The sequence below is a fragment of the Cyrtonyx montezumae genome, unplaced genomic scaffold, assembly GCF_038088225.1.
Source record: "Cyrtonyx montezumae isolate F1298 unplaced genomic scaffold, pur_monq_1.0 scaffold_2, whole genome shotgun sequence".
In the NCBI taxonomy this organism is placed as follows: Eukaryota; Metazoa; Chordata; class Aves; order Galliformes; family Odontophoridae; genus Cyrtonyx; species Cyrtonyx montezumae.
In genome coordinates this window covers 4025185-4169363 of record NW_027071936.1, presented here as the reverse complement: position 1 = coordinate 4169363, position 144179 = coordinate 4025185, and the positions used below count along the sequence as shown (strand labels likewise).

At 37.7% G+C, this 144179-nt stretch overlaps 3 protein-coding genes across 5 annotated transcripts in view; 2 read left to right on the top strand and 1 right to left on the bottom strand.

Moving 5' to 3' along the window:
• Positions 1–51472: 51472 nt before the first annotated feature.
• Positions 51473–83994, top strand: GUCY1A1 (guanylate cyclase 1 soluble subunit alpha 1). Of its 2 annotated transcripts, XM_065736251.1 has the most exons (9): positions 51473–51532; positions 69408–69813; positions 73766–73827; positions 75117–75175; positions 76220–76929; positions 77734–78219; positions 78733–78876; positions 80876–81030; positions 83007–83994. In XM_065736251.1, the coding sequence occupies exons 2-9, from the start codon at positions 69565–69567 to the stop codon at positions 83206–83208; spliced, it is 2067 nt and encodes a 688-aa protein (XP_065592323.1). In that variant the 5' UTR covers positions 51473–51532; positions 69408–69564; the 3' UTR covers positions 83209–83994. The 2 variants fall into 2 exon arrangements, with proteins under 2 accessions (XP_065592323.1, XP_065592324.1); XM_065736252.1 differs by lacking the exon at positions 51473–51532 and having other exon boundaries at positions 69391–69813.
• Positions 83995–87900: 3906 nt separating this feature from the next.
• On the top strand, positions 87901–121892 carry GUCY1B1 (guanylate cyclase 1 soluble subunit beta 1). 2 transcript variants are annotated; one of them, XM_065736255.1, is made up of 13 exons: positions 87901–87969; positions 97237–97337; positions 98220–98338; positions 103046–103243; positions 110010–110240; positions 111038–111154; positions 111935–112068; positions 112824–113021; positions 113520–113757; positions 115070–115210; positions 117941–118095; positions 118407–118533; positions 121579–121892. In XM_065736255.1, exons 3-13 carry the CDS (start codon positions 98246–98248, stop codon positions 121600–121602), a joined length of 1656 nt encoding a protein of 551 aa, XP_065592327.1. In that variant the 5' UTR covers positions 87901–87969; positions 97237–97337; positions 98220–98245; the 3' UTR covers positions 121603–121892. The 2 variants fall into 2 exon arrangements, with proteins under 2 accessions (XP_065592327.1, XP_065592325.1); XM_065736253.1 differs by lacking the exon at positions 87901–87969 and adding an exon at positions 95443–95461.
• Positions 121893–138165: 16273 nt separating this feature from the next.
• The window catches only part of ASIC5 (acid sensing ion channel subunit family member 5), a 12279-nt gene continuing 6265 nt past the window's right edge, over positions 138166–144179 (bottom strand). Inside the window, exons 6-10 of the mRNA XM_065736051.1 lie at positions 143214–143361; positions 142686–142742; positions 141358–141526; positions 139233–139324; positions 138166–138629 (exon numbers count right to left, since the gene is read on the bottom strand). Of these exons, the coding sequence (XP_065592123.1) occupies positions 138430–138629; positions 139233–139324; positions 141358–141526; positions 142686–142742; positions 143214–143361 (666 nt within the window). The 3' untranslated portion in view covers positions 138166–138429. The remainder of the gene's footprint in view (positions 138630–139232; positions 139325–141357; positions 141527–142685; positions 142743–143213; positions 143362–144179) is intronic.

The following is a 144179-nucleotide window of genomic DNA, read 5'->3' as shown; positions in this document are numbered from 1 at the left end:
TGACAAGGAGCTTCACAATTTAAATAAATTTTCCTTGAAGAACCACCCTCGTTTTAATTTTGCATCTGCCACTGGCTAGTTTATTTTGTTATATCCTCATTCAAGCATTAGAAAAGATGTTGAGTGACTTCTCTACTCTTTTTGCAACGTGCTTCTTTCTGCATAGTGGTATGATAGTTTTTTCCCAAGAGGGTAATTCTGATCACCACATGGAAGCTGTTTTAAAGCTCAGATCCTTCTCTCTACTTTTGTGGTATTCACTGGTTCCTTTTCAAAAAAGTTCTCTTGTCCTTTCTATCAGTATTTCATACTGAGGTGGCATTAAGAGAGAAGTTACCAACCCTGGCAGATAGTTCAGCCTTTTTGCATTTGTGTTCCTTTGGATCTTGGGCTCATGCCAGCCACTCCTAGTGGTTGGAGCATCCTGTCACTTTGTTCCATAATCCAGTCCATTTACACTTCAGCTTGTGACAGATTCTCTAACATCTCTTCAACAAAAAGAGTTTGAGTGTGGAAACTTCCCTGTTTGTCCATGGCAAATGCTTTTATGCTTTGCTTATCTACTGGCTCTAGTGCTTCTCTGGCAACCTTTCTGCTCCTTGATGTATTTGAAAAAGAATTTATTATTACTTTTTACATCTTCCCCGTTTTTTTTTCTCCAAAATCTACTTTGGCATACTTTCCACAGTTAACCTGCCAGTACTTGTGGAATTTTCTGATAATATCAGTTGGACAGGAATGCAGCTTTATGAAGGCAGCCTTCTTGTTCTTAATAACTGAACTTTACCTCCAGTTTAGATATGTTAATTTTTTTCTTTTTGGATAGTCAGTGTGCATCTGATAAAGGGCTTCCAGTATCCTGTCTTCAAATAGCCTATGTTACTTAATGAAAATTTCACACTTTGTACCATCTCTTTTAGTAAAAGTTAGAAGAATGTTTTTTATTTGAACCCTAGAGGATCCATCACCTCAAATGGTAGATTGTTTCATGTTCAATGCTTTTCTTAAACTAGAACTGGGTTTTAAATCCAAGATAAATAAATTAAGAGATAGCGGCACTCATACAGCAGTTTCATGAATGCAAAAAATCTTAAGAGAAAATGATGATATAATATGCCTACAGTTACGTGGATACATAAATGCTTTAATTTTTTTTTGTGTGAAATATTTAATTGTAATGTATTAAGGTAAAGAAATACAGTGTGGGTGGGTATTTCAGAAATTGTTATCAGCTTTGCTTTACTATACTGTTACTATTTATTCCAGGTGATGTTTTTCATCCTGACCTTCTATTTCATATAAATTTCATACTCTTTCAAATTTTCAGTGTGTCAGCTCTATTTAGGTTTCACAGGCTTCAGTGATAAAAACAAAAACAAACAAACAAAAAAGAAAACCTAAGCAAATATTTGTATTGAAAAGGAGAAAAGACATAGTGAGAATCACAATTACATGTTTTCTGTCTGAATCCTCCTACTAAGCCAAAGAATAAAACCCCTTATTATCAATCTTGGAAAATATTTCTGGCAACAGCAAACACTCATTTAGGTGCATCAGGTTTCTCTTGTCAATTTGAGTTGATTCAATAGAGTATACTGGATGCAGATAGCAACCATAAGCATCCATTCGTGCTTCTAAGTGAGGTTTTCCAGATTCAGATGCTTATCAACAAATGTAGTTGTACTCACCCAAGAAATCAACCTGGAAGTCAGTTGGGTGGACTTCAGTTAGATTAGTTACATCTGGCATAAGCTCTAGGGTTGTGTTGTGGTTTTGTGGTTTTGATGCCGGTATTCCACATCAGAGTATCATGTAGCAGTGAAGGAGTTAATGCTGTGGGAGCAGCAGAGGGGAGGGGCGGAGCTCCGCACCGGATGCAGGCGGCGCTCGGTCTGGGCGCGTTGCTCCGGGCTGCCGTGGAGGTCCAGCACGTGTGCTTCCCCTGCAGGTCCTCCTTAGCGTAAGCTCATAGCTTTTGGTTTGAAACTTTTTCTCTCTCTTTCAATTGTTCAATTTTATTAGATTTAGTAAAGTTACCGTTCCTTCTCAGATCGTGCCGTTGTTTTCTTGTCGACCCATCCCTTCCCGCCGTTTCCCCCTCCCCCTCCCGGAGCGCGGCTCTGCTCGGGCGGCCGCGCGGCCACTGACGCAGTTTCTTTTTCTCTCCCCTCTCCCTTCTCGGTTTTCCCTTGGGTCACTGTCACGGACAACACCGTGACAGGTTGCTGCTCTACTTGCTCATTATTTTTGTCATTTCAGGTTCCAACCCTTCACCAAAGAAGAGTAAACCCCCCAAAAATTTAAGTATTTTTTATGAGTATTAGATTCCTTGAAACATTAATGAATAAATATTCCCAGGTTTTATTGAGTTATGTTTCAAATGAGTATGTTTCAAATGTTTTGATTTTCCTGTTTTCTGCAAAATTTAATTGTTCCATAAAGTAGGAATCAAAGCTAATTTTATTGAAAAACAGATGATTTTGTGAAGCAGGTTTTCATTTTGTGGTTTCTTTTGTTCATCTGTCATTAATAACTTTGAATTTATGTTATTTTCTAAAATTCAAATGAAATTAAAATCTCCAAAATGTTGAACTCTTGAATCTCAGAAGTGTAAATGCATCATGACAATCTTTACAGAAACCATTTAAGACTAATTGAGAGCAGCCCAGAGAGCAGAATGAGTCTCCAGTTGGCTGGACATCTCTGCAAAGGGAAAGTTGTTTGCGTCTTTGAAATTTACTGCCAGAACAGACCCAGCAGACATAAAACGAGAAGTTTAGAGATATTTTGGCAGGCTGCTTTGAACCACTTCATTATGCTACTGTAGTTGAGCTTTCTCTTCCACTCTCCTTGAGGTTTTCCACTCAAATATGACAAAGATAATAGCAGTAAAACAGCTTTATTATTAATGTAGGTAACTTTCCAATAGACAACAGAAAACATGAAAAAGTATAGAATTCGTATTACAAGTTCATAATCAAAAGTTGCTTCCTGACAAGGAATAGATAACATATTTAGGATAATGCAGTATTAGAAAGGAATGCTCTAACCAGGCTCCAGCAAAAAACTCAGACAAATACTAAGATGTTCTCAAACTACTCATCTAATGGATCAACCAGAATTTAAGCAGGTTTTCCTTCCGTTCTTGGAATGCAGCTAACAAAAACAAAGTAAACTGGCTTCTACCTGAGGCACAAATACTCAGCCAGTAGATTAAGAAAGTAGACACAAGTGATTTCCTTTGTTTCTTTGCAAACCTATTTGAACCCCATCAGTTTGATATGACATGGTAACTGCTTGGGTAGGTTGCAAACCACGGTTACTAAGAACAAAAGGCTGAAACAAGCATTTGGTAAAAAAAAAAAAAACCAACAATAAAGCTTTTCTTTGAAGCCATGAAACAGTTGCAGATTACAGAATTATTGAAAGGGCCCTAAACTTGTGCCACAGTGTATTGCACACTCCCTCCTGGAATGCTCTGAACACCTGAACTTAGTAGGGACATTTAATTGTAACAAGGTAGGGAAGAATTCATATTCCTACTTCAAAACAACCTTGAATTACCCTAAGCAATCTATTTACCTGGACATGTTTGTCTTCTATTTTTTCCCAAAAACAGAAGTTGGTCAACAGCTGTATGAAACAAAGCAACAAAAAGTCAAGTTTAAATAATTTTGCATGGAAGTTCCACAAAATGAAACTTATGCTTGTATTGGAGCTGAACAAGATCATGCTTTGGGAAAAGGAAACAACAGTTGCTCTAGAACACACAAAATTTACATAAATGTTAAGCTACATGATAGCATAATTACATTATATTTTGTACTGTTCTACATAAATTACTTTCCCTTGTAATTTCAGCTGGGTATAAGGAATTTTTATTTAGGTTCTTGGGTTTACAGCTCTAACATCAACAGAATTTAAGATATTTACTTTGATTACAATAATGACTGCTGTCAGTAAAAATATAATATTTCCTACTAAATGATCAGATAGAAAAATGTCTTTATTAGAGCCAAAATACATATCATTGCATAATTATCTCAGGAGATAATCAGGACAGTTAAACTTAAAACAGAACTTAACCTTTCTATCTTGTCTACCTGCTGTAGAACTTCATGAAACACTGCATTTTAATACTTATCCTCTTGATGTTTTTTTCTTACATGTTCAGAAAACATGTAGATATACGCTACCATTGAGTTCTTATCTATCTGAAATTAATCATGTGATGGACATTCATAAATATAACAAGAACAACAAAAGCTAAGATACTTATTTTTATCTTAATTATCATGTCTTGTATCATTTTGGATGCCTGTATGTATTCAAATATGTATCAGATGTGATGGTATTATTTTTGCTGGATGCATAATGAAATCATGTATCATCTGCAAGCTGCAGTCATTTCTGAATACATGGCAAAAGAATTCTGTCCATGGAAAACAAAGAGAAAATCCAAGGCTTCCTTTTCCTTTGAGGTAAAGAAAGCAGCCTTTAATTTATTTGTTTATTTTCCTCTCAAACAGTAATCGGAGTGACTGTCCCATAAGGGAACCAAAGAGCAACTGAAGATAATTAGAGAATCATGACGATTCACATATATTATGGGATGAAATATAATTGTCAGCAGCACTTCAGAGAAATGAGCAGCAGCCCTCACTTGAAATTCAAGCTGTTGTGCAATCACTAGGGAGCCTCAAGACAAACTAATGAACGTGACAACTGTGAGGCAATTGTTTGCCTTAAATATGGAAAATATACAGTGCTGGGCTTATTTTGAGAGCAAATGATCTTTCAGAGAAGCTGCAAAGCAAGTTACTTCTGGTTTTATGACTTTGATAAGACTTATTGCCTTAAATGAAATGCAAAATGCATATTCTAAAATGGCATTACATTCTCCATCTCAAGCTTGCTTGTATCTAGAAAGTCAGTATGTAATTAACCTTCTTAATAACACCCACTTAGGAGTTTACAGATAACCTAAAATAATTCTCCTCCTGTACTGCCCACACAAAAATGAAGTTACTGATGATCATTTTGGTCTTTACATGATGTTTGGAAAAGTAAAGTAAAGAAAAAAGTTTCAGAATGGATTATCCTTCACTGTTTGACTGAAGTAGGAGTCTCAGGAAAAGAAATAATTTGCAGATCTTGGCTCTTTCACATGCATAAAAATGATCCACATTTCTAGTTCTGAATCGTCTTTTAAATTTGATATAAACTAATGTGCATACTTTCAACAAAGCCCATTTGCCACCACAGTAGGGAAGTTGAAACAAACTATAGCTATTAGTTAATTGCTTGTATATATCACAAAGAACAGCATATCCAAAATTGGACTCTATTCTGAAAAGCAAAAAAAAGAGAGTGAGAAACTAAAATGAAAGAGAAACAAAATTCAAAGAGCACAAACATTCTCATTCCACTTTACACAAGTCCATTAAGGCTGAAAGCACTCGTCTGCATGATAAAGGCAGGAGTAGATTGTGATGCTAGTTCCATCAAGAGCCTAGTAAACCCATATGTATGGTGCTGTCCATGTCAGTGAGCACATGGGAACAGAACTTTGCTCCAGCCAGAGGCTGAATTTGTCTTCTACTCTACATAGAGTTTTGACAACACTGAGATTTTTCTGGGTTTCCAAACCCAGAAGAGCCATAGACTGGTATGCCTTTCCAGCTTCTCTTTGTTCTAGAAATAGAGAGAAGATATATTTGTATTTTAAAGCATGAAAAAAAAAAAGAGAGCATAGAATCTGAAGTGGCCCTTGGCACATTAATAAATCCTGCTTAACCAACATAGTTCATCAGTCCCTTCACTTCCATTAAGTGAAAAAAGCCAGAGCAATTTTTGCAGCTGCTACTTTTCAACACAGCATTTCAGAGTAACACATCCATCAATGTGTCTTGCAAACTTATAAATGTTCTGAAGCAATGTAAAGGAACAAATCACACAGTAATAAATATGTCATATCATATTCAGAGCAGAGTTTTGTGAATATGCACTGCTATTATTTTAAAGAAATCCTGGAAACACTGTCTACTGCTGCTTTTCTTTCCTATTTCTTTTCAAATAGAACATAGATCTCAAGCAGAATTTACTTTAATCTCCATATTTGCATCTGTCTGTGTTATAAACAAAAGATATTTGTTTATCTCTGTCTGAGATAAACAAAAAGTTCCCTCTTGTTGATACTGGCAAAAGAGCAAAGCATATATTAAATTATATATAATTAAATAATTATATTTAGCAGCTACTATAACAGTTTTACATTAGTTTAGATATTTAATAGTAAATTGAACAGTCAGTTGTAAGAAGTAATTTGTTATTTGGTAGCATACTTTCAGCCAAAAAAGTGCAAATCTATGAAGTTTCCAAGTGCATGTGACCTCTTAGATTAAAAAAATCTAGAAACCAACAAATTAATTTTAGAACAACATAAATATTAAGTAATAATATTGTTACTGTTGCCTTCTTACTTCAGTACTGAATCAAATCACAGGCAATGATTTCACATGCCCTGAATGACATACACTAAGTCTGATTTTGAGTGAGTCGCATTTTCTTTATGTCCCAGTTCCTCATCTACATTACTGGGATAGTACCACTTTCTTCTTGCAGAAAGGTATTTAAGAAAAATACATTAAAAACTGTGAATGACTGCCAGATAGACAATCTGACCAAATATGAAAAACCAGCAAGATACCTATATTTACCTCTGTGATGGGAAACTTATTAGGTTTTCTCTTTAACATGTTTCCTGTTCTCCTGGCCTTTCTGTTGAATATTCTATTTTGGTTCTTATGCAACAGCTATTACAATGATACATGAATATCATCCCAAAGTACAGACTTCAGCATCCTACCAGAGTTATAGCTTCCCCTGTTGTGGTAATCTGGGTGGGAAGGTTGTCTAACCTCATGAACCTCACCTCTGCTGAATTAAAAAAGAGAATAATCCCAGATGTCTGAATATACCTGTTCTATGCTTGATGGAAATGGATCCTGTGAAAAGTCACTGCACCGAGCGACCCACAAATTGAAGTTATATTATTAGGTCAGGACAATCTGAAACACCAATACAGGCTGGGCAACAAAAGGCTTGAGTGCAGTCCTATGGGGAAGAACTTTGGGGTGGATAAAAAGCTCAACATGAGCCAAAAGTTGCTGAATGACAAGAAAGAGATCAGGTCAGCTATCACTCATTCTGTTTATTCCTTCTTCCAGTTAGCTGGTTTGAGCTACAGAACTATACTTAGATTTGTGTGTATACCTTTTTTTTTTCTTTCCCCTAATTTGATCTGCATTTAAGCGCCTGAAATCAGAGGAAGGAAAGTATGTAACATCCCTCTTTTTTTTGCATTTATGTAGGAAGGATAAAAATAATCTGTAAAAGCAGTATTCTATACACAGTGGAATCTATACTTTGGGTAGACTCATGACAGCCTTTCTGCATCAGACACACTGTATGATTATTACTTTATTTTTTTATTTGAGAAAGGTTTTCTCAAAATAGAATGAGACTATTGAAGACAGAATTTTGTCAGAAAATGACTTCCTGTCCATAAAGCTCATTAATGTTCTGAATCAGCAAGCAAAGATCACACAGTTAGTGTCTCTGCTCTCATGTATCATGACAAATTGTATGGGAACTGTTGAATCAGGGCCTGAACCACTGATGGATCACCTGAGGTGAGCACTGAGTCAGCTGCAGGAGCACAGGTGAAGGCAATGCACCTCTGTGACCAGAAGGGGTGGAGTCTGGCTCCACCTCTTCCAGACCCCATTGAAGGGCTGACCACCACTAGGGAAAGGATCTCTTGTTAGAGATCCCTCTCCTGTGGAGTTCTGGGTGAGCCTTGACTGTCAGTGACAGGTGAGCCTTTCTTTATTTACTGGTTGTTTTTATACCATCTAGATAAGCCATTTAAAATATACCATCCACCTTCATTATTTTGTGTGGGTGCTATTCGTTAGGGTTATTCACCCTACACAAATACTGAACAAAATTGTAAGAGTCATCCTTAACACTAGAAATCTGGATATGCAGAAGAGAAGTTATGAGGTTACAAATACGGTTTAAATTTGAGAGTGAATCCATTACTTTTCAAACTCAAATCTAAAATTATCTTAAATAAGAAAAAACAAGTCTCTTAGAAGAAAGCCCTCACATATAAATACATTCTAGATGATAACGTTCCTATGGTGCTCTGCCTTGTTTTTTTTGTGCTGCACTTTTTTTTTTAATAATTATCTTTCTAACAAACCTTATTGTGTAAGTTCAATCTAGATAATGAACTATGTTATTGCTTTAATGGAAAACTTCTGTCAGACATAAGTACAGTTTTTTGGGTTTTTTTTTGGTTGTTTTTGAATCTGCAATGTGCACTTTAGAAACAACACAAATAAGAGCAAGCAGATATTTGGTATAACCAATGATTAAAGTAAGTTACAGTTTTCATAAAAGTAAGCAGATATTTCACTTCATAATTAGACAGCAGGTGTTCAAATATCACAGGAAATAAGAAATATTTATATCACTTAAAACATCTAGTTGCTGAACAAGCTAAAAATTAAAATTAAAAATCTGTTACTAGAAATAAGTTCTAAAGGAAAAGGGAGAGCATAATTTGAGAAGTGATTAGGGAAAAGCCCTGACACTGCTGTAGTAATTGTTTTCTATCACATTTGCTAAAGAGACTGTACAAGAAGCGATAGCAAAGTCTCTAAACAGCTTCTTTGATGTAAAATAGTCAAGAGCATAAGTAGACCTTTCATGAAACATTCTGAAACAGTTCATCATCCCTAACAGGAGTATACAATATCAGTATGAGTTATTGATTTCTTGTTATGAGTTGTTGTGGGTAAGTAATGGCTTTACATTTTTGTTTAAATATTAGCCAGTAGAAGGCTTCAAAATTTGTTTCTAGTTACAATGCAGACAGTTTACTAAATGCCATGGAGAATTAAGAGCTTATCTAACAGTCTTAATACATGTGTTGCAGAGGAAATGGGCTGAAGTATTTGCAGTTGTAAGTCGGAAATGACAGTAGATTTCAGTAGATGTTCACAAGCCAGGAAGTTCTGCCCTTAAAGATGTAGTGTGTAGTAATACAGGAGTAAGAATTACACCAGTAAAAAAGGAAGTAGTCCAGTAATTTTTTCCAGTAGTTTTGAACTGGTGAAAGTATCGCTTCTGGTCTAACTTATCACAAAATCTGACTCCCAAAAAGTAGTCAGCTGACAAAGTAGTTCAGCTGCAGAGACAGATAAAATCATGCTTGACAAGCGTATTTGTCTCCTATCACTCTAGTGGCTGAATGTGTGGATGAGCAAATAGCTATGTATGCCATCTATCTTGGCTTCAGCAAGGCATTTTGATACTGCTTCCCACAGTACTCAAGGTGAACATCACTTTCTGGATAGATGGATGGATTATTAAATAGGTGAAAAGCTGCTTGGGTCATCAGAGTAGTGGTTAATGACCTATACTGGAAATTCAGTTGCAAATGAATTTTCTCTTAGATTTATTCTACAAACTCTCCTGATTTGCATCTTTTCTAATATCTTAGATGACATGAGACACTGAAAGACAAGGCAGTCATTCAGAAGGAACTATACCGTCTACAGAAATTGGGAGACATGAATATAACGAAACTCAGAAAATGCCAAATGAAAGGTTTTGTACTTGGAACAAAGTAATCCTCTGTAACACTACAGGCTGAATGCCATGCAGCTGGTTAGCAGTTTTGGTTAAAGGGACTTGGGAATCCTAGAAGACAACAACCTGTATAAGAGATCATCAGTTTTTCCTTGCAGCAGGGAAAGCAAACAGCAAGTTGGATTGTATTAAGCAGAGCAGAGCCGGTTGGTCTAGGAAGGCAACCATTTTCCTTTGTTCAGTGATTTTCACACCACAGTTGGAATATCACATTTGGAACTCCTACTGTACAAAAAAGGCCTTAAATGCAGCACGTTAAGTAGAGTACCACAAGTGATAGTTAAGGGCTGCAGCATAAGGAACAAAAGGAGGTCTGAGGGAAATGGGTTTGTGAAGCCTGGAGAAGAGGAAGCATCTCTCCAGTACTTACTGAAAATAAGGAACCAGGTTCTTCGCTTGGCTGTGTGTGATGGAAGGATGAGGAAAAAATGATCAGAAATTAAAACAAGGAAGAATCTGACCAAACACAGGGAAAATGTTCTTATCATATAGTCAAGCCCTGGATCAGGTTTCCTGCCCAGGAAGGTGCTAGCATCTCAATATTCAGAGAACTCAAGACCCAACTGGGCAATGAGTTGAGCGGTGTGGCCCGAGCTTGGTGTTGAGTAAGCAGCTGGATAAGCAACAAGCAATTCTATGGCCTAATTGTTGTTTGTCTTCTAAATTCAACAGAAGACTTCAACATAGTAAATCCCAATTTAAATCTGTTCTTTTATATTAAGCTGATATTTTCTTTTTCAAGAATTCAAGAATGTCTCTTAATGGAGTTCTGCTGCATCAAAATCTTCTCAATGTCACACATTCACCACAATTTCTACTACTTCTTTGATTGTGAACAGTGAGTGTAGTAGCATGGTGTTATTGCTGCTGCAGTATGCATGGAAATCTGTCCAGGTTATTTTCTGTGCTACTCTGCTGTTAAATGTCTGGTTTTGAGCAGAGCTGTCAGCAATGTCACTTTATTCCTGACTATATCAAGATGCAAATGCACTTGCAGGGAGAAAGCTGCATTATAAATACAGGCATAGATTTTTATTGTTCACAGTTGTCTTTCTTCTAAAAGAATTCTTTCCCTGACCTAAATGTTCAACATAATAGCTAAAAAATGGGGACTGAATTGCTCTTCAGTTTGAATAATGACTCTTCAGGTGAAGGAAATAGGTTTTGTCTGCAGTTTCTTATTTCTTTAAAATAGCAAAATTGTTTCATATAATTCCTTCATGTAAGTATCTCCATGGAGTAAATAGATAAAACTTCTTTACTACTTAAAGCTAATATTCTTGTATTGCTGTAGAGCATCTTGCTGTCTGACAGTTATGGCAGAAATCTAGTGAACAGCCCTGATTCATTTACATGATTTTTAATAAAAATCTGAATTACTTTATTAATGAGATTTCTATGTGTTTGTTAAACTGTCCTGCTTTCTTTCTCTGTGTTGATTAAATGGAAGTCAGACTCTTAAAAAAAAAAAAAATCATTTTTGGATTATGAAGAATTCTCAGTTGATGCAAACAGGTATAGGTCCAGGCTTGGCCTGATGATACAATAGCAGAAATCTAACAGTCATACCACCTAACCTAGGTAACTTACAGTCATTGAGCATAAATATGAACAACTAATCATCAGAATGAGTAGCTCAAGTGTCTGATCTGACTTTCTTATTTAGAGTTCTACCGAGTTTCATTTATTCTGAAAGCTCGAGAAGACATGCTAAGAAAAAGCATGTATAAACAGTTTACTGTTAAAAATATCCTTTGAATGAAGAAATGTATTTGATCTCTAGCAATAAAAGCACCATCAACAAGTCAAAAAAAAGTCTTCTCCTACAGTATAGCTTAGAACTGATTGACAGATGCTGTTATTCATTAAGGATGCTGGTGGCATTTGTACGCTTTATATATAAAAGCACATATTCCTTTGTCCTTTGATGGTCTGATTTAATCCATGTGTGGGCATCTTATTGGAAACTATGTACTTCTGTTGGTTTGTATCAGTCTAGGCTTTTACTGCAGGCAAGAAAACTTACCTCTGGATAATTTTGAGTAGGCAGGGAAATTTATGAAAGTTTATAAAGGGTAACCAGCAGCTCTAGCTCCTGGTAGTCTTTTCTCTCTCTTTTTCCCTGATATAAAGTGCTTGCTACATCTTCAGCACCTAAAAGCAAGACATCACCTCTTATGCTCTGAATATTCTGCCAGTTCTGTTTTTGAATGTGAAATGATCACTCTCAAACATAGGAGCACAGTGAGAGGTGCTAAACTAAATGCCCAAGAGATTCTTCAGGCTCTATATGGGCCGAGCTGGCCAAGTGGCTTCTGGTGCCTGTGAGTCAAAGCTCCTGACTGCTATCTCATGAACGTTGTAAAAACATGGCCCTTCTCAAGGACAAGGTTTCTCCCATGCAGGACTAAGTACAAAATAGGTTTGCTGTAATTTTCCAGGGAACATTTCCAAACTCAGGATCCTGCTTTTCTAACAGCTGTTGGCAGCTAAGGCAGTGGCTACAGAACCTAAGAACCTTGAAAAAGCAGATCAGTAGGAATATACTGCTATGGCTTCTGCTGAGCTTTGGGAATTTTTGTTAAAATGAACTAAGTAGTAACTACGGTAAACTCAGAGTACTCTGGCTTTTTCAATATCCATATCACACTTAAGTATTTTTTTAATGTTAGAAAGCTCTTAAAATTTCTCAGATTTTACTGCTTGGTAAGTTTGAAGCCAAACAAAACATTTTAAAAGCAGATTGTTTTCATCATAAGTAAAGGGAGAGAATGTCCCAGCTATGTCTAATGCAGTCTGCTACATTTCCCATCTTGTGACTGTATTATTGCATGCAGTGGGAAACTGAGGACTAAACCTTTAAAACAAGAAGTACAGCAAGATGTTTCATGCTGTCTGTTACACACATCTCTCTGATACTGGACAGGAATAAGAAAATGACTTTTCAACATATAAGGCTCCTAATCTTCAGCTGGAGAGAAACACCTAAATTCTTAGTGCAAGCAGGAAAAAAGAACAAGGAATACACAGTAAGAAGAAATTTAACAGTTTTAGGCCCTTGCACATGAAGTGGGGAAATTGAACTTGTTGGTTGCAGAGAGTTTCTGTACCAAAAGAGGAAGCTAAAGATTGCATAATTCCTAAGACTTAGTAGTTCTAAACTTATGTGGCTGATTTCCACAGTTTGTTTGCCTCAGCAGTGGCTATGAACATATTGTTCATGTTGATTAAATAGATGGGCAGTGCGTTTCAAAGCATGGCAGGCAAAAGAGGGTGAATGCTGAGAAGAATTTGGCTGAACTAACCTCAAAGAACCAATCTTGCAGTTTTGCCCCTTCCCTGGTGTGGGGTTTATACCTATAACAACATGCTTCAAAATTGCTACTAGGAAGAAGAAAAATAAATGGGCTAGTCTAAGTTGAAGTTCAGCTCTGTGATGCATCTGAGAGTTCTTTACCAGTATTTGTCTGCACAGAAAGCAGGGTGACTTGTACTGTAACTTCCTTCCAGTCTTCATAATTCTTTCTCACAGAAAGCAGAAAATACAGAATGGGGAAGAAAAAGATGGAAGTCTTCTTGAAGAAGCTCTATCCTATGCCAAGAGACCAAAATAATTAAAAGGTTTTATTTTTTTTCCTCAGTACAGCAGGCAAGATTGAGTTGGCATTTATAACACAGAAGAGATCCAAACAGCTAGAAGATTAAGGGATTTGTAGATAAACATAGAACAGATAAAAAAAATCTGTAGCAGAGAAATAAGAAGGGAAGACAAACTAAAGTGGGGAGGAAAGTTACATACTCTTCCTCTTACTGTCTTTTAATGAATCTTTTAATTTTCCATCCTGTGAGGAGAGGCAAGTCTGAGAGTGCAGTTGTGACAGGGAAAACAAGTCTAAGCCTGTCACAAATGTTTATTAACCCTGAAACCCAAGACTGCTTTGTGCAAATAATGGATGTGAAAAACAAACACAGAAGCATTCATGGGTTTCCAAAATGCTACAAGTTAAGAAAGTATGAAGAATCTCAATGTAAACACAAAGACATGACTTTATGTATACATATATATTTATATATCTTGGTGAGCTGAAATAGATTCAGTTGCATTTGATTTTTCCCCACTATTATTTTCCATTGTGAACACCTACATGATTCTAAGGTTGTTCCAAAGATGGATCTACCAACAATAAAAAAAGTATGGTATAGTTTTTGCAGACTGATGATATAAAGCAGTTTGCTCTAATTTTCAGCAGCAACTCCCAAATCTTCATGGCATACTATTGAAAGAGATCAGACTAATAGGCATGCCAGCTCTAACACAATTTATTTTGCTGCTGATTCATGCTTTTCTCAGCATGCTGTTGTACGCTGAAGACTCTATCCTGTATTTTTAATTTTCTTCACTTTGAAAAACTAAACTGACATGCTTAAAGAATCTAGCTATAAAAAAGGCTTCATAACAGTGATTAAGAGTGTACTGATAATTCATTTTCACTTCCACCAGGAATATCAAGGCACCTATGTCTTAATCTTGGAATTGTTCGCTGCATATGAATACTCTAGATATTGCTGTAAACAGGACATGGAGCTATAGTCAAGTAGATGTAGTCCTGTCCTATAATGCAGAAGGAAACAATATGATTTTGTTACTGGACATCTGAAATAGAATGACTATATAATTTGCTTGGAACAAATAATAACTTAGTTGATCCTCTTATATCTCTCTTCATCTCAGTCTTCAATCAGTCATACATGTGATTTATGGAGACATTGAACAAGAGTGATGATGTTGGCATAATTCCAAATATTTCTTTGATACTTGATGAATTATTGATGCCTGTCATCTCACTTTTTATTTGAAAGACTAACATTGACATCACAGATTTAAACTCCAAATCAATTTAGGTATGAAAACTGTGTCAACAAAATGTAAATAATAGAAAGAAAAAAAAATCAAGTCAAACATAATTGCTTTACGGGTGGCCAGGACCACAGGCTGAACAAGGACTGCATGAGACAGAACTATTTAGGGTTTAGAAGGAAATTAGTATCTGCTAGATGGTTTGCACTGCTCTCAGGGACATTGATTTTTACACATTCCTTAATTTGATTCTTTTGAGATCATGTCAGAATATGTTTAAAGTGCTAATGCCACAATACACTCTCAAGTTTTCCTTAGAAGAAATGATGCTCATTTTACAGGGCAAACCTGAAATGGTTCTCTCTAATTTCTGAAGTATGTATTTATGTGGAATGGTGAACAAAACTAATTTTGCAATAAATCTTCAGTTTCCTACAAATACCTAAATGGGAACCTGTATACAGAGTAGATGCACTGAACCAATGAAAAATGTAATGTTAAGACAGTTTATTTTAACTGGTGAAAGTTTGTCTGTAAACGTTTATTAGTTTTGTTGCATCTCTCTTTAGAAAAATGCTAACAAGCTTCTCTTGCATCCCAGAGAGAAACAGCATCACACCAAGTACTTACTAATTGTGTACAAACACACAAGACCCAGATACAGACAGACTGCTCTTCTGGCTGGTTTCTGGCAGCTCACAAAACACAGAACATACTGAGATCCACCACCACTCTCAGAACATATTTAGAAATTGAGCATTTAACCTTAATGTTTAAATATCTCAGTTTATTTTACTTTAGTTTATTTTGGTGCTCGTGGCTCACTTAGGCACCGAGCTTCTGGCGCCTTGATCTAAGTGAGGCCTTGAGGCTCCGCTATACAGCACATGGAGAACTAGATATGCCAGAAAGATGTAATTAGTTGCAACCACCTGTAAAAACACCTGTAAAAATCACCTGTTCTAACCTGGTGGTTAGAACAAAAGTCTCAGATTTTCCCCACCACATCCCAAATGCTGTAGGGACAGTTCATTTGGAGATGATACTGCAGAGCTCTTCCCTAGATGCTGCCATTTGAAATACTTCAGTTGGCCCTCCCCTACCACACATGTAAGGGAACCATCTCAGAACTCCCCGGTCAATGTTGTATGTTATTTATGGATGAATGTCTACTTTCCCTTCTAAATATTATCCTGATATCCTTAGATATGCGGTTTATAGTCACAAATTTTAGGAAGCAACAACTAGTATGAAAGATAACAGCATTTTCCAACCTGAGGCATTTAGTGGGCAGGTAGTACCAAAAATTATTGGATGTGACAGAATGGAGGCCTACCCACTCGCCTCTTGTTCACAGCCCTTCAAAGCTCACACAGAAAAAAATTAAGACTTATAGATCAAACAAATATATTCATAGACAAGCATTTTGTTGCAGATTTTAAAAGATATTTGACTCCTGCACATGCCAAGATACTTTGCACTTTTGTTAGTCACAGAAGTTATGTGTAAACCTGGCTGTTCTCACAAGCAGCAGACGCAGGGTCCTGCATGCATACCCTGAGAATTGTAGAATGTGGGTGAAGTGAGATTGAGTTTGTGCTAGTACTCCTTTCCTTTACTTGACCTTCCATCACTTCTGAATTTCCACACGAAAAAAGGCAGCAATGTGTGATGGGTGAAAAAAATTCTTCAAGTTCATTCTTCAGTTAAAGCTGTAGAAGTCCAGAAAAGTCTGGTATTCCAGCATGTTTTGGAGAGCTTATTTCTCTTCTCAAAGTTGAGAAATACTTAGAGACAGATTTTTCCATTTCTGACCAAGTAAGCATGTCTAGAAAATTGAAAAGGTCACCTGTTACTGCAATGAGTTTCAAGTACCTAATGGATTTGATAAGCAGTGACATCCATGCGAGTAACAGCTTCCAGCAACTCCTCTATTATTCAGGATATTATTTTTACTTGAACTTGCAGGTTGGGTACACTTAATTTTGTATTTTCAGTCAGTAAAGCAGCACGTGCTCCCAGTTACTCCCACACACCTTGATTTGGTTTCTCACCAACTGAGGTTGTACCTGAAGGCATGCTCTAGAACATCACCAAATCCAGTTCAGCCACGGATCAGAATTCAGCCCATGAGGCCAAAATGTAGACCAGAATAAAGTCTCTTGATTTAGGATGATTATCAGGTTTCTAGAAACAAATCTTCCACTCTTTCATCCTACTAGACCTACATCTGTTGACAGTGTAGGTTTTACCTGTAGGTTCACAAGGAGCTAACATTTGCAATAAACTCGTGTTAATTTGGCAAATGTTTTGTTGAAGAAATTAAAATAACCACTCTGCAGGCAAGTATTAAGTAGCATTTACGTGGTGGATCGAATTTGAGTCAGACAAAGTATTTTATCTTCTTAATTTTACTTTGAAGGTGGATAAGCTTTCTAAACTCATACCTATGTTTCTCTGTAGTGATATTGTACTGCGCTCTAGCATATGATTGGTAAGTTGGGATTTAATTCAAAGTCAAACTAAGTAAAAGATAAGCAGATATTGTTTAAAGTGACTTCCATATTTTGCCACTGATCTCAGGCACTGGATAAAAATTCATAGTTACTATCCAGGATGGATTACATAAGGATTTGTAGTTTCACTTGAGAGGAAGCACACAACACTAGCCTCATACCTCTGTCATCCTCCACTGCCTGTAGAAGAACTCATTATAGAAGCAGCCTCATGGCTGCATTGCTTCCCATCATTTTCCATGGCCTCTGTATTCATCTTCAACATGAAAAGAATCTCTATAAAAGGATTAATACATATTTGCTACTATACAGAAGGAATTTGCTTATTAGGTTAATTTGGTGTGTAAAGGGATCACTTTCTGAAGGATTTCAGGCAGAACTAAAACCTATTACAGGTTCACAGAGAAAGAAAGCATAATAAAGATGGCTTAAGTTCAGCAACAACAGATCAGTGTATTGGTGTTCTGATAGTGTATAAATGGAAGGTAGCTGTGGCATTGTGACAACAGAGATGACACAACTGGCCTTAGTGTGCCCAAAAGTCATCATATCCTATGGTTAATCTGTATGACATACACTATCATAAGTGCTGGATACCTTCTGGAGAGCAATCTTGACATGTAATTAAGGAGCTTGTTTCTCCAACTGATTACTTTAAAATGATTATAGGTTTTTTTTTTTTTTTTTTTTTTGTAGAAAGAAAGCAACATTTTGAGTCATACAGCAGCTACATACAACTGCTTGTCTTCATCACAGCAATTTCTAAGAAGCTCCAGAAAGAAAATGCTAGTTATTCGTAGTCATGGAAAAGTTCAGCTTCATGCTACATCTCGTTTATGCTTATTCCCCCACCCACAAATTTAAACAGTGTTCTCAAATGAAAAACAAACATGCTAAAAAAAAAACATAAAATGAATTAATCTCCTAAACTACCCAAGTCTGATCTTCAATGGAATTCAGTCCTGTGCCACATTAAATTTCTGATTGGAATCTGTTATGTATAGGCTCATCTTGTTAAGCGCCTGGAGAAAAGTTGTTCCATGCTTCCGACATTCACAAAAACTTTCTTCTATCTAGACTATGATGTCTGATAAGACATTGTCTTATTTTCTTTGGTAAGAGACTTCATTTTTCCTCTTTATATGGCACAAAAAATAAAAAATAAAAATCTAAATCTGACAGGAGAGCTTAGAAGAAAAAAAATTATCAGAGAAAAGTTATGATAAATCTGCCAAGTTTTGTTCAAGAAGGGACTGGATTCAAAATGTCTAAGGGGTATAAACAGAGGATCATATTGTGAATTTAATTCTGAAAAAAACCATATAAAATGCAGCAGAAGGTGAATCAGTTATATAGCTGAGCATCAGTTTCTTCCTGTCTTTCCACTGTAGAAACCTTCTGTACTCCCTCACTCCATATACACATAGAAGATACATAGACCAGCATGGTCTTGTTATTAGAAGTGAAAAGAATCTATGATAATACAAATTGCATTCATCAATCCTAGCTCTGAAAGTATCTTTAAATCCCACAGAGTTTGTAAATCTACTTTCAAGCTTCTGACTTTGCCTAGTAACTCCTGCTACTGTGGAAGGAAAAAAGAAGTGACTTTGGAAGGCGTCAGAAGACAACATTTTACCCAGGGATAATTTGATTAATGTAAATAAAGGTTCCTTTTGAGCATGACATTTATGATGATCTCTTGACGTCTTTATATTCCAATTTATTTTCTGTATTGGAGAATGAATTTTCTTGCCCAGACTGTGGCAGAACAGTTAAATAAAAAATGAACTTAATTAATAAAAACTTAATAAAAAAATTAACAAGTTAATATAGATGTCCCCCTGAGAAATCTAAGTCAGTGGTTGTACTAGACTAGATTAGAACTTACATTAAAAAATATATATAAATATATAGAAAAAATAAATATATACATAAAATGTATATATATAAAAGACTTGTAGCAGGATATTCTCATTGGAAAAAATCAATTTCAAATGTCTTGTGCCTTTGTTTACAGTGTCAATCTGTGACAAAATATGGGTACCCTTAATGAATAGCATTAATACAAAGTCTGTAGCATGAAGCTGAAGGTTTGTATGCCAGGTTTAGCTGAAGATAATACTAAACCCAGTATTTTCTTTCTGTAACTTTTTCAATACTTCTTCCTTTACTTCTAAGTGTGACATTGTATGGTTTTGCTTTTTATTTTTCCTTCAAAACTCCTGTTATTTGTATATCAGGTGGCTAATACATGAAGAGAAGCTTAAAGTATGAAAAACACTCCTGTTTAAGCCACAGAAATCTTTCTGGCTGTTCATAAGAAGCTACAGAAAAGACAACTAGTACAAGCTTCCCATTGTACATCGCTGCCTTTTGTTGCAAAGGCTGGAATGTGCTCAGATGCTGAGTAGCAAAATACCTATCTTCCAAGATTTCTTCTAACGAATGGCAGGAGATAATGTAATCCAGAATAGTGCCAATAAAAACCACATTTCATATGTTTAAGTTTAGTATACCTAGGTTTTTTTGCTCTATGTAAAAGAGCAATCAACTTGGGATTCTTAAGCCAATGGAGTTCCTTGCATTGTGGTACAGTTCAACTACAGGGAAAAAAAGCATCTCAGAATAGCAACTCATACAGCTTTTAGGAACAGATAATGCAAATAGGAATGCTTGAGTTGGAACTGATCCAGGCTCGGGAAGATCTGACATTAGGTCAACTTTCTGGACTAACCCCTTGGTTTTAAAAAAGAAGGTCATAATCAGTCTCTTGATGCATGAAAATAGCAGCTGGAGATGAGGCTAAAAACAGGGATTGATTTGGACTATTTGTACTATTGGGGCATGCTTGTGTCTGTAAGGACCTTAAAGTCAAAAGTGATGTGCAGTGGACTTCAGGCACTGAGCAAGTTGTCTAAAAATAACAGCCAAGGATGTAAATAGAATTTATATGCTTGGTTCTAGTTAGTATCTACTCACCTATCATTGTGTTTTACTATCAAACTCTTAGATGTTCTGTGGTACTCATTAAAAATACACACCACACTGGATTTGCACTAGATCTTTGTTAACTGATATATTCCAGCATGGTCTTTTTCAAAGTTGGCAACATAAACATTTGAGAAGTTTGGGTAACAGAACTCCATTTAAAATTGTTATTAAATTTGTTTATAGGCCATAGGAAGCAAAGTATTTAGGGATATTTATGGTGAACTACGTCCTGAATGGTGGCACACGTTACTGAACAGCACACAACCATAATGATCTGCTGTGTTCGGAGCTATGACTTGATGTGTGATGTGTAATGAACTGGTGGGTTCATTATTTCTCAAGATGAAGTCTTTCAGTCTTTATCTCATCTAGCTCTCCATGTCATTACAGAGGATAAAAATAAAGTAGAGCTTTTTTTTCTTTCTTTCTGGCAAACAGGTTCTAACTACTTGCAAACAAGGACAAAATCACCAATGAAATGGAAGATTGATGGTCACCAGGCAGGTGTTATACATTACCACCAATAAGAAAAGTCTGATTGCATTATCAAATGGTATATTTTTTCTAAACTGTATCTGTTTGCAATGAACCAACAATAAAAGCCTCTGTCTGTACTGCTCACATCTGCCTAAAATCTTGCTACACAACTTGTCGTACAGAATCATTTTCTAAGATACTGTGGAAGACTGGAAAATAGCTCTGCCACTAAATCAATGCAAAGAATTTATAGCAAGTTTCCAGTAATATAAGAAATCTGATTCTAAAGGGACAGCATAGGTTATTAGCTGCTATTAGCTGCATGAGTTCACAATGAGTACAAATTTCTTGCTGATCTTTTTGAGTGAAGTGTGAATTTACTCAGCCCTTGCTTGAGGATGGCACTATTGGTTTTTTTGTTTGTTTGTTTGTTTTTAGTATATGAACCACTTTCAAGTATTTGGAAACTGACAGCTGGTGTGCAAGTATTTTCTTCATTTAGGTCTTCACATAGGAGACTAGATGTACCAGTAGACTTTTTGTCCAAGTGATATTCAAAATAATTTGCTGTAAGGCACATAACTATCTACTAAACATAAGCAAAAGTGAAATTTATTCAGATCAACTCAAATCTTCATTTTTGGGGGCAATAGACTTGTGTTTAAATCATCTCCAGAAAGAGTCATCAACTGAAAAGATGACTTTGTATATTACACATCTTTATCCTATGGCTTCATTCTTGTTACCACAAAAAACTACTGAATATCTCCAAAATAGATTTAAACAAATAAGTTCTGAAACAAAGGAGCCCTAGAAGGCCAAGCTCACTTTCCTGTGACAAGAGATTTGTCTCCAAGACTTGCAAAATATTTGCAAAATCCTCACCATCTCCTCGTCAATGCAGTAAGGAGACAGCTTGTCTACTGTTCTCTCCAGTTTGGCTTTATAGCTGAACCATACAGAGAAAAGATTAGAGTCATTCTTCTTCAGGTTAATCAGACATATATTAAGATACTTTTTTTGAGGGGGTAGAATTTAAATAAGCTTATTAATTACTTTTGCCAGTAGGTAAAATGATGCAGAACTACAAGATTGAAGTCTCATTTCATTTTTTCATATGTTTATATTTTCCTACTGTTCATCTGTATGATATAAAAACATGGCCACGTTCATCACCCCCAACTTCCATTAAAGGCTAATCAGTGCCAGACCTCCATCCAGTCTCTAGCAGATAAGATTACACTCATCCTCTGTAATAATTTCTGTGAATAAACTAGGGCAGGGCAAAATTAATCTATAGCAGCCTGTTAACACTTCCTAGGCAAATGTAGGGTTTGTATTCTTCATTGCATTGTTCATTTGAGTTTCATGATTTTATTATGCTACTACCAAACTTTGCCAGCGTTGCAGTCAACCTACCATGTACCTACGCTGTTAGTCTTTTCTCCAGTTGCAGCTTCTCTATAAGCCTCTAGTGAATCAGCTTCCAATCAACTCAAAATAAAGTAAGAAATATACTTTTGAAGCTGTTTCCCAGATCAGATGATTGTTTCCTATCAAAATCAGTCACTGTTTTCAGTGGACTCTGTAAAGATAGGTGATTGCAGATATAGCTGCTTTAAGCCAGTTTCTGGTCATCCAATAAAGGCAGAGTTCACAGTCCCATAATAAAGAAGGAATAATCTACCCCTTTCCAAGCATCAGGGCTCACCAAACAGTCCAAAGGAGACAATCTGCAAGCACAGATGCTTCCCTCACAGCTGCCAGACCTTGAATAAGGTTAGGAGGGGCAGAGTTCACCCCTTTCAGCTTGGCATGTGAATTGCTTCTGCTTGTGCTCCCTCGGTTGACTGTGCCCCTTCACCAGGTTCTCAATCACAGCTTCAGGCTGTGACCTAATGGTTCCCTTACAGACTCAAGATCAAGACCTGTGAACAGCCACCTTCTTACTAGAAAACATGTTTCTAACATGTAGAATATGACATTTTAAACTTTGAATCATATTAATGAGTTTACTTTAAAAATAATGGAAAAGCATTCCAGATGTTTCTTCCAACTTATTTAATTAACTCTGGCAGCCTAGTGTCAAAATAGCAATGGGGACACTTAAAAAAGTTCATGGTTCATCTTCATTACATACGTACAAGCAGGTATTTCTTTTTCTGCTGTGCACAGTTTTCCACACTGACCATGTAATATCATGTTGTTATTTGTCATATGTTGGTGCAAGACATCCACTTCTTGCTGGTGTCAAAAGAGTATAAGAAAACAGAGAAATACTGGCAAGCACTGTTACGTATTCTTAAAAACAGATATGTGTAATTCTTTGATACTCCGACAGTGAAATATCACTGACAGATATAGAGCCAATTCATCAAACTTATTGTATATGTATTGTCTATGCAAGCAACAGAAGAAGTGCTAGACATTCCCATTAACCCATTTCCAAGTCCTGTCCTCTGGAATTAGTTCTGCCAAGGTACAATAATCCCAGGCAGAAGGAGAACAATCTCTTCCATCCTATAGCAAGCAGCCACTGACTAGCTCCATTTGATTAGTAACTAGAAGCATACAGGAAGTCTCAGATGATCCTTATTCACGGGGTCATACAATGTCAATCTTAGATGAAAGGGTTGACAGCTACTACTCGGGGCATGGATTTAGTTTTATGAATCTTTGACCAGTGCTCCTCACATTGCACTTCAAACAATGCTCTTGAGTGCAGAGTGGAACTAAAGGTACATGTAAAACAGCCAGGTTTATATCCTGGCTTCAGAAGAGGCAAACTGTTGGCTTCTGGATCTGACTTAGGGAGGCGTTAAGTCAAAAATAACTGTTAGGGAAATTAAAATGCTATGTTGCTCTGCCAGGAACTTCTATTATTACATCTAATTATTGTGAGAATCTTTCTTCAGTTCTCAACAGTATATATTTTTTTCACTTAAATAACTTGTCATAATAGCTGCCTTCAATTCTCTTCTTTGGTAACAACTACAGTTATTTTAAATTTCCCAAATGGCTCTTCAAACTTTCTTGAGACAAGTTTTACAGTGTCATATCCATTGCACAGCCCTGTCAAAATCAGAGCAAAATCTGATTCTGAGTTCTTTTTTTTTTTTTTCTTTTTGCTGAAACTACATGTATTTAAATGCTTTGTGCTACGGTTAGGGTAGGAAACTTTAACATTTAGATTTAGTTAGAAAACCAGCAAAAGAAATGCATTTGTTTTAACACACAATTATTTAATTGCTTTAATGCATATTCTTTATTGCCTATTACTCTCACTTTGAGTTCCTTTTATGGTAATGTGAAAATTAGGAAATAATGGAGAATTATAAAAAGTAAAAAAAAGAAAATGTAGATGCAAATTATCGGTGTTTTGTAGTGTTTTAATGAAGAATATTTTATTTTACCAATTGAGTTCTGTTAATAAGGCAGTACCCTTCAAAGGGATTATAAATATTTTCTTTATGTACCCCAATGAATCATACAATGGAACTTTTTATAGATAAGCCTGAGTCACACTTCATGCATAACAAATAATTTCTTTTTTCTGATCTATTAATAATTTGTTTGATGTGTTCATCCCCTAATATAAAACTACATGAATTTGCACCTATACAGTTAGAAGTCATCATGAAGTCCTAGTGCTATAAAATAAGAAACATGAGGATTGAAAATTTGCATGAATGTTCACAGAATCGCAGAATTGTTGGAGTTGGAAGGGACCTCTAGAGATGTATGGGAACTGCTGAATCACGGCCTGAACCACTGATTGGTCCCCTGAGGTGAGCACCAAATCAGCCATGGGGGCACAGGTGGAGGTGATATATCTGTGTGATTGGAAGGGGTGGAGCCTGGCTCCACCTCTCCCAAACCCCATTTAAGGACTGACCACCACCAGGGAGAGGTCTCTTCTCAGATCCCTCTTACATGGAGTCCCCTGTGAGCCTTGTCATCTTAAAGGTGTGCTATCTTCTTTTGTGTATTATTTGTGTACTATGTCTATAGACCTACTCAAATATGCCATCATCTGTACTATTTCTTTTGAAGTACCGTTCTTGGGAGTTATTTACCCCACAAGAGATCATCAAGTCCAACACCCCCTGACAAAGTATATTCCTAGCCCAAGTTGCACAGGTAAGTGTCCAGGTGGGTCTTGAACATCTCCAGAGAAGGAGACTCCACCACCTCTCTGTACAGCTGTGCCAGTGCTCCGTCACTGCAATGTGAAGAAGTTCCTATGCACGTTTATGCAGAACTTCCTGTGTGTTAGTTTGTGGCCGTTTCCCTTTGTCCTATCACCACACACTGCGGAGAAGAGTCTGGCCTCATCCCTTTGTCTCCTGCACCTTAGATATTCATAGATGTGGATCAGATCCCCTCTGTGAACAGACCCAAATCTCTCAGCCTTTCCTCATAAGAGAGGTGTTTCACACCCTTTATTATCTTTGTAGGCCTCTACTGGACTCTTTCTAGGAGATCCCTGCCTTTTTTTGTATAGGGGAGCCCAGAACTGGACACAGTACTCCAGGTGAAGCCTCACCAGGGCAGAGCAGAGCTATGTTAGCTAGTTAAATCTGAGTCTTGGTCAGCAGTTTCATTTATATAATTCTACTGTAATAGAATTAATAATATATCTCTGGATTTGTAGCATTAATTCAGCAGGTTGAATACATGTGTGGTTCTTTGTTTTGTACTTAGCTCTTGCACATATACTGAACATCTCCTAAAAATGCAGTACCCTGGGAACTTACAGATGTAAATAATTCTTGATGTGAGACTTGGTACTTAAGGGATGGACAGTAACAACTCCAATAAACCAGAGATGTTAAAGATCAGCTCCACAAAGAACTTCGGGGTTTTTTACTTTGATAAATTAATTCCCTGTTCATCACAGGGGAGTTGGACTAGATGGCCTTCAGAGGCCCCTTCCATCTCTAAGGAATCTATCATTCTATATCTTTTCTTCTGTATGATTTCAACAGATTTGCTCTGACCATTTCTAGAAAGAAAAGTTCATATTAAAAGAGATAACAGAAGGTAATGTATTCTTTTTGTGGCAGCACACTGTTGTTGCAGAAGGAGTGTTCTGTCTTCACAGTGCTTCCAAGACAGGTAAAACACTGTCACACCGGCACCTGGCATGGTCTGGTCGTAGATTCTTACTCTCTGTATGGGAACTGTTGAATCAGGGCCTGAACCACTGATGCTTCACCTGAGGCAAGCACTGAGTCAGCTGCAGGAGCACAGGTGAAGGCAATGCACCTGTGTGACCAGAAGGGGTGGAGTCTGGCTCCACATCTCCCAGACCCCATTTAAGGGCTGACCACCACTGGGGAGGATCTCTTGGTGGAGGTCCCTCCCCTGTGGAGTTCTGGGTGAGACTTGACCATTTACAAAAGGTGAGCCTTTCCTTATTTACTGGTTGTCTTTATATCATCTAGATAAGATATACAAAGTATACCATCCGTCTCATTATTTTCTGTGAATGCTGTTCTTTTGGGTTATTCACTTTATGTTCTCCTAGGTAGTCCTCCAGTTTTAGCTACAATAAAAAAATTGCTGAAAATATGCAGAACAATGCAAGCTTTCACACAGAAACAATACGATAACTTATTCCTGTAGTTTCTTCCCAGCCATGACTGTAAGAACTGCTTAAGCCTGATACTTTGCAGAGACAACCTAAAAGGCAGTTCCTGTTCCACAGTTCTACTGTCTGTTACATGCTTTTATATTTCATTATATCATGTCTTCAGCATGACTTTATGTTCCACTTACAGTACATGTTACTGCATAAGCTTCTGTAAATTCTTTTTCTTAGAATGCTGTACTAAACAGTGTCATAAGAAGCTTCTGGATAGCCTCACTTGGCCTGTCAAAAGGGCTAACACATTTTGTCAGATTGCCATTATTTTTGTGTGGGTTGAATGCTACTAGCTGCAGGTGAAAAAGCCAGTTCTACTCAATCTGTAATGTATGTATGTCTTAAGTAAATCATTTGTGTAATTCAAGCAAAAGTGGAAATCAACTCTGGCATTTTGACTGCTCAACAGTTAAATAAACAGGGATTAGATTTCGGCTTTCATTTTTTATGTACCTGATTGAACAGCTATACTAACCTGCTTAGGCTTTCCAGCTGACACTTAAGTTACCATCAGCTAACCTCAGGTAGGGAACAGAACTGTACTTGTACTGCAAGTAAAGAGGGCTGCTGATCTTCTATGTTAATGCTTAAAAATTTCCTGGTCTCAAGTAAACTTTTACAGGTACATTTTAAAATATTTGGTAGAAATGAATATTGTTGATTTGATACCAGAAATGATGCTAGTTTTCCAGGGTCACTATGGAGTAATCATTACAACATTACTGATCACTGAGTTTGGATTTGAGGAAGAACTTTAGGTGAGCTGCAGCTCTATAAAGTTGTATAAAGATACATCAGTAACTGCCTGCAATCTTTTGGCATGCATTGATAAAAAGTGAAGAATAAGCCCCAAGTACTGCCCTTGTCCTTCCAACCCTAAATTGCCCACTAACATAGGTAACAGCAGATTCTGCATTCCTAGCCATATTTTCTTATTTACTATTAGTGTATAAACAAATTGCATTATCACAGAAGACCAGTGTAGTAGAGTTTACACACAGTGTACATTAACAATATTCCCAGATGATCTTCCAATAAATGTTTATTCCATTTTTCTATCCCTCAAGCCTGCTATGCAATTAGTCAACGTAATTAAAGACTGCAAATTGCAGGAAAAAAATTTGGAGTGTACATAATTAAATTCAAATGACTCAAACACATTACTGCTAATATGCTACAACATTTGTGAGGTTTTTTTGTTTGTTTTTGTAATCTAGAAAATTTTCTAGTAATTCATTAAGTGTTGTAGCTTGTCTCAGACCACCTAATGTTAGCATTCTTCTGTGGGAGGTGCTCAATTCTTGTTCTCAAAGTTCAGCCACCAGTTCCCATGTGGTCACAGAAACACACTCAGGGATATTTAAAAGCTTAAAATATGTATAAGTTAAGTGGAAATCAGTAAGTATGCCAGTTTCTTTACCAGGTCTCTTTATGATAAAAAAACAATAGAGACCTACTGTGGATAAGTTATTTCCTGTCATCAGTGGCAAACTTCTGAAGTTGTAGGAGAACTGTTAAAGTTAAAAAAAAACCCAAGATGTAAGCTGATGGTATTTTTAGATATTTGTCACACAGTATGAAGGGTTTCGAAAGTTTGACCCTGTGGAGCCCCTTCCATCTATGCAAACTTTCAACTCAGTTTTTCAGTTCACAGAAAACATTTTTCTCCTCTGTTTTACTTGGCTTGAATTTCAATTGAAACTACTCTTTCCCACAGTGTACTTCAGAATGACAGAAATATTAAGCATTTCCTTCACAGATGACAGAGGTAGCAGTAAAGGTCTAAGACTTGATAATTTTTTGGTCAGCAGTCTCTTCAGTAATGAAAATGCTAATTTATTTTTATACCTTTCAAAAATGAAAATGCATTTATAACACATTTGGTTGGATGGTCACAGCCAGAGGGTGGTTGTCCATGACTGTATGTTCAGGTGGAGGCCAGAGATGAGGGATGTCCTCTGGGGTTTGCATAGAGTCTGGTACAATTTAACATCTTTGTAAGTGGCACAGATAATGAGATCAAGGTCAAATTTGGAGACATGACAACAAGTTGAAAAGTGCAAGTCACAGGTGATGCAACAGAAGGAAGGGATGCCATTCAGAGGGACTTGGTCAGGCTTGAAAAGTGGGACCATGTGAACCCAGTGAGGTTCAGTGAGGCCAAGGGCAAGGTCTTACACTAGAGTCAGGGAAATCCCAGGTATGAGTAAATACTGGGAGAGAAACTCCTTGAGGTCAGTCCTGCTGAGAAGACCATAGAGAACAGAGGGGTCTTGGTTGATAAAATGTTAATATGAACCAGTCTTGGGGTGCACCAAAAGAGCAATGGAGGTGATATTCCCTCTCTACTTTGCCATTGACTTGTTCAAATTGGAGAAGGCTCTAGGGAGACCTCATTGCAGACTTCCAATACTTAAAGGGAACTTACATACAGGAGGTAAATCAAACAGTCTATGAAAGTAGACAGTGATAAGACAAGGGGCAATGTTTTAAAGTAAAAAAGGGGAGATTTATATTAAACGTTAGGGAGAAACTTTTCACTGAGAAGATGGAACGGCTGTGGTATAAGGATGCCCAGAGAAGCTGTGGATGTTCCATCCTTGGAGATGTTCAAAGCTAGGCTGGATGGGGCCCTGGGTGGTCTGATCTAGTACCTGATTAAGTGATAGGCAGGCCTGCCCTCAGCAGGGGGTTGGAACTGAATGATATTTAAGGTTCCTTCCAGTTCAAGCTATTCTATGATTCTAACGTGTGCTAAGGATGTCTGCCTTTGCTTATCTGCTTGCCGTGCATTAAAGGAGGAGAAACCACAACAGAGTTTACACTGCAGCACATCCAGCCGAAGAAGAGGGCAGAGGCAACCTCTACCACAACAACTCACAAAATCTATTTATCAACAGCTAAATGAATTTCAAAACAAACCACTTCTACATTCCTAACATGTAACAAAATAAGCAGGCTGTGTGGTTACATCAGTGTCACTATATGTGAAGCTGTGAGTAGTTCATAAAATAAATGACTCTGATGAAAAGTACTGATGTAGTTCATAAATAAATCTTACAGGAAGAGTACCAGGACTAAGACAGAGTTCAAGACCTCACTTTACTTTAGCCTAGGTTGTCTGGTTCTGATGAAAAGAGCTGTTTCTCCTAAAATACATATTAAAAAAAAGCCCTGCAAACCAAGGGAAATAAAATTGGCAACTCTGGACAAGCTCCATAACCATGGCTTGTATATATCTCAGGACGGAGAGGGATCTGACTGAACATTCACTGAACAGCATTCCCTTCTCCTCAGCATTGATTCAACCACAACTTCTACTTTCTAGCACTGTTCTAGGTATCACATACTTCTACTACCATAGCTGCAGCAAAATTAAAATCAAAGTTACTTGATCTTTCTCACAATAACTGAAGTGGACTTGGACTATCAGCTAGCTATTATCATAACTGAAGTGGACTTGGACTATCAGCTAGCTATTATCAATAAATGTTCTTTGACTTACATGAATCTACAATTCATTATGCCTGTACATCACTATCGATTGTGGTTACTACCTTCTTAAATTACCTTGCAAAGAGAAATATAAAAATCTTGGCAGGGACTATCATTCATCTTTCCCAAGTTGGAAAGACAGGAAGCCAGTCCTGTGGGAATATATGTACGGTACCCAAGGAAGCATTTTATTGTGTTTATCTTTGAATACAAGAGCAACCTAATTACTTTTATGCGCTGACTCAGATGTTTAATACCAAGTATATTTTGAACAAGTCAACAGAACTGCAACCATAATGCTATGCACTTTGCAAGGATGATCCCAAAGGGCAATTTGTCTCAGAAAAACTGATTACTGACTGTACTGCAAGGTCAGCTGCTCACAACTGTCACATTTTCAGCATCAGTCAGTTGCACTAAATATATTGAAAAGCCCTTAGCATAAAGCTTTGGGTTTATGTCAAGTAATTTGTTGAAACAGATGTGACAGAAGTACTATAAAGTTTGAGCCAAATCATACTGCTATAATTTACATACAGATCCTAATATCTTCATATCTGCTGAATGCAGGATAGCCACATGCTTCTATCTGAAAACAGGATTTGGCTCTTTGACAACTTAGAAACAGAAGGAAGCCGTTCAAACAGTTGGGAGATAAATACTTGGTACCAAAGGCCTTTGTATTTCAACAAGAATGACTCATCACTCACTTTTTACATGACAGTTTTGCAAATCAAGTCAGCCTTAGGAAAATCAGAAAATCAAGTATTGTATTAAAACATTTTCCTCAAACTGAGACCAATTCTGTGACCTGCAAAGCTGTTTTCAGCTAGATAGGAAATAATTATATTTATAGAACACTTAGTAAATTTATCCTTACGTTCTGATAGCAGAAAGTCTGTCAGAAATTGAGACATTCTAATAACTGTTTAAATGTTATATTACAGATGGGATGACATTTAGAAGATCACATCTGATTGTTAACTACAGTTTACACTCATTAGTACATTATACACAAACTTTTGAGCAATGATTAATCAACTTCCATAATTTAAAATGTTTGCAGACTCTCCAGTGTTGTTTAGGCCTCCTGCAGTGAACCTTCTCCCACATGATCCAGTCAACAGAATGGGCTGAGGACTTCTCCCATTGATTAGTCTGTACGTGGTCATCTTCTGGGGTTGAGAGTTCAGATGTGTGGGCATGAGTGTATTTCAGGGCCAGAGAAAATGCCATGGTCTGTTAACAAACACAGAAACACAGAATAACTTCATTTGGAAGGAACCCCTGGGGGGTTACCTGGTCCAACCCCCTGCTCCAAAGTAAGGCTAACTTCACAGTCAGGTCAAGTTGATCAAAGTCTTGTTCAGGTGAGGTTTGATGACTCTCCAAGGATAGAGACTTTGCAGCATCTCTGGACCACTGCTTCAGAGTTTAATTGCCCTCACGTTATTTTTTTTTTTTCTTTTATTAGTCAGAATCATTGCATTTTCTGTCTGTTATCTCACCATGCACACTATGAATATTCCAGCTCCTTCTTTCCTACAGCATTCCGTAAGATACTAAAGACAACTACAAACTTCCCTTGATCATCTCCTTCACAAGGTACACATCAAAATACTTCTCATGTATCCCAGATAGTTTAGACCCTGCCATAATGCTCTTCCACCACATTGGGGTTGCTGAGTACTAGAATCTGAAACCATTAAGATTCTTCCAGTTGTTTAGAGAGGGCCTTTACCACTGTTTCAATTGAGTAGAGAAGCAGAAACACAGCATTCCAAGTTGGCAGCCTCATTGATCCTGATGCATGAATGTTCAGCTGTCCCCTTGCTCATTCTGTTGCAGAGCTGCTCCTCTCTGTGCAGTAACAACCACCCTTCCTGTTCTCCCAGCCTGGCTTTCCTAAAAGGACACTACCATCCTCCGTAGCATCCCTGTGATGTGAGCTGTCCTCCTACAACTCTGACCTCAATGGCAACTGTGCACAAACCTCCAACCGAACATATTTGTTTCCCATGAGGTGTGGGCCTGTGAGCACTTGAGGTGAGACACAGTCACAAAAGCCAAAGCACCCTGCATTTTTCACTTGCTGCAAATATATTATTGAACCTCCTCCTCTTTGGTGGTAGGATAGAAAACACCAGCAGCACTCCAAAGCCCCACAGTTATTCCTGGTATTTCCATTATCTTCCTCAGCAGATTATTGGTGATTGCATGGATGAACAGCCAAAGGTAATTGTCCCCAGGACGTGGCCCTGACAGTTTCCTGACAACAGCCTCTGCTCTGGGCCTCTGACAAGCATCAGACTTCTTGATATTTAAAGTGTAGGGGTAAATTGACTTATATAAATGGAATAGCACTTATTCAAGTTAACAATCTCTGTTAAGTGTGGTCTAGGATATCCTAGCTGTGTTATACAAAGTCACCTGACATATCAGAAGGAATATTTGTACTGAGGCTAATCCAATTGGCACTTTAATGCATGAATTCCATAATGAAAAGGAGTGGGTATTAATCCAAGCAGAGTTTTACTGTTAATTTGCTTTAAGTACTCCCAGTATTCAATCTCCTCCATTTATTCATAACTCTGGCAATTCTACTGGAATATGCAGTATAGACATAATCATCAGCTGAGCCAACAGTATGCCTTGTGACTAGAACCTGAAGAGCTTCCTTTTGCTACCAGATGGCAGTTTCTGTCTGATGACACAGAAATGAACTTATAGTGTTTAATGCTTGTTTAAAAAAAAAAAAAGCATGTTACTTCCATCTTGAAATCTGTTTGCTTGCTATGTTTTCTTAGCATAGATGGTACTTCTGACAACCCATTTTATAATTAATCCTGACATCTTTGATGTTCTATCTCTACATAGAGAAATGGTGCTGCTTGCTATACTGATATTTCACATCCCACTGAGTTCAGAACAGAGGTGGTACTGCTGCGTTGCTTGAATGCTAAGCTTTAAGTAAGAAGTGACAAGGTGAACCTAAGTCTTTGATTAGGTGGATCCATTTTTAGGACATGATTGATACATAAAGTTTGCATCAGATTAGTACAAAGAAATCCTGTTCCATTAAAATCTGCAGTATTTCTTGAAGAAGTGCATTAAAAGGGTAAATTCTTGATAAATTAACATTATGTTCTAGGTGACTAAGTGTTAGCTTCCTTCTAACCAGTACAAAACAGGATTTTTTACTATTTTATCCAAATATTTTAGCATGTAATTTTGTCTCAAACTGAGAAAAATCAATCTTGGGACATTTTCCAAAAGAGAAGCTGTAAATATCTGAAAATTGGAGGCTTTATTTCTGCCCTTTTCTACCTCGGCAAGCTTCCTCTACATGAGTGTATGACAAAAGTGTAGGCTATGGTGACCTCGTTCGGCAAAGAGGACCAAGTAAGATAGATATTTGGAATTCACTTCTAATTATTTAATTTATTTAAATGATGCTGAAGTAAGGCTTCGAATTCTGTAGCTAACAGTATCAGCATTTTCATAGAAATGCAATGCCTTTAAAGATCCAGTTCCATATATTTTGGACCTTTTCCTTATCTACTGGAGAGGAGCTTTGAGGGGAGAGACCTGGATGTCCTGGTGGAGCCAGGTTGGCCATGAGCCAACCGTAACATTAATGGATATAAAAAATTATCAGGTACAGAACAGTATTTTTCAACACAATCATCACCATTAGCTATGTATTTTCACCAGCAGTGAGCAAAATTCAGCACACCATGCTCATAAAAATCTGCACCAGTGGAGACAACCCACTGTCACTGTTGCCACTGTTAAACACACCACCCACCCCTCGCTGTATTCACTTTCACTGCTTGGTTTCCATTAGTGTTCAGCAAGCACTGATGAATGTCAGCAGCTGCCATTTTATCTGCATGGAAGAATTCAGTACTGAATGTTGGCTTCATTGGCACTTCCATGTCGGCCACCATTCTGTCAGACTGCCCCTCTGCTGCTGTCTGTCACACAGCAACAACATGGACTGGAATAGTGGAAGGTTCAATCTCTACTGCCATGCCACCAACAGCCACTTCTGCTGTCATGAGTCAACATAATGAAACAGGAGACAGTACATTTGGAGTAGCCCTTACATTGTATGTAGCTTTTTTTTGGTTTTGAGATACTTTCACATGCTGTACCTTTATATCAGCTAGCAGACAGAGAGCTATGTAAAGATAGAAACTCCAGAAAAAGACCTTGCTGCAAATATTTTTGTAACTTTCAGAGATGCATGTCTCATACTGCTGGCCCAAAAGTACAAGACAAGAGTGCACCACCCACACTGCAGCACTTCTTATGTGCTAGAGAGTGAAATAAAGAAGAAAGATCCTTTTTGCTTTCCAGTCATTTTGAGCAACTGACATCTTGCATGTGCAATTGTAAACAGCAGGATCTGTCCCATACTGTGGGATACTGGGTTCTTTCATTTGGCAATACAGGGTTTATTTGTAACCTGGTTTATACTGATAAGATGACTTTCTATAAACAAGTGCCTATGGACACACATCATAATTTTACTCACTATACAAGTAAGAAGCTATGGCTGAACTCCTGGGTGTCTTCATGTTACAGGACCAAACAAATGCACGAATCAACTGACCTTAACTGCCTTGATGTTTTGGTACAGTAAAAAGCAAAACCAACACCTTCTAGACTTGCATGATGGTTTTAATTTACTGCTGAGAAGTAAAGAGAAGAAAATTTTGCTTTACTCCAGTTCTCCCATAAAGTAATAAGCTGATCGCCATATGAAAGTAAAATTTGATTTTGGAAGTAAAAACCTCTGCAAATCACTTGCCAAAGGGTTATATGTACACAGTGAGTCACATTGTGAATGATGAACACTGAAACTGTGTGTTGTCATTTCAAGAGATTCTTCCAGTAGTATTTACTGAATAATGGTTTGAGTGCACTGCAGCATGACAAAAAAAACCCCAAAAAACTCGCATGTGTCCTCCTGCTGTATCAAGGAAAGGACACAAAAGCTCAGCTTTAAGATGAGAAAACAAAAAGCTACAATCAGGCTGTTTTCCATTCATATTACAATAATTCTCATTCATGTCCTGCCATTTTCAATTTATGTTAGGAACTTAGCTGGAAAGAGGAGTATTTCACATTACAGTCAAGGCACTCAGACTCTTCCAATCTCTTTGATGCATCTGAGGAATGCTCCTCATTTCTAAGTGCCTATATTCTCAAAGACTGAAGAAGGATGAGGAAACCTGTTTTCTGTTCTTTAGTTTTGCTCAGTTGATATACCTTGCTTTACATTATGGGCTGAACAAACAGAGCTACAGAATCACCTAGCCATGCAGAACTAGATGCTTTACAAAATAGCACAAAACCTGTAAATAGGTATATATATTATATACGTAATATATTGAACACTTGAAAACATATTCTTGGAAACATACTTACATATGTATTTCTGAAGTGTGAAGTGCTAGAAAACCTAATTAGATTTAGCAGCCGTCAAGCAAAAAAAATAAAAATAAAATTCAAATAATATGTTCACAGAGATTTTAATCATCCTATTCATTAAAAGTAGCCCAGTCACAGGCTGTTATCTTCCACATTTTCTGAGAATGAGTATGTTAAGAACCTGAAGAGCTCAAATGTGGTAAATGAGCAGCAAAGGGAGGAAAAGGAAGGAAACCATGAAAAGATACCCAGAGAAATATAGAGCAAAAAGAGAAAGAGAGAAAAGTATCAAACAAACAAAACAAAAGAACAAAACAAAACAAAACAAAGAACTTATCTCAAGTGGTCAGTAAAGGAAAACAGTAGCTAAGAGGCTTCTTCCAGTGTAGCAACCCAGAAACTTACTCTAACCTAAGGAAGTCTTCCCCATTAGATAAATTGCTCAGTGTATTTTTCACAACAAATCCAGACACTAGTTATAAATTACAGGTGGAATCTTTTCTGAAGATAGTTCCTAAGTGGAGATTTGACAGGTTTCAGTAATTTTCCAAGATTTCTGTGAACCCTGATAAAAGGCAGATGAATTCATATATAATTGTTCTATAAATTCCTGTATTTCAGTATTTACTGGGAGCTTGCTGTTCTGCAATTTCTAGCCATCGTTCCTGTTATCCAGCTTTTTCCAACAAGGCTCTACTTGCACATATATCACGCTATGTTGCAATGATTGCTTCCTAAATTGTGGCAAATAGGTTCTGCAAACATTTTCTGAATCTGTGCTAAGTTGCTGAACTCTTTTGTGTTAATCCATAGAGGGAAAGAATGAACATACCTGACAGGTTTTCAGACTGATTCAAACCTTACCAAAATAAACAAAACAATGTGCTCACAACTAATTAGTTTAACCAGTGCAGTACTGTCTCTCATGAACAGAAATTTGAATGAATATAAAGAAAAATAATTTTACTGTAAATATACTTGCAATTGAACATAATGGCACCATCAATTTTTTATCAGACTCTACATTACAGTCCATGGGGGATCTGTTAAATTATTGATAGCAGGATATTGCCCATTAGGAGGACACACAATGTGTTCTATTTTAAATGGAGAATTAATAAAGATTTGTTTGAGTAGGATGTAAAAGAATAACTGCGAGCTTTATTTCGGTGTATTGCTGGAGCACATAAGGATAGCTGAACTATTGGCTTTCATTCTTTTTTCCTTATACATATGCATTATAGGAAAAAAAGAAAAGGAATAGTGTGAGCTAGAATATTTATATTAAATAATATATAGTATGCTTATCTCTTGTAAGAAAAACTATACTCCTTAAATCCAAAGTACTCCAAGGTGTGGATTTTTTTTTCTTAATTTTTGTCTGTTCTTTCCTCCAGGTTTACTATAATGGCAGATGCTTCCATTACTCTGAAGGAAAGGAAAGAAACTTCCAATTTTAACTCAAACTCCTTGAAGTTTTTCCAGAATGTGTAAAAAATGCTAACATAATATTTGTCTTACTGCTTTCATGGAAATTATTGATCGTTTATAAATGTTCACTAGCTAATACTTTCCTAATGCTCAAAAGAGGAGGAGAATACAATGCTGGCAGCCACTAAGTATTTGGGATTTTTAATGTGATATTCTCCTCTCATTATACATTCCCCCCTGTCATGTTTTTATGATTTTTGGTACTGGTATTCCACATCATAACATCATGTAGTGCATTTAGAGTTAAAGAGTTAATGCTCCAGCTCCGTGGATCATTGATAGTTCCAGGTATACCTGTCTCAGAAGAGAAGAAGAACTGCATTCCCCAGAGGACTTTGCGGTGCTTTGCGTTCTTACGTGTTTACGCTCAGAGGGAAAGATAAAAACTGTCTGCAGTCACAGGACACTCTCTCTTCCCTTTGGGATCGACTCAGCAGTGGGTGCTCGCTGCCGTCCGCCTTCAGCATTAGTGTAAGGCCTTCAGTTTATCGGACACTTTCTCTTGCTCATTTTATTTGATTTATTTGCTTTAATTCCAATTATATTGTATTATATTATGTTATTTTGCTTTCTGATATCTATTTAGTAAATTAGCTTTCCTCCTCAGATCGTTGCCGCTGTTTTGTTCCTAGGCCCATCTCCCTTTTCCCTTTTCCCTTTCCCCCTTCCCCTTTCCTGGGGCATGGGTCCATGGGTCCCCCGCACCAATTGTCACGGAACTGGGCCAAACCAGCCTGTAAACCGTTGACACCCCCCCCCCCAAAAAAAAAAAAAAAAAGTTATTCATCCTTCCCTCTATTTCGTTCCTCTGCTGTGGCAAAGAAAAAGAAACACAAGGATAATGAAGTGGAGATTAATGAAGCCCATCAAGCCAGCACATTCCTCAGAGCCCAACAGTTCAAACTGACAATCTCCAGCTCTATTTCCTGTGTAAATGGTATTTTGGGGAATTTATCACCATCTAGACAGTGATCTTGAAAATTGATGATCAAATCCTTTAACTTTACATTTAACAGATTAAATCCAGTAGTAGTTTATGTAACATATTGTTACTTACTTTACCTAATACGTCAGTATTTGAAGACAAGCTCTGTGAAAACAGATAGCTGACAATGACAAGATTTTGGATGAAGCCAAATTTTAGCTTTCTTTTTTGGCAGGGCATTGATTAGGAGTTCATAGCTCCTGTGATCTCCCAGAAGAGATGGAAATCTGGCGTGTCTGTCACAGCTGCCAAGCCTGATTTGATGCTGAGAACAACTTATTTTGAGTTCACTATGCAAGGCAATTAGAACTGATACATCTTGGAAACACACATGGCACCTGAGCAAATGCCAATTCAGCTCATTAAAATTGAGTAGGTAATGCTAAATAATCATTAAACTAATCATATCTGGCTCATCTATCAAGTAAAGGGAAAGAGAGTATTCATGAATACTTAAAATCGAAAGTTATTTCTATTTATATCTGCTGTTTCCTTTCTCTCCATTTTTTTTTAACCCATATTGTCTAAGTTTAGCTAATACACAGTGGAGGAAAATACACATAGGAGGAAAGTACTAGCAGGTCAGGCATTCTTCATGAAGGTTCTTTGGCTTCAGAGGAATTGGCACATCTTGGATTTAAACAAGTGGTATAAAGACTGTTTCCACTTGATTTTCTATAAACAGTTTTGTCCTAAAACCAAATAGAATCTGTCTTGTTGATGGCCAAGATATAAACTACGCATTTTAACTGCAATGGAAATATTTTGTTTCTGTAAGCTGTGAGCGCTTTGCAGAAATACTCTTCCTTGTCTGAAGAAGTACCTAACTGTAATCACATCACATATTTAATACAGGCCTCTTGCAGCATGTTGCATCAGACAACACAAAGAGGATACTCGTGTGTCAGGTCATGTTCTGCTGTGGCATTGCGCGAGAGGGTTACGCCATGAATTCTGAGATAGGGAAAAACAAATAAAGACAAGTAGGAAAAGGAAAATAAAAATCTCAAAAATCCTTGCTTTTGACACCCAATAAGATCTATGGGAATTATGGACTAACCTTTCCACGTTCATCAAGGCTCCCATGTGAATGATATTCAAATTAGTTACTGTAACAATAAATCAGTAAAGAAAAAATGGTTATAATGAAGTTTTTATTGCACAAATTTAATTGATTCCATAAGCACACATATCAACTAGATAAAGTCATTCATTTTCACAAGAAAGCTAATTTCTCCAGCATTTGCAGACATTTTTGTTTTCTTTAAACAACAGTCAAGGAAAAAAAAGCTCAAAATTACTGAAGGAACATATATGTGCTGTCTAAAAGAAAAATGCCAAGGATTTGCTATGCTAAAGCTTGCATCAGAAGATTGTGTACTAACAGTAACAGTCAATATTTTTTATTAGAACTGCCCTAGTGTTTGTGAAAATACTGCTCTGCTGAAGTGAAATTAGAAACAAAATTGAAGACTAATTATTGAAGGAAGGTATCAGGAGCAAAGGGAGACAAAAGATCAGGCTTTTGTTCAAAAAATTGTCTTTTTAAGCAGCATATGGTATAAAAAGCCTAAAGTGCTTGAAGATGCAAGAAAAAAGACCACTATTTCATCTTACTAATTTAAATCCTGCCAGCATCAGAACTACACAAAAATGAAATAAAATGATTTTAGTTGGATGCTCTCTAATTAGGATAGGCTCTAATGAAGTACAGAGGTACCCAAACTGCAGCTATAAAGGCATTCTTCCCCTTTCAGAGGAAGAGCAGACAGTCTATGAGTGTCACCCTTGCAGAACTAGCTGCATTACTAACAGGGCATTCAAATCAGTCTTGTCTTCAAGAAAAGACACAGAAATCACAGGCCTCTTACAATCTATGCTTATCATTTCAATAAGTAATTGCTTTAGAAAGAGAGAACTAGTGAATGACCTCACCTATACCATTCATCCACCTGTCTCATAAGTAGTACAGCTTAAGCTAAGGAAAAAATGACATTGGGTAGGAATAAAACAGTGACAGAAGAGATAGAACTTACATATTGATAAGGGTACCTTAACCATAGATGTCAAAAGCACTGAACATACTATTTCATTATTGTAAAGAGTAATTTGTACATTAACGTCTTATTACTACACTCTATCAGACATAATGATAACGTTACGTAAAACAAGGAAAGAGTTCATAAAGCTCCTTATCCTTAGAAGGTACACAGGGATCACCAACAAGATACTCTCATCTCCAATGCTAACCTTTAAATAAGGTCTGAGAAGGTGTGGATCCTGGCTCCAACCCTTCATGTCACTCAGTTACACTGCATCCACCTGAGCTCCCCTCGGTTGTCCCTGCCTTCCCACCAGGTGCTCAAATAGTGCATCAGTCCATGACTTAATATTTCTGCTAGATATATAATTTTTTTTTTTTGTGTGTGTGCTTATATTTCTGAGAATGACTGCTTGTGAAAAGGCAACACAAATGAATGGTGTCAAACAGTCTTTGTTGTTCTAAGTGTGAAATGTACTTACCTGAGTTCTGGACAGAAAAAAAATAGATGCGACATTCCTAAGACCTGAAACTGCAGAAATGGAACAACCAGTGATGTTGATTTGAGAAAAAAGAAAAAAAAGTCCATGAGAAAATCATTAGAAAAATGTTTAATACTGACAAATGTAGAACATCACAATGCAAACTGAATGAATATATTTTTCTTTATGATTTTTTTTACCATAAAGTGGTATTTGTCCCACAGAATGTGATGCAGTGTATACAGATAAGATCATAAGAGATAATTATAGCAATGAAGTATAAACTAACAGATGAATGGTGCTTGGGTATCCTCCCCATTATGAGAATTAACTGGTGGGAAAGCAGCCTGAGCATTTCTAAGCTGAGGCTTTACTGACTTTCCTAGTACAAGACTAATCTGCCACAGTTAGCATTTAGTTGTAATGTGACTCAGCCCATGCTACAGCTGTAAATACCCACACATGCACTTCAGGAATATCAAAGCACTTCATATACACAATTCATGTAACAAAATATTGAGCAATACAAGTGCAAGTACTTCAAATACAGTGAAAGTAATTACAACTTTTACATGACAAACTTAGTGGTTTATCATATAAACATTAGAGGCTGCAAAAGTAAAAATATTTCCTTAAAGATTACAAATAAATTCATAGTTCTGTTATCATCTAGGAAAAGGAAAATTCAATAGCTTAGTCAGTGCCTGTCAACCCCTTGTGTAAAGAAAAAACTACATTCGATCCTGTGAAATATTCCTTTAAACAGAAAAAAAACCCTCATTCATTACGAATGCTACAGTTTGTAAGTTTATTCTCATCCATAAAAGAAATATAAACTTTGCTCTGTGTTTATGCATATCAGACTGGGACATGATGAATCACCTTTCAGAACACAGAAATAGCATGAAAATAACTGTTTCACTTGAAACTAATATATGGTATGCTGCATTGTGGTGCAAAGCCTTGTAGAATTTAGGTTTGGCGTAATCTTCAGCTAGGATTCCACTGACCACCACAGTAAGAGATATCTGCTTTCAGATCAAGGTAGACTTCCCATTGGATGCAATCAAAGATTCCTGCCCTAAGTCTCGTATTGGCAGACCACAAGATGTTTCATGGATCAGAATTTTATGAACAGCATAAGAACCACTGTGCTTGCTGGTGGTTTATAGAAATCCAGCTGACTTAACAATGTTGCTTACTCCTTTTTTTCTACTGTCCGAGTTACACTACAAGACACCTGCATATACACAAACACATTCCTAAAACTGACCTGCTATGGATACAATTACTATTGTTAAAAGAATCTGAAGCAGCTGAGAAGAAAAATGTTGAAAGAACAGTGTATGAAACTCATCAAGTAGGGTCTGCTTTACACACATGGAAGGCCATTAACTTTTCTTCTACTAATCGGAAGCCTCAAAAGGTCCAAGACATGGCAGGGCAGGACAGGAGGAGACCAGTCATCAAACTTATCTGCTGTTTTGTAAAAAGATAGAATTTGCCCCAGATGCACAACTTCATTTCCTAAACATTTCTGACACCACTGACTGTATTTCCCTCATCATGTTTAAACATCATGCCCATGTTCTCTGTTTGGGATGTTAGAGCTGAATTTTTTATAATGAACAGGAAGTTCAGAGGACATTTTTCAATACCATTCCAAAAGATGTCAACCCATATATATAATATAGCTAAATCAGAAAGTTAAATATATATATGATAAATCCCCTCTATGCTTTGTATCTATGTCTGATTTCTTCTTTCTGTGTTATTTTGTACATGAATTTTCTGCTGCTGGTATTTTATAGTCATTAGAAAAGATCAAAGAACAGAACTAACAATATTAGAATTGCCTCTTCTTTTACCTCCTTTTTAAACTCCCAATTTTCTACTTTCTACTTCTATTGCTTCTAGTAAATTTGCGTCACTTTAACTTCGATCAAAGCTCATGCATTCCCTTTTTACTGATGTACCACTGATAACAAAGATCATATGAGTTAAATTATATTACTTACAGAAACAGAATGGTGCCTCACTCCTTGGGAAATCAGTTAAAATCCATGAAAGTTAGTATTCTTTAGAAGTAAAACACAGATAACAGTGTATGTGGTGGTTATGATTCTCTCTTTACATCTTCATTCTCTAGGATCTTCAAGAAAGGGACAAAATTTGGACTTATCTGGTGATAGTGATTTCTTTGCCATCAAGTTCTTCAAATATCACATAAAACTCCATACTCGTGAATAGAACTAGTAATTTTAGTGGCTAGAAGTTCAAGCCCAAAGTCATAAAATAGTTTGGCATTCAAGAGATATCACTTAAAGAAGTTACAGAGGGTTCCTCCCATTGTGCTGGTTTCATCTTGATGTGTCTTTTGTTAATGTTCATTAAAAAACTTGCTTCATTGTGCTAAATGAATATTTTGTGCAGTACTCTCCTAAACACAGATGTGGATGCAACAGGCAAAAAAGAGTACTGCCACCTTAGATACTAAAGAAAAGAAAGTTTTTTGGTTTTATTTTTTATTTTTTTTTATTTTTTGCTCATGACTAAAAGCCTTTAATCTCTCTTTCAATAGAAATTGCATATTAAGCTTTCAAATAGGCTCCCTCAATGCTTCAATTTAATTAGTATATTAAATCGTCTATCTCAAAAAGTCATATATTTCCCATAGAAGAGGATAATTACATTTTTAAAATGTACTTTTCTGCTGGATTTATTTCCTTTTAACTAGGAAAAATAATCCAATCTGAACTGCATAATTTATTCCAGCAGAGCTTGGGAAAATATGTTCACTGATCCAGAACTGAAATTAATGAACTAATGCATCAATCCAAGATACAGGTGAGAGATTTTTTTAGACAAGAGGCATGGAAGCTGCATGTGAATTGAGTAGACTTGTGAGTTTTGTGGATGCTGACCTCATCTGCCCTATACTCCTGATACTGATACTCCTCAGGTGTAGGAAGAATACAGAAAACAAAACAGACTCTTTTGTGCCTTGCTGTATACGTGTACATTGCTTAGGAAGACATTGATAGCAATCCTAAACTCTGTAGACATAGATGGTCTATAGTGATGGACAAAAATATTCTTGTGTGCACCTGCTATACTGTTCTGCTGAATATGGGATCCTATACTGAGCTCCATGTTGACAAAATTCCCAGGGTAAAAAGCCCACGTTAATAATACAACCAGCACTTTAATGGAAACTGACAGTTTAACAGTGTAGCAGAAATGCTAAGTCATAGCCTAATGCAGTGCTGGAGCACCTGGTGGGAAGGCAAGGGCAACCCAGGGGAGCTCAGGTGCATGCAGTGCATCTGAGTGACTAGAAGGAGTGGAGCCAGGATCTCCATTTAGGAGCCAGTAGTGGAGGTGAGTATGCTTTTTGCTGGAAACTCCTACCTACCTGAGGCCTTTTAAAGGTAAGCAACTCTTTTCCTTTGTGTCTGTGGTTGCTGTGTTTGGGTTTGTTCTCATCTGCTGTAGCTAAGGACTTTGCCACCTTACTATTGTCATGTTTTTTCCATCCTGTTGTAGCACAACAAACAGGAGCATGGGAGATTGGTTGTTTTTGTTTTCCTAATCAGCCTTTCCCAAGATGATACTGTTTAAAAAGATGAAAAAACCTACTTTGCTTTTTCTTCTCTTCTATATTCTGACTTGAAAAATACATGCTGTTCCATCCAGTTCAGCTCATTAACAAGAGATAGGGTGTTGACTTTTTCACTCTAGTGTCTCAAGTATTAACATCTAGGAGTAATAGAGTAATTAAGTCCATGAGTAATAAGACAATTAAGAATATTTTTTCCCTTTATTTTTTTTTAAGCCCAAAATTAGGATGTAACTAGGGGTTGGTACTGGGTCTGGTCTTGTTCAACATCTTTATCAGTGCCCTGAATGAAGGGATATGGTGCATGTGCCCTCAGCAAGTTTGTTGATGATGCAAAGCTGGGAGGAGTGGCTGAGACACCAGAAAGCTATCCTGATGATAAATTATATCTTAAAGTGAAAAAATTAAAAATGAAATAATTGCTGGTGTCAAGCTGCAATTACACTCTGCAGCCATTCAGAGCACTGAGCCACAACCTCCAGAACATTCACAGTGATTTCCTCCCTGTAAGGATTACTAAATTAAGGATTTTTCTCAGAAGACAGAGTAGGTCAAGATTTCTGGATCTTCTTTCCCTGGTTCTGAAACACTGTATTTTATTTGGATATGTGCTGGAAAGATCTATTAACAATTTGTTTGAATAAAAAGTCAGACCTAAGGAGATCAGCACAAGCCAGGATCATATACAGTTTTGTAAATAACTTAGTTCACAGTGATGTTGCCTATGATAGCTATAGTGGGCTCATTTCTTCACTAGGCAGATCAGCCATTTCCAGTCTCATCTGCCTTCTCAGATACCTACAACCACAATAAACAGAAGAAACTCCTGCTAAATACTCAACAGAAAGTCTCTCCATCTTCCATGTTTTCAATTTAAAAATAATTTTTAAAGTGAAGAGCTTTTAAAACTGGATTTGAGGTAAAATATCTGTGGTTCTTTTACAAGAACTGGCACAGGATTATGCTGTTGGTAGCACTGAGGCACGTATCTTTGTAGGCCAATGCAAGTGCTTTGGAATTGCCTGCTTGCTGGGGTGAAGTGTGTAAGCAGTTTAAACTCAGCTACATTTCAAGCTTATTTGCGTTATTTTTCTTTCTAATATCAAATTATGCTTATATAGTCATACTCTACTACTTTTTTCTCTTTCTAGGCATTACAGAGATGTTTTTACATAAAGTTACCCAGTTAGGTCTACCATTCACCCTGTTCACCTTCCTACTCTAAACTGTTAAAACTTCTGAAATTTTTTTTCCCTGAAGAAAGTCTTGAACCCATTAAAAGAGGAAAAGGGTGAACAAGGAAATAGGTTATAAAGACTCTTCTATCTTTGAAAAACTAGCATGCAGCCTTCTCTGTGCTTTAAGCCTTGTCTTAGAGTAGTGTCTGCACTGCAGATCTCACCTCTGTTGTGTATTTTGAAAACAATCATACTGCAGAACTGTTTAGCTTCTGCAAATGATGAACTATTCTGTCATCAAAATCCAAGATCACTCAAGGAACTTAGAAAAATTGTCTGAGTTTAATGAAAATGAGATAGAAATGTATGCTATCTGCATACTGATGCAGCTTAGATCAGTATCCTCCTCTGTTTGTCTCCTATAATTATAGACAGAGTAGTTAAGGTAATGTGACTTGTAGGTCAGGGAGCACTCATTATGGATGATTATCAGTTGATAAATTAGAGTTTTCATCTATCCTTTATTTTCTTCCTGCTGGGGTTTCTCACCTTTGCCTTTTTGAGTAGAGTTTTGGAGAATGAACGTTAAGGTACGGTAAAGACATTTTTGCTATTGATCACTTTGCAGCAAGAGGCAGCAAGTACTGTGGTACTTGTGGGTTAGTAATAGAAATTATCATGGAACAGCTCGTGTCTGAGATTTGAAACTCACAGGCAAAAGATACTAAAAAATACTGCTCTCTTGAAACTATCCGTGTTTTTTATTCTTACCTATATTTCTATCTGTTGCCATGTACTACTTCTGTCTTTTCAGAACTTGCTTTTTTCTTCCTTATTCTGACGCTAGTCATTATATTAAGTCAATTTCAGATTTCTTTATCTTGTTGTCTTGTTGTTATCTATTCAAAAACAAGAGCATAAGTGTTGCTTTGTGCTGATTCTATACAAAGAATCTACTCATAGGCTCATTCCATTAGAAAGGTCTCTAGAACAAAAGGAGTCTCAGGATCATTATAGGGAATTCTGCACTGCAAAGAACTAATTCTTTTGATGAATACAACTGTGAGTCAAAGGGAAAATGACAAATTTTCATGCCTAACACAAGAAGGAAGATTTCTATAGATATGTGGGATATGTTAAAAATCATTTTAGGAAATTTCAGTATGAAGGTAAGAATCATATTTGAAAAAAAAAAAAACCCGTTGTAGAAAATTAAATCTCAATGTACTTTGTGTCAAATTCAGGTGATAATAAACTTTCATCTGTAGTTAGTCTTGATGAAATTAGTATGTGCTTGTTTGAAGCCCTCCTCTTACACTTTCAGTGCTCAGCTGCATAATGCACTGGGCTCTAGAAAGGATATTAGAATATATTTGTCGGTGTCACTTCCTAGGAACTGCTCCACTGCTGTGTTAGAGGGAGGCAGTTTCTTTGTTAACTCTCTGTTGTCTATGCTAAAGTTAAACTACACAGTTCAACTGAAGGGTGGGAGCTTTACTGATAATTTGGAAAGCCACCTCCAAACAGTTCTTTGCAATACAAGCCTATTCAAATATTTCCAGCGTTCCATAACAACTGTTGAGAGCTGGATTCTGTTGATGATAATAGCTTTGCTCTATACATAACCCATTCATTTTAACTCTATGTGAGCCAAACAAGGAGTAAAATAATTAGGGAACTAAGGAGTATGCACAGAAAACAGGGTACCCTACCTTGTTTGCAGTGGGTCAGTATGAGTTTTGTCATGATATGTAATTACAGTAAGATTAAACTTTATCTATAGATAATCAATTTGCCAATATGATTTCTGGAATAAGGTCCCTCTAACTCCTCATCACAGTTTGCTGCAAAATAAGGAGTGGATCCAGGTGTTTCCAAAACAACAGCAGAAACTTCAAGATTTTGCTAGTGGAAGTTTTAACAAGTTAATTTATCTTTACAAAACTGAGATGTTGTGTGTATAGGAAGTTGGATCTTAGCATATATATATTTGTAATCTCACAGCATCCAAACATATGAAAAATGAGTGGAGCCCGTTCTACCCAGCACAATTCAAACAGACTCTCCATAACAAAGAACAAGGGAGTAATTTTTGTAATGATATGATCATGCACCTTTATCTAATTTAGAAGATCAGAGACTAAGATACAGGATGAGAACTACTGTTGTACACAATAATAATACTTGATCTAATTTTCAGTAATGCTAAGACAGCAGATAAAATGAGCACCCCACAGGTGACTGTCAGCTTCTGCAAAGGTTTTTCTTCTTACATCAGTTTAACAGCTGAATGAAGCTGACGTTCAGAGACTGTATCCATACAGCACTACATACAGCAAATGTTTTTTAAAAATGAGCAGTTTAGAAATAAATATTTGTTCTGCATAATAACTGACTTACTGGATCAGTGAAAGGCTGTTAAATAGTGAAGAACTTATGCCAAGAATGCAGTTACTGCAGACTAAGTTTTCCACCAAAATTTGATATACTGATATATTCCTAGCTGTAAGAAACGCATCAAATAGATAGATCTATTCTTTGATTCCTGAACCTACACGAATCTATTCACTAATGTGAAACAAGCTAAAATTTACTGCAGCTTAATGCATTTTATGGCATTTGGTCTTGGCAACCGTGGGAGCACTCTACAGCTCCCTGTCCACCTGCCTAAGCTCCCTTCTTGTGGAAATCAAAGCATAATAGAAAAGAGTGCATTTGCAGAGCTCATCCAAGAGAAAGTCCAGGGTGTCATTGGGGCGTACACCTGGAGTTAGGAGGTGAAAAATGATTTTGGATTGCACAGTATAGGCATAGCCTATATTTAGTACAATGCATGACAAAGATTTCATAACAAGTCACTTGGACAGGAAGAATTCCATAACAATTTAAATTAGAGGAGGATGCGAAGAGTTTGCAATTACCTAAGTTGGAAGTTGTATTTTAAGATGAGAGCTTCCTAAATATGCCTTCAGAAATAAAAGAAACCCTCTGGCCAAGTAAAATTGCTGCTGTGCCTAAAAATAGGTATTAATACTTGATCAGCACAAACCATCAATCTTCTGACTTAAGAACTGTGTGTGAGAAAGGAAATCTGACTGGCAGAAAGATGTTTCTGCAGGAAAATATTTCCAGGAAGTCTGACTACCTGCAATTTCCAACGGAGACGACTGAGAATCCTATTTATCTGTCAGTGCAGTTAGAACCATCATTGCATTTCTTTGATTCTTCATAGTAAATCATCGTAAGAATTTGACAAAATTGTGTTTTATACAACCCCCAGACACAGGCCACCTAGTAAATCTAGGCAGTCCTTCAGGAAACAGTAGTTTACCAGGTAAACCAGGAACAGCAACAAAAAATATTTTTGATCCTTGGAAACTGTGTCCCAGGAGAGCTTGCCTTCATGTATACATAGTCTAAGAAGAAATGTGGAACCACCTGTGTTTTCATTTATTCATTGAATCAAAACCTTTCTTCCAGACTCGAAATTTTCTTTGTGAATAAATGTTCTTTGGTGAAAATGTAGGCTTTACTGTCAGGCTTTACTCCTGACAGATACTCAGATCTCACTGACCGAAGCTGTGTAACAGTAAGAATATGACATGTACTCTTTGAAAAGGACAAAGTAAGTGGGAGTCTTTAGTGGAAAAGGAAAAAAGACATTTTAATACTGGTGCCCTTCTGAAATGCAGTGTACGTCCAAATAGCAAGACCAGTGTTCCTGAGAAGAGTATTTATGAGCCTTAAGGATATATAGCCTTAAGGATAAGTAATATCTGAGATGATTTGAAAATGTCCAGGAAAGGAATGAATTGAGTTAGATGTGGATAAATCATTGAAACTTCTTCTGTATTTGATATCATTTCAGTAAAAGGTCCTTCAGGCGCATTGTGAGCAGTATGTTTTCCAGTTTTCAATTCTCTATAGCAAGAACAAGTGAAACAATAAAAGAATGCTAACCTTGCAGAAGTTAGACCTCAAACCCACACCTAATTTGAATTTGGATGTATTTTGGATAGTGAAAAATTAAATCTCCAGTTTCAGCACGAAGGGAAATGTCATAGTTAAGGAACAATTGAGTTAGCTTGCTTCTTCAGTGAGGACACAAGTCTACAGCTGTATTACCACTGGGTTTAGTAATCCACAGAGTAGACGTGAACTGAGCCAGGAAGTCAATGAAGAATATGGTGGACCAGGTTGGATCCAACAGCTGAGAAGTGAAATGTGCACCATAGCGTATCCACATTAATATTATTTATGGATAATTAATGGATTACTAATTGAAGGGGGGACAGCTTCAGTATCATTTTGGCTGCAATAAATTTTTTATGGACCTCATAAGGAAGAGCAATGCCAACAGCTGAAGGGAGGCAGTGCTTCCTCTCTGCTCAGCATGGTTCAAACAGATCTGAAGAACTGGATCTGTGGCAGAAATGCCTTCCAACCTTAGTTTGCAGTTCTATGTCCTGCCAGCACCTCCAGTTCCACAGTGCTGTTATCTGAAGCCAAGCAGGCTAAGCCACAGCTGTTCATCTCCATGGCTCTGGGCTTCAGCTTTCCATATTTCTCTTAAATGGTATCAGAAATTTCAGCTGCCTTGAAGGAGATGATAAATTTGGGACACATTTCTTCAAATAAGTAATTTTAAGAAGTTGGTTTAAATACAACAGATAACTGTAAATATCAGTTTAGGAGTATTCATTATGCTCTGAATGATGATGCCCATCTACATACATTCCAGCACCATCACAGCTAATGTTTACATTTTGTTGTTTTTGATTTAAAAAAGAATTCAAAGAAAATGCAGCCATTTTAAGGTGTAACAGAAGTGTTTCTTTATGGAAACTTGATTTCTAAGATCTTACAAAACAAACTTACCAAACTAATTTTGTTTGAAGAACTAGCTTTTCAATGACTAAAGGAAAAATAATACTACCCCAGATTAATATGTCAATGAATATAATTTGAAATACAATTTACTTTTTCCAAATCCTCACTGCAGAGATCTTATTCATTCTTTTCTGTCTCATGTAGTGCAAGTTTGATTGTCATTACTGGTGCACACTCGAGTGGTGCAACAGGGGTGAAGAGCAGCATTTCAAAGGCTCTAGGAGATGTCAGGTGCTTGTCTCACATCTAAACCCACCTTGCTCATACCAGGCACAACACTGACTCTCATAATCCCTTTTGGTACAGGAACTTGGTAATGGAAATTATCTGTACCAGCTGCTTACAGCAAAAGCTGGTTCCCTGGGATCAGGAAGCTGACACTGAGCAGGAGGAGGTTTGCAAATGAGAGCAAACATTGGCATGATCATACCTTACTACCCTTTGTTTCTTGAGGTGAGAAACATTATGAATGCACTATTTATTAATTCAGTAATTTGATCGGGTCCAGTATTTTGCAGTCTAGTTAGCACTCAACCAAGCTTCATGTTGCCTGTTGTTAACTGCAGAAATAGCAAGAAAATGGGCATTGGCAGATTATTTTCTGCTGAATGACTAACTGGTGGTTGAAGGAATTCATCAGTCACTTTATTGCTGCTGTCAGGTCTGTCCTCTGTCAACGCAGCAGGGAGGGATGAACAGTTTGAAGCAGGCATATTTATGAAACCATTTTTCAGTTCTCATGGCCATGAAGGCAATAAATCACCCTTGCCTTGAGATTTGGTACTTCTCTTATGCACAGGTGATGTGCTCAAAACCACTCAGAGATAGGTCAGATTTGTTTAGATGACTTCAGCCCTGTCTTCAACATGGGCTTAAGGTACAAGAGGTGATACCCTTTGGTTTTCTGTGGGTATGGAGCTCCCACAAACCCATTCTTCAGCAAACCACGGCTGCTTTTATTGGTGAAATCTTCTCTTTGCTCCCATGTGACTTCATAGAGCAAAAATCCTTCTGGAAGGCTTGGTCAGGGATAATTGTCCCAGCCCAGCATGATTAACATTTCTGACTACGGCTCCATTGGTGGAGATTTCAAAATTGTGAAGCTGTACTTCATTGCTGACATTCGAGAGTTAAGAGTATGATTTCAGACCTGGGTAGCTCTATAAAAAGCGTTTGCTGAATTCAAGTTCTAAATCAAGCTTGACTTGGCATGCCACTACTCTGAAATCATTGCAATTATTCTTTGCTCCTCTTGGTTTTACTGGGAAAGGTATTGTTGCCCTCCCTCCTCTCTTAACAGTCGGTTTCAACCCTCAGACATCCAAGCTGCAGTGAAAACGTGTATATTGTATACATAAAGATACAGACAGCCGCCAGCTACAAGCAGTTCACAGCTCTGCCAGCAAACCGCGAACAAAACGAAGATGGTAGCACCCGACCGTCGCCCGGGAGGTCGTTCAAAAGGACACTCGCGCGGCTAAGACCGCCGATAGCCGCAGCCTCCCACCACCTCGGCGTCCTACTCCGGCTCAACCCACGCCGCCTCGGGGCCGCCCTGATTGGGTCGGCGGGGAGGCCCCTCCCGCAAGGCCTCCACCCCCCAACCCAGGCCAGCCTCACGCCGCGCCCGCTCCCCAAATACACCTTGGCGGCGCCGGGGAGCGCAGCGGAGCCGTGCCCGGAGTCCCGGCGCTATGGTGAGCGAGCGAGCGGGGCCGGGGCGCGCCGAGGGGTGCGGTGGGGACCCTGGACAGCGCTGGGACGTGGGCTGCGCGCGACTGGGACCGGGGTCGACCCCCGACGGCGATGGGCGAGCTTCCCGTCCCAGCCGGACCCACCCCATCCGGAGCCCCCCAGCCGACGTGAGCTGGAACCGGGGGCCTTTGTGCGCTTTGTGCGTTGTGCGGGTTGGTAAGGATTCGCTAAGCTGTCCCTGCCCGCCGAGCTTGTTGCGGCCATTCGGGCTCGCTTACTGCTTCGCGATTAGGCAGGCTCTCTTATCTCGTTTGCAGCGCGGTTCACATTGTTGGGCTTGGTGAATTTGACAGGAGCCTGACGTTGGATCACGTACTTAAAGCCTAACAGAAAACTCGATTTTGCGTTAATTTCGTTTCTTTCTTTTCGTTATATTCCTTAGGATTGGCAGTTCACTTTGTTTCAGTCGATTTCTGTAGCTTAACTATTTCTCCTACTTTTTCAAGGCTATTAGTTGTTATTGCGAGCAGCTAGAGCTAGCTGTTCCTGTGGCTCATGCTCAGCTAACATGACTAGCCCAGGCCCAGGCATCCCTTTATAAAATCATCCCCATCTATAATCATTACAATGCTTGAGAAGTTATAAAACAGTACCTTTATCTATTATATATACTCTCTCACACTTGACCCAATGCTGCTCCTACAATGCCTTTATTTTTCACAGCTGGTTGCTTCTTCTGTGTACGTAGTGAGGTGTTTTCATTATATACAAAAGATGAATAAACGGGGGGAAAAAAGTCCTATGTGAAGACATGGTGTTGATATTACTGTATTGGTGTGGAATTAAGTGGTTTGGAATGCTATACGGAGCCCATTTGCTTCCACTGGAATAGAGATTGCAATGTGCTACGTACAAGTTGGTCTAGAGATGTGGTGAAACTTTTGGTTGTTGAAACATTAGTAGGGAAGAAAGCATTACTGGTCACTCAGATTTTCTATTGTAAAGTCTCAGACAACAACAGTTGTAACGGAGCAGTTACTCGTTAGTGTAAATTACAACAAAACAAGTGCAAGTGTTCAGTTATCTTGCTGTTAGTAGAAGACAGTGTTTTACTTATTTGGAAATGACATACTCTTCTAGTTTTTCCTAAGGCAGAATTCCCAATGAAGCCACTCCCTTTACTTGTAATTAAGGATAAATAATTGGTTTCCAAATTGCAGAAAGTAGGAGCAAGGGAACATATACTTTACATCACAAAAATGGGTCCACTCCTTTCTATCATTAGGAGCTAAAGGTGGTAACAGCCCATACTACAAAGAGATTCCAGTGGCAGACTGTTTTACATAGTTAATCAGAAAATTTAGGCAGTTGAAACAACCAGGGAACATGTGAAAATGTTATAAATGCATGCATGGGATGTTCTTTTCCCTGTGAAGTTTCTTGCTTGGATTGTGTTGTTCTGGAGTACTACATCTGAATGTACACTCATAGCTCTGATGAGTACTCTGTTGCTTTGCCAATAGCAAGAACTTAAATGAACCAGATGATTTTAAAGGAGCATGAGAAATACTATAATGGTGATATAAAAGACTTCACACTCCACATTCTCAGAAAAGAAAAGCAATTGCTGGTATCATGCTGATCCAGATTATCCGGGAAAAGTGAGAAAGAAGAAAGGAAACCATATCTGGAGATCTCTTGTTTTTGTTTGTTTTGTGGAATTATATAGCCTACAGCTCTTATGACTCATGGCGGTGCAAGAATATGAGGCAAACACTGCAGGAGAAACTGGAATTTAGTTCTATAGTGTTATTTTTAATCCTTCTTTTTTTTTTTTTTTTCTTTCTTGCCATAATCAACAAAGTGGTTCACCACCCCTTCTCCCATTGGTTCAGTTTCCTGCCTGAGTGTCCAGTCAATAGAGAACTATGAAATGAAAAATGAGAATTCAAGGCTGGTATTTATGTTGTGTCCCTAGAAATAAGCTAAAATATTGTGTATTTGTCTTATCCTGGTGAACGTATATTTAAAAAATACATCTATAACCACTCTACAACACCGTTTCAAAACATATCCCCTAGTGAAATCATAATATAAGTGAATTTATCAAAAAATGCTCAAAACACCAGCAACAATCAAAACCTTGCTTTGTCGTGTAATAAGAGATAATGTCACAGTCACTAAGCTGAATGCTGTCTGAAATTCTAAACTGACATCAAGAGGCAAAGGAAGCAGTCCAAGAACTCAAGGTAGATCCTGTGTAAAATGCAGCTATTTTTCCTTTTAAATGAAATGAGCTGATACACCAAAATGTTTTAAGTTGTGTTAAAAAAGAAAAAGAATATCAAGCAGTGTAGTAACCAGATACAGTATTACAAGCAAGGAAATATGTCTTTATAAGATGCTTGGCCACTTTTCCTCTCTACTCTGTAGACAACCAGGTTTTTTTTGTTTTTGTTTTTTAATAAACTTATTCAGTGAAAAAACTTCTGTATAGTTAAAAAAAAAAAAAGGTTTTCACGTGTTTATTAAAATTCACTGCATTTATTTAGATGCCTAGCATTTCAATTTTTAGCACTTGAAGTTTGAGACAAATCTCACATTCAACATTACTTGGAGCGTTAACTTTTGTCATGTTTTGAGCATCTGAGTTGTACATATACTATGCATTCAGTGAGTCTTCCACAACTAGTTGTACCAGTTAGTAGAGAATGAAGTTTATCCTATCACTGTTCAGGTATAACTCTTTGTCCTGAACAGTGTTTCTTACTTGTACAGAGTATTAATATGTGTTCAGTTTTAAAATGTCAGTAGGGTTTATGTACTTGCATAAATGGGATAAGGCTAGGGTTTAAACAGCTGTTATTTCCTTTTTGTTTGGTTGGTCATTGTGTTTTATTGTGGGATTTTTTTCCCCTAATAAAGACAGGAAAATTTGCTAGAGATACCAGTTTTTTTTATTGGGTTTCTGCTTATTGATCTATGAATCAGTGGAAAGACCATGTTAATATCTCTAAAGAATCTTTTAGCTTGTAACACAAGTATCAACTGCTATTCATTTGTTAGCATCCTGTTTTTCCAATTCTTAGGTTGTCCTAGTCAGGTGATGTCACTGCTGGATCAGTGATAGTGTTTCCTAGTCAGTTTAGTTCACTTATGCCTTATAGAGTATCTTTATTTATTTTTGTAGATACAGAGTTTAGGGTAATCTGACTTCTATTTTATTTTATTTATTTATAAAATTTGATTTGTTTATTCATTTGTTGAGGAGGGTAGGTTCCATTGCTGTTCTGCTGCTTTATTACCTAATTGAGAGCAAATATGTTCTCTAGGAATTAGTTCTACTTCACTATAAAGAGATCTCGACGTATCCTCTGCACTGCTGCAGACCCCAAATAAATTTGAGGTGTAGCACTTCCACAGGCTTTCAACCTTCGAAAGAACTTCACTTTATGAGAGTGTGTGTGTATGTATGTGTGTATATATATATATATATATATATAGTGATACTCACACTTATTTTTCCTTTATATTTCTTATGACTCAGTTGTTTACTTAAATGGAATCTGTGCCTCTGCTTAGATTACAGATTTCTTGTTCAAGTGCAGAGTTGTCTATCTAGAGCTCTTCGTTCTACTGAAATACCCCCTTCATGCTTCAGAGTCTCAATGCTGCTTTTAGGCAGCTTTACCATTTTTCTTGATTTCATGATCTGTGATTTACAGACATGATTCTTTATTTCACTGCTCCAACTCTTTCAATTAGTTCCTTTGTGTTTCTTAAGGCCAAGCCATGGGTTGGTTCTCTTCTTGCATGTTCATTCCAGAAGTAGCTGTTCCAAGAGAACGGTGCCCTGATAGTAATAGTATTCAGACAAATGCAAATCAGCATTGCTTTCCCACAGGCGGCACACTGAACCTAGCTGATAAGCAAGCAGTAAACTTACATATGATGTCTGAGAGGGCACTTCCTTCACCATCACCCCCACTGTGCCTCTCACTGTGTAGGGAATACTGTGCTCTCCCTGCTTGAGTGCCGGATATTTTTTCCCTGCTTTTGGGCAAGGGGAAAAATACCTGAAGGACTGCACCTCAGCGTGTGGCTGTGGGGCACGGGGCTGCCTGAAGCTCTCTCTTGGGATTGTTTGACTGTGATTTGCACTTTATGCATGGATATGCCCATTGATTGTTTCAGCTAAGTCCATATCGAAAATAGGTCAGCCATGCAGCGGCTCAGGAGTAGAGCTTTATTTGTGTGGGTTGTAATATAGGAAGCAGGGTGTGTGCATTATCATGGAAGAGGCTGGAGGCAGTTCCAAAGATTTTATCAAGCATTGTGGAAGCCAGCCCTTAAACAGATATTTGTACTATAGAGTTACAGGGAGTATTCCATGCAAGTCCTCCAACTGTTTCAGTGTGAGTAAAAATTTCTTAGTGTAAGGCAACATATTAAAATCTCTTTCTTTCCCCAACAAATGGGAATTGAAACAAACATATGCTTATGAAGTGAACCTCTTCTTTACTCACATTCTGAGATATTCAGAATGGAAATCAGTCTCTTGGAGAAATGATATTTTGTGGGGATGCTGCTGATGGTTTTAGTGCAGTTTAATTTCTAGAATGTCACAAATTCCAGAGGGTGCAGTACAAGGCGGTTCCTGTGGTGCCACACACAGTGCTTGCTGCTGAACACCCCACTTTTAATCAGCAACAGTGCACTTTCTGAGGTGCTAGGAACAGGTTTTTCTGTGGTATATTAAACACGAATACATTGTACAGAGGAAACTGCCTTCCTGATGCTGTCTGAGGTAAACACGTTTCATTTCATTTTAACCTTGCATTTCACTTGGTGCTTGATACAGATGGAAACTGACAAAAGCTGTTCAAGGAGAGCGGATTTCTCTCTTCGGCAAAATGCAGAAACCCTTCACACATGAGAGAGCATTGTAAAAAGCATTGGCAGAACACCTCAGCAAGATTTCCAGTTTGTGACTTGGAAAAATTGGGATTTTGCATTTCCTCGTGGTTAATTATATGTTTTGAAAACAGAGGACAATACAGCCAGTAGCTGTCTTTTCAGTTGGGAGGGGTGTCTGCTAGAAGCTGTGTGGCTTTGTAGTCTTGGCTGCAGGCGCTCTGGAGCCTAAAATACTTGTTGCAGTTGCTGTTTTAAATAGAACTGCTAAAAATGGCAAAATTTCCATGTCTTTAGAGAAAGCATGCATCAATCCAACTTCTAATTTGCTTTTTTAATTTTTTTTTTAAATTTTTTATTTTTGCCTGAATTTTCTTCATACTTTTCCATTTGCACAGGCAAGCTGCGAGTGCAATCCAACCCTTATGATTCTGCGAAAACATTGGCTTCTTGTTGAGAAAAATCCTCAGTTAATCAAAAAACTGTTTAAATTTTGGTGAAAATAGCCATTGATCCATAGCAATGTTGAAAGGTAGGGTTATAATATTTCCATTTGGGAAGAATGGTTTGAAGGGAAGGATAGTTTTGGGGGTTAAGAAAATTAGCAATGCTTTTGGACAGTGTAGAGCCAATTATTTTTTATCTCAAAAATATCAGGAATGCTCACAATCAATTTTAGATTCACTGAACTTCTAATGAGGAAAACTCGTGCAGCTCTGTTCAAGAGAGACAGATTTACTCTTTAGTCCAACTGCAGTCTTTCTTTTGTGATCTGACATATCTCATTGCCCCACTTTTAAAAGAGGCATAGTAGCGCCTTGTATCCCATTTTTCTGTCTTCTCTAGTCAGAGGGCAAGCTCTTCAAGCCAAATAATAATCTTTTACTATGTATTTGTATATGTCCCTGATCTTAACAAATAATGCACGTAGCAACGGTGGTAGAAGAAAAAGCAGTAACTCCAGCAGAATGCAAGATTACATTGGCACAATTTCTCAGCTAAGCATTCTCTCCAAGGATAAACTCATCAGACAGAAGGTTAAATAACAGCATTTCAGTTAAAGCAAAGGCTCTGTGGGAATTTTCATGTGTTGACCAAATATTGGTGTCACTAACTGAATGGTGGCCTTCTTGGTTGCTGAAATGCCGTTCAGTAGTTCCTTTCTCAGACAAAAGCATTTGATTGTGTGGTGGGAATTAAATATAGTAGAGGAGATGCATCTTTCAGTTGTGAGTCAGGTGTGACTTCCAAAACATTTTAATAGGTTCATGAGACAGAGTCTACATCTGTTGTTTCACACTGAAAATCTACAGCTGATCTGGAAATTAGCACCAGCTTAGGTGAGCTTGCACTTACTCTGTATGTCATGCACTCCTGATCTCTGAGAGATGGAGCATGACAGTCAAGTAATGTGGAAAAAGTCACTGGCCACATCAGTGGTAACTTTTAGATCTAGTGGACACAGCTTAGTCAGAGTTTGAAATGCATAAATAGATCAGGCTTGAGAGAATGGTGAACATCATGACAAGATCCATATTATTCCCTTAGAAGAGTAGAGGCTGGCACGAGGAAGTAAAATTTGTTTTTTAACTGATAATTAATACAGTGTATGAAACATGTTTCAATCTTCCTTCCAGTTTCTCGTAGGAAATAACTTACGGTTCTTAGCAATAGTAATTTCTAAGCAAAAGTATATCTAAGTGATAGAAGGGAATGAAATGGTAAAAGTTTCTTTTGAAATATGATTTGAAGCAGCGAAGAGCAAGGATTACTGAAGGAATACAGGATTATGATTTATGTGTTGCAAAAGCTAGAAAAGAACATCCATCATTGCCTGTGCTGTGGACACATTTTAGTTAGCAACATATTGGAGTAGGGAAAAAATGAGATATGAACCTGAAATTAGAGCAGAAAAACACCTTACAGCCTTGATATGTTTTTGTTTGTTTGTTTTAAATGCAGTTTTTATTGCAGTTGCTGCAATATACTGTATTGTAAATGGCTGGTCTATTCAATGTTGGAGTAAATATGCAAGAAAGAATTTTTATGCTACTATTTAAATAACATATTCTCACTGGTCTCTTTCCCTACTGTTGCTTTACAACCATGGGAAACACTCATAATCTTTAGTCAAATATTAGTAAGTTAATTCAGATCTTTAAGGCTAAACTTAAAGTAGGTAATCTTGCTTTCAAGAAAGAGGTTACATTGCTTTTCAGTATGCTCCTTTTGTCAGTTTGATATATAATAGAGAACATGGGATTTAGATGCTGGATATAAACAGAAAAGCTCAGAACAAAGGCTTACAACATAAATATGCTGCACGGATACTTGGAGATACTGTGGGAACTTAATTCCTTCATTATCACAGAATGCTGGAAGAGCTGGCAACTGTCTCATTAGAAACTGCCAGGTGCAAAAATTTAAATTGTGCTTTGAATTTTCAGTGTCACCTAAGCTGTAAACAGAAATATCCAAGGTTTGTGACTTCATGCAAAGGAAGACTGTAAAAATCAATGCGACATGCTTTCTTTTCTCTCCATTTTTTACATGTTGAGGGTACAAACTCTGTAAGATTCATGATATTTCCAGGTGCTCCAAAGTACCAAGAGGCTTAAAGATATTCATTTTTTTGTCTTGGCACGAAGTTTTCATGAAGGACATACTACTTTTCTTTGTCCTTAAACTTTGATCTCTGGTTTTATCCTCTGGGAACTTAAGCCTACCATTCCTTCCCTTTGCTCTAACTACAGACAAATTCTCTTATCCTTTAACTTGTGAAATTTCACGTATCTTTTTATAAAGAGAGAACTGCTTATAGAGCATTGTCTTTCTGTGCTCATGCACATAGAGATGGAACCTAATTCCTTGTTATGGGATTTTTTTGATAGAGAACCCAGTTGTATGGGAACTGTTGAATCATGGCCTGAACCACTGATTGATCACCTGAGGCGAGCACTGAGTCAGCTGCAGGAGCATAGGTGAAGGCAATGCACCTGTGTGACCAGAAGGGGTGGAGTCTGGCCCCACCTCTCCCAGACCCCATTTATGGGCTGACCACCACCAGGGAAGAATCTCTTGTTGGAGATCCCTCCTGTGTGGAGTTAGCCTTGACCATCTGCAAAAGGTGAGCCTTTATTTACAGGTTGTCTGTTTACCAGCCAGATAAGCCAAGCAAAATATATCATCCACCTCATTGTTTTCTGTGAATACTGTTCTTTTGGGCTATTCAGTTACTCCAGTTGACAATAAATTTAAACTTTTCAGTCAGTTGAGCTTTTTTTTTTTTTTTTTTTCAGGATAATAATAATTCAAAGTCTATTTGAGGTAATTCACTGAGTGCACGGGAACTTGCCAGGACCAGACCTTGATTTTGGTTTATTGTTGAGGTTTTATCTCAGTTTTGTGTCCAGTCTTCATGCCTTTACGCATCTGAAGCAACAGAGCTATTTTTGGTGCTGGTTTAGAGCTCCTATTCAGAGCACAAATATGTGATATTGCAAATTGGAGATACTCTATTGTCTGGCCCCTGCTTAACCCTCATAATGATTTATTATAATATTGTTTCTGCCTTGAAGCTGAGCTTCAGTAACAAACTAGGAGAGTCTGCGACAACTTGTTGAACTGTTTAGGCAAAGCTTTAGAGATATCAGGATGGAGACTGAAATAAAAACGGTAAGACTTTTTGAAAATGATTTGGTTCCTTAACGTAGTGCTGAGGGGGAACCAACCAACAGAACAGATACTCATGATTGGTATGGCATTTTAAAAATTTAGAGGATAGTATATACAGAGTGGGTGCTGTTTAACATTTTAGTGGGAAATATTACTTTAAAGGGCCTTTGATGTAGGACAGCTCTCACGCTGCATGTGAGTTTTATGATATCTAGGTAGTTTATCTGTCTTTGCAGAAGCTGGTGTGCTGCATCGGATATGTTTAACAATTACATTTGATCTTAATTTTGCTTCATAACTGTATAAATCTGAGTCAACCCCGTTACCTCTGTGAAAACAATGCAGCTCAGATCCTCCAGACCCCTTACTTCTACTTTAGGGTTCAGACTTCAGCCTTCAAGGCTGACAGGCACTTCACATCTGTTGTGAAGCTGTCATTTCAACATACCTGTGTGCTGCTACATCTTCTGCTGATGGTCTGATTTGGAGCACTAGCCTCTGAAGCAAGACACTTTAGCTTGTTCATTTTGCCTGAGGACTGAAATGTGAAGGCTCCCAGCACTGAAGCGTGAACTGCCACACCTTGAACTACAAAGTAAGTGCTGATACAGTTTCCTACCTATTGTGGAGGAGAAAAAGCTAATATCAGGGAAAGAGAACTGTCAGGGCCTTTGGAAATGTTTCTGTTTCGTTATTGTTCTTAATGATTTTTTCATCTTTATATCCTTTTCTGCTTTCTTGTATTTTTTTAAATTCCTTGTTCCTTTTTCTCTCTGTATCTCCCTGCTCTCCTTTTTTCTCATGCATAATAAAGAACAGCAGGTATTCATTATCTTATTAGTTTGCAATGAGAAAAACTGCTATCTGAGAAATGCAGCAGAGCTTTGGTATTAAAGGCCTTGGTTAAGTGTGCAGTGGTGTTAACTGCAGGTAATGCAATTGTACAGGTTGTGAGATCAGGAACTGTGGACAATTGTAAATTCTTTACGTAGGGTCAAGTTCCTTAAGTTATTCTGTGTTTCACACTGGGCCGTGTTCAGGCTCTGTATCATTAAAAACGTGTTTATTTGGATCACAGGCATTTTGCTTGGTAACTACTATTGATATGATCCTTGTTTCATGAGGAGTCCAACTCCTCTGGTAACATCATCACCCTCGATTAAAGGAATAATTATCTGCATTTTCCAAATGGGGAGAAGAACCTGAGAACCTTTCCCAGAGTTGCACAATTATGTGTGAAAAGTAGCAGAAGAGCCCTTATGTTCAAAATGCTTGTAATATATCTCCATAATTAAACCCTGAATTTGTACATGAATTTTTTGTGTTTTATAGCAGAAAACATCTGTAACTATTTAATTGAAAAGAAAGGTGCCTTCTTGTCCAGCCCTGCGGATATGATGGATGAGAACAATTAGGAAAGTGGCAGATCTTTTCCTCAGGGCTGTTTTCTTTGCCTCATGCTCTAGGTAAAGCAGCATCAGTAACTGTGATGGCTGTGAAAACATCTCTTCTACCACCTATTCTGATTGAGTACTCCTCATCTATATGATGGGTTTTTTTTCCTATCTGAAAAAATTAGAAGGCCATGACCTTGCTGCTGCAGAACTATCTTCACTCATTAGAAATTCTTGCTTTTAGCTTCCCACACTTATTTAATTTCAAACGAGACCAGTTGTGTGTTTACTATCACATCTACACACCAACATGCAGAAACCCAGAATGACAAAAGTCAAGGGCTTGTTTTGCTTCAAAAATAAGAAAAGTCATGTCGGTGTATATCCAGAAGCTTACTAATACTACAGTGTGAGTTGGCATGAGTTCTTAAATATGAATTAATATGAAAGGCAGTTGTCTAATTTCCAATGTGAACGTGATCTTGTAGACATTGTATGTGCAAGTCTGCACTTGAAAGCTACTTGTGAAACACTTCTTTCTACAGACTTAATTTTCAAATAGTTTTCTATGATCTACAGAGTTCAGGAAAGCTTTTCATTCTCCCCATCATCTCTAAAACCCGCTGTTTATTATAATTTAAAGCTCTGAACACAAAGGGAATATTTTAACATATGCACTGTCATAAGACACTGTACTCAGTGTTTTATATTCCTCTGCAATGCTCCAGTATCTTTGGAGAACAGTAATGGTGTTTAGGCAAACCTGTGGGCCAGTTTTGTAATCAGGTATGCACCTTCAACTTCAGTCAGGTGAATAGATGCAGATACAGGACTTGGCAAGATAAGTGTCTTTGATGAAGTACTGGTCAGTACTGGTCACCTGTTTGTGCTTTACAGTTAATCCACATCATGGTGCTCAAAGGAGAATGAGATCACTAATACATGAAATTTCTCAGTTTGAATAAGTTTATTTCATTTATTATAGAAGATGTAGCAATCCTGTTTAAGTCATAAGTTCTAGCTAAAGATTTCAGTGAAAAATATTCTGAGACAAAAAGCTGTCAATTTCTTTTTTATTACAGCAGATTCCAATCTATGAGCTAAACAAAAATCAAAATTTTCAGCCCCAAAGTTAGAGGCCTGCTCAAAGGAGAAAAGGTGTACTGGTAAGCTTGAGAGCTTCAGCTGTGAGTAGGTATTTGGAAAGGATCAGTGACTACAACTGACAACTCCTTCCTATCCTAGAATCACAACACTTTGCCTTTGTGAATTTGACATTCCAGTGATTATGGGCAGAACTTTGATCTTTGTGTTTAACTCCTTCACACTGCCGTGAACATCTGCATGTCAAGCTTTCTTTCTTGAAGTGACAGAAGGAGTGCTGAAGACATCGGTTTATTTATATGCTTTCTTATGATGCTCACTGAAATACTTTACTTTTGTGGACTGCAAATGCAGACTAAAGGGAAGTGCGATTTATATACATAAAATGTATTCATTTAGAGGTGTGTGAATAATTTCTGGACATTTTGGATAGTTTTTGCTAATGTTTGTCCTCACTGTTTCAGTTCCTTCCCCCTCTTTGCACCTGGATTGCTTAAGGTGTCACCAGTTATGTCACTTCAGTATCAGGATTTCTGAAAACAATGAGTTGTGGATACACGCAACAGGTTGTACTTTCACGCAATATCTTTAGCTCTGCCTCAGAGCTAAAGTCCGTGAGCACTTAACCTCAAGAGCTCCCACAGTTAGGGTAGCTGTAGTTTTCATGGGCACCACCTCTGTTGTAAGTACTTAGCTGTTGGTCCTAGCCATGCTTTGGACCTGTAGGGGAGCTGAGAGGAGATGCCACAGTCAAGAACTACTATTTCTGCTTGAGAGCATGAGGGAAGAGCAGGTGCTCTGGAGCTGCCTGCTGGGCTTGCTATGGAATGTTTTCACAGATAGCCTTTGACTAACAGGAAGAGAAAACTTTTCCCATGCTATCTTCTCAGCGTGCCTCCCTGTTATTTGGTCCTAGCACAGGCAAAATATTTACCCTGTGAAAGTGCATGTGATACTTAAAAAGGCAAATACCTATCTTATAAGTTCCACTTGGGAATCAGTCCTTCCTTTAGTTACGTGCCAAAACGTGGGTGCAGTAACTGGGGCTTCCTATGTGCATTTAATTGAAACCAGTCTAGGCCTCTCCTAGGGTTATATTTGGATGCAGGGATTTGCTGCAGACCACTGGAGGGAAATGGGTCAATCACAAAATCAGTGTCAGAAATTCAGCGGCTCTTTAAATCTAGGGGTGTAGTCTGTCACCAAGCACACTGGTTTCTGTGCCAAGGCATAGAGCTTGTTGTTCTTATACCAACATTAATATTTTATTTACAGCAGAAATGTATGTCTCAGGATGACCTTAAAATTACATACACTAGAAGTTTTAATTATGTATTTTCTGAAACTTATTTTCTGCTGATTACTATGTGAACAAAGGAATAATTCAGCATTCCTATTTTCTGTATCTCTTAGCTTTGTAGCTGTCATTTTTGAAGCAGATTGCAGTCCGTGAGATGTGTAGCGTTGAGGAAATAATTGATTGCATTTCTGTTTCTTAAAACAGTTCATGACAAAAAAATGTACAAAGGTGAAGAAGTTTCACGTTATATGGGGAGAAAGTCTTATAAGCAATGCCTAGATTTTTAGCTTGTCCTAAGCTGTTGCACAGGACACAGGGATGATTCACTACACTCAGTTTGGATTTATTAAAATTTTGGGGCTATTAAATTAACAATTGATAGCAGAGCTTATTCACTGTGAGATGCTTTAAGTATAACTTTTTTTTCTTTCAAAATTCTATATATAATTGTATATGTAAGAGCCTGGAATCTTGCTGAAAAAAAAAAAAACCACTGCTTTATAACGTGAATACAATAGTATCTACACAGGTGTAGGATTCACTGGTCACCTAACACTCAAGTCCTTGGTTTTGCAGTTTTCTTCTGACACTTAAGTTCTTTATGCAATTTAGTCTTATTAAAATTTCAATTAAGTTTGTGTTGCTGCTGCAGATTTAAGAATCCTACCCCAACAGTGTACTACACCTAATTCATACATTACATTATGTTCTTGACCAATGACACAGCTGTCCTCAGGTAGGTTAGCAAATGTATTTACTCTGTTAATGACAGAACTAGAACGAAATAAAGGAGGCATCCTCAAATTTCTGAGTGTGGAGATGCAGAGAAACACGTCATTCCTCTTTACAAGGATGCATGTCTTCCAAGATGTTCTCCACTGAAGTCAACAACTGGCATTAATTGTCATTTTTCTATTTGGCATGGGTTACTGCCACTTAGACATTTGTAAACAGTTTTACCCATCCTCTCCAGTTTCTTGTGCTTCCAAAAGCAGATCAAATCCCAAACAATCAACTTTTTGAAGTTATGTGTGCTCTGAATCTGCTCAAGTTCAATGAGGCAGCCCAAGTAAGTTAGCTTGCTTACTTGTACAGGATTTAACGAGACTAAAAAGAAATACTTACTTAGACTTCTTAAAATATTAACTTATATTTTGATGCAGACTTGATCAGTTTTCTCTGGGCATTTTAGGAGGATCCTTAAAATCTTCAGAAATAGACGAATCAAGGCTTTGATTCTGCTGCCACGCATGGCTCTTTTAAGTGGAAAAAATCAAGTGTGGATATTACATTTCAAAATTTCAAGACAAAATGATAGGGTTTAGTTTTGTTTGTTTGTTTTTTTTCCCCGAGATCGTTTGCTGAAAAATGCTAAATGCCTCCTGATAGGGTGATAAATTCTAATCCGACTTGCTAGGAGTTACTTGTGGTTTGCCTATACATAAAGAGCCAGACAGATCCTGCCTTGCTCTGTGCAGAGGCCTACTGGCAAGGGGTAAAAGGCAGTGATTTCTGAATCCCAGGAGGGTTAAAGCTCTTGGGAATTGCAAGTCTCCATTTTACATAACAAGACAGATGTTAACAACTACTTCTGTTTAGGTAATGACTTCCAGACCACTCCTTTGAGCACTGCAATTGCTCTTGTGATGCAGAAAGTTAGATACAGTCAATGATATATATTGACTGTTGCAAAATACAATCTTAAAATATACTTTTAAAATTATTGTTCACTGTGCAGGAGTTCACCTGACTGATATGTCTGCATAAAGATGAAAAGTAACACTACAGCATAACATATGCTACTCTGTTCAAATGACTCAGCTTATTTAAAGGAAAAAGTATTTAACGTTGCTTCTAGTTTTTCCTCCCATGTTCTTAAGATTAAATAACAACTTTAGCTACCGTTAGCAAGTGTTACTCCTTAATTCTTACGAATGACTGTTAATACAAGACGATTTTACTGTAAGATTTATTCATTGCATGGTACTTTGTGCTATTGTCAAGGAACTGTTTTAGCAGAGGAAAATATTCAGAAGCAGCTAGTACAAATAATCATACAGGAAGACGTTTTGGCTGTAAGACAAGTACAGATGTAAATACACAATGAAATGTTTGCACAAAGCGTTTTGAACACTGTTAAATTATTCTACTGCTATGACTATACTGTGTAAAGTCATCTTAGTTTCTTTGGGTGGCACAGTGCCATGCTGTATTCAGCCAGACGCTAAATAAATTTGTTGCCTGTAGTTTGATATCTCCACAGATTATTTGATTTCAATTTTCAGTTTGCTTCCAAAGGTAAATATGACAGCAATTAATGTGGCTGAGATGAAGACTTCACATTAAACACTGCTGCTCCCGTGGGATAAGCTCTCACAGAGCATGTTTGGAGAGGGATCAAAACCAGAAACTTTTCCATATTTCTTCAAATGCTGTATTTTTTTTTCATATGGTCAGAAAATGTTTTTAAACATTATGAGAAATGGAAGAGCTGTAGTTTATCATTCTTAAAACACACATTGAATCAAACATCTGCAAATGTAACATGTACCATATCTCATCTTTCTTATACCTTTTTAAAGTCCATCATGCTGCTGGAATTTCTTCTTTAAACACAACAGAGGTGATTCACTGTCCTTCTCCTGGACTACATCCAATTACAGTTGGAGTTAGGCAGGTTTTTCTAGAATATGTTGTACTTTTCTGAATATTAGTTAAGTGCGAGGTACTGTAAATATCTATATCTATAAATATCTCAAAAAATAATTCTCAGCAGTACATGGTGATAGGACAAGAGGAAACGGCCACAAACTGAAGCATAGGAAGTTCCACACAGATGTGTGTGGGAACTTCTTCACAGTGCAGTGACGGAGCACTGGCACAGCTGCACACAGAGGCGGTGGAGTCTCCTTCCCTAGAGATATTCAAGACCCACCTGGATGCCCACCTGTGCAACCTGGGCTAGGGAGCTGCTTTGGCATTGGGGCTGGAGTCGATGCTTTCTAGAGGTCCCTTCTACCCCGTACAGTTCTGTGATTCTGTGCACTTAGGGTACCAAATGGAAACTTTTCTTTTCAATTAAGAAAGACTTAGGGTATATATACTTTTTATTTTCAGTATTTGAGTCCTCTGAAGGTGTGATGGCGCTAGCCTTCCACTTTGTTTCTTTAAATGTGTGCTTTAGAGGATCTTGTCATTGTAGACCAAGTGCAGAATCTTGCCTTGGTCACCACTTTAAACTTGTCATGCCTATCAAGTTGATATTGGTTTGAACGAGGGTCTGTGCTCTCAAGGGATTTATCATTCCCTTTGTTCTTTGGAAAACAAGAACTTCAGAATATTTGTACTAATAATACACTTATTAATACGGAATCCTAGAATGGAGGTGACTCCCCAGCTGATTCCAGATAACTGGCTTCTAGAAACAGAAAAATAGTTCCAACAGCAAGAGAGGAGTAAAACCAAAACCCAACCAAACAAAAAAAACCTGAGACAGCAACAACAATAGAAAACAATCAAATCTGATAATTGCTGAGGGTCTGTCACTACCTTTGTACTTAGCTTAGTGTAAACGCACTATATATTTGTTGGTATCTAATGTAACCTTTAACTGTGGCATATATTCTTCATGGAGAATTTTGTTGGTTTTTTTTTTTTAACAGCAGCGCATATTTACTGCAAGGTGCTTTAATATAACTTCTTTTTCTTTCAAAATTCTGGTGTTTTTTTTTCTTTTAAAATCTAGGAGTAGATTTATGTCGAACTCTAAGGCCGCAAAACAGTAAAGTGTCTAATTTATATATGTAAGTCCATCACAGCTGTTAATCTTCTTATCTTTTGATAGTGGTTCAAATACAGATTTATTTTGCTGCTTTCCTTCTTTGCATTTCAATACACAAGTTCACTAGAAAGTACAAATAAGTACAGAAAAGGTGGATTTTTTTTCGCTTTTCTTTATTAATAATGTAAAATGAGGTTTTATAAATGCTCCTGAAGAAAAATATTTGTGTATAAAATGGTACTTATTCTGGAATGAAAAACAATACATGTTCATGTATATATTGAGTGTGTTCCTTGCTTGCAGTTTTTCACTGCCACATTTGCTACACAAGAGTATGCAGCAGTAAAAAATAAAATGTTACTGATACTCATATAGTAGAAACAAATATATTTCAGCTAAGAGCTGAAATGAAAAATATAAAATATTATGTAAACATTCTTTAGACTCTTTTTCTTATCATTGTGTTTATTGATTCTTACAGTAATGCTTTCATAGTTCTGATAGATACTCCCTGAAAGCTGGCCTGCCACCATCAGCATTACAGCACAGTTGAAAAGAGCCTTTTCTTTCAGATATTTTTTTCAGCAGGAGGTCCAGCCAAAGTGGCTTCTGCTTGTTGCTCCTTTTATCTGCATCACTTTGTGCTGGCTCTGCAGCACTCCCCTGCTGTGGCATTCATTACAGCTGTTTCAAAAGCAGCAGTTGATTACCTGTATTAGGGAATTAGTTATTTTTTGCCTTGGTCCAGTAGTCCTTTGGTTGTCTTGGAGGGAGGAATAAAAAGTGTGGCTCACAGGTGGACTAAAGCCACAGTGCCTCTGAAAGAAAGCTTTGTTGGGCTGTATCTTCAGAGAGAGGGAAATGTAGCACTTCAGCTGCTTCAAGAGTAGCCAGAAGCTCTCAATGATTAACTTGTTAGAGTATTAATGAGAATGAGGGGATCTGATTAAATTGAGGTATGGTCAATGGAAAATGAAGTAAGTCTTACTGAAATAAATCTAACAAACACAGAATAATTATTAAACTGAAATATTCAACTCTGGTTTTAATGTGTTGTTTGAAAGACATCACCTGTAAAAGCATAAAAACCCCTCAGTGTTTCCAAGCAACTATGTCAGTTACATGGTCTCTTTCCCACCTGTAGACTGTCCCAGGATGTTGGCTGATGTTGACAGTAGCTGTGGCTTTTACAGAAGGTTCTAACCCATTGATCTGCTGTTCCAGACAATTGAGTGCTAACTTCAGTCAAATAGTTCTGTGTTCCAAAAAGGATACCTTGGGCATTGATTAAATTGAGATTTAAATGTCCATTACAAATCAGTTTCATTGTTCGAGTAGTTTTTATAGCTGCTTATGAAGAATTAAAAAGATTTTCTCATCAGAACTCTGCTCTTGACTTTTTCAGGAGCCTCATCCATCATCATGAACAAAGATACATCAGATAAAACAGCTCCTTTTTCTTAATCGCTGGAGCCATGATTCAGCCAAGCCCTTAGCCATGCCCACAACTTTAACTACCTGAAGTGTTCAAGTCAGTAGGAATTTCATGCTGAAAATACTGTATGAGCAAAGCTTAAGTGCTTTACTGAGCAAGGCTTTAGGAAATCTATTATTTTAATGCATGTATGGTAAAAACTGCCACTTCATTTTTAAAGGAGAAAATAATATGTTTGTGGGTTGTTTTTTTTTTTTTTCTTCTTGTTTTCTAGGGACACACAAAGGTTCCTGAGATGCTTTGTAGCTGCCAATAATTCTCCACAGTGCTTCATCAAATATTCTGGCATCCTTTTCTCTTATTAGTAAACAGAAGAGTACTATTAAATACCAAGCTGAGTATTCTTAACCTCAACAGAGAGACAGTACAGTATGTTCTGTACAAAACTGAAAGACTTGAAGATCACAGGGGAATGTCCTTTCTCCTTACTGACTCAAAGTCATATCGCTGATGAACATGAGAAGGACTGCACAGAAAACAGCTCTAGAGCAGCTCTGCCCATCTGCAAAGAAGTACATGAAAAAGATGTTCAAGGAAACCTTCCACAAAGGAAAACAAGCAGAAGCAGAGTGTACCTGCACACATTAACTGAAAGCATCTGCAAACTAATATTTCCTGAGGTAAACAAATACTGTGTATTAATTACCAGTGTTTTGTTATATACATTAAAACACATTTTACGTAAGCCTTTAGATGTAAGCCTTTTGAAAGCTGTTTTGACTTCAAAATTTGTATGAATATGTAGGTCTGTATAGGTTAAACCCTCATTTCATTCCTTCCAATTCCTTTTTTATAGAGTTTTGCTGCAGTTTTGTCTACTCTTAAACTATCCCTTCCACTGTATTTCCCTATATTTTATCCTGTATTTGCAGTCTTCCACTGCCCATTTTAATTGTTCCTCCTAAGACTGTGTATTTCCAAAGCTTTTTTTCTTTTTATTAACATAGAGATGCAGTTGGAGAAACTCTGCAGTGGTAGCTAATTGCATGAATTACAAGTTTACCTCATCAGTCCACCTAACTGAATCCATACTATGCATATCATTCATTACCACAAATAAATAGATAAATAAATTCACTGTTTTCATCTGCTACTATACTAACCTCCTGCAATATTACTTTAAAGGCATTAATGTCTACGTTTAATGCAAAGGAGAAAGCATCTATTCAAGCAAATGATTCAAACAAAGCAAATAGAACTTCTCTCTTATATGAGCTGTATCATAGCTACTAGATTTAAAGGAGTAAAGACTACAGAACTTGTCATCTAAGTTCCAGTGTACCCCCAGCAGAAACCATGTCTTACTCTTTGCCATGGACAGACTGAGTAGATTATCTGTGCAAACTGGGAAATGCAATCATCATGTTGAAACGCTGAGTTAATTAATATCTGTTAGGTAATTGTCTATGCTCAATTCTACTGAAAACAGGCACAGTGCATGCAAAGTGATTTGCTTGAGTGGAGATGAATGTCATGACTTGTTTCTGTATATAAAGAACTACAACTTTAAAGAAAGTGCAACTGCATAGCATTCAATGTGTGGGTGTGCCTCAAATTTTGTGGAAAACGTGAACAAATAGACTGGTCCATTTTGGATGACATAGTGAATGGCCATCTCTGAATACTCAGTTAAATACAATTCCATTTCTTGTACTACAAGAACATTCAGTGTGCCTTACTAATTGTTTTGGAGGTTTTTTTTAATCTGTTTATGTATCTATTTTTCATTTCTTCCATTTGTTATCTTTTTTTGGCAAAACTCTTTAGTATCAATTTTTATAGACTAATTCTTAGTTCTGCTGCACTTGCATAGAAGAAATTCATCTCTAATTTTTACTTTAAATATGTAAAGCAAAAGACTTCCAACTCAAAAGTGAATTGGCAAAGCAACCTTTCTATAATGTCATGATTGGTGCTTTAAGATTGGCTGTACTCTTGCATTTCATCTGATTTCATTTTCAACATATACCTGTTGGTGAGATTTTTAGTGAAAGAATAAGTTTTCTTTAAAAATCATATAAGTCCCTGTTACATAAACACAGTAGGCTAGACCCTCAGCTGGGACAGATGATGGTGAAGTCAAGGATATTATGAACATGTACTCCCAGAACTACAGAAGCTCAAGATTACTGTCACAGATTCTAAGAGTTATTGAAGTTTTATGCATTGTAACTTTATCCAGATATAGTGGTCTGTTCTCATGCTGTCTGCTTTGAGTGTCATAAACACCTTCCCAATCATTCTTCATAGAAGGGTTTTGTTTGTTTAAAAACATATTTGTCATTGCTTTGATAATTTTAAAGTGCCTTACTTCCCATCAGCAACTAACTTCATTTTCTTTCCCATTCAGAATATATAGCCCTATCATGATTCACAGCCTCCTTGTGACATCAGTAAACTGTGCATAGAAATTCACAATATAGTGTAATCAAGACAAACTTTTGATCAAATCTGTCCTTACATCATTTAGACTACTTATGAGCTTTGATTACCTCACTTTCAAATACAAAAAGTGGTGGACATCATTAGTATATGTAATACACTTGTATGTTAATGCTATTTGAAGAATGTATGATTAGACATTAGCACAAATTGCAAAATGAGGGTGTGGATGTCCCCTTCCTATTCAGGGCCAGGTTGGGTGGGATTTTGAAGAGCCTGGTCTAGTGGGAGAGGTCCCTGCCTACAGCAGGGGTTGGAACTGGATGATCTTAAAGATCCCTTCCAATGCAAACCAGTCTATGATTCTACAGTTCTATAATGCTTCTGTATTGTGGGCAGTCTCCCTTAGTTAGGGAATCTGTTGGACATTACGGTTAAGATATGAAGTCTAAACGTGGAGTTTCTAGCTCCTAATGCAAAATTGGGATCAACGTTCCCCATTATTATGGTTGGATTTGGTGATCTTGAAGGCTTTTTCCTGTCTAGATGGTTCTATGATTCTCGCATGTGATTGTTTTATTTGCTTCTTTCAGGGTTTGCAGAAATACAGAGAATATTGCTTGGAGATACATATTGAAATGGATGGTCTTCCACATGCTCTACCAGTTTATAAATAGATGTGATTTATATTGTATTTATATGTGTTAGAACAGTTCAGTTTAGATTTTTACTTGGAAACAGTCTCCAGAAGATAGTGCCTTTCTTTCAGGTGATATTTTCTCCTAATGTAAACTTTCCGTTAGAAAATAGAAAAAGTAAAAGATGCAGTGGAAAACCTAATTTCCTTAGGGAGTGGAAACCATAAAAAAGCCAGACCAAAGGAAACATTACAGACAAATTCTAAATGGCAGTGCAGTACTGTTCCATGACTTTGTCTTTATTGAAGTTTGGGTTTCAGATGAGCAGAAAGTGCATACAGAAGACAATTATTCAGGTTGAAATACACATTTTGAAAGCTGTGCATAAATCAGGAACTAGAGAAAGGATATGGAAGGAGGGGATTGATTTAAAAAGAGGTAAATCTTCTCAATATTCTCAAGAATCTTAATGACAGGATCTTTTTACAAAGATTATCTAGAGGGACTGAATTTTCAGAGCATATTTGTATTTGTAGAATACATAGACAAAATTCTTTTTATACATATATTAGTGATTCTAGCATTGTCTCAAAGTACTATAGTCCTAAAAATAGAAAAGGAGACAATCTGAAACAAAGAATGTTATATGGATTTGTAGTAGCTGTTTTTGAAGCTGTGCTACCTTTCACTGCTTCAACCTTGACACTACTTTTGAAAACTGCCTTGAAAAAAATAAGTATGGCAGGAAAAGTTAGTTTTTAGAAGTGCCACTTTTTTATATGTGCTTGCTTCTTTTGTTGTGCCTTTCTATTATTTCTTGTTTTCTTTTTAAACTTTGTTTTGCTGGGGGTGGGGGGTTTGGGGTTGGGGTTGTATTTTTTTTTGTCAGAATATATTTTTCTTATTTACCAAAGTAGTTCTGAATGAAGGGATTGTTCTTTTTTTGAGGGTAATGAGTTATGCTAGAAAGTTGAGTTAGTTATTTTTCAGCAGTATTATCTTTAGTGTCATCTAACAATTTGGAGGAAAAGCACATCACTTTATAGAATGTCTAACCACACATGCACATCAGATAAGAGGCCTTCATTACAGGTTATAGTGGTACAGGAGTAGTAGGTAGTGGAACTGGGATGGTAGTTGGAAGTTTGGATGTCAGGGGGAATTTCTTCACAGAAAGAGTGGTTAGGTGCTGGAACAGTCTGCCCAGAGTGGCTGTGGAGAGGTGTTCAAGGCCGAGTTGGATGGGACTCTGGGCAGCCTGGTACCAGGTCTGGAGGTTGGTGGCCCTGCCTATGGCAGTGAGGGTTGGAACCTGATGATCCTTGGGGTCCCTTCCAACCCAAGCTATCCTGTGACTCTATGATTCTGTGGTGCTGAAGGCGTGAACATGAACTTAACCGCAAAGACAGAAATGACACACTCTTTCTAACAGTTATACCATCTTGAAAGAAGATGGTGGTCCCAAGGACAGCAAAGTAATTTTCTGTATAATATGTTATGATTAAATTTTCAGCAATGTTATCTAATCAGTGTAGCTTTCTTTATTCCCCAGTTTGAAAGACTGAATCTTGCACTTCAGAGAACGTTAGCAAAGCACAGGATAAAAGAAACCAGGTATGTATGCGTAACAGACTTGCAACTAAACCGTGCTGCAAAAATGTTTTGCAGAATTCATAATGACTGGGGTGGTGACTGGGAATCAGGACTTCTGGAGTCTGTGTTCTGTTACCTTGTTAAATTGGAGTGTGACATGCAGTCTAAGTTGGCTTAATGGGGAAATATAGCTATTTGTGCAGGGAAACATTGGTTAAAATAAGCAGCTGTTCTGGGGGAACTCAGAGACTACCCAGACACAGATGTAAAGGTGGAATATGGTTGTCTTTTTTCACAATTGAATAGCTTTCTAATAATATATAAAGCACCGGTATTTCTAAGAATCTGGGAAGAGAATTTCAAATGCAAATGAGTTTACAAAAAAATATTTGGCTTCTGGTATGTGAATGCTTACATTATTGAGAGCTCGTCAGACATATTATAGTTGCTGACTGGAATGCTTTCACTATCTTTATTATGTTTTGAATATGGAGAATTAGTTTGAAGCAAAAAAATAGTAAGTCATTCTGAGCAATGTACACTAAGGCAAATCCAAAACAAATCTAAACGTCTGTATTGCTTTTGCATGTACAGATATGTATATAGGTTATTTCAAGTAAGAAAAGTCAGAAAATATGTATCAAAGGCTTACAGCTTATATGAAGACTGATGTAAGCTACATCTCCTTATCATTTTGTGACTGACATTCAAATTGATATTTATCAACCTCATAGAACTCACATGGCTGCTGTTCTGTAACAAAGACATCAGGATTACCACCAATGTACAAGTAGTTTTGAAGTATATAGAGTCAATATAAGTATTTCCTATCAAAAATACTTTGTTACATCTCTTTAACTTAATTCCAAGAAATGCTTGAATGCATACTCAAATTATACTATATGTTTGTATATATGTTATATAGGTAATGTATGTAATATATGTTATGTATGTGCTGTGTGTGAATGTGAAATACATTTCCAGCAACTAGCAGCAAAATACAAGAGAAACAAAATAGGATTGTTGCAATGTAAGAGGCTCTAATCAATGACAGACTGCAGCATTTGGCTTCAATCCATAATCTGAGTTCAGGCTACTAAAACTTAAATTTATCACAAATGCACAGGATAATCTAAGATCCTACCAAGGCCCATATTGAATGAGAAAAAAACAAAACAAAAACACCTGCCTATTTGGTTGGCAGAACTTAATCTTTTCGGAGTAAATAGAGAGTGGGTAATTTCTATTGCATGCTATTTCTATTCTGTTTGTGCAGATTTATTTTTTATATATATTTATGGTCTTTGCAGAAAGTCTGGGGATAGAGAAGATTTTGAAAAAATAATCAGTGATCACGCTATTGCAGCAGGTAGCGTATGCTTGTTTAATAATACCTACATAAAACATGTACTAATATTTATTTAAAATGATATGTGTATAAAATAATATATACATATGTTAATTTAGCTTGTTACTGATAAATTATTTCCTCTTTGTGATGGCTGCAGTAATGCCAATATCACATAGAGTGAACTGTTTCTGAGCAACTAACAGCTCAGGGTGTCAAAATTTGAGTAAAAACTCATGTCTGAAGCTGACCCCTCACATCCAACATCTAGAGAGAGTTCTAATGTACTTTTAGTAATGTTATGGTGTTATGCTGGTGAGAAAATGTTTGATCCTGTACATCCTCTGAAGGATTCTAGTCTGTGGGATGAGAACTGCTTTAATTTGCAATATATATTAACATCTATAGTAGCCAGCACTTACTGCAGCCTGTAAATTAACATTTTCCAGGAAGAGAAACATGGTCCTCTGTAACCTCTGTAAAGCTGGTCATGTGGCAGATAACACTTTTCAAAATGATTCCTAGTAGCAGCTGGGGAGCTAGGATGTTCTCAGCAATCAGTTTGCATGCAGCTTTCCTTTTAAAATGTATTTGCTGTAAAGACGTGAGCTATTCTGTGCTGACTGGTCTCAGAGCCCTGGAGTATTCCTAGAGGCATTTAAATTATTGGACTTGGCATAGTACATATATCTGCACAGGCCTGATTTTATTCTTACTTTTTAATTATTATTATTAATTCTTATTTTATTTCTTTATATCAAGCTAAGGCAATTGGGTTAAGTCACATGCCAAAATGTGTATTCATTCTGTCTACGTCCCTACCACAGAACAATGAATCTTGGATCGTTCCAAACTACTACTCATGGTCTCTGTGTTTTTCAGGCACCAGACAGTGCAACCTTAGTTGATCACAGCAGGACTCCAAAGTGAGAGGGGCCTCAGTTGTCTGTGCTGGGTCCGTGAAGGATATTGCTGATTTCATCATGTTTAGGATGAAAAAATTAGAGGTTAGCCTGAGATTCATCGTGATGAGTATAGGTCTGATTTAAATGTGGTTCCATGCAGGTGTTCCTGTGGAGTCTTTACGGGAATCTCTTGGTGAAGAGCTATTCAAAATATGCTATGAAGAGGATGAACACATACTGGGAGTTATTGGAGGAACCCTGAAGGACTTCTTGAACAGTTTCACTACTCTGCTGAAGCAAAGTAGCCACAGTCAGGAAGCAGGAAAGAAGGACAGACTTGAAGAAGTTTCCATATTATGCCTGGAGAAAGATCAGGACTTCTTAAATGTGTATTATTTCTTTCCCAAGAAAATCACAAGTCTTATTCTATCTGGCATTATTAAAGCAGCAGCTCATATTCTGTATGAAACTGAGGTAGAAGTCATGCTCATGCCTCCTTGTTTCCACAATGACTGCACTGAATTTGTTAATCAGCCCTATTTGCTGTACTCTATACAAGTCAAAAGTGCAAAGCCTTCTTTATCTCCATGTAAACCACAGTCTTCACTTGTGATTCCTGCCTCTGTTTTCTGTAAGATTTTCCCATTTCATTTTATGTTTGACAAGGATATGTCTGTTCTACAAGTTGGAAATGGGATAAGAAGACTTCTGACCAGAAGAGAATTTCAAGCTAAGCCTAATTTTGAAGAATATTTTGAAATTCTTACCCCCAAAATAAGCTGCACTTTTAGTGGAATAATGACAATGCTAAATATGCAGTTTACAGTACGAGTGAGGAGATGGGATAATACTGATATGAAATCATCTATGGTAAGAGTCTTTTTTTAACCTTTACTTCAATGAGAAATTTGTTTTCTTCTTTGGAGACATGCAAGATAGATAGAGTTAAAAAATAGCCATAAAACAAAATAATGGCATATTTTGCATTGTTTACTTTTCAACCTCTAATACAACTTAATCATGATGATTTATTATGAGGACAGTGTAAAGTAATTCAGGTTTTGAAACCAACATTCAGTGAAAATTTCAGAGAAATTCAAAGCAGCATTAAGGGGACCTCCACAGCACCTTGCACATTACATAAGCAAATAGGGAAGGAACATAAAAACAGCACTTCACACAAAGAATATTGATTTTTTTAGACCCTTAAAATGGGTTATATCTGGTACTTGCGCTTTTCAATTTTAAATCTCAGTACTTTAATAAAACTGAAGTAATTTTTTTCACTTTATCTTACAAAGAAAGTTGTGCACGAACCAAACAGTAGAGTTCTTAGCAGAAATCTGTCAATCGATTCCAATTTATGAGTAGATAAAAATGCACAAAATTCTTTTGATTTTTGTTTGATCCCTAAGATAAAATTGATACTTACCAATGCCCATTAGTGGTTTATCCTTAAGCTGTTTTATCTTTTACACCAGAAATCTCAAGTAAAATAAATGAACTTATTATTTAGCTCTATGTTTTAGTATTCCATGTTTTATCTTTAGCAACTGAAAGAAAACGTGAGGACCATGGGGTCAGTTCAATTCTCCTATGGTTCGGTAAAATGTGTTTCTTGTTTCTAAATAGTTGCATTTTGTGCACGAATTCTTGTTTCTTTAACTGTTTCAGGTAATGGATCTTAAAGGCCAAATGATTTATATTCTTGAATCCAGTGCCATCCTATTCTTGGGTTCTCCATGTGTGGATAGGCTAGAAGATTTTACAGGACGTGGATTATACCTCTCAGATATTCCTATTCACAATGCACTGAGAGATGTTGTTCTGATCGGAGAGCAAGCCAGAGCTCAGGATGGACTGAAGAAGAGGTTAGGAAAGCTGAAAGCAACCCTTGAACAAGCCCATCAAGCACTTGAAGAAGAAAAGAAGAAGACCGTAGATCTTCTGTTTTCTATTTTTCCTGGGGAAGTTGCTCAGCAGCTGTGGCAGGGACAAGTGGTGCAAGCCAAGAAGTTTAATAATGTCACAATGCTTTTCTCTGACATTGTTGGATTCACTGCCATCTGTTCCCAGTGCTCACCTATGCAGGTTATAACCATGCTGAACGAGCTTTATACTCGCTTTGATTACCAATGTGGAGAGTTAGATGTCTACAAGGTACAACATTTTTTGCTCGTTTATGGGGCAGTGGGGCAGGCAAGGAAATAAAGGCAAAATGGGACAGAGAATGACAGAAGTCCAAAAAATATTTTGCCTTAAGCCTTCATTATAAGAAAGAAGTATTAAGAGCAAACAGAAAACAACAACAAAAAAAGTATATCAACAGAATAAGCAATAAGTGCAGTCAAGTGAGAAACCCATCTAAATCTAAGAGCTCATTTCTAAAATGGATTTCAATTATAGTGCTATGCATCTGGGGTAAATAAGTGTGTTTCATGTAGCTACAGGTGTCTGACAGCAGGAGAGCAAGGAAAAGTAATCTTGTGTTATGCCCAGCAATAAATAGAAGTTGTGCATTTTTGCCTTTTAAATGATACCACAGGATTTATCCAAGACTAAGTAATTCACCAGGACAATTAGGACTCAGTAAATATGCAGGTTCAATTCTTACTGAAGCCACAGACTGTTCTTTTATATGTCAATATTAAGGAACAAATATACCTGTTTCAGGTTGAGACTATTGGAGATGCTTACTGTGTCGCTGGAGGTTTACACAAAGAAAGTGAAACCCATGCTGTCCAAATAGCATTGATGGCCCTGAAGATGATGGAGTTGTCAGATGAAGTGGTGTCTCCCCATGGGGAGCCTATCAAGGTCATATATTTTATAGTCTTTTATATGGTAAAAAGGGAAAATTTTGATGGTTGAGTTGGTTTGGGGTTTTTTGTTCCTAGGAAAATCTGCATTAACTCAGACAAGTTGGGGACTTAAGTATATGTGGCTGGGGAGGCTGACCATTTTATTTCTGTGAATGAGAGGGTTGTGGAGAAGTAAAGATGAAGTAAAGGTGAGGTCTCAAAATCAACACAAATGCTGCTAAACCAATAGGTGTACACTGGTACACTGCTGTTTTAGTCTCCCTAGCGATAGATTTTGCTATTGTCTAATTAGGAGAATAATCATCTTTCAAAATAAGAACCTAGGAGAACATCAAAGTATTCTGAGGCAAGTTATTAACATGAATAATCAAAGACATGCTCTAATTGCAGTAACCCACAAGTCTTTAAATGATTCCATTAGTGGTCACCGTAAGAGTGGTGCTAATGCTGTCAAGGCCACTTTTAGATTCTGTGGCAGTTACATTTATGACCTCCTTTGAATGGAGATACAAGTTCAGATGTACTGAACTTCCCACATAGGAAAGAAAGGAGAAAGCTCTGTGTGCATGGCAGATGATGCAGGCCTTCTACAAAGTTCAGTTGTCCTGGAATGTGGTATTGTTATTTTTAATAAAGGTGTCTTGATTAATTATGTCTTTTCTTTTTTCCTTTTTTTTTTTTTTGGCTTATTTTTAATTTTGCCTGATTGTTTACTCCTTTAGAAAACTTCAGGCTTCTTTGACTATGGTTTAAGGAATATTTGTATTCTAAGACCAAGAAAATGTTTATTACAATGTATACAGGCTCCACATTTATCATAGAGAACAATAGTATTAAAAACGATGGCAATAAATACCCCTATACTTGTACTTCACAATATCAAATTAAATTATGCCTAAAATATGGAAGCATGTATATGACAATATTATATCATGTTTATAATTTCCATGCAATTGCTACTTCTGTAGTTATTAATGATGAATGTGATTAAATTCTAAAAGTAATTTTGAAATAAAGAGCAAAAAATAAACTTCTAGAAGCTTTTGAGTGGAAAAATTAACCTATTTTTAATGAAAATATGCACCTGTTTTTGAAATGCTTCACAAAAGCATTGACCGTTTGGCAAAGCAAGAAATGTGTCACTGTCTACTGTCATTTCAAATATAAGTTGTCAAAGAAAAAGGCATGACTGCAAACTACTATTTTAAATCAGACTTCTATATCAATGTATATATTCCAGCCATCTTTGCTGTGTGGGTGGATTTTGCTTTTGTTGCAGGCTTTTCTGCTTTTTCACTCAAAACTAGAACTGTGACAGAATGATGTGGCATTCTCCGTGTATACAAAGGGCACACATGGTAGATAAGTGAATTTCCCAACATCACGCCATGGTTTTGTCAGAGTGCTACTCTGACAAAAACGTATTTATATTTAGACTTTAATGTCTTTATGTTTATAATGCACGTAAGAATTTTATTTTTTTAATAAGACCATAGTAAGCAGCACCAACTAAACAAAACTCAGAATTCAAAGTACGAATTGCAAAGAGGAGTTATCAGAACGTTTCTACTGCTGTAAAGCATATACATATTTTCTTCACCGTTTCCAAGGACTTATCTTCTGACCTTAACAGCAAAGCAACTACAATTACAATTCAATAACTTTCATTAGTCTAACATTGTGCCATTCAGTTCCTCCTAGGAAAACATTCAAGTGTCATAATAACTCCTGGTGGTGTTTCTAGATCAATTTACTGTCTGAAAGACAAACGATATAACATTCATGTCAGATGAAGGGTGATTTACTATGCAAAGCAAGGTATACCTGGGCTACTTTCCACTGCACAAGCAGTAATAACCAGAATACAGACATGTTAAGGAGACTACTAACTCAATTTATATTAGCAGCTCATAATTTTTTAATACAGGAAGAATTTATAAAACTTCAACGATTTTATTTATCTAATTATGGTATTTTCTGCCTTTTATTTAAAGATGCGTATTGGCCTTCATTCTGGATCTGTCTTTGCTGGAGTGGTTGGAGTTAAAATGCCTCGTTACTGTCTCTTTGGAAATAATGTAACCCTTGCCAACAAGTTTGAATCTTGCAGTATACCTCGAAAAATAAATGTCAGCCCAACAACTTACAGGTACAGTGCTTAACAGTGTACATCAGTAACATTTCCACCTGAAGTAGTTAATGTAAAATTTATTTGTTTCCTTGTTGATGTTATTTTCCCTCTGTTTTTTTCCCTTTTTTCTCTTTTTACCTGACTTCGCATGATTGCATGGTTACTTTTATTCAGAATGCTACCAGCAAATGGAACAGCTGATATTTATTTTTCAGATGCTAGGGTTAAAATAAATGGAGGACTCGAGGCAATTTTGCTTCTTGCCCTGAAACCTCTTGCCTTTTTTTTCCTCTCATTGGCTTATCTTTGAGGTAGTTGGCTTTCAGTGTAAGCTGGATGCCCTTGAAAATACCAACCTAATCAAACAATTGTTAAGCATCACTTTACACATCCCCATTCTCTTTCAGCTGGGGAAGATGAATGAATGGGTTGCAGTGAATCAACCATGATAGTGTTTAGTTTAGCATGCCTTGATCCCAGCTCAGTTTGAACCTCCTAGGATGAAAACTAGGCTTAACTATTTATTATTCACTCAGATCATTCTTAGTAAAGGATATTTGGTTTCATGAAGATAGTTCGCAGGCTCTCCCATGGGAAATATATCATCTTTCCTTTGTCCTCTCAACCTAATACTCCATTTTGTGTTATCTCTTTAGATGTACTTAAAATTACCTTGAAAATATGATCATGGCCAAGTTATAATGTCTTTTATGTTCCAGGCAAAATAATAAAAGCCTTTTTAAAATTTGGTGCTAACAGTCTGAGCTTTGGGTCAAGATCTGAATTTTATGCCGCAAAGCTGATACAGGCGATTGTTTCTTCCAGAGTGGCCAAACATGAACTGCAGAGAGTAGTAGGAGAACATGAACTGCAGAGAGTAATATCACTAGTAGGAAGTGATATTGCTGGTTGGGGAAAATAATCAGAAATATAGATGTACTTTTTTTTTTCTTTTCATTTTAAGGAAGATTTGAGGGATGGCAGTACCATTTGGGGTGTGGAAACAGAAGTAGTCTAAATAATCTGCTACATCCAGAACTGTAGCCTGGACAGCTGGCTGTTCTTGCTCAGATTCTACTTGGTGCTGTGTATCTGATGTGTCAGGACTGTGTGGCAAGTGTCAGAAAAGTTGGCACAGGATATTCTGAAATCCCCTGCAGTAATGCTGTGTGACTGAGAGGGTGCAAAGCTAATTATCTTCTGTAGGTGATAGAAGAGGTATTAGAGTGCATGTAAGTAAGTAAGGTAGGTTTGGATCATGCAGTCTAAGCGGAGACATAGCATCATCATTCCCAGTGCTTAGCTGCATCAGAACTGCGGTGGCCAATAATTACTTTTTCCATGTCCATATGACAAATCATTTTGAATCAGATTGGCTATAGTCTTTTCTTAAAATCATTAGACAGTTCTCCCAAACAAAACTTGTTTATATTCTGAGGTATAAGTTGCTCTTGCACAACTCCTATCTATAGCAGTATTTGTTTGAAACCTTTGGTACCAGACATTGATATGTATTCCTAAGGGGCAGCAATCTATGTTTCAGATATTGAAGACCACTAGGTTTTGTGGAAGAATTCTTAGAATTGGTAAGAGGATCCAAATAGCTTGGTTAATAATCTTGTCAGTATCTCAGTAGTTGTAACGTTAACTGTGGTGCCTGTTTCATGTGCTAATTTGAATTAGCTCTCATTTTTGAACTTGCTAAATCACTTCTGCAGAGTATTTACAACAAACACAGTGCCTACATTCAAAGCACTGGCAAGACAAAAAAGAGAGGTAATATTTCTCTTTGTACTGGTGCTTGATTTAACGAGTTATCGAGATTAACAAATAAATAGGTTTTTTAAAACTTTTCAGTAAAAATGTAAATATTAAAGTAAATTCTGACTTGTTTTATAAAGAATATGTGAAGAATTATTGAGTCTTTTTGTATATAGTAACAATTAGTGATTGATTCCTTTTTAACCGATTCTTTTTTTTTTTTTTTGTTATAGATTATTAAAGGAATATCCAGGTTTTGTGTTCACACCGCGCTCAAGAGAAGAACTTCCTCCAAATTTTCCCAGTGATATCCCTGGAATTTGCTATTTTCTGGATGCTTATATTCAAGGAACAAGCTCACAGGCTTGGTTTCAAAAGAAAGATTTGGGAGATGGCAATGCCAACTTTTTGGGTGAGGAAACAGGAATAGACTAAATCATCCACTACATTCACAAGCACATAGAATAAATGTATAAATATTCTGGTTTCTTTTTCTGTATAAATTGAACATTTTAAAAAATATATGAAAAACGAAAGCACTTTAGATTGAGAACACCTGAAAGCCAGTATTAAAATTTCAGGAAGTATGTAACTGATTTCTTTATGTTTTTCCTTTGAATAAGGAATGTAGTCACTAAAATAATACTGCAACTTTGCTGTTTAAAATGCTATTGAAAAGTATATGTTCCCTGTGGTAATTTGTGATAAACACATAGCAACCCTCTCAGTTCTTTCTGCGCTGAGAATTCTAGGTGTACTGTATATGCAGTGTGTCAAGAAATGTAATGTGTGAGTGATGCAGCCACATGCAGTGTTTTGAGCTGGTGCTTATCAATGGCCATTACAAATTTATTAGTGATTCTATAAGAAAAATATCCATTAAAATATCATCACTGCTATCACATACTCCTTTCAGAGCATCTTTTGGGCCCCATCCTTACAGCTGCTGAGCATCTTCTAACACTTGCTGAAGTCAGTGTGTTGAGTGTGCTCAGCAACTCCGGGATTGGGCGGTTAATTGTAGCTAATACACGGATAAATAGCAGAGTTTCCTGCTTAATGTTTCCTGAACTTTCGTTTGTGTATAAAATGAATATAGATTCTGTATAATCCCATTCTAAAGTCTCTGTAATCATCAAACAGTATTTTAGTTCTTGGGGTTTTTAAAATACTTTATAAAAATAATATCGACTTGCTATCATGTATTAGAGCAATAAATGTTTTTTTCGTTGTTGTCGTTGTCATTTAAATTTGTAATACTTTAAAAAGAGTGTAAAAAAAAAATACTTCGGGATTTTTATTAGATAAGAAATTCCAGTCAGACTATATAACATGGAACAAAAGTACACTGGTTTAAAGCCTTGACCTTTATTCGAGGACAGCAATGTGTATATGATGTTACATGAAACACATAAGCTACTCTCACTTCAAAAATGTAAGGAGAACCAACAGGTGAATGAAAAAGCTTTAAAATACATGAACACAAATATGTTAGTATTCCTACATTGCAGGTCTTTTTATAGTGAATGATGGAACAGGAACAAAGATCTCTCAATGGTCTGCCTGTGGAAAAGAGCAGAATACAATTACTGAGTCCTGAGCTTAGGATTCTGCCTCTGTAACTATCAGATTTATCTGCACAGAATTTTCTCTGAGCTGTACAATTTGGTCCTGGCTGCAGGCTGGAGAGCTGCATTGCTTACATTCACTAGTATTTCCAGTAGTATCAAATAATACTTTTTATTATTCTGACCTATTATACTCTTGGGTTTTGGCATATCAAACCATGAAAGACTTTTTGTTCAGGGTACCTCTCATTGAATCAGATTTTGCTCTCTGAGTATTTACAGGGAACAATTCAATTAGACTATTCATTTTCTGAGTTTGAGTGCTTCATTCTCAAGATATCATTCTAACCCCACTGTTTTGTACAGAACATGTCCTCTCAGAAACCTGAGAAGCTATTAGGGACTAGTGGTACAGACATTTTAAAAGCATGTTTTAATTCATATTTTCTGCAAGTATCATTTGAACAAAACTTGAAACATTCCATCCTTCTGTTCCTTGAGATGAATATATATATATGTGTGTGAAATTTTAGCAGCAGCGTTTGAAGAAAACAAGACTTCTGTAAATGTTGGTGACTGATCGTTGCAATATTTTTTTTCTTACGAAAATTCTATTCTATTTACATACATACCCAGAGACTAGTAGCAGTCCCACATGGGTGTTCCTGGAGTTAAACAGGTAGAAGAACTACTTGTAACTGGTAGGGTTCTAAACAAAAACTATTTATTTATTTACACAATGGGAAGAACTCTTAGGAGCAAATTTCCTATTGTCTCATGGGACGAACTACTGCTGGAATGGAGGATGGCCGTTCTGAAAGCCAGATTCTGTATAAATCTGTTATGCTATAGGATGTCCATCTTGGCTGTTTCTGACCCCTTCCTACGCATAGCTCTGTAAAATACAACGTGCCCTAGACTAAAGTTCTTACTACAGATCAAAGTCACCTGCCTGTTACTTTTTATAACTCTTTTTAAATATACCCTAGGCTATGTTATCAGCTCGGATAAAATTGCTGTGGAATTTCTTTTTGTTTCTTGGACTTTTCTGATGAAGTTAAAACATTCTCTTGTCTATATCAGTCTTAGTTCTGAGAAGTGTCCTGATAAGATGCCTAAGAATACATATTAACCTATAAGAATGAATCATAGAGGCTGAGCTTGGAAAAGACTGAACTACAGTGCAAAAACAAACCTCGCAAACTCACAGAAAGTAACAAAACACTGAAGTGCACACAAATCCTTAAGCCTGAGACCAGACCTACTTTCCCATGAAACAATATAACAGAACAATGCAGACCTCCTTGTATACAGTTTACTTCTCCCATTACTTCGTTTTGCATTCTCTGCAGAAACAGTAGCAAGCACAGGAGGCAAAATCAGTGTATCTAGCTGAAAGCCATCAGAATTAAGGGAAATTTCTCTTGAATCTTGGCAAGGGGACCCTTTTTCAAACCACACCCATCCGATAAATCTAGCAGCTACTGTAGCTGCTGCCATTTTTTATGTCTGTTCATTGTTCTGCAAAAGCAGTGGAAGGGGAGTTTGGGCTTCCTGGAATAGCAGTAATTTTTGTGGCTATTTGCCATGTAACATATTAGGACTACATCGCTTTCAAAGCTGTGCTTCAGTTCATCAGAAGTCAGCTTGGGATGAATTAAAAGAAAGCTTTTTCTGAGATGGAAGCTTGGATTTTCCTCTTATGGAATCTGGAGATCTCTTACACCATCTCCAGTATAAGAATGTAGTAAATCAGATATAAAGTTTTTTTATTTTTTATTTTTTAATTTCACAGTCTTGTTTGCACGAGTTATTTGGCCTTCCTTTTCTGTAAAGGGTGAGAATAGAACTCACAGTCTTCTGTCACTCAGCTAACCTTAAAAAAAAAAAGAAAAAAACATGTATATCTCTGCCCCATAATAGAGATGTTATGAAAATTCTAAATGTCAAGTCCCAGATCATTTATGATTTGAAACAGATAAAGGGAAAACACCATAATTCACTTTGACATCAGTGAATTTAAGTCCATTTCACTAAATGAAATCCAGCAATACCACATAAAGGATTTTCCAGTTCTAATTTACAGTAACAGTACATACTTTAAGAGGAGAATCTGAAGTAAAAAAAAAATACAACTTCTTAAAATGCTGTGGCTTTTAGTGGTTGTATATTAATGCAAAGCACACTGAACTGTGTGTAAAAGTTCTTGTCCAGTTGGTGGCTATCCCAAAGCTATTGTCTCAGCAACTGTTCTCAGCAAGGGTATGAATGAGATTGCGTGCTGCAGTGAACAAGTGGCAACCTTTAGGGAAGTGCATCTTGCACAGTCCAAATATGAGTTGTTCGATGAGCATAACACATGTGACCTGATGCCTGACAACAAGTAGGGCTGGACCTTGAAAATGCAACCCAGTATTAACTTAGGATCTGACAAGTCGTGCATCTGTTCACTTTAAGCCTGTCATTCCCTAAGGGAAACCAAATTTTGCCTGAAGAGCTATCAGACAGTCTAGACTCATCAGGCACCTGGAATGGAAGATGACCCCACTCAACAAATCACTTGAGTTCTTTAATTCAACATCTTTCAAACTTTTAAAAAGGGATTTGATTTGATTGATTAATTAATTAATTAATCACTGTCTGCTCCAAATCTGCCCACGCTGTTAACTGACTGCTGCTTCTCAGCTGGCTTTTAACTCAGATACTCGAATGCTTCCTTGCGAAGGCTTAATCCTACAAGTTCAACCTACCAAGACAGGACCAAACCAAAAGAAGAAACTCAGTATGGCGATTCAAGCACATCCTTTGACGTTTTCATCAATTTTCAAAATTATTTTATGGATCTAAGCACATTTAGCAAGGCTTCTGCTCAAGAGCTATGAGGGTGTTAGGTTATTGTTTCCACAGTCCTCCTAGGCACCGATATTATTTTTTTAATCTAGTTTAACTTGTTTTAAAGACGTGAAAAGAATTATGTATCCCCTTGGGAATTTTGTTTCATGCACTTATGGCTAAATAAAAATAATACTAAAGAGAGAAGGATGCATAGTTTGCAGGAATCGCGCCAGCAACAACACGACGTCCCTCTCACACCACACTCCCCTTGGCGGGAATGGCGGCGAAGCGGCCCTAGCTCAGTGCAAGTGACGGCGCCCCCCGCCCCCGCTCCCTGCCCCCGCCCCGCCAGCTCCAAGTCCCGCCTCTGCCTCCCATTGGAGGACAGCACAGCGGCCGCGCTCGCCATTGGCTACTAGCGGGCCGGCCGCGCTTCCCATTGGCTGTCGGCTGATGCCAGTCGGGGCGGCTGCAAGGGAGGCGGTGAGTCGGTCAGGTCCACTCTTCTGCTCGTCGGCGGCAGTGGCGGCACCATGGTGAGCTCTGCGAGCCGCTCTCTGTGGCTGGGCTCGGCTGGAGCAGCCCATGGGGGGAGAATTGGGTGGGCGGCCGCGCTCCGGTCCTTTTGGGTTTAGGGTGGGGGTGAGAGGCGCTGAGGCGCGGGGCTGGGATGAGGTCCGCCCGGTTCTGACCGCGCTGCTGCCTCGCCTTGCTCGCAGTACGGCTTCGTCAATCACGCCCTGGAGCTGCTCGTCATCCGCAACTACGGGCCCGCCGTCTGGGAGGACATCAAGTAAGTGTGCCCGCCTGCCTGCTGCGGGACCTGCTTTCTTGGGTCTTTAAACGACATAAAATAACAAGTGCTGGCACTGTAAGGCTTCAGGTTAAGCCTGACTGCTGAGCGTGGCCTTTTGATGTTGTGTGTTTTAAGGGAAAAGTAGGCTAACTTGGAGATGGCAGCCTTCTTTCAGTTGGATGTCTTCTGTGCTGTTCTATCTAGTTCAATTTGGTCTGGTTTTAATAATGTCAGTGGAGCTGCTCTGACACCATTTTTTGAGTGCCCTTGAATGGGATGTTTTTATGACCACGATAGTTGACTTTTTTTGTGAGTCCATGTATTGAAAAGGATTAATCTTATCAGAGCATCACAAAAATGTTGGTTGGAAGAGGCATTGAGCCCGTCTAACCCATACTCTGTTCCAGCCAGTGCTGTTACCTGTATCCAGGGCTTAGCTGTCACATTTTTCAAGCCACAAGTCATCACAGAGTCCACAGTTCTGGTTTAGCAGTTAGCCACTGTTCCAGGAACCTAAGACAATTAATCTATCAACTATACTTTGCAAATGTAGTTCTATGGATTGCATAGATGTCTTCATGCATCGTTACTTCTCATTTTTTGCATGTACCTACTAGAGACTGAAGATCAGCTAAGGCCTGTGGTCAGCGTTGCTCATGTAGTGTTTTGGAGAAGTGGAATGAAAAGATACAAGATGTTTGACTAACTGTGAGCTGTGTAAGTTTAGGAAGCTGATAGGTCCTGCTTTTGTTTTTCAGCTGGGATACGTTGTAGCATTCAATAGGCAGGCTCTGCTATTAACTCACAGAGAAGATAGCTTTCTGGAACAAGCAGTATTGTAACACGGCACAAACAGAAGTGTAGAAAATCATCAACAAGAAGGAGGCACTGTTTACGCATCAACTGCCATATCTGCTTATGTAAAATACGCTTGCATCTGGATTTGCATTCAATAGGAATTGCTTTAAGTGTTGTTTTATTATAGAGCTTAGAAACCAGTGAACAAATTCTTATATATCCTATTGGAAAAAATTATAATGGTTATGCTGCTTTAGAAGGTGGTACAGGGTCCTCTTCTAGGCATGAAGTACCTGTTAGTTTAGGTTCTTTAAGTTGTTGTCAGCAGAGGGTACGTATATAGCCAGTCTTTCCCAAAAACATCCCTCTGTGTTTGATAATGAGTACAGGACTTTGTACTCATGAATCTAAGTTTACTTTGCATTAGATGCTCAAACTGTAACTCTTTCAGATATATTGCCAAGAATAGGACTGAGAGCTTGAACATCACTTTAAGAAATACATTAAAAGGCTTCATCACAGGTGTGCAAAATAAATCAGTATTTTTCTGTGTGAAAGATTGTTTTAGGGAAAGGAAATGGGACAGTCTCTCAGCTTGGAGTCTCCATCATCTTTATATTTCTGTGGTGGATGGAAGTCCCCACCAAACCCATATAGCCTGTGAGCACAGAAAAACTTGGCAGAAGTTGAAAACTGTGTTTGCAGCAACTGAATACTTAGAGGTAAAATCATTTTTTAATTGATTTTAGATAGGAACGTCTGAATGGAAACTTGCACAATAGCAAAACATGCGTGTGTCCTTTGGCTTAGTGTGGGGATGCAGAAAACAAGAAATCTTTGCCCTTTGTGTGTCAGCATGGCATAATGCTGTCCACACACTCTTAAATGCTAACACTCAAGGTGTGGGCTGCCTGCTGGGTAGCAAGGAGTTCACATGAATTCAGTGAATGGTAATGAGCACTGTGAAGAGCAAAAGGCAATTGCTTATCCTTTCTCCTTTCAGGATGGAAATTTTTGTTGTCACCTCCCCAACCTTGAGCATTATCAGCTACCAAGCATCTGGGCTTGTTTGCTCTTTGGAATTTGTTTGCTGTAACTGTCCTGTAATGGTTAAAACAGTGTAACACGGGGAGCTGGGTAGTTATCATGGCATACTTATCTTAGGATAACATAAGCAGAAATCTCTTCTCCTCAAATTCAGCTTGGGTTCAGCCGAAGTGGTGGAAAGATTGTTGAGGGTAAGGTAGTGAAATAGGTGACAGACAGAGCTATCATTTTAAAAAGCCATGCAGACGTGGTGGCACGTCAAGACTGTAAGCTGTGTTTTAGCCATGAAAGTGCTGAGTACCTTGAAAGAATAATACCTGTCTCAAGCTGGGCATCCGAAATTCATGAAACCTTTTGACCATTCAGTTTTACCATTACATATAGTTGTTTTCTGCTCTCTGGCAATGCCATCCATATAAAATATTAATCATGTACGTGGCCTCACTAGCAAGTTGGAGAGATAATTAATGCTTGTCCATTATTATAGGGATCCATTCCTCAGAAGGGCTTATTAGGAAGTTTTAAAACCCAGCTCTGGATTGATTCCTGTGTTTTACATCAAGACTGAAGTTATATGTTGACCAGGGGGATAAAATAAAATTCAGATAATATACAGCTATTCTGTGTGAAATAGAATCTGTCCTCAAACTGAAAGAATCAGTAGCCTTGAGGAGAAGAAGCAGGTTGTGTGCTCTTAAATGTGTGACAGGTAGGTTGCATTCTGTGGGCTCAGTGAGGAGCAGGGAAATGGGGTAAGGATCAAGCTTTGCCCACATTGCTGTGAACTGTGCTTAGGTACCATGTATAGCTGAAGTATTAGGTAGTCCTTCCATTTATTTTTGGTGGTGTTTCTCAGCAAAGGCTGATTTGCAGCAGAAGCTTGCTGCTTACCTCCATTCAATCATCTTAAGTGTAGTTTTGGATGTGTCTAGGACTTCACGTTTGTTGTTGCTGCTTTATCATCTTAATGCCTTTGGGATATTTCTCATCGGGTTCCTATTCCTTTCCTATGCACATCTCATCCAAGAACTGTAGAAGTCCAGGTACCTTTCTAGTGGGTTATGAATTTTACCACATGGACATATATAACCATGTGTCGCAGTGCTGGTAATCACTCCCATGTGAATCATCTCTCTTGCATTGTTGAGCTGCTGTGAGTTTGTTCAGTATTTGCCTTTCCCAGCCCACAACAAATTTATCACCAAGAATGTTTGCTTTGCAGTTTAGCCAAAGTTACTGATTCTGTCGCGTTCCAAGATGTTACAGGCACACTGTGTTGATTATCTTAAGTGCTTCCTCTCCATGAGCTCTGAAACTCTTCAGTACAGTTTTATACGTTGAAGGCTATATTTTTCTCTTCCGGGTTGTGTAGGACCCAGTTACAATTAATTGCAGGGGTCTGTGAAAATGCTTGAAAACTGTTTATTTCCTGTCTCCATAGCACTGCGCATGTCTATCCAGTGCTGAAGGTGTAGTGTTCCATTTGGTCAATCTCATAATAATTTTGACATAAAAAATACAGGTGGAATATAAATAGCGGTCAGAAATGCACTTTGGAAAGAACAGTAGATTGTTTTAATCCATTGCACCTCTTAACATGGTGGCATGAAGTAGTAACGTTTACTTTTTTAGGTCTTTTATTTCATACTATTCCAAAGTTCCTAACAATTGTGGTTAAGTTTTCCTGTAACAGGTGTTGAATGGATGATTCTCCGTGGGCCTGAAGGTTATGATTTGTAGAGCATTTGTAGAATCAGGGCATTGCATTTGCTGCTCCTTCAGCTCCTCACAGCAGATGACCTGGACAGAGGTCAGGATTTTAAGCTGTGCTGATGCCAGGTTCTTTAATTCGTCTAGAAAAGGCCTGGCTAAAAAAAAAATAGTGCCGTGCTATGGAACATTGTTTAATTATGCTGGCAGTATCTCTTTAGGTACTTTGCAGTTTCCCCAGAACTGTGAATTACTTTTAGATGTCAGGATACCAGGTGTTATAAACATATCACTCACTCTAACAGATGAAATATCTAAAAGAAATACTATTCTAAATACAATTCTTTTTATTTCACTTAGGTGGAAGGAAGCAAAATAGTTCTAGCTCTTTGTGTTTTTCATAGTATTTTTAGTTTTTGGATTAGTAACAAAAAAACTTGCACATTTGTTAGCTGTATCTTCTAGGATTATCTTGTTTTGAAAACCTACATTAAACACTCTCATCTCTAGCCTGTAAAACTGGGAAATAGCTCAGAGCTCTGAAGTCTATAAATATATACCTATTTACTTTACCCAGGACGTCATTTTCCTGGACAGATTCCCATTTTCTTTTCCTAATCATGTAACTTAATATAATATATATTTTTCCCAGCTGGCTGTTTAAAATGCCTCTAGACCATGCATAACATGTACGAGTCTATTTGTTTTTTTCTGTTGAGAAGAATGGGAATATTGAATCAGTATTTTTAATACTTCAAGGAAAGCATTTTTGTGAAATACATAAAAAAGGATAAGTGTTTTGAAAACACAAGCCCATGAGAATTAATCAATTGGGAGGTGAACTTGTAATCTTCTTAATGATGCAAAGGTGATGATTCTGGTTTCACCAGTACCCTCTTTAGCTCTGGCATATGTAATTCTACATACTCAGTGACGTCAGAATTGTGCAAGGTTTCTAAGTGCAAAAGTGTTACTTTGTCATTAAGATTGTTTTGACTGGTCTCTCTTCAAACTAATGAATACTTTTTCCATCCTTGTTATGCCAAGAATAGTTGAGCACAATGATGGCACAAGTCCCAGAAGAAACAATGCCTGTGGTGGAAGAAGTCCTAGAGGTGGTCTTCAATCCGTTGTTGTGATGTGTTGAAGGTGACACACCCAGAGCATGCACTTAGGGCCAGAGCTTTGATAGAAAGAGTTCTAGTTATACTTTTTATCTCTGACAGTGTTGCCAACAGCTTCTAAATAGTAATATAGCTGTCAGAGAAGCCTGTGTATCTTCAGGATACCAAGTATTCTGCCTTGTCTCAGACCATCACTTATTCCTATTTGTATCCACTACCTTTTATCATTATTATCTGTGTGCAGAGTTCTACAGAATTCTTCTGTGAAGAATGTTTCTTACTGTTGTTAGCTTTAAGTTCCAACTTTACAACTAACTGTAGAGATAGAATAGCAAATTGCAATTCTTTTTTAGTGTAAAGCCCAAGAAGTGAAATAAAAATGTGCACAGCCTGTGGTATAACAATTTATAATGCAAGATCTGTTCTCATTTTAAGAACAGTTTTTGTCTGAATGTTTGTTAGTACTTAGCATTTCATTCATCTCTGTGAATTATTAACATCACCTTTGAACATTAGCAGTGTGTTTTGAAATACTAAACTAGCTTCACAATGGCAAAGACTTTCAAAGGGCCCATTGTACACATGTACAGTGCCTGTACCACTGTTCTGTGCTGTTAGACCAGCAATTTGGGGGTGTTAGCATGACCGATAGAGGAAAGGCTACTTCAGGACTTGATCCTGCTTTGATCAGCTCTGTAAGAATTTTTCCATGGATTTGAATGATGTCAAGGTCAAACCTGTACGTGAGAAATGTTTTCTTTGTAACTGTGTTCTTTTCCGTGGTGCGTTGGTTGAGATTATTTTTCCCCAAGTAAATTTCCACAGGTTAACCTGGGTAACGTAGGCCTTCTGGAGGAAAATGCATTTTAGAGAAGCCTAGGCCGGAGTCTTTGTTTCCCACAATTGGAACACTCTGTGTAATCATTCAAAATTAGTCCAGAGTGAATAAAAGGGCTGACAGAGTGCAGCTGGAGGATAGGCCTAGCATGGGATGTAAGTTTTGAACCATGAAATAACGTTATCTGGTGTGCTGACAACAGCAGGTAGTTTAGGCAAGAGCATCAAACTCCTGGCTTTTCTTATTTTTTTAACATATACTTATTGGGTAGCAAAGCACACCCTTCTTTTTGTCTCTGGAAATGGAAATGAGACATTAATTGTAAATCATGCGTTATTTTACATAGAAATTATTTTGAAAGGAAAGATGGATGGAACTGAAAAGCTTGCTGCTGTAGTCCTGCTGCCTCATTAAAGAATTAGTAACGGCAGAAATTGGTTATTTGCCAGGACATGTTGCTTTTGGCTCATTTTCAGTCAAGCCCTTAAGAAATTCACCACATGTTATTGCTGCTAATACCTTTGTGATCAAACACGGAGATTGTCTGGTAAAGAACAAAACTGAGAGTAAATATTGCTTTAAGGGAGGTGCCATGCTTTTTCATGAAGATGTGGATGTGAAGTTTTCTATGCAGTGTAGTCAGGCAAATGTGAATTCTGCGTGTTGAAGGAGGCCATTTCTTGTTCCTGTTCTAAACCCATCCTGTGAGCCAGTTGTCAGCCACGAGAGAAGCTCTTCAGATGAGAACAGTTTCAGCCTTCTGATGTTTTAAGGTTCATACACAGATTTGTAGTCATACCTTGTTCTGCATGGGCAGGTTTGTTTTCATACATGGCACTCTTAGATTGTGGAGTAAGAAGAGCTGTATTTTGCTGGAGAAGTGACAGTTGATGGACAGCCAGCTGCAATGACTTCACAAACTAACAAAATGCTGTTGTATTTCTTCATATCATCCTTGCAGTAGAAGCAGCTCTCAGGAGCAGATCAGGTAGGGCTCAGGCAATTAGGTGAGAAAATTGCAGCCATGGGAAACCATCTGGGAGTTGCTCAGTCACCTAAATGAATGTTTGAATGGATTTGTCCTGTTTCCTAGACTGCTAGTGTGCACATCATGTTTGCCCTCTCTGGTGCTGACAGCTGTGATGCTCTGCTGCCTGACAGGTTAATTAAAGGACGTGCAATTTTGCAGAAGGACAAAAGACTCTGTGAAAATCAGTGTTGTCACATTGCATTGGCCACTGGTGATAATTGTGCAGCAGCATTTCGTCATGTGAAACCTTAAGGATAATCAAGTATTTCTGAGAGAAACACTTCATGAAGAAGTTCTTGTGGTCCTCGGATTCCCAAGGGAAGCGAAAAGACTTTGGAAATCCAGTTCATTGCACTGGGGATAGGGGACAAGACTTCAGCTGACATCACTGTTGTTCTGGTTGTACAGCATGCTTTGTGATCTGGTGAGGGAGCAGATTGGGTAATGCCTCCAGCAAAAAAACAAAATGACTCAGTAAAACAGATATTTAACTGAATTGTACATCATCTCATTATACATCATCTACAGGCACTGAAGAAAAACTTTGACAAAATGCACTGCAGTTAATTACAATAAAATAGGAAGTGTGGCTTGGCACAGAGGAGGAGACAGGAAAGGTTCCAGCCAATATAGCTGAAAGGAGATGGAAGTGTTTTGAAGGAGGTACCAGAGTGATCAGACTGGTTCAATGTTCAGTAAAGAAATTTCTCACAGAAAAACTGCATGCAGTGACTTTGCGAGTATGCAGTACTTTAGAGGATGTTCATTGCTTTTCCAGATGTGTGTGTTATCCTTTGTGGTTTGGCTGGGAACAGAGGGACTAAGAGAAAGCACAGTGTGCTTCAGGGACGTGGGAAAGTTTGCTTACCCTTTTACAAACTTCTCTCTAAACTGCGCTTGGCTTCCAGTTGCATATCGTGTTATGAGAATCAAAGAATCAAGGTGATTTTCTTTTCTGCTGCTACTTTGGTTCAGTCCTTAGCAAATATAAACTTTACTTTCTTGTTCCTGACCTCATATGCTTCAGGACAGTGTTGCCCACTAATAGCCCTAGCTCTCCTGCAACTTGGGGGAGGGTAGAATATATATGTTGTATCAGCTTTTTTCAGGAACCAGTGGGACTTGATAGCCTGCAGGCTGATCTGAAGTGCTCAGAGAAAGGCAGGGGGAGAGGATCAGAAGAATGAAATATGAAAATGAGTCACAGGGGACTGTGTGTATACAAGCCATTTTTTCTTGCTTCTTTTTTTTATAAATACACTATTATTTGACACAATGAATAAGTGATTGCAATTAATTATTCATGAGAAATACCATGCTTTATCTTTTTATTTCTTTGAGAAAATTCTTGCAGCTAGTTTTATTCTGTTTGCTCATGTCTGCTATTTTGTGTATAAACCAGTGAGGTTAAGAAGAAAACTTCTTGAGTTTATTAATAGTTTTTCATGCCGTTAATAGCAAAAGTTATCCCTTTTGCATTCATTTTATAGTAATTTTAGTCTCACTTAAGGGCTGCATCCGCATCTTGCTTCTCTGGGGAAGTCACTTCACTTGTTTTTTAGCTCATATTCATTCATATGCTAGTAATAACAATGTAGAGAGATTTTAAATATAAAAACAATCTAATACTAATTTTTGGTCAGTGGTAAGAATGCGACAGACATCGTTAAAGCACGAGAAAGAAGAAAATAATGGATTTGAAAGTAATGCATTCTTGACTTCCACTGATAGTGGACAGATTGTCAAAGACTTATAATCCTTGAGTGGAGGTTTAAATGGCCATTATTTTCATTTAGATCAATAGAATAAAAATGGAATCAGACCTTATCAATAGTACCATCTATCATCTAGCGATTCTAACATGAACCAGAATACTTAATCCTCAGTCTTCTGTATGTTGAGTAATGCTGAAAATGTTTGTGTATGGATAGATGGATTATTCAAGTAAGACAGTAATCCTGAGTCATCGTGAAGGTGTTATTTGTTTGTATTTCATTTTTGAAATAGGTAATGCTGAGTCTATAAAACTAGAAGCTAAATGTCAGTTAAAGAATTTTGTTCTGATTGATGAATGATTAGATGGTGGTAGAGACAAAGATTTTGTTGTAAAAGACAATGAAGGGTTTTAGATAGTAGGTTCAGAATCTGCTTTATAAAGGTTTATAATTCTGATGATTGTTACAAGTTGAGAGCAGTTAGAATACTGGCTCCTAAGCAGTATGTTTCAACTCTATCTCAAGAAGCATTTCTGTCCTACTGTAGTAAGAGCTCTTCATTATCTTGGCACTAGTAAATAATTTTTCCTCGTGATTCATTTGTCTATTAGAGAAATTATTACTTCAGTGGTGAGTTGACGAGCATCTTGACTCATATGACATGCCTAGTTTTGTTAAAAAAAAAATATACCATCAAGCCATCAAAATATATATATTTCCCTTTTTAAAACAGAAATTCTGTCATTATTCCAGCAAGTTCTTTGTGAGGCTCTGTACTGTGAAGTCACATTTTTCTCGCAGCTAATTAGTATTTTGAGAGTGCAAGTGGTCATAAGGTAGTGGTTGTATCTTAATCACCCTGCGGTGTGAAACAGTTCTGTTCTTAACTTTCCTTATTATGTAACTTGTAGATTTGCATTATTTAAGAGTAATACCAAACGATGTACAATTTTCAGATCTGATGTTTCTCCCTCAACCAAAAATATTTTCTTTTCTTTATAGGAAGGAGGCACAGCTGGATGAAGAAGGACAGTTTCTTGTCAGAATAATATATGATGATTCCAAAACCTATGATCTGGTTGCAGCTGCGAGCAAGGTTCTTAGTAAGTAATATGGGTATCTTCTTTGACCACTTTTTAGCATTTTCCAATCTTAAATGTAATGACAGAGAAATCCACATAGCAGGGAGAAACAGGATTTAACACAGGGGATGTGAAAACGTAGTAATGGTCAGAGAAGAAAAATAAAATAGCAGAAGAAAGGATTTTATTATTACCTCAAATATTTTTATTCCTCTAAGTGGTCATATTACTTCCAAGTAGTAGTCTAAGTCATAGATTTACCTTAAATTGTAGTAATGTATCTAATCCACAAAGCATCATCAGTGTTATGGTTGGGCATGAGGTAAAAATAAATCACTGTAACAACCTTCCCCATATGCCCAGATTTCCAGAGCTGCTGTAAAAGCAGTCCATGGCCTTCTGCATCCTTCTGCTCTCCTGGATATTCGGCTGAATAAAGATGCTAAGTTACAGAGTGTTTTGTTACACATCTTATTTCCTATCTGCTGTTTATTACGGTAGCACTCATTTTCAGTCATTGTAACACTATCCTGCAGTTTAAAAGATGTAATTGTACCCACCAGCTTTCTTTTAACTGCAGACCAAACTAGTAGTCACGTTGAATTGGTGCAGCTGATGTAGTTTCAAACTGTTGTAAATCAGAAGCAATTCCCCTGAGATGGGTGTTGCTAAGTTCCTTTATTTGCAAGAAGTGCTTTCTTATCTGTATCAAAATCTAAACTGCTACACATAGACAAAATGTATAAAGATAACTTGTAAATCCTTCTGAAATTCCTGTTCTGAATATTCATTGCTTGTTCATGCACTCTGACTCTTGTCTTCATATTCTTGTCCTGCTGGATGTGGGTACAGTTTAGGTACTGTCAGTGTGTGAACTAAATCACATTTTCCTGTTTTTACCAGATCTGAATGCTGGGGAAATTCTTCAGATGTTTGGGAAGATGTTTTTTGTGTTTTGTCAAGAATCAGGTTATGATACAATTCTGCGTGTTCTGGGCTCAAATGTCAGAGAATTTTTGCAGGTAAGAATTTTATGCCAAGTTATAAAGGGGACCAGACAGAAGTATGGTCTAGCCAACAGGTTAGAACGGAATAGAAAAATAAAAGTTGTACTGCGTAGCTTTGTAGTTAATTGTGTAGAGGTGTATGAAAGGTTTGTGCCTTGGCATTTGTGTTCTGTGGAACCTTTCTCTGCCTAGCAGTTTTGGCATTGCTGTTCTGTATCCCTCTTGGTTAATATATACTTCAGTTACCTGTTAAAGTAGTAGTTTTTCCTTTGAACAGTCCTTGCAGTGAGAAGGCAGGTATGCTGACATTCACAGAAGCATTCATATTTCTGAAATTTAATTTGAAACTCCAAAGAAAAAGTTAAAACAGGAGTTTTCATAGATAGCAAAAGTATTGAGTACAAGAAACACAAAGAAAACATCAAATTGCCTGCACGTGTTAATGAAAAGGGCTTTATCTTGTTTATATTAACAGAAAATGTGGTCTTCAGTCTTGTAGGATATTTGTCATCCAGAGTTCTCTTTGACTAATTATAGGTAGTTATTTATAATTGTACGTTATGTACAGAGCTAGGGCTTATACGCAGCTTGTTTCTAAGACAAAAAATTGTTTTTGTATGTGAACTGAGGGTGGGATAGAGCAGCAATCCTTTTTTTGTGTGTGCTTTCCTAACTTCATTGTGATATTGTGCAGTAAACCAGAACAAACTGGAAGTAGTTTTTCAGTAGCATGGAAGAAGTGTAATGACATCTCTAAAATGCGTTTTCCAAGAGTAGCAAAGATGGGCTTTTGTCACTGGGAAATTGTTCACTTCAAATACAGTGTAGATTTCAGATTTTTTATACAGATCACTCCAGGGGAGAACTGTGTTCTGTAATGATGCTAAAGACATTGAATTGTTAAAGGTTTCACTGGAGATTACAGGTTTGACAGAGCTATTGGGTATTGTTTTTTTTTTTTTTCACTGGAAATTTAGCATCTTGTCATCTTTTCTCTTAAGATTTTTTCCAGTAATAAAACGTGAAAGGAGCAAAGTGCCTATTCTGCTGAATTATTGGAGTATTTACTTGTGTATCTCACTACTTGCTGTGAAACCTAGAGTATGACAGAGCATCCTGAATTGTATTCAACCCAGACTTCTTTTACAAATCCCACGTACTGTAATTGCTGGGCAAAAAGACAAATTGTGCATGCTGTGGGACATTGTCTGTCTGTGGGATTGGACGTCTGTAGTGTTTTATAGCTCCATTCACAGTCTGCCCTCAGAGAAAGCATCTGGATCAATGTAACTTCTAAAGATGTATTGAAGTTACGGTTAGGGTTGAGCAAGAGTAGAAGACAGGGTAAACAGATACAGCTAACCTGTTCCTCCATCACTTTGAGTACACTTTGTTAGTACTTTCCTGCTCCTTTTCTCTCATTGCCTTTTCCATCCCGTATACTCAGCTTTCTGTTCCTTAGCACAAATGATGAACACGTTTGTACATACCAAACCCCTGTGAGAGTGTGAACTGCATTTATATTCTTCTAATAAAAGTAGTTTAGGCTGTTTTGTTTGCATTTCAGTGCTAAAAGATGATATTAGTTATTAGGTACTCCTGTAAATTCTAACAAGGCTGCTGTATGAGTAATTGAGCCAACAGTGTGCTTTCTAGCTTTTAATTACAATGGAAAATCAACATTATCCATGATTTATTGTTTTTACAGCTTCTAACAGACAGATTAGGTCAGGAGGTTTTTTTATGTATTTACTAAAATAGCTGCAGGTTGAGTTTGATGTGCTTTTTGTCAGATTCCTAAAATATATAGTATAATTCCAAAAGTACTTCTTGAAACCTATACTAAGCCCAGGAATATCTGGAAATTATAGAGGGCTGCGGTTCTCTTTAAGTGTGTGAAAATAAATCTCATGTTTATATTCTGTTTTCCTTGACGTTTCAGAGAGAATTTAGTTTATTCATAAATGAAACAACGATACTTAGGCTTCAAGAAAGAGGAAGAAGACAGCAGAACCAAATCTAATATTTATACTTTCTGGAAAAACATAGGGCTGGAAAAATTGCAAATCATATTGAAAGAAGACACTGTACTGAAGAGGAGCAGTGTGGGAAGATAACACCTCCTAAGCAACTCCAAGTGTGTTTTTGTTATATTCAGTAGCTTTCTACTGAAAGAAAATCAAACAATGGCATGGCCATTAGTTGTGTCTCATTTAGGAGATCATTCATGTGGCTATTTAATTGTTCCTCATTTCAGGGCAATAAATTTAAGGGGATTAATTCCTCTCATACAATACTTTCCAGATGCTCTGTGCAGCAGAGTCTTTCTATTTCAGGTGCCAGTCATAACTCTTTCAGGCTGTCTAGGATTTACCTGATTTATTTATTTATTTATTTATTTATTTTGCTTTCTGCGCTCATTCCTGCTTGGATTTTTTTTTGTTTCACCATGGGGTGAAAAAGCTCTAGAATTAGTGTTTCTGGTCCCATCTTAAGCTCTAGTGTTCATCTGAGTAATCTGGGAGACTAGAATTCAGGGAGAGAAATTTATTTGACTACTCCTCTAGCCCGCAGCAGGTGAACAATCTAGGATAAAAAAAAAAAAGACACTGTCTTTTAGACCATTCAGTCTAGGATGGATGAAACACAAGATAAAATTGGGTCATTTTTGGAAGTGACATTGATATAATGTCTAAATGGCAGGACATAGGAGTGATTTTTGGTGCCTGTGTCTGGATGCACAACTCTACTGCTTTTTGACTGCATATAATAAGCACTTTGCTCACTCTGTATGCGTGAGGAGAAAAGATGCAGTGGATCCTTGAAAGCCGCTGCAGTGCATTCTGGATAAGTTCCCTGCTCTAGATAATTGGAGGCTCAACACTAAAGAGCAAATTAGATGGATTCACCTTTGATGTTTCTTGGACAAAGTCAGTAACGATGTAGTAGGGTGATCATTCACAGTGGGACTACCGCCATTTATTAGCAACACTTTGTGCCAGTCTTAAATGTTTATAAGGAGGCCACCATATGAAAAGTAATTCTTGCTTAATTTGTTTTGGAATTATGTTGATGTCTGTGGAACTGGATAATTTACCCTTTATTTCCATATATTTCCTGAAGGGTCTTGTTTCCAAAATAAATTTGAGCTGGTCTTTTAGCTTGTGTACCATTAACACAGTTCTTAACGCAATTGAGGAGAATCAGGAGGACTTCCTTGTAGTCAGCTCACACTCTTTTCTCATCCACACACTCTCAAAGCCTCTTTTGACTTCACTGTCTTGAACCCTGTAATGATCTTAAGGAATTTGCCTTCGGACATTTTTCTACTTTTTGCAATTGAATGCTTGTTAACAGCTGGAATAAATAGACTCCCTCACTGTTGCCTCTTTAAGTTTCAGTTTGGAGGTGTTGATATAGCAACAAAAACATGAGTTTGAAACAAACTGAAAAACTGCAGGAGGAAGTTCCAGTCTGGGTACATCCTACAGAATTCATTTCTAAGAGCTTCATTTCCTCTGGAGGCCTTCCAGGAGAGGAAGCAGCTGTTTAAGCACTTCACAGCTCACATGAAATCAAGTTCATTATGGTTCCATGGGTTTGATGATTGATGGATGCTTGTGAAAGGTGGAAAATGGGCCAGCCTGCACACTGAAAATATTTTCACCTCACTTTTCACTGTGCTAGAAGAAAATCAAAGTCTGGTGATAGTAGTTATTTGGGGGATTGAGACAACTATGTTTGAAATATATCATAATAATCTGGGTGTAGGATTTAAAGGAAGTGTGTATGTTTTACAACAGATAAGTATTTGAGTTACAACACTTCAGTAAACCAGATTGCTTTTTGTGTATTGAACACTATACCATAAACAGCAAGCTGGAGCCATGGTAATTGCTTCCTAAACAAAGTCAGATGTCATTGTATTCTCAGTGTGGTTTTGATCTCTTTGTTCTCTTTATTATCCTCATTAGATATGCCTCTGAATTTCACATTTAGTTTTTCTCTCCAGATGTCAGTTTGTCATCTAAAATTTTAAAGTAAAATACATAAGATGTCTGAGACATCAGCTGAAAATATAAAAGACCTTTTTTAGCTTTCTAGACTGACATTTTCTGAAACATTTTATGGTAGCCATGCTCTATGTATGGCTGTAGTTTTGTTTTTTTTTTTTCTCTTATTCTCACACATAGTCTGTGTGAGATTGGGCCCTGTAAACTTTGGCTGACTGTTAAGATGATAGGAGTAGCCTGTTGTTCCATTGACAGTGGGGGGGGTGGGAGGGAATGATTCATGTTTATAAAAACATGCTTTTTTTGTCATGCTTATTTGTCTTTTTGATGCCTAAATTCAAAGAGATTATATGGGCTTGAATTTGGAAGGGATGCAGATGAATGGGCTGTGGATTTGAGAAATGCATACAGTCTTTTATCACCAAAATTTTGAGAAATGCAGCATAGTTGAGCATGAATTCTTACTACTTAAAGTAATTGCTTATCGTGCTAGTTTTGCTGTTGTGTCCAAATCTTTTCACGGTAGATGAAAAGAACACTTTGAGATACCTGAAAAGTCTTCTGAGGACTGTTTTATAAAAAGTAAGGCGCACGGGGAGTGTGACCATTAGGAGAAAGGATGGAGTCAGATTAAGCAAGGTGTGTACTTATTTTGTTCAAAGCTTATAAGTGAATGTCTTATAATTCTATTTTAAATTTCTTTTTCTAGAACCTGGATGCTCTGCATGACCATCTTGCTACTATTTACCCAGGTATGCGGGCCCCTTCCTTCAGATGCACTGATGCGGAGAAGGGGAAAGGACTCATCCTGCATTACTATTCAGAAAGGGAAGGTCTACAGGATATTGTAATTGGAATCATCAAAACAGTAGCTCAGCAGATCCACGGTACAGAAATAGATATGAAGGTAATGCCTGAAGAGTTGTTTGCATTTAAATGTTTATGTCATTAGAACTAAATCAAGAGAAGTTGAAGTGATGGCCAACAATTGTAATTGTTGCTGTCCTCTAAGAAATGGTGGCTTTAAGTACTGACTCAAGAAGAGCCACTGATGTTTGCATTGCTTTAAGAGCAGGTCAGTCATGTGCTGAGAAGGCCAGCTTTAAGAAGGCCAGCTTTAATATGCAAGCAGACCCAGTCAGGAACAGTTCAAAACAATTTCCCATTGTTCAAAGGAGGTGACATACAGAAACAGTTCCTGAGGATGCTTTTACCACTTCATTTTAAATTTGGCAATATTTCTTAATGTCTGCTGCATGTTCTATGGGAGTAGACTTTTTTTTTCCTCCATCTCCTAGTTTCATCTGTATCTAAACTGTAAGGTGTACGTTGATTATGTCCTGGCCTGCATTCCAGGTCCTTCCCAGAACAAAGATATGTTTGTGGCTCTGATAGTACCACAGGGTGGGAATGTGGCTGGGTAGGCTGTGGAAGTGGGAAAATGTTCCTTAGTCACACAGTGTGTGCACTGTGAGTGTGCTAAGTCACTTGTGAAATGGGCGATTCCTGTTTTGAGTCAGTACCTAGTAACAAACAGATTTAATTCATCAATATTTGCATGTGTAACTGTATAAAATCAGAGAGTGATCTGACATGTGGTTAGCTTCAGGTATATCAGAGGAAACCAACAATATCTTCTTGGCATTAGAAATCTAGCAACTGATATTAAATACTTTACATGAAGTAGAAAAGAGCTTGCTGTACAAATTTAGATTTTCTTTTTTATTTCAACTGTTCACTAATCACTGCTTTCCTAGCACAGTTATGTTGTATATTTCAGCTGAAGTAATATTTTGTTTTAGCATTAATCTGGCTAAAGCCTAAAATCAAAATAATGCTTCAGTGTAATGTTCGTTCTGTCATTGCTGTAAAGTGTTTTTGTTTGGTCGTTTGCTTATGCAAAATATTTACAAAGGCTCCCATGGCAGTAGTAATTTCTACTTCTATCCTGGAGTATTTGCCCTTCAAGTTTCTTGTTAAAAGCTAGTTCAGGTTTTTAGTGAATAGCTTTTGCTATATAATTATGATGATATGTTGTTTGTTTAAATTCTGCTTGGTAGAAATCCATATTTACATCAGGTGTTAGCAGTCAGGGGAGGATGCAATAGAATTAAAACAATCCTCTTTGTAGGTCCCTGTTTATTCAGCTTCTTCTACTGTGTCCTTTCAGCTGTTAGGAAGCTATAAAATAAACTAGATGGAGGAAATGAACTAGGTTCAAAATAACATTTGTTTTTCTGGGTTATTTTTACCTGTTATGTTATTTGGGTTTCTGTGTATCACAGAGTTCTGCCACCATTATTGCCAGGTTGTACAGAGATAAAAGCAATGAGTGGGGCAGAGGATAAACCCAGCTTATGCATAACAGCTATCAGAACAAAATTCTGACAAATAATGTCCTTAGTCTGAAAGTTATTTTCTTGAGAAGATCTTACTGGGAAATACCAGTGCTCATGCTCAGCTTGGTGTTCACTAGGACCTTTTCTGCACATCTCAGTGTATGTTGGTGCTTAGTGTTGTTTCTTCCCATGTGTAGGGTCTGTACTTTCATTTGTTTGCATATCATTAAGTTTCTGTCAGCCAGTACTCCAAATTGTCCAGTCTCTCTGTGTGGCAGCATGACCCTCTGGCACATCGGATACTTTTCCCAACTTTATATCATCAGCAGACTAAGCCCTATCATCTGTAACATTAATGAAGAAGTAGAATAGGATTGGATCCTTTATTGGTCCCTGGGATTCACAGCAGCCCAATCCTGTTTTGTTTGCTTGTTTTTCAGACATCCCACAACCCTGAAAATAATTTGTTGGCATTTCCAATGTTTGTTCTATGGGGTGCAAAGAGAAACTTAAGTAATCTCATGGTCACATGAAGCAAAATAAATATTGAGGAAAAACATGTTGTACCTTTTGTGTCCTACATTATTTCTTTGGTTGGAGAAATGGCCAAATAGAAAAAAATGTTTAATTTTATGCTCTTTCTGCAGTTTTACCCAGAACTATTTTCTGTAGAGATGCATAGAAATGTATATTCTTGTGGTATACAGTAGCCCTTTTTTCAGAATGCCATCCTTCAGAAATGCCTTTTAAACATCTAAGGTACGTGTATGCTGAAGGCAAGGAAGGAAAAAGGTCTGATTTTTGTTTCAGTTAAGTTCTGTTAGTACCACAAGGAGCGTTTTTTGGTTTTTTTTTTCCTCAACTTGGATTCACAGTTGCAACAGAATGGCCCAGGGATGCCTAGCTTGACAGTAGTTGATGAATTCAAATCCAATTTGCTCTATCCCTGATACTGTAATCCATTTTAGCTAAATCAAGTTAAGAATATGTATTTTTTTTTCAGCAAATACTGTCCTAAGAATTGTTCCTGACTTTGAGAACACACTAGAAGTATTTATATTCTGCCTGTCTCAGTATAAGAACTACAATTCTTCACGTTGCTAGTTACTGACATTGGTGTAAGATCTCTGTTAGCAGCCTTCTTGGCTGTACCTTCTCTTGCTTTGCTTGTCAGAGATTGTATGTAAAGGTGAAGGTGACATTAGGACAGAGATTCTCTCAGGGCTATGGATGATACAGGACAACGAAGAGTGTTTGTATCCTACAAAACCAAAAGAATATGTTGGGAAAACAGACTTCTACAGTTCTGTAATTATGTAAGAGCAGGTTAAAAGAATCTATCTTTTAGACTGAGGAGACATGGCTTAGCAAATGAGAGATAGACAGAGAAAATTCTTGTCAAGGTGATAATTTGTCTGTCATTACTAATGACATTCCAAAAAACAAAGCCAGAATGTGACCATCAGGGGAGCAGACCTAAAAACTGCTTGGGCACTTGTCATTGAGGACAAGCAATACTAAGCCATGCATTAAAGGGTTACCTGTGTATGAAGATAAGGAAATAATAGAGCATAATCAACCTTTAATTCTGATGCAAGGGTACCTGGGAACTTCACCAGCTCAAGACTCAGAGGTTCAGTGAGGTGAGACAGTCTGTGCCTTGAAACCAGCTGCTAGATGCAGACATCCCTTCAGTTTTCACATCAGATGTGCAAAGTTAACAGTGGTACCACTTCCCCACTAAACTGATTTGCCTCAGGACCTTCCTGGAACAGCCGCAGTGAAATTCATCAAGTAGCATTTCATGGTCAGTTTTGATCAGAAGAGACCAAAAAATTCATCCTGTGTTCAGTCTTAAATGGCAGATTTATAGTCATCTTCACGATCAAAAGGAAAAACATCCTGTCCAATGACATTGTCTCTTCGTGATGCTGCAATACCATTCTGTATTATGGATCTGCTTGTAAATGCAGTTATTTCAATAACTGTTGTTTGCTTTGTCCCTCTCTGAAATATCAGTGTGACTTTTCACTTGGCTACGCAGGAGAAAATTTTGAAAATACATCTTCTGAAAAGCACAGTGGATAACCAAAGATGTTATATATTCTCCTTGAAAACGGCAGAGATCTTCCTCTCAGTTTTTAACTGCTGTTACTATGGTGATTGTGCTCTTACATGTGGTTAGCTGATGTCACTTCAGCTAAAACCACAGATGAATGGAGAAGAAATAGGCTTGATTTCTGGCTTTGTCACTTCTGTCACTAAACTTTCGTTTGTCAAGCATTTAATAGAGGCTTCCTCGATAATATTTAAGTGATGCTGAAATTCTGTGGTTTGCAAACTTGGCTTGTTAGTTAAGCTTACTTCAGTGTGGGTAGGGCAGGTCATTAAGCCAAGTAAGTATCTAGACAATTAGGTTGGACTTACAGTTACAGAAGTGAGAGGAAAAAGAATGTAATGTGTTAAGTTATGGCCAGAAGTGCTAATTTTAAATTTCCTAACATTTAAAAACCTCGTGTATTCAAAGAAACGTGGCTAGAATTTAATTGCTGTGGATATCACTATGACTCGAGCACACTCTTGATGGTGGTATTGTTGAGCAAGTAGCCTGAGTTATTGTGTGTTATCTCATTACCTTATTTAGGATGGCTTTCATCTTCTAGGGTGGCAGAGTACATACATATGTATTGTCCTGGTTTCAGCTGGAACAGAGTTGATTTTTTTTTTCTTCTGTGTCTGATATGATGCTATGTTTTGGCTTTAGGAGAAAAAAACATTGATAAAGCACCAGTGTTCAGCTGTTGCTGAGCACTGACTGCTGTGTGGAGCCAAGGTCATTTCAGGATTTATGAAATTACATACCTATAGGGTGTTATTTAGTGTGTATATAAGACTTGCAACTTTGTACTGTTATTGACACAGTGACAGCAACCTTTATCTACAAAGTAACCTATATCCATACAGGTTAGGCAGATAGTTCATCCTGGGTGGTGACTGACTTCAACCCTGTGAAAGCTGCAGCAACTGCAGAGGGTCATATCTCACGCTTACCTAGGCATGTCTTAAAGCACGTAGCAGTTCTAGTTTAATGTTGTTTTTTGTTTCCTTGTTTGTTTTTAAACTAACACTGGAGTTTTGTTTATTGCTGCATTATTCATTCTAATAAAAATAAAAAGAAGGAAAATTCCTTTATGTGCTTCATGGTAGCAGGAAAAGAACTGTAAGCAAAGGTGTAGCATGATAACAGAGTACTAGTATGCACTGACTGATCTGGTCACCAGGTAATGGTATTAATCTCTCTGAAATGTCATGTGCTGTTAATGTAAATATTTCCTCAAAATAATTGCATTTTTAAAACTTATATGACTACTCTGCTGGACAGGGAAGCTTTTTTTAATCCAAAGGGTGCATTTTTTACTGGCAAGAGCAACTCTGTGAAGTAAGATCCAAGACTAGAAATCATCTATAATCGTAGATCAACTTTAGTGATAGTTCTTAGGAATTCGAAAAAGGTTTCTGTGTATATTCTCAGCTATCCCTTGTCTGTAATAATAGTAGTAATGAAAAAAAAAACCTGTAAGTGTACTCATGAGTGAGGGAAAATAAGAACTAAGATGCAAACTGCGTTTTATTGATCCTCGGTATGGCCACAGTCTCTTTCAATGGCAAGGATTATGGTTTAAGTGAAGAGGAAGGCGAGGAAGACCTCTAAGCTGTGAATTCAGAAGAAAACTAGGTTTCTGTGTACTATGTTCTGCTTGACTAGATAAATCCAAGTAATTTTTCTTCAAATGACCACTGTATATTTTTCCTGTGCCTTACCCCTTATTAACTAATAATTTCCCATTTTTCTTTGCTACACAATGCCATGTGGATTACCAGCAGTTTTTAAAAGAAACTAAGCATTATCATTAACACTTAAACTTATTCTTACGTCCAGCTTCAGGTACTTAGGTTGACTGGTAAACGTAAGGCTGATCTTTCTTGGAGTTATGTGCTCAATAGAAAGATTATTGCATCACGTTATATAGAGCACTTAAATTAGGTTGCTACTCTGAATTGCTCACTAGAAAAGCCGCTCTTTCCTTTAAATCTATATTTGAATAGGGGATTAAGGAACACCACCTTCTTAAATTAAGCACCATTTAGCAATAAAACATTGTTTTGTTGCTCTTTGCTTTGCATGTGAATAGGAGCAAAGTATTTATCACTCCCCAGCACGCGATTACACATTGATAACATGGCTGACAGTTGTGGAAGGAAAGCGTTTAAAAGTCTAAACATCATTGTTCTTTGTGACTATGTAATGTGTAAACAGCAGAATAAGGAAGAATTAGGATTTATGGAGGATTTTAAGAAACCTTTTATTTATTTATTTATTTTACTTTGGTAGCTTTTTGATCAGACTTTACCCGAAAGTAGAATGAGGTGCAGCGTGTTCCAAAAAGTTGCTGTTTATCAGTACTGTATAAATAGAATTGTTCTGTTCCAGTCATTAAACCTAATTAGGCTTGAGAAGAGGTGAGTTTGGCTTCTCAAGGTAAAGTATGCTATTCTGTTAATTATTAGTTTTAATTATATTACAGCATACGACTCCTTGGAAACAGAGTAATCCCTTTTAATTTTGTCGTTTTGACTAACTTTACTTAAAGTTACTGAAGTGAAATGTTGTTTTCAAGGCATATTTGAGATCTTGCTGATGTAAATTTTTGCTAGAATTTTAACACAGAACATAACTTAGAGAAGGTTGTAATTGCTTCTAATTTTACTTTTTGAGCATGGTCGTCTTGTAGTCAGCACTGCTTGCTTGGGCAAGGACCTGTGCTCCCTTTGCTGCTCTTCTGTCTGGCTGTGACATGCCCACCCTCTGGTCAAGCACTGTTTGCTGTTACGTTGCAGGCCTTGCAAACAGCTTTCATTAAAGTAAGGATTCAAGTGCCCTCTGAAATTCAAGACTTGAAAAAGGTCCATTCAAGGAGAGGAAGAGTCCTACTGTGTGACACATTCTTGCTCTCATTGTATAACCTGAGCCTGAATCTCTGATTTCAGGATGTGCATTTCACTCAGGCAACATAAATTTCAGTGATCTTCAGTATATTCTTCGTGCAAAGAGCAACAGCAGCTGAGCAAAGGAATAATTATTTCCCTGGAACTATAAAGACTTTCTAAAACAGACGTATTTATTAGAATGCAGAATTTTTCAAGGTACAAATGCTGTTCTTAGATTTCTTTCTGGACTAAATGTCTTTATTTTTTCTTTTTCATCATAGCATTCTGGTTAATATTGAATTGGAAAGTTTTCATTCTTTCATCTTTTTCTTCATTTTTTTCTAGGTTATTCAACAGCGGAATGAGGAATGTGACCACATTCAATTTTTAATTGAGGAGAAAGAATCTAAAGAGGAGGACTACTATGAAGACCTTGACAGATTTGAAGAAAATGGTACCCAAGAGTCTCGCATCAGTCCGTATACTTTCTGCAAGGCTTTTCCTTTCCACATAATATTTGACAGAGATCTGGTGGTCACACAGTGTGGCAACGCAATATACAGAGTCCTTCCACAGGTTAGATGATTCACATATGTGAATAGTCATAGAGAGTCCTTGTACTAGATGGTGCAGGTGTTTGGTTTTTCTTAAGGTGGAATAAAACAGGTTTAGGATTCTCTGCCTAAAGAACGTCCCCATGTATAGTATTTACTGCATTGTGCTCTTGGTGTTTGAAAAAGGGCTTGGAAAAATAGCCCTTACCCTATAACAACTCTGTTCCTTAAAGGTCTTATCTGCAATATGCAGTAACAGGCAAAGGAATATGCTTGAACAGAGAATACTTTTTCCTGCTGTTTTTATTTATGTATTTATTTTGATAACTTCCTTCTGGATATTGCAGAAAAATCTGAAAGAAGAGCTTTTTAATTTCTTCTCAAGATCATTCACTGAACAGCTGTAACTGTTTCATCTACTGAGGATGGCTATCAGGATCCTTACTACCAGATGACACTTCAGAGAAAATGGCTTATCGTTGTAAAGAGTATCTGAGGGATGATATTTATGAGGAAAACACTTGAAAAGCTTTTTTATTCTTTTTTTTATAGTGGGGATACTTTGACAGCTAATTAATATGAAACAGCCTCACACAAGGCCATCTTGCAGGGAGCAATTGCACTTTGAAGCCAGTGGTACTCTTGATGAAAAATCCTCTATTTGAAAACCTTGTATTCTAATGGAAAAACACAAAGTATATATCCTGTTCCATTCAGTATTGCAATGTAAGCAAATTTAATATAATTACTCCATGTATACTTTTATTGTAAAGTAATTCATTTTTTTCTACCGTTTTGTGTTTGTTCTTCAAATTTCAGCTGCAACCAGGAAACTGTAGTCTCTTGTCCGTATTCTCCTTGGTCCGGCCTCATATTGATATTAGTTTCCATGGGATCCTCTCACATATCAATACAGTCTTTGTACTGAGGACCAAGGTAACTAGAAAATATTCACTTGGTGTTTCTATAAGTAAGCAAGCTCTGGGAGAGAAAAGAAGTACTGAAAAAGCAGAAATCTATGTTCTTGCATTGCAGTAAGCTTGGTTCCTTATGAGTCTTGAGCCAAGGAAAAAATTACAGGTCTGAATTCAGTGTGTTAATTTGAGTTTACTGCTAAACAGGAATGGTGAAGTATGTATACTTCCCATATGATGCTTTCTGGTAAGGGGCCAAATGCATATATGACATTTTACTGAAGTAAATGTGGAAGGATAATTATACTTCATTATGACAAAGGAGGCAAATATTAAATGTTACCACTTGGGCCCATGCATTTGTACACAATTCTACATTCTCTAGAGAGAACAGGAGAGGGGAGGCAGGCAATATGAAACAATGAATGTGGAATGTAGAGCTGCACCTGCTGTGCCTGAGGACTTTTTTTTTTTCTTTTCTAAAAGTGTACCTGAGAGAAATCGGCAGTAATTTTTAGGGATTCTGTGAAGTTCATAGATTAGGTAATCCTTTTGTCAAACTGTTGTTAAGAATAGAATTTGTGAACTTGAAATTAAGGAAAGATGCCATGATTTGTATCTTTGAGGCAGATAGCAGTGTTGAAGTGAGGACAGTGTTTTGTGTTGGGTTTTAAGGTAAGGTGTAACTATTTCAGACATTATGATGACCTTCATAGCGAAGGCATTTACACAGATGTTGTGAGGTAGCACGTGTACCAACGCAATGATAAAATAATTGATTTTTTTTTTCTTTTTTCACCAGGAGGGGCTGTTGGATGTAGAGAAGCTGGAGTGTGAAGATGAGTTGACTGGCACAGAAATCAGTTGCTTACGCCTGAAAGGGCAAATGATCTACTTGCCTGAAGCAGACAGCATTCTCTTTCTTTGTTCACCAAGGTACTTTAAACCATAAGGGCTGTGTAATGCTGCTTTTCCTTTTAGTGTTATTAATCATATGAATATTTATGAGAATAATATTACAGAGATCAATTGGCTTGGGTATTGATTTAATTGATTTTGTTGTGTTTATACCAAAAGCGGAAGGAGCATTTGAATATTGGAACTTAGATGATTGTGAAATAATTCAGTAATGTTTGGCAAGTCTTGATGTTTCTTTCTTATTCTGAGAATACTGAGAGGTGTCACTGATTTGATTTCCTATGTGAATTCATACTTTTTTTTAATCAGTAATTGCAACGTAATAGAGCAGCAGTGTATATGAAGAGAGTATTTGGAACTGGGCATTGAATGGAGGGCTTCAGCTAAGTGCTCATTTGAGCTAATACACCAGACTTGTACACTAACCTGATGTATAAAATTGAAGTAGAGTGTGGGTGAAGACAGAAAGATGCTACCTTAACATAGTCTTACTTTTATTTGTGCACTGAAGACTGTGCATTTCATATGTTCATGGAACTAGTGAGAATTCTATATATAAATGCAAAATCAAGAGCTATGTTTGAACAGAAGTGAACCCCAAGGATTTTGCAGAAGGAGTATTTTATACTGCTCATCAGATTTTGGGAAGCACATAATTTTTTTTTCCAATTTCACATTCTCTGCTGCTTGTCAGAGGTTTAAGTGCTTTTTTTGTCAAGCTTAATTACACCCCTATCTAACTACCCATGTCTGTCTATTTCTTCACATTACAGTGTTATGAACTTGGATGATTTAACCAGGAGAGGGTTGTATCTCAGTGATATCCCATTGCATGATGCTACCCGTGATCTGGTTCTTTTGGGAGAGCAGTTTAGAGAGGAATATAAACTGACTCAAGAGCTTGAGATCCTCACCGACAGACTGCAGCACACACTACGTGCACTTGAAGATGAAAAGAAAAAGACAGACACGTAAGATCCAAATTTCTGGGCTTGAAACAGTCACAGCAATATATTATTTATAGGTGCCTTCTTTGTGAAATAAAAGAATCTAAGAACCTTGGAAGAACATAAAAGATATTGAAGACTGATAATTTTGAAGTCAAGAAAGAATGTTTCACTTCAGTTCCTTAAAGAGCTTTTTTCTTAATTTAGATTGTCATATGTAATGTGCAGTGTAGGCTGTCGCCTACACTGAACTAGGTGTTTTGATGGCTCCTTCCTTTATAAGGACTCTAGAGGAGAAGTGAACTGGCAGTCTTTTTACTTTGCTAATTAATCAAAAGTAGTTTTGCCAACTTTCTTACCTGCCATCTAGTTAATAGATTATGACAGAAATGCTCAAGCAGTAAGCAAAAATAATCCAAGACACTATTAACAGATAATGTCAGAAGAATTAGTATTTCTGTCTTACGTAAAGACCTTACACAAAATTCCTTCTGTTTTGCCTGTGCCTTTCTTTCTGACTAGGTTATTGTACTCTGTTCTGCCACCATCAGTGGCAAATGAGCTGAGACACAAGCGTCCCGTTCCAGCTAAGCGATATGACAATGTCACCATTCTCTTTAGTGGTATTGTTGGATTCAATGCCTTCTGTAGTAAACATGCCTCTGGAGAAGGAGCCATGAAGATCGTTAATCTTTTAAATGATCTTTACACGAGATTTGATATTCTAACTGATTCACGAAGGAATCCATTTGTTTACAAGGTAAGCAGTGGATTTTCAACTAATTTAACCTGTGACTTTTCAATAATTTACTGTCACGTTGCTCTTTTCCATCCTTTGGACTGCAGACTTTTTTCCAATCTTTGAACTGTGCTACCTGATACTACATAGCTAAAGAGGAGTATATTGTGTGTCTCTGTGTGAAATAACACAGAGTGCACAGTTTTGTATAGCATTTCTGCATAGTCACCTGTTATTTGGATACATGAATTTGCTTCCATATTTAAAAGACACAAAAGTTCTGTAAGTGGTGTGCTTTAAGTCCTATATGTGGAATTCCTACTTGTAAACTGTTATTCAGTTAGTTTTATTTCTTCAGTTGTAGTGAGGTTTAGTTGCAGATGTAACTGGTAGGAGGTAGATAAGTAGATAGGTATGTAGCCCAAGGACTGCTCCAAAAGGAATGCCTCCTATTTATTACGTTGGCCCATGACATCAGAGATGGATGTTGGTGGTGTGGCAGTAGAGGTTGAACCTTTCTGCCAGTATTCCATTACATGTTATTGCTGCGTGACAGGTGGCAGTAGAGGGGCAGTCTGGAAAATGATGCCTGATGTGCAAGTGTGTATGAAGAAAAGATGTGGCACTGAATTCCTCCATGTGGAAAAAATGGCACCCACAGACATTCATTAACAGTTGCTGAACATTGATGGAGACCAAAAACAGTGGACGTGAGCACAGTGAGGTGGTGGGTGATTCAGCAGTGGTGACAGCAACAGTGGGTCATCTCTGCTGGGGTAGATGTTCATGACTGTGGCATGCAGGCTCTTGTTCATTGCTGGAGAAAATGCATAGCTCACGGTGGTGTCTGTGTTGAGAAAGTGTTTTGTAGCTGAGAATTTGCTCTTTTCAAACAGTGTTAATGTGCTCTATGTATTTGTTCTAGTTTCCATGGAACTAAATGAGGCATTACTTTCGGAGCACATACGTGTATATGCTTGTGTCTTTATATGTATAAAATCCATTGCTAGTTTTTACTAGAAATTAAATTTATGTCCTGTACCTGATAAATCAAGGGTGGGTCAGAATTAAACATGGCTTTCAGAGTCTGTACAAATTCTAGAATACCCCAAAAAGGAGGCTAAAGTTTACATAATTGCTGTCATTGATTGAAATACGTTGTTGAAATATTGTAAACTCTTAGCAATAGCAAGCAAATATTCTTTGGAATTAAGGTGCTTTGAATGTAAGCATAGGGAAAACATTTGAAAGGACAACTGAAGGAAGTGCTACGTCATCTTTTCTTGTACTCAGAAGTCCATGATAATAAGTGGACTAATGTGTTCCTGGCTAGGTGGAAACAGTTGGGGACAAGTATATGACTGTGAGTGGTCTACCAGAGCCTTGCATTCATCATGCACGATCTATCTGCCACCTAGCACTGGATATGATGGAAATAGCAGGCCAAGTTCAAGTGGATGGGGAGCCTGTACAGGTTAGTAAATGTGTGGGCTTGAATGAAGGGCCCATTCTTTTATATGAGTATAATGCTTTGAAATATGTTAATACTAAAATCCCTCTCCATGTAAACTTGATTATTTTGAGACAGATCTCCATAAATAATATGAAGATGTATATAATGCATGTAGATGTGATATGGGCAGTTCCCCAGGCCCTCAAATGCAATTACTATGCTTAACTATTTGAGTGACTAAATCAGATCCTCATCATGTATGTTTTGTTATCTTTTCAATCTATGCAACAAACTTGCATTGTGCATCAAGTACAATTAGTTTTGTCTTCTTCATCTCAATGAATAGAACTGTAGTATTCCCTCACTGATGTGTTCAGTCACGAGAAAACATTACATTAAATAGAGAAATACATTTTCATAGGTAGTTATGGCAGTGATTCCAATGTGTGTTAGTGGAAGTTTTGTTCTTATGGGCTTTTTAAATATGCTGTTGCAGAGCATACAGAGTTGATGAGGCTGTGTTGACCTGTCTTCATCAAAAAGCTAGGAGGAAAAAATAAGTAATTGTAGGGCAAATAGTTCTAAAGAAAGGAATTCAGATAGAGATATCGTGGAGGATGGTATATTTCCGTGAGGCTTTATATAGATGGCACACAGACTACTAGTAAGTAAAGGGTGGCTCACCTTTTACGATGGTTGAGGCTCGCCGTTGACTCCACACAGGAGGGATCTCCAAGAAGAGACACTTCCCCGGTGGTGGTCAGCCCTTCAATGGGGTCTGGGAGAGGTGGAGCCAGACTCCACCCCTTCCGGTCACACAGGTATATCACCCTCACCTGTGCCCCTGCAGCTGACTCAGTGCTTGCTTCAGGTGATCAATCAGTGGTTCAGGCTGTGATTCAACAGTTCCCATACAGTAGTGATGATATATATTTTTATTATTTTTATTTATCTGAAATCTATTTCTCTAAGACCTAGTTTAGGTCTGCATATTTCCCCTTGTCAGTGAGCAAGAAAGTGAGAAGGTTTGATCTGGGGCCTCTAACTATAATGTTCTGTAGGAATGAACTTCTCCAAACCCTGGTCCATGACATTTTAACTGAAAAATACCTTGGTGTTTCTTCTGAGTAGTTGTCTTTTTCTTGGCCTAAACCATCAATTTCTATATCTTCTGAGCATTCATCGAACTCAGACCTACAGAGTATTTCTCTCCATTTTTCTTTTACTTTACCACACCATGTTGCTATTATATGCTGCGCATGTTGGAAAGATACGAGGTTTGTTGTTACATGTGGGAGGCAGAGTCATGGGACTGCAATAAAAAAGCAACCCAAAAGCATGATTGGAAGAAAAAGAGGTTATCAGGAGTAGTCAGCATGAGTTCACCAAGGGGAGGTCATGCTTGACCAACCTGGTGGCCTTCTACGATGTTGTCACTGGCTGGGTGGATGGGGGGAGGGTGGTGGATGTAGTCTACCTTGATTTCAGCAAGGCATTTTATACTGTCTCCCATGACATCCCACACTTCCTTAGCTTTGTTATAAGGATAGGTGAGTGGACAGTGAAGTGGATTGAGAACTGGCAGAGCGCAGAGCGTTGTCGTTGGCGGTGCAGAGTCCGGTTGGAGGCCTGTGACCAGTGGTGTCTCCCAGGGGTCCGTGCTGGGTCCAGTCTTGTTCAACATCTTCATCAATGACCTTGATGAGGGGATAGTGGCCACCCTCAGCAAGTTTACTGATGATACGAAGTTGGGAGGATTGGCTGACACGCCTGAAGGCTGTGCTGCCATTCAGCAAGACCTGGACAGGCTGGAGAGCTGGGCAGTCAGAAACCAGATGAAATTTAACAAAAGCAAGTGTAGAGTCTTGCACCTAGGGAGGAATAATTGCATGCACCAGTACAGGCTGGGGGATGACCTGATGGAGAGGAGCTCTGAGCAGAGGGACCTGGGTGTCCTGGTGGATGGCACGTTGACCATGAGCCAGCAGTGTGCCTGCGTGGCCAAGAGGGCCAATGGCATTCTGGGATGCATTAAAAAGAGCATGGCCAGCAGGTCAAGGGAGGTGATCCTCCCCCTCTTCTCTGCCCTGGTGAGGCCTCATCTGGAGTCCTGTGTCCAGTTCTGGGCTCCCCAGTATAAAAAAGACAGGGATCTCTTGGAAAGAGTCCAGCTCAGGGTCACAAAGATGGTGAAGGGCCTGGAGGATCTCCCCTATGAAGAAAGGCTGAGTGAACTGGGTCTCTTTAGCCTTGAGAAAAGAAGGCAGAGGGGACCTGATCTGGGTTTATAAATATCTGAGGTGTGGGGGACAAAGTGGCAAGGCCAGACTCATTTCAGCAGTGTGTGGAGACAGGACAAGGGGAAAAGGACAGATACTGCAGTACAGGAGGTTCTGCATGAATGTGCACAAGAACTTCTTTACGGTGAGGGTGACGGAGCAGTGGCACAGGCTGCCCAGGGGGGTTGTGGAGTCTCCTTCTCTGGAGATATTCAAGACCTGCCTGGACGCCTACCTGTGCAACCTGGTGTAGGGAACTGCTTTGGCAGGGGGGTTGGACTCGATCTCTAGAGGTCCCTTCCAACCCCTATGATTCTGTGATACAAAATGCAAAGCTTTGGAGAAGCTAGGGCAGTGCACTGAAAATTAAACTTTCTGATAGAAACTGCATAATACCTGTATTTTAGTTGGAAGCATGAGATCGGGTATGTTTATTTTGAATTTTGAAGCTTTATTTTTTTTCTCTCTGAAGATAACTATAGGAATCCATACTGGTGAGGTAGTCACAGGTGTCATAGGCCAGAGGATGCCACGTTACTGCCTTTTTGGAAATACTGTCAATTTAACAAGCAGGACAGAAACTACTGGAGAAAAGGGAAAGATCAATGTCTCTGAGTACACATACAGGTGAGTGAACCACTACTTTTACTGGTGTTGACATTTTAAAAGAAATCAATGTGTTTTTGGAATTGATAGCAGTGGGGCCTTTGTCAGCTGGAATTGAGTAGTAATGAGGCATTGTCAATGTGTGTGTGAGTTCTAGTGGAACTGGATGGGAGACTGTATTATGACACATGCTTGTTGGTATGCAAATATAATAATTATCTAAAAATAGACTTGACACTTCTATTAACTTGCTCACATATGTGTGTTTTATATTTTAAAATTGTGCATGGTATGCATGCATACACTCACATGTTTTCTGTTTCTATTTTCAGGTGTCTTATGACACCAGAAAATTCAGATCCTCAGTTCCACCTGGAGTACAGGGGTCCAGTTTCTATGAAGGGTAAAAAAGAACCAATGCAGGTTTGGTTTTTGTCCAGAAAGAGTACAGAGACAGAGGTATGACTAACCAAAGTGTATTTTTTCTTTTAAACAAGTTATAAATATGAGAAATCTAATCTAAGCCACTGAGATACATTTCCAAACTAGATATTCCCTCAGAGAAATGAACAGTTTTGTACAACAATTTTATTAACACATTTACTATCTTGACAGCAGATTGAAGTCCTTGATTACTTGTCTATTAAAGTCTGTGCAGTCCCCAAAGGAATATTTTAATATTTTAAGAGGTCCTTGAGGGAATGCCAGTGTTCAAATTCTTATATATACGTACAGATTTCTCCACTGTGCTAGATTTTTTAATACAGTGCCCATAATATAACATTTAATCAATATGTCTGGTTATCAGCACTTCAAAATTTATCATTTCTGTGACTGAATAAATGTGCCTTCAGGTATTTAGGCAGCAGTCCAACAAGTACATGCAGGCAGGTTCTCACCTGAAGCGTGGAGAGTTCTCTTAACCTCAGGTGGATCTTCTTGCTCAGAAATTGTTGTGTGATAAAAGTCTTACTTTTAAAAATACACAGGATAAAAATATATCTTCTGAATGATTTATGAAACTAAATCTTTCTTGTCAAAGTGACAGTAGGGAGAAACTCTTCAAGCAGTAAGTGCTCTTTGAGCTTGTACGATGATTTCAGAAGTTTGCGCATGTAGTAACCAGAATCTCATTAAAAGCCAATGAGATTTAGACTCAGAAGTGGACTGCAAAGTTTGACATTTAATCACATTTCTATGTGCCACCTGATTTGCTGTAGCTGAGCAGGTGTATACATTCCATCTATTGCAAACAGGGAGGAAAAAATACACAGCTTGAATCCTGTCCAAAAGTAATAGAAATAGGTTTAAGCTGATGTATTTAATCCAAAAAATACCTAAAATAATGCAGGTCATCAGTGTTTTCACGGAACTTACCTGTCACAGAGAATTAATTGCAATTTTGAATTCTCGTGTGCCTCTGAATATAGACTGTTAAACCATTATGGCTCTTTAGGAAAGATTTAATATGACTGGTACTCAGGTGTATGGATACTGACTGTTTAATGGTAACCCTCAATGTTAACTCTCAGTATTAAACTTCAGGGGACAGCCTGTATTTTAACCCCACTGAAGTCTGTATTTTAGTATATTAGTAGCAATAACAATGAGTGCCACTTTTGGATTGTACTTTTCTGATTTTGTTTTCTATCAAGGTTACATTTAACTTCACGTGGCTACTATTCCTTCAGATCCATATTAACTAAGCACCTTAGACATATTCTTTCTGCATTGTAAATTATATCCTATCGTTTATATCAGGGAATATTATAATGTTAAATATAAAGCTTCAAAAGTAGTAGTTCAGCTTCATGCATGTTTAGGGTTCTAGAAGTTAATAGTTTTAAGTATTGCAGAACTCCTTCTAGAGTTCTTGTAAAACAGCTGGTTTTGTTAATCGTGACAACAGCCCTGAGAGGTACTTGCTGTTACTGTTGTCTAATAATTCAGCTTTGTAGAGGGGAACACAGAGACAAAAGTAAACCTGACAGAAAAATACTGTCAGCCTGATTTTCCGGAGCACTTAATAGTCACAGTTTCAGCACATTTGAAAACTCTGAATTTGTGTTAGATTATTTTTTTAATTTTTAAATTCAGATATGCATATATTTCTCATACGCAGAAGGACTTCTCCCATTGTATATGTCTCTTTTTTGTTGTACTAAGTTTTGGAGAATAGGAAACTAGAAATATAAGTTCATGTAGCGTATGACACTCATAATCATTTTTTCAGAGGTGATTATGAAAAGTGAAAGAAGATAATCTTTTAGTGGTCTTTTCATTCTGTTTCACTCCCTGCACCATTTCATCTGCCCACACAAAAAGATGCACTAAGGTTTCCTCCTTTAAGGTGTTCTGAACTGTTATTTCTGATGCTTTGTAGGCTGCATATAATGGTAATCCAAAAGCAGAAATCAAATAAGCAACTTTTTACATTTGATTACCTTAACTGTAACTACTTTGCAAAGGTCAAGTTTTGGTTTTCTTTTCAGATACTTATTCTGTCTGACCTTTCAAACACACATAGGCATTCTTATCGTTATCATTTTGCAGTGTGATTAATTGCAGCAGGGGCCATTCGTAACATTTAATATGATGTGTTAACATCTGTAAAGAATCTGTGTGGTAAATAAATGTCTTGAATGGTCACTCCCTGAAAGCATTTCTTAAACCTGTTTGAAGATATTTCTGCTGGTTGTTCTTTTATTGTGAAGTTTTTTATCTCCAATATCTTTAAATCTAGTACTGATTCGTGTTAGTGGTACACTCCATTTTTCAGTTATACCTAAGAGGATGGCAAACTGACCACCTGCATATCTGTTAGCATAACAGATACTGAAGCCCAGTAATCAATATATGGTGGGGGAAGTGGACAAAATGCTTACAACTGGCATAGAGATATAAATTCAATGCTTAAAATATGCTGTATCTTCACTGGGCTTGTGGAATGCCATCAGGTTGGAGCAACTCAGCATGCTTTAGACTTAGGAACAAAGTTGGCATCTCTTTTTTCTTCCCCACTCAAGAACTCTATTCCATAATACCATTCCAAAAATATTCAGAATTACATCATAAATGTACATAGAACCAAAGCAACCGTGACTGGTTACTTGTCTGCTTGCTTGCATGAACAAAGTTTCACCTGCAGCTTCTCTCAGGAGGAACAGATTTTGTTGTAATACATAAAGCATGCAGAGAACCTCAGATACCTGACTGCAGTTCCCATCTGTCCCCACATCCAAATATGTTTCTCTTCTCCCATGTCCCCACATTACTTATGAGAGCAAGTCAGAATACCTCAAGTAGTTCCACCAGGGAGTGTAGGAGTTGTTACATTCCTGTGTACTACACATACAAAAGAAATGTGTGTGTTACCTATGCTCTGTTATATTATTTTCTAATACTGGTTGCAAGTTGTCAAACATTTTGTCACTGCATTGATCCACTGTGTTGTTGCTTCAAAGAAAATCCTTACTTTTCAAATTCTACTTGCATGCATTCAAGGAAACAAAGCAAGATACTTTCTGAGCTGAGGGAAGAGGAAAAGGATGCTGAACAGGGTGCAATACTGTCTCCAAATAGGGAGCCAGGCAGTAAGGATGAGTTATGAATGTTACTTTACTTCGTATCTCCCATTGTTACGTACAGTACCATGGTCTTTTGCTCTTGTCCTAAAATTGTAGTCACCATCTTCAAGGCATGCTTGCTACTTTTTCCTTAGTGTTTGGTATTCTCTCTCTGCTATGAGCATGTATTTCATGGTTTTGTTTTTAATATGCATTTTTGCATGTCACTGCTGTGGCCCTTCCTATCACCAGTTAGTAGTACTGAATAACATTTTATAATATGCACGCCACAACTAACCACTTCAATCTGATGCTTCACATCTTCATCTTCATCTCTGTGGTACAGTGGTTGCATAAATATTTTCTGACTTTTCTGGAAAGACAGGAGGCATTTCAATTTTTTTGGCAGAACAAAGAACCTCAAGAACTATTTGTAAAAAGTAGTACATAAGGCATAATTATGGGAATTATTGTATGAAACTTGTTTTATCAGATTTACTTCTGCTATGACCGTGCTTCCTGTTTGTATTGTGAATAATACTTGATGTACTGTTGATTCCTGTTTAGAAAAAGGTACCTTTTGATGTCATCCAGCATTTTGGCTCTGTAGATGCTGTGGAAACATTTTCTGTATTGAAAGGAGGCAGTTGTTTGTCCAGTGCTGCCATCTGAAGCTTGTGCCAATGTACTTTTACTGAAATACTCTTCATTTTCAGTATATTTTTCACTGATTTATATTAACTGAATGAAGTTGTCACGTTAATAATGGATTGCTGGACAATAGTAGGCCACCAGTAGTGTTCTAATTCTTTTCTGAGGGAGCCCTCAGAATTGACAGGCATACTGGCATGGCTGTCATGGTTGCCTTCTTCTGTTTTGGGCTCTAATTTTCAGAAATCATCTTATTTTATTCCTTGGGAGAACTTGATAGCATTCTTGGTGTTGTGGTATAATTAAGAGATATATAGCTTGTAAGCAGACGTAATAAAATTAGATGAGGTTGCAGATTCTTCACAGTTTTAACATACACTTTTGTGTGAAAAATATCCATTTTTATGTCTAGCATTTTCTGAATATTTGCATTATAAATTAGAATAGTACAATTTGTGTATAAAAGTTGTCTATGCGTAGTGTACTTTATCAATACAGAATATATATGTATAAATGTTTCACGTTAATGTGCAAAATAAATCACAATAAATTATTTTTTCCACTGATCTGTAGAAATTTTGGGGTTTTATTTTCAATGAAAGTTGCACTTCAGTGTTGCATTTGATACAAAAGAAGCACGTCCTCCTTTCTGCAATTCTAGGTTTGTGTATAGATAATTACTCAAGTCATTGTTTCAGTGTGTGCATATGTTCAAGTCTCCCACATTCAGGTTCCTGGATCGCATCCTCAGTTTCAAGTAAAATGTGTGGAGTAATACACCAAAAACAGTAGAATAGGTCACAGAAATATTTACCAATCAAAAATGATGAGCCGTCAACTTGGAGCAGGATGTATGTTACCAAGCAAAGCTTTAAGAATGGGAAATGAAAATGGAGAGCTGCATAAATTCTTTTGTGTCATTCACTATGCATCAGAAACACATCTTAACATTCTGTGAGAGAATGCCCATGCTCTGCTATCTACACAACAGCTCTTAGTTCTTCATGCTGATCAAGCATACCAAAACTTTAATGGTGATCTCTAGACTTGAGATTTGTGACATCTATAGTTATGCATAGAAATGATTGATGCAAAAGGCAACTGTAATGTTAGTAGTATACTTCAAGATGATTGAAGATGGAATTCCAGAAACTCAAAGTGCTCTTAGTTTATCATTTCTTAATAATTTCAGAGTGTTAAAGCTCCTGTTAAGCTACTCTGTAGTATAACCAATTTCTTAAAGCACTAGAAACTCATACATTAAGTTCATATAAGTTTTTTTTTTTTTTAATCTCAAGGAAACCAGTATGATATAAGCACAACCACTTTTGTTACTAAAACTCATCTTCTTGAGTTTTTTGTATGATATGTGTACTTCTTTATCTATTTGCAGGGCTTGAAAAACAGAAGACAGACTCTCAGTGGGTTCAGTAAGCACTTAACAAGCTTAACGAGCACATAGTGTAAATCCATAGGTTACTTTCTAAAGACTTACAACCCAATGAGGCTATTTGATAATATGGCCTTTGTTTATAGAGCTTCCCCATGAAGAATTCCATCAAAACTTGACTTTTTAAAATTAAAAGATGCTAGGTCAATATGTCTAATAAAAGCTATTGCCCGGAGGAGTTTTAATTCACCCTTCTCTATCTACTGCTATAGTGCTGCTATTTTTTCAGTTTTGTATGGGAATTTTCCAATTTTATGCTTCACAAAAGCATCATAAGCAGCAGTGGATTGCTAGTACCCAAAATATCCGTTTAGATCTTTATTTATCCATATTTCTATGTCTATACCTTTATCTATATAAAGGATATCCCTCAGGAAAGGGCCATGAAGACAAAGGTGTGAAAAAACAGATTGAGATTTTCATGACCTGGTTATGGTGTTTAATGTAGGCTGGAGTAGAAAGGTATCTGGCGAGTTATAGACTCAGGTTTGAAAGTCAATCTCATATACAGAAGAAGGAAACAGGAAACAATATGGTAACACTTGATATGAATAAGGGATGGGTGGACCTGAAGACCTCAGAGCATTTTCTATGAGTAAAACTCCTGTAAAATCTAATGCTAATAAACATGAGTATGCTGTAGCCCAGCTATGCAATGCCATATGCACCTGAAACTATGAAAACCTTGTCAGTAACACGTATCTCCACTAAGCCAATGCAGGATCTGAGGCATCCATATCCTGATGGTTTTAATTCACTATGGTAACAGGTCAACAGAATATGTAATACTGTCACAAAGTGTACAAGGGATGTTACTGGCTTTTTAGTGCTGTTTCACGAAGGTGCCGTGGATACCCAGAGGGTCTGTGATTTTCTTTCAAGTAATGTTCTTCTTTATTGCTTGCTGACAAGATCTGAGAGACTGAACTTTTGTCATTTCATGCACCCACCCATGATGATGAGAAGGAAGTAAACAGAGGAGTGCTAATCTAACAGAAAGAGGGAAGAAAAGGTTCATTTCACCAATGTTTAACTGCACATAAAAGGAACTGTTTTTTCTCTGTTGTTGTTCAGACCTCTGGCCAGCTTTGGATGACAGTTGTGGAAAACCTGCAACAACATACGCTGTCTCCACCAAATCACTCTGTTTATTATTAGAAGGAAAAGGCTAATGTTCATTTTCATCATAATGGTCATTGGGTCCTTCTGCCAGTGTGACTATTTTGGAAATAAAGATGACCAGGAATGTAATAACATTTTTTTTCTATTGTTATTCTGAGATAAAGAAACTTACTCTCTGTTACAGAGGTTTTGTACTGCAGACTCTTCTGTGGATACCATATCCCACAGTCAGATTGAGATTCCCTTTATTAATTGTTCCTTTGTAGAAATGATTATGGAAATTTCAATGTGTATGAAACACCTAATGCAAGTTTTGGGTTACAGTACAGTGGTATTCTCCAGGGAAATTATTTTGTGTGGCTAGAGTATATGAACTCACAACAGACAGCCAGTGCTAGCACACGTGTCTTTTATCTGTTCATATTTTGGACACCTGGCATTAAACCTGTGCTTTTGTTTTTGTTTTTGTTTTAGATTGTCAGGGTGATTCTAGCCTTCCAAAATTGATTTTACACTCTGATAAATGTGGTCTAAATCCTGTCTAGAGCTTAAGTAACTGTATGGGAACTGTTGAATCAGGGCCTGAACCACCTGAGGTGTGCACTGAGTCTGCCATGGGAGCACAGGTGAAGGCAATGCACCTGTGTGACCAGAAGGGGTGGAGTCTGGCTCCACCTCTCCCAGACCCCATTTAAGGGCTGACCACCACTGGGGAAGCATCTTTTCTGGGGATCACTCCCTTTGGAGTTTTTCCCCTGTGAGCCTGAGACATGGGCGAGCAGTCCATCTCTTTTTGATTATTCCCCTCCATTGTGTTAGTCTTTCATGTTGTACATCTTGACTGCCATACAGTTTGAACTGTTTTTTTCTGTTAACTGTACATCTATATAAATACTATTTATTTGATCTGCTTATTCTCTTAACTGTGCATCTGTTATACAGCCACTGACTTGTGATTGTATTGATGTAACACACTGTGTGAAAATACAATTAAAATACACAGTGTACTAAGTGTGAAGAAACGTGCATCCATTCATAGCAAGTCCTAAATGCTGAGTATAATGTACTTGGAAGGAAAAGAAAGGCTATATTCTGTGCTTCTATTTTTTTTTTCAGGTATTTTGTTCAAGTCAATTTAATTAATGGCAGTTTTCATATGAAAAGTTCACGAAAAAGGTATCCTCTCAACAAAAAAAAACCTGTATAAAGAGGTTGAAACGTAAGTATCCTTTTCTTCTTGAGAGGGTACATACTCAGAGATGAGACAGCATGTACAAGAAACCAAAGTCTTGTTTTCTGCCACATATGAGAGTAATTGTGAGCATTTGTGTATTGACTTAGGGTATTAAACAACTTAAGGATAAACAGAGGACAGGCAGCTTTTCACAAAGCCTTCCTTTCCTGCATCATCCTACTGCTCAGCTTGTATACATATAGCTCTTTTTAACATCTGTGGAGGCTACATTGCATCTTTCCTTGCTGCCTCGGCCTGTATTAGGGAGAAAGACAATACTCATTAGGTCTGTAATACAAGTGCTACTGTAATACAAATAATACTGTAGTAATCCCAATAAAAGTGGGCTCTGGAATCATCCCTGAAGTTCCTCCTTGCTGGTTAACTGAAAATGTAGAAGCATCCTTTGGAGCACAGTTACTAAAAGGCTACAGGAAAGGGCATGGCTACGAATAGGAGGTGAACACCTAAACTCCAACTGACATTCAAAAAGAAGGCTCTCGAATTACAGACAAACATTGTTTTGTCATCTACAGCTCATGCTGTAGATGTGTTCATGCAGCTCAACCAAATGAAAGGTTTGTTGTTCAACTAGAGATGTCAGTATGCTGTTATTGAACATTATCACCTTCCCACTATTGTATCTGTGGGTGAATGTTGCCTGGTACTTTCAGTTGGAAAACACAGCACTACAACTGCAGGCAGTCTCCAATATCTTTTGCATTCCCAGGTATGTCACGTTCAAACTGCAGTGGTTATCTTCTAACATTTTTCCTGTCAGTAAAAGCACTGCAGCACAAAAACATTGCTCTCTGGTGGAGTGCCATGCCCTGTGAAAAAGAGCCAAACTGAGCCTAATGTTTTAAAAAGTCTCTGATTTGTTTTCTCACAACGTTTTCTTCCTTTCTGACCTCACCAGGCTATGATCTCTTCAATACATTGTTCAGAAAGAAGCAGCAAAACAATGAGCTACTGCCACACTGAGACCAGGCCCCCTCTGCTCTGGGCTGAACAAACCAAGAGACCTCAGCCACTCCCTCATTTTCTCCCTACAGGAGCATCCCTATTGTCCATCCCATGATTAAGAAAACCAAAATTCTGTCAGTGACAGCCTCAGAGCCGTGTTTGAATAAACTGGGTCTGCCTGTTTCTTTCAGTGAATATTTCTTTACTGCTACTGTGAAAGGATAGAGAAGGCATTATTGTACCCTTGATCCTTTAGCCAATTATTCCAGGGCCCCCAAGTCCCTCTTGCTTGCCCTTGGACTTCCCTTTGCTACTTCATTGCTGTCAGCATGAAAAACCATGAATAACCATCAGAGGATGATACAAACCTAATGCATTTTGTAGTAATGACTCTTCCCTGGGCAGAAGGGACTTGCTGATGAAAGCAATGCTTCTTGTTTCGTTTGTGATGGAGGTGGTCGTGAAATGGGATCAGGCTGACTTATCCCTAGGTGACCCCTCCAACCTGGATGGACCTTCATCAGCTCATTGGCTGGAGCTGTGGTTGGTCCTGAGTCATTCGGTGCTTGTTAGGCCACTTGCTTTTATCCTCGACTGGGGAAAAGGCCGAGGAAAGCAGAACCGAGCTGGATAGAGTTGTCCCAAGCTTAGGGAAAAGAGAGGCTGAGAGAAGGGAAGCAAGGGTTTGGCCAGATTTTCCCTCTAATTGCAGGGGGGGGTGTCTGACCAAAAAAAAACCTCTTCTCAAAAGGAAATTTTTCTCTGAAAATAACTTATGAATTGTGACACAAGGGACAGTGAAGCCCCGTGTGAAGTCTAAGAAGGTGCTACATACTAGCACCTAGTTTAATGCTGATAAAGCTAGTAAATCTAGTAGTAAATCTAAATGTAACTATCAGGCAGTCAATGCTCTGCTTTGCATATAGTACTCCTGCATAAAATATGAGGAACTAATATCTTACTAAGCAGAGCCCTTCGAGCATCCATTTGTGTGCCATACAGTCTTGCTTGTGGTCTAAGCATCTAACATGAGAAACGTGTCAGAGTAACCTCTGACATATATATATAGTTATAAAAGTACTGCTTCGAAGTGAACTGCTGTTTGTTTTCAGTAGTTTGTGAAACATTCTTTTAGTACACCAATGTATAAGGGCAAGCAGTAATGCTACTTTTGTCAGTAGATCCCATTAACAAAAGAAATTCTCAGAAGTGTTTGAAAAAGAATGTCAGGCACTCCAGGGCATCGTTGTGTTAATTCTCAAGAATAGTTTCTCCCTGTGGTATGTTCTTAGATATCTGTAAGGCTGATCTGGGCTCAGTGTAACCAAGGCTGCGATTACCAGCAGCAAGGGCTGACTTCTGATTTTGGGAGGTCACCTTAGATCTTGCCTTGGGCCATTGCCTAGCAATGCTCTGATGTTTGAACACCTGTTTCTCAATTGCAAAGATGAATCAAATGGTTAACATTATTTTTGTTAGAAGAAGAAAAGATAACTCCAACAAAGTAAATGATTAGGATAACAGAAATAACTCCTACAGAGAGAGTGTTTTACCTTGCCCTCCAGAGGAGCAACAGAGTCCAGCTCATATGGTAATCTTTACTCCCAGCTTAGGTTTTCTATCTGACTGAATGAGTTGAGACTTATTAACAGAAGAGGTAGTATGGCCTAGTTTGATTTCTTTAGAATCACAGAATCCTCAGAGTTGGAAGGGACCTTTAAAGGTCATCTAGTTCAACTCCCCTGCAATGTGCAGGGATCCAGCCTCAACTTGAAAGTCTCCAGGGAGACTTGTCCACCACATCTCTGTGCAACCTGTTCCAGTGCCTCACCACCCTCAGTGTACAAGACATTTTCCTTATATCTAGCCTATATCTACCCTCTTTAAGATTGAAACCTCTTCCCCTTGTTCTATCACCATAGACCTTGCTGAAGAGTCTGTCCCCTTCTTTCCTGTAGATCCCCTTTAGATACTGAACGACCGCTACCAGGTCACCTTGCAGCCTTCTCTTCTCCAGGCTTAAGAGCACCAGCTCTCTCAGCTTGTCCTCACAGATGAGATGTTCCATTCTGTGGATATTTTTGTGGCCCACCTCTGGATGTGCTTGAACAGGCCTTTGCCTCTTTTATACTGGGCATTCAGTAATGTCTGTTGCATTGGGACTTAATGGTTAGAGAAAATTACTCAAAAGCCAACAGTCAGAATTAGTTATGTTCATGAAAATACTGAACAATTACATAATGTCACGCGGCATACAGACTGTATATAGCAGTTGGAAGAACATCCTTGAGTTCAGATTCTGAACTCAAGCAAGATCTTGAAACCAATTGCTGCTTCGCTTGGTCACTGGATGGAGAGGAAGGTAAGTTTTGTTATACAGGAAAATATTCAGAAACTTTTGCTTCCTTCATCACACTGTCTCCCAAAGTACAGAATTACGTTCATTAATTTCTGTTTCTCGTAAGGCTGAAAAGAGAGGATGTCTGGACCAAAGTCCTAGTTTAATGATTAGATTTCTTAACTTTCAGATCTGAACAACATTTCCTAGGAGAAATGGTCCCTAAACAATGCTGCATACTGGTAGAAGGACTATTTATATCCTTTTTGTTGAAGCTGTTCTATATCCCATGAGGTACTGATGGAAACAGAGGACAAAAGACTAGATTGGACGGCTAGTGCTCTGCTTTGGACACCAGCCACATCAGAGATGGCTTGGTTCCCATGAACATTCCCTCCTGAGCCTCTTGTCCCACTTTTGTTCCCAAGAGACACTCTCCAAGCAACTACCCTCTGAAACTGGGCCTTAAGTGTGCTTTTCAGCTATAAGTAACAAATTCCTTGGGGACAATCAGGTTGATTCCTTAGCTTTTTTATTACTCTGCTTCTTTTATTAAGTTCTGAATTCCCTTCTTACCCTGCCTGCTTTCACCACCCCCAAGAAAAACACAAACCTTTCCCTTCCTGACTTCTTCTAACCCTCCTTTGGACCCTGGAGGTTAGTGAAATGTTTGTGGTTGGTGTTCAGGTCGTTGAATACTGTCAGAATTCATGTTATTTGAAACATGCATTTTGTGGTCCATTACATTTTAGTTTAGCAAAACACAAAGCAGATGTTTCATCTCTGATGGATGAGTTGATGCTTTGCATTGTCGCAGTTATCTTGTGTAAAAGGATGTGATATAACTGAGTATTTTAAATAAACATCAAATATGTATTTTAAATATCAAATATTCCAGTATCTACTTAAGAAATGATTAAAATGATCCTTGTTAACTTTTTTTTGGTAAGGATTCTGTAACAGATACTCTTACTTAGCAAGTCTGGTTCAAAATAAATGAGTTAAACTTTTCCTAAGCAGCACATTACTACCTTTACAGGGAGCTTATCTTACATCTTTTTGAAGGAAAATGTATTGGATGCAACTTGATAGTTACAAAGCAGATTGAATTTTAAGAAAGAAGTATTTGTTTTAATTGCTTGAAGAGAAGATTTAAAGTCCAAAGTTACAGAACCACAACTTTCTAAACATTTCATTTCATGGATAATTTCTTACAGAAGATTTTTTTCTGTCATTTCCACTTGTACAGTCACCAATTTTATTGTCCTTATGAATCTGGAGACTTCTTGTGGCAACCGTGACACTGCTGTGAGTGTGTTATCAAGGAATTGCCATGCTGCATTTTATCTGTTCTGTCAATGGATTTGTTGGGTGAAATAACATAAGCACTCTAAGAGTCAGTTCTGTTGCGGATTGTTCACTTTTCTGATAGGATTTTCTAGTATGATATTCATCTACAGCATCATTTCCATCACAGAGTAGTCCGTTTTACAGTTCTGTTTCTGTACCTTATGGTCATTTTGAACGCTGTCAATTTCACTTCAGACCTCTAGTGAAACTACAGAAAAGTTCTACACAGACAAGTGTTAGTGCAGATGTCTCTGAATTGGAGGCGGGATTGACAATACTCACAAAAAGCTAAAAAGTAATACTATATTAGAACAACCTGTTGCTTGTACCTGGAATATGCTACAAGCTCTTAAATCTGGTCTTTCTGTGGTCTATAGTTATACCACCTTCAAATTACAGCAAATACTTTAGTTATGAGGATTTGGATCAACTGACCAGACTGATGTTACAGTCTCTGGTTCACTCCCTCTGTAACCACCACCATAAAGCATTTGTCACCATCCAGGAGTCATTACTAAGATAAAGCATTGCCCACCTGTCCTGTTCAGCCACATCCAAGGCCAGTTGGACAGCCTTTCCTCTGCAAATTATCTTGATTCACCCTTCCCTTCAGTGGCCTCTGCAACTTGTTATGTGGGGCTCCACACAGCAGATTTCCATATGCAGTGCTTCCTCACAATATGACATGATCCATCTGTGAACAGGGCATATTTCTTTTCATTTTCTGGGAACTTGTATGGTGGGGCCTCTTTAGCACATGATACCTCTTCTCCTGTTGACATTTCAAACTTTTTATCTTCAGGCCAGTCCATGATCACCTCTAGTATTCCTGGATGACTGAGGTTCCCCATCTGAGCTCACTGTGTAATCAGTGCAATCCACTTTCTCCAAGTGGCATCAGTAGCATGATGGGTAGAGAGAACCTTTCCTTTCAGTTCAGCACTGAAAGTCGAGGTGCCAGAAGGAACTGTGTTTCAGTACTGATTACTTCTGAAGCATCCCCAAACCCCTCATACATGGCTAAGATCTCCTTTTCAGTTGGAGTGTAGCACTTTTCAGACCCCCTGTATGCTTGACTCCAGAATCCAAGGGGTCAGCCGTGAGTATCCCCAGAAGCTCTTTGCCACAAACTCCAAGTGGGACCTTCCTTTCCAACAGCAGCTTAGAGGATGTTCTTTACATCCTGTCCCACCTGTGCTGGCCCCAGGGCCACAGCACGGGCTGTCTCCTGCTTAATTTGCTCAAAAGCCTGCTGCTGCTCAGGACTCCACACAAAATCATTCTTCTTCCATGTCACTTGATAAAGGGGGCTTACAATGAGGCTATAGTTTGGGATGTGCATTCTCCAAAAACCTACTACACCCAAAAGAGATTGTGTCTCTGTCTTAACATGGTAGTGATATTGTTGATCACATCCTTTGGGATGTGATGACATCCATCTTACCACTTGATTCCTAAAAACTGAGTTTCCTGTGCAGGCCATTTCACTTTGTTTCCCTTAATAGTGAAACCAGCTCACAGAAGGATCTGGATTATTCTTTCTCCTTTCTTGAAAACCTCCCCTGCTGTATTGCCCCACACAGTGATATCATCAATGTATTGTTAAGTGCTCAGGAGCACTGCCCTGTTCCAATGCAGTTTGGATCAACCCATGACAAATGGTTGGGCTGTGCTTCCACAGTTCCAGGTGTACTGAACGCCCCTCCAGGTGAAAGCAAACTGCGGCCTGCATTGTGTGGCCAGAGGAATTGAAAAGAAGGCATTGGCAGTATCAATACCACTTGGCTGCTTTTGACTCCATACTGGAGTTGTAGCATGTCTGGCACAGCAGCACTCAGTGGGGGTGTGACTTCATTCAGGCCACGGTAATCTACCATCAGTCTCCATTCTCCACTGCCTTTACACACCAACCATATGGGGCTGTTAAAAGGTGAATGAGTTTTACTGATCACTCCCTGGCTCTCTAGCTGATGAATCAAATTATGAATGGGGAACAAGGAATCCCTGTTGATGCAGTACTGCTGTCTGTGCTCTGTTTTTGTAGCAAATGGTAACTGTTGCTCCTCCACTTGTAGCATCCTCACAACAGATGGATCTTCAGACAGGCCAGGTGAAACAGACAGTTGTCTGTGTCCACAGCAGCTATTCCAAAAGCCCATCGATACCTTTTGGGATCCTTAAAGTACCCCCTTTTGAGGTAATCAATACCAAGTATACACGGAGCCCCTGAGCCAGTCACAATAGGATGTTTTTGCCAGTCTTTTCTTTATTTCAGCCTCCAACACAGTTCTTGAAACCCTCCAGTCACTCCAGAAATAACTAATTGATTCTGTTGCTTCATGACTTCAAGGCATTAGTCTGCCCTGTGCACTAGTGTCCACCAGTGCCTCTTATTTCTGTGGGTCTGATGTGCCAGGCCATTGAATCCATACAATCCATACTCTATTATCCCTTTAGCCCTCCAGCTGGGGACAGGGCCCCTCTATTTGTTACCTCTGTCATCCTTCTTTGAGCCATTATTGGGGTCCTTAAGGCTTTTGCTATGTCCTGCAGGAACTGAAGCATTCACCTTTTTGGAGAAGTTCACTCTGGTGAACTGTCCTGCAACTCTTTTACTCACACTTAGTGCAGGAGTGGGTTTTTCTATGCCATTTCTTCATATCTTCTTCACAGTCATGTAGATAATCATGTAGATAATTCCACAAGGCAATGTGCAACAGTCGTACTGCTGTCACTTGTTAGAGCAGGAGCAACAATTTCATCTTTCTCTCTAAACAGAAAATGGAAAAATGCAAAGTCCTCTGGGGTACGTAGTTCTTTGCTTCTGAGACAGGTGTACCTGGAATGATTGACAGTCCACAGAACTGGAGTATTAATGCTTTAACACTGCATGATGTTATCATGTGGAATACCAAGAACTAAAAATCATAAAATCATGACATCACAACTTTTGAAGTACTTCAGAAGATAAGTCACAGAATATCCTGAATTGGAAGGGGTAACTTCATGAAATCCTTGACTGTACAACCCTCTGATTTGTTGAGATCTCTGCACTAGGCCACTCTATCCTCAGGGAATCCAACAGCTCCTTCTAATTTAGTTTCATATGTAAACTTACTTAGTATGCATTTGAGTCCTGCATCCAGACCACTTAGAAAAAAGTTGAAGAGAACTGTACCTGGAAGGAAGCCCTGAGGGGATCCACTAGTAACTGGCCACCAGCTTGTCATAACTGCATTTAACATAAATATGTTCCTGTACTGCATGTGGGGTAAATAACTCCCAAAGAAGGTACTTCACAACAAAATAGTATAGATGATGGCATACTTTAAGTAGCTCTATATAGATAGGATGCAAATAATACAAAAGAGAAGATGGCTCACCTTCAGGATGTCAAGGCTCACAGGGGACTGACTCCACATGGGAGGAATCTCCAAGAAGAGATCCTTCCCTGGTGGTGGTCAGCCCTTAAATGGGGTTTGGGAGAGGTGGAGCCAGGCTCCTTCCCTTCCAATCACACAGGTATATCACCTTCACCTGTTCCCCCTATGGCTGACTCGGTGCTCACCTCAGGTGACCAATCAGTGGTTCAGGTCGTGATTCAGCAGTTCTCATACACTGCATGATGTCACTTTGTTTTTCTTGATTTTTTTTTTTTTTTTTTTTTTTAGAATTGTAGCAGTCTCTCCACTGTTTGCTAAACTTTCTTGTTTTAACAGTGAACAGCTGCTTACAATTAGTCTTAAAGCAGACATTTTGAGACATTTCTTTAGTTGAATAGTTTTGTTTACTTGTATCTGGTTTGTTTTACATGGGGCACTGTTTACTACTTTCTTCATACATTTCTGAGAAGTTTGAACTAAAATAACTTAAGGAAATTCCACTTACTCAGACTGCAAGAAAGAATCAAGTAGTCCTTCTAGACTAAATCATAGTCTATAAGTGAACTAACTGCACTCATGTGGATATGACTTGAAGTTGTTTAGTGTTTTTAGGGTAGAAAATTTCAGTTGAGCTTATTGAGCTTTGGATCAAGCCTTTAACAGTTCTTAAGATTTGGAAAATGAGGGTTCATTAAAGGTTAACAAACACAGCAGACCAAATGGCCAACAGGCAAATCTTTTGGAGTGTATTCTTATAGCCAGAAGTAGTAGTAGGCTTTCCAGACTTCGTTTCTTTGGCATATGGTGTATACGAAAACCTGATGGTTACGCCCAGAATAGACTTTATATTAAATTTGTAATTGAGCACATTGGGAGTGTCAGTTATGCAAACTGTACCAAGGATTGAATCATTCTTGTGGGAAGGATATGGGTTTAGTTGAATGACAACAGAAGCAAACATAATTTTCTTTTTAATGAATGCTTTTTTTGCATGCTTTATGGCACATAGGCAAGTCTGTGAGGCTGTGTGGGAACTGTTGAATCAGGGCCTGAACTACTGATGGATCACCTGAGGTGAGCACTGAGTCTGCCATGGGAGCACAGGTGAAGGCAATGCACCTATGTGACCAGAAGGGGTGGAGTCTGGCTCCACCTCTCCCAGACCCCATTTAAGGGCTGACCACCACTGGGGAAGCATCTTTTCTAGGGTTCATTGCCTTTAGAGTTTTTCCCCTGTGAGCCTGGGACATGGGTGAGCAGTCCATCTCTTTTTGATTATTCTTCTCTACTGTATTAGTCTTTCATGTTGTACATTTTGACTGCCATACAATTTCAACTGTTTTTTTTCTGTTAACTGTACATCTCTTAACCATACAGAGGCCCATGTAATTCACAGCTTGTTTACAAAAGTCTTTATTTGTATAACTGTTTTTAAAGTTTTTTTTATGTCTGAATTAGCTCATCATTTAAAATGGAACCTTTAAAGATACGGTGGATATACTAGTAATGGTCAAATATATAATCAGCGAGTATATAAGAGAACTATGCAGTGTGTACTTTGAGACCTATAAGGGATGCAGTGTATATAAACGTAGGTGTTTGGGACTTCAAACAACTAGCTAGGTTGAGAGTGGATATGGAAGTATAATTGTGATTGTTAGCTTCTGCTTACTTTAAAAAGTGAACTACAAATCTTTTTCACCACAGACTAGAACAGACAGTGTTGTGCCCTTTCTTTGAAAGGGAACTCCACCTTTAGCAGTGCAGAAATAAGCATGTGTTTGATTAGGCTTAATGTAGCAATTTGATATGCTTTTCCAGAGGCAAAAGGGTAAAACTGCAAAGATCCACATGTTGATTTCTTTACCATCTGAAGTTTGTATCAAACTTCTAATCCTAAAAAAAGTTTGTAAATATCACTCTGACTCTCCCTGTCTTGAGGAAGGAAGTGGGTAAGGAGCTCCTGTTAGCATGCTGATGGTTCCTGTAGTGGGAATAGCCATACAGGAGATGTTTATCTTCAGGGGAAGCTGCTCTTTGCCATGTGATGACTTTGATTCTAGTGAGGAATCCACTGAGGTGAGCAAGGTAGTTAACAAGACCAGGATGATCAGAAGTAGCATTAGCAAGCTGTAGTGCTAGTCCTGTAGCTATGGCAGTATCCTGTTCAGAGTTTTATCATTTATGGCCTATTCATGTTTTAACACTGAAAAGTAATTTGTATAATATGAGCTTGAAAATATTTCCTGTACAGTGAGGTTTTAATCAACACTTTATTCTCAGCTTGAGAATGCATTTAATTCTGCATACAGTTACAGTAACTAGATGTACCAGGGCTGCTGGTAAAGTAATGCCTCCTATTTTTATCATGTCAGCTCATGACAGCAGGGGTGGATGTTGGTGGTATGGCAGTAGAGGTTGAACTTTTCCACTAAGATTGTACTACATGTTGTTGACATGTGACAGGTGGCAATCAGAGAAAAAAGGTGGCAATCAGACAAAATGACATATGACATGGAAGTGTGTATGAAGCAAAAGGTGTAGCACCGAGTTCACCCATGAGGAAACAATTGCACCCATTTTGTCTGGAGTTCTCAGAACTGCATACAGTCCTTGGATTTCTAAAATACAGAGCATCCCCACAGCAATGGAGAGAAGGAGCCATACAAAACCAGGAGTTAGTATCATGCTACCGTGGGGCATTACTTATGAGGGGAGCTCTGTTATCATGAAGTTATACCAGCACTCAATCCATACACAGTGCAATTAGCTGTATTAGAACTAGCAGGTAGACGCAGTTAACTACCTTCAAACTTCATCGATTTTTATATGGAAACTCAGCTCAGAGTTGGTGAAAATTGAGGATGATGTTCTTTACCCTTAATCAGCAGATCAGTTTGCTTGTGTAAGCTTCTTAAGAGATCAGTTTTTTAGCTTATACTAGTGCAGGGTGGAATTGGATGTATTTTTTGTTTGTTTACCTCAGAAATTAATCTAAATATTGTGTTGTGGAAACAGTGCCACTCAGTTCAGGCTGGATAATGTCAGATTCACCAGCAACTCCTTAGAAATATTTCTCAAGCTCATACATCGATATGAGAGAGAAATAAACTGACTCAAGTTGCAATGAGAAATTCCATGCTTAGAAACTAACATCATGGTTTTGAGCAGGAGAAGCCTAAGGTAAGTGGGGCATCTGCTGGCGAGACATTGCAATGAACTCATGTACTGTGTAATAGCCTGATCTGAAGACCGATCCAATACAAACCATTCTGTACTGTCTGCCAAATAAGCAAGCTCCAAGCCCGACTGCTGAGCTCTTGTGCCAAAATCATGCCTTTTTTTCCTTGCATAAATCCTTACTTCTGTCATTCCTTTAGAGATGTCTGACATGTATATTGTAACAGTAGTCTTGTGATTATAGTTTAAAAAAAAGAAAGGGAATCAGCTGATGAAGCTTTTGAAAAGATGTCATGCAAATCTGAAAGCATCTCCAGCCTCACCTCAGCCATACTTTCATTGCAAATTCTCAGTCTGTTAGATTAAAAGGCTTTCTTCCTTATATCAGGAGATACTTTGATGCTCTGAACTGCTGCCCAAGCATGTGAAAATGGCTATGGTGCACAGGGAAACACAACAATAATCTAGGGAGATAAAATCCAGAACAGTCAAACACAGAAAGCATTATACAGTGCTAAAACCACAAAATCCTTACATTTTTTTAGTTGGACTTGAATTAAATCTTTCATCTTTCTGTACATTTAACATTGAAATTATGTTGCTCAGTTGTTCTGAACCACCCTGAAATTTTATTGCCTCTAGCAATGATAAACTCGGTCAATTGAGCCTATAAAAGGTCAGTAGCTTCGTTGCCTTAACAAAGTTAACAAAGGAATCTTTTCTGCAATGAAATTATAATTCTTCTATATATTTTACAATTGTGAAAACTTATTAGGAAGAATAGAAGGAAAGCAAGTGTTTACTGTCTCTGGAGTCCAACGGCATGAACTTGGCCTACGTTTACTGTTTTGCTCTTGACTTAGATGCTCTCAGTTTCTCAGTTTTGGATTTCTAATAGTTGGCAGACTCATTAGATATTTTTTTAAGATGATTACTGGCAAACAGGCAATGTACTGCGGAAGTTATTGTTATTAGGCACCCTCCTGATTCTGATAGGCAAAGCTACACTATCCTTTGCTGGAAGAAGTAAGCCTAGTAGCAAAGTCTTTGTCATAGATAAGGAATCTGCTTTTTCAACATAGCCATACTACATCTTTATGGTAGCTAAGGAACTTCTAACATTCTTGTATTCCCTTCTTTTTTTCCATGTGTGTTGGTTGGTTATGGGATGTATTATTCCACTGAGGTATTTCAGGAGCTTTCAACAGAAGAAAGAGGCACATCCAGAAGAAATTGGTGAAAATATACTCAAGGAGTTCTATGATTGTAATCATACTGGCACCACAAAACAATCCAAGCTGGCCGCCTACATCAGCTGTAGAAGAACAGATAAACATGTCATCTGAAGCACTTGGTTTAGTCTAGGAGGCAAACAAAACCCTGCCACAATTCAAGTGCTTAATAAATTCAAAATGCATAATCCATCACTTTAAGAAAACAATTACTGTTCTTAAGAATGTTATGGAGAAAAAAGACAAATGTGTTTCTTAAAATTCTAAACAAAGCACATACAACACAACATATTTTACTGTGGAATGTGTACTTAGAATATTTCCTACTTCTGTGCTTTCTTAGCCATTCTCTTGCTTTTCCTCCAGTGTTCTCCCTTTCTTCTACAACTCACAGAAATTTTCAGCTCTTGCATAGAATGGGTATGGTGAATAGACAAAAGCTACTGCAAGATTTAATTATTACTTTTCAACTCTCTTCCCTACTGCAGGTCATTAATGGTATGGCAGGAGGACATACCAAAAAGAAATGAAAAGCAAACATGATTATTACTGTTATAAACAAAAAACAATGCCTTTTATAGTATAAATCCAGATTGTTTAGGACTTGGGAGGGGAGAGAATAAAAAACAGATGTTTCAAAAACCTTTTTTAATTTGATCAGCAATAAATGTTGAACATTCTCTTACCAAGCAACTCAGATACAGTCAAGGCCTTCTGCTGCTGAGTTATTCTGTAGCTCAGATCATCATATTTAATGTCAATAATCACAAGGTTCTGCCTAATGACAAATATGTACAGTATTACTTGAGAGTGTTGTCCACATTTACCAACATCCATTAGTATAGACTGAATTCATGCAGAGTGACAGTGTCTTTTAAAGAATAGTCAGCTGGGGAATACAAAAAATGAGTAAAACCAAAACAAACAGGAAGTGTACTAATAGCAGTAAGTAAGAAGAAGTTATTAGAGGAATTGATCTTCAGGCTATGTTCTAAGAGTAACAGACTAAATCTATGCTATGAGATAAACTTCTTTGTCTTAAAGGCTGCAGAAATAGGCTTGAGTGGAAGCATTAACCATCCTAAGTCACGACAGAGACAGTGTTTGGAAATGTAGTATCCTGCTGCTATGTGCAAAAACCTATATAATTCTGATTATCCAATTATAGTATTTCTGCAAAGAATCTCTTGTCCTATATGCAGAGTTCTATCCTCTGCTAATAGCCTTTCTTACCTAATTATATTCTTGCTGCAAAAGTGCAGCAGTGGGTATGTCTTTGTCGGTGCAGGATGTGTGAAATGATTCAGTGCGAATAAAGAGCTCATCTTTATGATACCGTGACTACAGAGTCAGCATAACTGCTAAATTGAAGATAAACGTAATAGTAGTTGAAAATGATAATGAAATTAGTTATTTTATGTTCTCTGAGAATACAGTATTTGCTTTACAAAGCAATTTCCATCTCTTTAGTTGATAATTCTAAAATCTAGATAACATTATAAAAGTAATCTTTTTTCCATGGCTTTTACTAGTAAGTCCTCCTACAGTTGTCGTCAGGTCCCTAGTGGCACTGTACAATATGGTAGTAAGAAGTGAACTTTTCCCTTCTTATGTTTTCGGAAATTAATCAGGTCTATGTTTTATAGCTCAGAATATGTACTTTTATAATATGTTGGCTGCATTCCTATTGGTTAAGGCTTGGTAACAGAAGAACGTTCTGTATTTTCTCTTGCCTAATTTAATGATTGTAGGGCTGTTCATGATGTTTACAGGCAATAATAAAATCAACAGAGATAAAATGTTTTCAAAGGATAATTATCTTTTACATATTACAATAGGTATAATTTTCACAATCTTCATGTGGTTCCTGTTCAGGTATAAACGCATGGAAGCACCTGCAGACTGATGGATTCAAGAGTGACAAAACTGAAGTCACTGAAGCAATGAAATAATCATAAGTATTTCTTTAGATGGATTTTTTGCAGTTGTAAATAATTTGAATCTGTGGATAGTAGGAGTTCATGTAACATCAGTATTAACACGTATTGCTGACACATACCACTGAAGTAATTTGGATTATAAAACCATACCAAATGTTCTTTGACAAGTGGATTGTAGATTTCTAGCAAAAAAAAAACAAACCCAAAACCAAACAACAACAAAAAAACAACATGGAAATCCTATTCAATACACAATGTTTGCTTTTTTCATGGAAATTCAATATCAGTTTATACTGTTATTGTAAGGTGTGTATGCCTTATTAAATAGTAAGTACACATAATACTACTTCAAACTTAAATATATGCAGATTGTGCTAGCTCAGCATTGCCACTGAGCAACACAGCTGTAAGTGTAATGTATGATCTAACAATTTCTTGGATAAAATGTGCTGTCAATTCCATAGAGACCTATTTTCACGCTAGACCTCTTCTTAGGTTGTAGTCTCACTATTTTTCCTTTATGTAGAATTTTTGTTTGCACAGATAGGACCATAGTGCTTTTCTACTTCTTGAGAATATGACACCAAATATTTTCTAATTTTTTTTTACAATTTAAATGTTATTACTGAAATTTTACTAACAATAGAAAAGAATATTACACCTGTGACATTATTCCTGCAATAAAACTTAGCTCTTCAGGACTTTCACAGCTTTCCTTGTTAACGTGTTGAGAGAAATGACATGAAGTTTATCTAGCATGGTTTTGGGTTGTTCATTGGCTTCTGTTGGATGGACTGCTTGTGTGGACTCTCTCCTCCTGTTTGCAGACTTAGAAGTAATTATTTCTTTATTAGGTGATAAGAATGATTACCTGATGTACTCTGGACTTTTCTTCAGCTTTGAAGAAATGTATTTAATGGCATTTTCTCCTCCAAAACTTGAGTAGGTGACAGTGGTAGGATAATGTGTTTCTTCACATTGGGCAGGGCAAGTAGAGTTGTGGGTTCCTACTGTACATAATCCTTTTACCTCTATATCACCTGAAAATTCAGGAGAAATATCTTGCACATTTCTAGATGAGCACACAGCATTAAGACTTTTCTAACCTCACAAAATTACTTTTAACCGATTTTGATGAAGACTTGTCTTGGTTACCCTTAGAAAAGTGGATACTTTTACTTGAAATAACAAATACCTGTAACTGACACTTAGGAAACTGCAGGATAGTAAGGGTTGAGATTCTGGGGTTTAATTTATTCTCCCCTCCCATAGATACACAACATCTGCAGGTCTTTTTACCCTCATTAAGGCTTGATGTGCTTATTACTTCTTGTCCATGACGCAGTTGGACAACAGAAGGCTGTCCATGTAAATATACTTAATGCAGTCCTTGATCTTGATATTTGCCTAGCTCCAAATGTTGCTGGTAATTTACTGTTGTCTACTGTCCTTCTATGCAAATATTAAATGGAAGTCACCATTTTGCAGGTGTGTCTGCTCATGACACTGAGGAACCATTCCTCTAACAGGGCTCTAAGAGAAAGAAATCTGGAGGAAATTAGTAGCTGGGGGGAAGGTAAGACAAAGTGTCTTCCTGAAGTATAAACTGTTATGCACAGTCATTCTTTCTGAAGTGAGTGCTACAGTTTTCTGTTTGTAGTTGTCTTTCTTCTGCCTCTAGACTTCTTGCTTTTGCTTACTGGAAGGAAGGAGTTATCTAGGTCTGTTAGGGAGTGATTTGAGGTATTCTTTCCCCACAAAATAACCAGTCAGTCTATATGCTCTCTTAATTAACAGATTCTGTGGAAGGGGGCTCACATTGCATAGCTGCAACCAAAATGAAAGAAGGTTTTTAAGATTTATGAGAAGTTATTTCTCAGATTACAATGAACAATGTTTTCCAGAGAGTCACTTCGAATGATTTAACAAATTCCATATCTGCTGTTTGCAGTTCTTTTGCTCATGGAAATGAGTGATTTGAAAACATTCATTTTATTTACAAAAATACAGACCCTTAAGTTCTGGTGATTTTCAGTTAGATTTTTTTCTCCAGTCATCAAACTTCTTATTGTTTCTGATCTCTATTTTCAGAATATTAAGCAAACTGGCATGTGCTCTATCTCAGTATTTCAATAATTTGGGGTATTTTCTGCTATTTGGGATTCGATTGTGAAATATTAATATGAAATTATTACTTACGGATTGCAGGATAAACACAATTGTAAGACTTCATTAAATCACATTCCGCTCCATTTCCTTAAAAATAAATTATTTTAGGAACTTAATTTAATGACATAACCCTTAGTTCTATTTATGCTAAATTGAAAAAATGTCATGAAATCCTACGTGCTACTTCATACTTTTTATTATGCATCTGAGGTCACAGTTCATTCCAGCACAGTACAGATACAAATCAAAAATAGTGCATAGAGATAGGGATCAGCTGACCAAGGTAGGATGCTCTCTGATGGAGCAAATGTTCAGTGTTGTGTTCCAGCTAGAACTGCTTTTAAGGATGTGGCTCAGTCTTTGTGTTGGCTAGCTAAGGCAAGGAATTTCTGGTTCAAGTGGTGGTAATTAAGAAAAAAAAACAAACAAAAAAAACAACTAATCCCAGCTGTAGTTATCCTGCTAAGATCTCCTCTGCCATTTGGTAGTGTAATGTCTCCTATCAAGATAGTCTTTAAATATTATATATATAAATATTATGACAGTCCTAAGAAATACCTGGAAGGATAAAAGGCAAACAGCCGCACCAATCCTGTATGTACCAGGCCTTGCATTCCTGCAAACAGCCATTAGTACTGTAAGTATCCTGGTACTGAAGTTTGATGTCAGGCTTGCACTCTCCCCATGGATATTCTTGGATGATTGACTGTAGGTAGTAACAGAAGATAAACATTTGTCCCTTTTAATATAGATACAGCTTCCTCATATTTTATAATGTTAAAGGCAGCATTTTTAAGATGTAAAGCAGTAACACTGTGATTTAATTAGAAGCAATTACAATTTATGCTTCTGGAATTGTAAAGTCATCTCCACTCTAACACATTGCAAATAGGACCAAGTCAGGACAGTGGGGTAGCAATCTCAAGTTGTGCCAGGGGAGGCTACCAGGGTTCTAATAAATCATTAGTAGTAATGGAATGTGCTGATGGAAATCTACTGCAGTACCTTTACAGCATTACATCAGTAAAACTGCAAGATGTTTGCACTCTACCACTTCCTGAAGGGAGGAGGAGGTGAGGAGGGGGTGGGCCTCTTCTCCCTGATAAATAATGACAGGATGAGAGGGAATGGCCAGAAGTTGCGCCGGGGAAGATTTAGATTAGACCTGAGGAAACATTCTTTCTCTGAAAGAGTGGTCAGGCACTGGAATGGCCTGCCTAGGTAGGTGGTTGAGGCACCATCCCTAGCGCTGTTCAAGAAGCGTTTAGATGAGGTGCTAAGGGATTTCATTTAGTAGTTGGGTAGGGATAGTGATAGGAGGATGGTTGGACTAGATGATCTTGTAGGTCCTTTCCAACCTTATGAACCTATAAGATGCTAACATGAATAAAAGCAGATTAAGCTATTAGATTATGACCACTGATAACACACAAAAAAAAATGACTGGAAAATTTATTCTTAAAGCTAACCATGGCATAATACATAATTTAACATCAAAAGCATCAAACTTGTTGTGCCTGGGAA

What these genes read in the sequence shown, in the direction of transcription:
- GUCY1A1 (XM_065736251.1), top strand. Translation starts at nt 69,565, where the DNA reads ATGTTCTGTACAAAACTGAAAGACTTGAAGATCACAGGGGAATGTCCT. An exon ending in GCAAACTAATATTTCCTGAG is followed by an intron (nt 69,814 to 73,765) that starts GTAAACAAATAC and finishes TTTATTCCCCAG; the next exon opens with TTTGAAAGACTGAATCTTGC. An exon ending in CACAGGATAAAAGAAACCAG is followed by an intron (nt 73,828 to 75,116) that starts GTATGTATGCGT and finishes TGGTCTTTGCAG; the next exon opens with AAAGTCTGGGGATAGAGAAG.
- GUCY1B1 (XM_065736255.1), top strand. Translation starts at nt 98,246, where the DNA reads ATGTTTGGGAAGATGTTTTTTGTGTTTTGTCAAGAATCAGGTTATGAT. An exon ending in ATGTCAGAGAATTTTTGCAG is followed by an intron (nt 98,339 to 103,045) that starts GTAAGAATTTTA and finishes TTCTTTTTCTAG; the next exon opens with AACCTGGATGCTCTGCATGA. An exon ending in GTCTCTGAGTACACATACAG is followed by an intron (nt 118,096 to 118,406) that starts GTGAGTGAACCA and finishes TTCTATTTTCAG; the next exon opens with GTGTCTTATGACACCAGAAA.